This window comes from Cydia strobilella, chromosome 16 (genome assembly GCF_947568885.1).
Source record: "Cydia strobilella chromosome 16, ilCydStro3.1, whole genome shotgun sequence".
Lineage (NCBI taxonomy): Eukaryota > Metazoa > Arthropoda > Insecta > Lepidoptera > Tortricidae > Cydia > Cydia strobilella.
The window spans coordinates 417736-561914 of NC_086056.1; the positions used below are offsets into that span (position 1 = coordinate 417736).

Genomic DNA, 144179 nt, shown 5'->3' on the forward strand with positions numbered 1-144179 from the left:
AATGTTCCACATTTCACAAACAACATAATTAGGAACGAGTCCTGCTTACTCTTGAGTCGTCGACTCGCCTCTCAATAAGCATTCGTAACATCGGAACGGCGGCGTAAAATAACAATGGGGCTATTGGGAAGCGGCGCCGCGTTGTTTTTTTACTAATTCTATAGATAACAGTGTCAGTAGGTACCTATGGTGTCTCTTTTGATGTTGACAGAAAGCCGCCCTTCTGTCTAGGTAAATACGTTATAATAAGACGGCGCGTAAAGCCAAGAAATTAGAAGGAAAGATCGAGTAATAATTTTCTTTAAAGTAAACCTTCTATTTTTTTGAATTACAATTTCTAACAACGAAAACCAGGTAGTACCAGACAGGGGTTATGTTACTTGAATGTTCATGTCTTTTACTATTTCAGAATGTTATTTTAAAATAAGAGCTTAACTTCTTTGTGTGTTCAATTCAATAGGTAGTTTAGACTTATTGGCGCATTTTCGTCGGCTTGTTTATCGATTATAAGTCCATTTAGAATACATTATAGGTTTGAAGGACCCTTGCATTCGTATGTGGTATTTATTCTGAAGGGAATTTAGAACTTCTATTGCCACATATCCGAGCAGTATCAAAATATACGCCACGCCGATTTTACAAACAGAAATCTATCGGAAGCGTCCGCCGATGATTTTACCATCGGCGCACATGTCTACGTACAGACAGACGTAGTTCTAGTTGTGAAACGGGCAGCTAGACCGACGGGAGGCTGGTATTGATTCCCGCTGCCGTTTTTCTGCCGCAGCTGCCGAGAAAAAACCTACGCAGCCGCTCCTAGGAAAAACTACGCATGGAATATGTTGGAATATGGGTAAAAACTACCGCTTGCTACATATATAGTGTGGGCAAGTGGTATCGATTGATAGGGCGGGAAAGTGGTATCGATTTAATCAGAACCACTAAAACTTAATCTTCAATACATTGATGACGTTGATCCGATATAAACCGCCTCCATTTTGAAAGATGGCGTAAAGCCAAAATTAAAACGAAACACCCACCCAAGACAGTGAATTTTTCCACTTTTAATTTGTTTCTAAGCTTAGTAACATCGTTCGCAGACTTTTTTGATACAAAATTACTTTTAACCATGTAACCATATATTCGCAATGGAATATACCTACTTAATTATAACTGGTCCATGCAAGACGTTAGCAACAATGTTACATTTTTTTACCGACTATACTTGTACGGCGAAATTAATTGTTGCATTTATGTATAAAATGCCTAGTTAATTAGTCATTATTTTTAATCAGATGTGCGTAGAAACTGGATCGTTGCGTACTAACGGTTTGTTTGTGGTACAGCCAGCAATATGACAGATATTAGCGTCTGTTAACATTGTTGTTTGTGGTACAGTCAGCAATATGAGAGATACTAGTGTCTGCTCTCGACTTGGTCTGCGTAGGATGATGATTTACTTGGCAAAATTATTCTGTTCTGTAATGTCCAAATTCGTCAAACTTCAGTTTTGTAGGAAGTTTTCTTTCTGTACGATAGTACTATTATTTATTCTGTGCCGCCGCGCGCCGTTGACATGGCTTTGCAATTTATCAATTATGCTACAGAAACTAGTTTTTGAAAACACCAATGACAAACGTACTGTTAATAATGTAATTTATTACATTATTGCAGCAAAAAACTAACCATTCATCCTAAAATAGAATTTATTATCTCATTTTCACTTGAACCATGGATTTATTGCGCAGAATATTAGAATGCAGAAGGCGCAGTCGAAAAAAAACGCAGTAATGGCCCGAAGCGAGGACAAAGGAAGCGCGCTGGTATATATATTGGTTCAGTTCCTAGGGGATAGTCGGAAGTTTTAATGACAGCTGGGGATATAACTGACTGTCTGGAATGACAGCGAACGTTAGTGCCGATTGTTTTTTACAATGTGATGTGCAATAGATTGTTATCCGAAAATTTAAATTAAATACACAAGTATTAAATCTAACTTTTTCACGATTAAGTACAGAACTGGCGATTATATTTAGTGTTTTCTATTGTGTGATCCGATGTCGCGGATATCTGATGCCTCGGATGACTTTTAGAGAAAAATAGCAGTTAGAGAACGCAGCAAGCCCTTTTATTTTTGCATTAACGCTTTCTTTTGAATAACAAGCAATTATTAAATAAAAGAAGCATCAAAATAACTAACAGTCATATCTATTGCCTGCCTAAATGTCTCCAATGTAGCTCTGGGGTTCCGTGAGATAACCCAGCTGTTCTGAGTAAATAGCGGGTAATATTGATTGACTGGGTACTTTTCAGGATTTGTCTGCAATTATCTGCAATAATATTCTGCAGGTAATTAATACGTGTAATGGGGCCCACTGACTATCAGTCCGCCGGACCATATTGGCCTGTCAGTTGTTCGGAACTTTCAAATTTTTGTTCTAATTGACAGGCCAATATCGTATGGCGGACTGATAGTCAGTGGGCCCCTTATTAAGATATATAATATCCAATTTCGGTTGCTTCTATGTATACTTTACGGACTATATTTATGTATATATGATTCATAAAACTTTACAAGCCTTAATCAGTTAATTTATGTTTTATCCCTTTCTTTCAAATACATAAGTCAAATTGACAGATTAAGACAAATTATTAATAGCTAATTAAGGCTAATTGAATATTTGTTTGGGATACATATACATTCATAAACCTAAAAAGTTTTTGAACAAAAATGCGTGAAGATTCTGCTTCTATGAGTTACTCTAATTATTACTTATACAACAATGGAGGTACTTGCAGGTACTCTGACCGGACTGATCCTTCACGATGTGTCCTCTTTGACTGCCTCGATCTAAGTGAACGAGTCTCACGAGCCAGTCCAACTGGGTCCCGTGCCCCACTACCTAGCTACCCACCGTGTTGCCAGGTATTTTACCAACTACCCCGTACTAATCGGGGTAACGCAATGATGTTGCCACATTATAATTATTATTCAACTGCTATCTGTCATGTAAACATAAATAAATCATGACAAATGTTATTTATTTACCGTCGTCAAAAAAAAAACATCAACTAGAGTAATCATCGGTTACCAGGTTACTTTGACCATGCTAACTTTGCACAAACTTGGCATTAAGAAAGCATATACCTATTAGCTCCATATTTCACATAGCACTTGGCATTTTCCCACATATCCCTTGCTATTAAGAAAACTTCTTACCCTTTAAAACTAAAAAGTACCCTCTCAATATAATCGTGCCCCATTATGACAATTAAAATGGACCCCTGCCGTTGCACCGCAGACCATCAAGGGTTTTATGGGAACCACTTGTACTTTATACTCGTACTACCCTCTCAGACGCTCTACAGACTGATACGGCTTTGTTTATGGGGCTTTCGATCCCGTTCCCGTTGTGTTATTGAGCGATGCGGTCCATACATTTTAAGCTGTATACATGTAAGTACGTGAAACAAAAGTTGCTCAGTTAAGTATATGTATACCTACGCCATAATTACTATATAGATAACATTGTAAATACTTAAAATTATAATTTATTTTAAGTTTATATATTCGTACAGTATAGGAACTAAGTATGCTTAAGGTAGTAAACTAAAGTAAAGGTTTTAAGAGTCTCATGAACCTGGCGCCAAAAAGCGGCTCCTATATTCTTTTTTTATATAAAAATACGCGCTGTAATTTCTTTGATTGTCATTTTAAAACGAGAGCGTAGTTTGATTGTATATCGACCGCTAGGTTCGTGTGACCCTTAATTTGCCATTTAAAACTGCCACCGCCTTTATTACCACCGTAATTGTCAATTTGACGCGACAATGCAGTTGCAATCAAAATTTTACCTTTATCTAAGAGTTATGAATTAAGAGAGGTACACTAAGAGAAAAACGTAACACCTAATTTTGATATCCGACATAGACGGCGGTACTGCGCCACACGTTTTGGGTCACAGAATTGTCACTATGTTTATAAGAACAAGATTGTCTTAGATTATCCATATCTTACACAATCAATGTGTCTTTATAGAGCTGGCAAAGTATTTTTAGTTTGAATCATACTTTTATACAAATACCATGAGTTACAAAACTTACACACCACGTGTGTCCACAACGCTACATCATTGTTCGCCGCATAAAAGAAGAAACCATTCGGAAGACCGTTTCGTAATTCATCGTAATTTATCTACTATTGTGTTGATACGGCTTTATAAAGTATCGATGATAAACAGTAAGTGCTTTATTTGTGCCGATTTTTGGATATTTTTATGGCTTACGCACTTTTATGTATTAATCTGTAGATTTATGAGTTTTTGTGAGTATATTTTTTAGGTTTATCTATTCTGTGGTCATTGCATTGTATTTTTCTGTATGGAAAGGAAATCAATAATAATGACTGGTCCGGTCCGGGTCCGGACTGAGACGTGCGACTTCTTTTTCTATGATGATCACATGATGTTTTCTATAGAAAACGAAGTTTCGGACGCCCGGACCCGCGCGGACTGTTCTAGCGTAAGTAATAAAGGATGATTTATAATATGGGGCATTTTCTATGAAAAGGGACCTTATTGTCGATGGCGCTTACGCCGCACAGCGTCGCGCGGCATTGTATTTATATCGGAGCATCGTTTATAATGGCGTAAGCGCCATCGACAATAAGGTCCCTTTTTATAGAAAATACCACATATGTCCGTGGTAGAGACACGTTAGTACAGTCGGTATAATATAAGTAAGTACCTAGCTAAAGAAGTGTGGTTTTTAGTATTATTTTCACGCGATCTTGTGTTTTTTTGTTGTGTAAAAATTAGTGATGTACCGACTAGTGATTTGGCCGACTAGCCGACTGGCCGACTAATCGGCGCTCAGGTGGCCGATTAGTCGGCCGACTAGTCGGCCGAATCCGTAATCATTACTTTCTCTATAAAGTTTACATAGGGATTTTCACTGCAATATCTTTGTCTTATTATGTAACACTAAACTCTCGCGTTTAACTAAACTGGTCGTGTGGAATAACAATTCAACTATTTATTACCATCCCCAGTGACCATAGGCTGTAGAAGCATTGTGTTCCGCCATTACTCATAAGTCTCATAACAGTAATAATTCCTCTGCGGCTTGAGTGATATAGAATTTCCTTATGAGACCCGCGTTTTGTAAGGTTGGTAGGTCCTACCTAGCAGCTTAATTAAAGACACCTCAAGTAATAGAAATAAAATTACCTAAAATTCATATTACCTACTTTCGTAAATGCAACCAAATACAAAATATGATACGGTCTGCGACGACATTGCGATAATAATAATTGTGTATGTACAAAACATTTCGTACGCAACCCAAATAGATATTTATCATTTGATATTCGCTGTTTATATCGTTTATGTCCTGTTTTTTCTGTAATTAAGAATAGGCCGACTAATCGCCGACTACAAATGTGGCCGATTAGTCGGCTTTCCCGACTAGTCGGCGACTAGTCGGTACATCCCTAGTAAAAATAATTATGATAACCTTTAGGACAGGTTATCAGAATTACCTATCCTACCTACATACCTATCCTAAATTCTCTAATTGTCATAAATTTTCTCAAAATGCCGACACACTGGTCTGGTGTTTTTTGTGCAAATATAGTCATTAAGCTAATTTTACGGTTTAAACGTTTAGGGGCCCACTGACTCAGTCCGCCGGACTACGCCGGACGATGTCGGCCTGTCAGTTAGAACAAAAATTTGACAGCTCCAAACAACTGACAGGCCGATATCGTCAGGAGGACTGATATATAGTCAGTGGGCCCCTTTACTCACGTATTTTTAGTCACACGCGTCGCGTGAGTCTCGTGCTCGTGACATGTTTCGGAGAGCCTAGGTCCCCTTTTTCAAGCACTAACGATAGCCTGTCGCCTGCCACTATCGTGACAATTTAAATTTGAAAAATATACACAAATATCATAACTGATGTTAAATTTCCCATCGACAGTGGAATAATATTGCTGTCACGTATCGCTTCACTTATTCCTTTTTTTTTTAAGTCACGTTACTTCCAAAAATGTCACAAGTACCTATATATGACACTGCTAATACAATTAGGCTCTATCGTGCATCGTCGTGCCTAAATCGGGAAAGGCCAGACATGGCCTAAATCAAAGGTCAGCACGAATATCAAGAAGGTCGACGTCCAAATATGGACGTGTCATGTTTAGTGATCTATTCATGTTAGATTGGTCGTCTGTGTCCAAAACGTCATCATACAGATCATCATCATCATCATCATCATCATCATCATCATCATATACTTAAGAGTAAGTCTCTTGTCGGTGGAGCAATTTCCATGTTTCGCGGTCCTCTGCCTTCTCTTTGACAGCCTGATACGACACGACGATGAGTTTTTCCTTTATTTGATGCATGTACGCTCACCTTGGTCTTCCCTCCTTCCTCTTTGGTTCGACTTTCCCTTCTATGATGTTCTTGATAAATTCATCTTGTCGTATCAGGTGCCCAAGCATCTTTTCTCTTTTATTATCTATAGTTCTTAACAAACTCCTCTTTTCTCCTACTAAACGTAAAACCTCTTCGTTGGTTTTCTGTAGTGCATAATTGTTTTCCATCGTATTTTCTCAGAAACGTTCGTATTTGTCATGCTACTTCTTTCAAACTCAGTAATCATGGTACTGGGACTGACTGAAATAGCATTAAGAACACGTTCGTACGTTTCCGTGAAAATACGATGGCAAATAATTATGCACTACTTTCATCTGTACTTGTAAGGTAGCATTTGTAACATTTTATTTCAGACGAAATATCTGTACCTACGTATATGCAAACAAAAAAAATATCTAATATTAAAACCGTATGTACGTCGGTGGAGTTGGGTTCTGTGGACACCCTCCGGCACCCCGGCACTGACTAAAAGAACCGAATTGGTTAAACATCTCATTTCAAAACTTTTTTGTAACAGAAGAACTGCGTTGCGAGACTTGCATCTTTTCATATACATAATTTTTATTACATAAAATATGCACCCTAATTGGATAATGCGATACTTACCCAATGATATGATACTATTGACCCGCAACCAATAGATGGATATGGTAGTATAGTGATAAGTAAAACCCATGTCATTTCGAGCTGTCACCTCCACGCGCTCATCTCGGATGGCAGATAAACATCAGCTGTCAAACGCAGCCGACCGCTGCAATAACGCTGACGTCAGTTGTCACACACCACGCAATGTCGTCATTTTGCTGAATAAAATGTAAAACCCTGCTAAATATTATTTTACGTGAGTAGATAATTGTTTATAATTTACGCAAATAAATACATAAAGCGATAAACCCACAAATGATGATGATGATGTCCCAGACGTATCCATCGACGGCTACATCCTGACAAATAAAATAAAAAGGGTCTTAACTATTACGTGCATGGGCGCGAGCGTGGCTTGCAAATCCAAATTTAGTTTTGAAAATGCGACAGCACAAAACACAGTAGAGCTGCCCAGATGCGTTGTATGTGTAATGGTAGGAGGGCTTGGGCCGAGTTTTTCGGAGCTGGCGTTTGGCGTCAAGATCTTCAAGTCGGGTGTGTTCAAAGTTATCAAGACCCGTATTGACAGCAATTCGCCAGTCCGATCTCCGAGATGCAAGCTCCTGCCACGACTCGCATGATATGCCGCATGATATTTGACGACCGGTCTGGCCTAGTTGGTAGTGACCCTGCCTGTGAAGCCGATGGTCCTGGGTTCAAATCCCGGTAAGGGCATTTATTTGTGTGATGAGCACAGATATTTGCTCCTGAGTCATGGGTGTTTTCTATGTATTTAAGTATTTATATATTATATATATCGTTGTCTGAGTGCCCATAACACAAGCCTCCTTGGGCTTACCGTGGGACTTAGTCAATCTGGGTAAGAATGTCCTATAATATTTATTTATTTATATCAAACCCACAAATAAATGCCGGGCCACGTTGCCGTAGAATGAGTATGAAGGGAAGATAAAAATAAATGTTAACAAATAAAGGATGGCGCACGTTAGACCAGGCCGTGTCCGGGTCGGAGCTTTCGGCGCTTACTTTTCTATGACATGACAGGTGATCACGTGATGCTTTTCATAGAAAAGTAAGCGCCGGAAGCTCCGACTCGGACACGGCCCGGTCTAACGTGAGTCATGTTTCCCGGTTCGAATCCTGGTATGGAGTTTAATTTATGTGTTTAGGTATTATAAATATTCGAATTTAAACTGTTGTGAGACATACTAACATTAAATCATTTTACGGTTTAGACTCACTTGTTTTAGTCACTCGCGCGACATGTTTCGGAGAGCCTAGGTCTCCTTTCTCAAGCACTAATAGTGCGAGCAGCGTTCACGACGACCGTGTGTTGCGTACGGTGTCGGTCGTCGTGAACGCTGCTCGCACTATTAGTGCTTGAGAAAGGAGACCTAGACTCTCCGAAACATGTCGCGCGAGTGACTAAAACAAGTGAGTCTAAACCGTAAAATGATTCAATTATAAATATTTGTACATGATTTATGGATATTTTCTAAGTAAGGTATAATTGGTATAAAAGTTGTCTTAGTACTTAGTATTAGTACCCACAACCATAACTTATTGAGCTGACTGTGGGGCTATTTATTTATTTATTTTATTCTTGCTAACGTGTGTGTGTACAGTGTAATATGTACAGTCAGTTTCAAAGATAATGTTTACATTTTTCGCCTTATTACAAAGCAGTAAGGTGCAAAAGCACGCAAAAGTGTAAACATATTTTTGATGATTACAGGCGTAATGCGCGTGCAGTGCACAACTTGCGAATGGCTCGCTAGCGACGTATTAGCCAAATCTACACCTTTTTGTAAACAATCATATCAATATTTCATTCTTCATCACCAGTAATCAACACACGGAACAAACACGATACGCCAAACGCCAAACAATATAGCATTGTCTGTATACAAAACGATGTTTTCTACGAAATGATAACATCTCGACATGTGGCCATTTCACTGTCATGTCAATAATATGATATCGCGTTACGTACTTAGAAGATTACTTACAGAGAAAAACATGACAGATGGGCAGACAGGCGCCGGGTTGATTCTATAAGTACCTACTAATATCTCCTCCGGTTTTGCCAATTATGGTACTGTTGGAACGTTGTCGGACATCTTAAAGAAAATCTAACTAAATCGGGGGAGTCCTAGTAGAAAAACGAAATTCTCGTCCATCGGGCAATATTGACAGTTTATGTCTAGTTCCATGAATCCATAGGCTATGCTTATAACTTGGTGATAAATACCACCAACGTGTAAAAAGGCCTCGCTATTAAGCCGGCACGTTTTTGGGTGTTGAATCAGTAATGCCAACGCAAAAATGGCGAGCAAACATACGTGCTGTGCGCTGTTTGCGAACAATCAGATAAATAAACATTTACAAGCAAAAAATCTAGGCTGTGGCCGTGCCCACTGGGCCCCAGTGGAATGCTGAAGCAGGTTTTGGTTTGATCAAAGGTTTGGAGGAACGCCCGAAAATTGGCGTCAAACAAGTCTTTCCACGTCATTTCCTAAAGTACATACATTATTTAGGTGAATACCTAAGCCTAAGTATCAAAAATACGTCTGAAACGTACACGTACGAAACTTGGCATGTTCTAAGTAATAGGTAGGTAGGTAGGTTGTATTGTATTGTTATACGATAAATAAGTAGGTAAGTACTAAGAAAATAGAGCAAGCAGCAATTTTACATAAAAGAAAAATTCTAGGGTGAAGAAAATTATACTAAGAAAATTGAGGTTATCCGACCTGACCCTGGTCAGGTGAGGTAAATATATTAAGACACGTAAAAATAAGACTAAATTATTCTACTCCATTCCTATTCCATTTAAAAAGAAGCCTTGTGTGTAGAATTCTTTTTAAATGGAATAGGAATGAAATATGATAAGTTTATAAGTTTAAACTTAGTATATTTTTACCTGTGTCATATTTACCCTACCCGCCTAGGGTCAGGTCTGATCTGACTACCTCAATTTTCTTTAACTATTTTTAGCAGCAGACATAGATAGATAAGTAAATGTCCATGCCTTTCATGTAATTTAATTATTTGTGACGTTTTCAACGAAAAGTGGTACCTGTCGCTTGTTGATAAGGTTGATTTCTAATTGAAGCTATATGGAAATAGCGCCTTACTGACAAGCGACAATAAGTACCCTTTTGGTTGAAAATGGCCCCTTTTAGTTTTAAAATGAGAGCATAAATTCGATTGTATGGCGGCTGTTAATAGCATTAGTTGTTCGTATTCGCCTATAACAACCATTGAAAAAATCTCATTCTTTTGTTTACCGTACTCTCGCGCAACCAAATCTAAATTAAAACCGGTTTTCAACGTTACGGCTGTTATGCTGGGGCAACAGTATTGACCTGTCGATTTACGCATTACGTGATTTTTCACGCCTTTTAATGTTTATAATGAAATATTAGTTTTGCGTTTCGAAACCGCTAATAAATAGTATGCGACCTACTTCCGGAAACGAGTTTAGAATTTTGCTTAATTTTTGTAGATAAATACCTACCGCTAGGATTGCATTTTTAGGGTTCCGTACCCAAAGGGTAAAAACGGGACCCTATTACTAAGACTCCTTTGTCCGTCTGTTTGTCACCAGGCTGTATCTCATCAACGGTCATTTTTTGCCTATTTTCTTGAATAACTTCTAAACTGTTTATTCTAAAATTATAAAAAAATATATTTGAAATTCTCACAATGAGCTCTCTCTTTCGTATGTAACACGATATAGTTTGAAAAACATTTTTTTTAATTTTCTCATTTACCCCCCAAAAGTGGCCGTCATGTTTAAAATTAATTTCTTTACGTTACATGTCCGTCTTTGGATCACAAACTTACATATGTGTACCAAATTTCAACTTAATTGGTCCAGTAGTTTTGGAGAAAATAGGCTGTGACAGACGGACAGACAGACGCACGAGTGATCCTATTTTTCGTTCCGTTTTTTTCCTTTTGAGGTACGGAACCCTAACAAGTCCGATTTTAAAAAACTTACCTACTGAACTAAGCTGAACGTTTCTACAAAATTGAACCCGTGTCTCCTGAGAGATGATGTTGAAATGCATAATTCCAACTAAGTATACCAGATGGCACACAAGCCAAACCACTTACCCATCAATTATCACTACTGCACTTCAACCATAACAAAAACACTCAGATACATATCATCCATTCATTCGCCTTATGTGAACCTTAATGCTAAGAAAATAAGGTCTTCCAATAATCAGTTTATTATGTTATTTATGTTGCTCAGAAGGCCTACCGCGTACACCGAAGTTCGCCTGCGGGCATCTTTCTCTTTCACTCCAATGAAGGCGTAATTCGATTGAGAAGAGAAAGATGCCAGCAATTTGACAAACTCGGTGTTCGCGGTAGGCCCTGTATGTACCAAAGTTAACCGTAGTTAAACCTTATCACCTCGGTATAAGGATCAGGATTGGTCAATAGAACAGCACACGTCGTAATAAAGGATGTCCCCCGGGAGATTTGATTTATGCCCTCGGGAATCGAACCGGCTTCCGTACCGCAACTGACAGTGTCGACGCGATTGGACCGTGAGACATAAAAACCGGCCAAGTGCGAGTCGGACTCGCGCACGAACGGTTCCGTACCATTACGGAAAAAACGGCAAAAAAATCGCGTTTGTTGTATGGGAGCCCCACTTAAATATTTATTTTATTCTGTTTTTAGTATTTGTTGTTATAGCGGCAACAGAAATACGTCATCTGTGAAAATTTCAACTGTCTAGCTATCACGGTTCATGAGATACAGCCTGGTGACAGACAAACGGACAGTGAAGTCTTAGTAATAGGGTCCCGTTTTTACTTTTTAGGGTTCCGTACCCAAAGGGTAAAAACGGGACCCATTACTAAGACTCCGCTGTCCGTCTGTCCGTCTGTCACCAGGCTGTATCTCATCAACCGTGATAGCTAGACAGTTGAAATTTTCACAGATGATGTATTTCTGTTGCCGCTATAACAACAAATACTAAAAACAGAATAATATAAATATTTAAATGGGGCTCCCATACAACAAACGTGTTTTTTTTTGCTGTTTTGTTTCGTAATGGTACGGAACCCTTCGTGCGCGAGTCCGACTCGCACTTGGCCGGTTATTTACTAATTATTTGACTTGTCAGATTGAATACACTGGACTGTTTTTTTGTACATATATGATCTGCATGTATGATTATGAATAAATTCTTTGAATGTTTGAATCTTTGCCGAATATTCATTATTCGGCTGTATAGTTATTAAACATCAAATGTACCCGTTTAGCCTAGATCATACTAATATTGGTAATGATTCCTAAACCGGGAAGCGATCAGTCTCCATCACGGAGGTCATTGCCCCCTCCCCCCTCCCTCCTCCACCGATAGTCATCCATTCTGATCCATCATGGCGACAGCAACATGGCGTTGACATCCGAGTGCCTTTTACTATAATCGGTTTGAAAGTGACGCACTTTTACATAGATACGTATTTGGTTGTAAATACTATATTTTTAGGGTTCCGTAGCCAAATGGCAAAAAACGGAACCCTTATAGGATCACTCGTGCGTCTATCTGTCTGTCTGTCCCAGCCAATATTCTCCGAAACTACTGGACCAATTAAGTTGAACTTTGGTATACATATGTATGTTTGTGACCTAAAGACGAACATGTAACGTAAACAAATGAATTTTAAACATGGGGGCCACTTTTGGGGGGTAAATGTGAAAATAAAAAAATAAAGTTTTTCAAACTACAGTTACATATCAAATGAAAGAGCTCATTGTGAGAATCTCAAATATATTTTTTTTATAATTTTAGCATGAACAATTTAGAAGTTATTCAAGAAAATAGGCAAAAAATTACCATTCCCCTAATACACAAAATAGATCTTTACCTATAGATTACAGGAAAACCTATTAGAAATGTGCAGTCAAGCGTGAATCGGGCTTAATTACCCTACGGGTTTTTTAAAGACATTTCAGTCACGTTTCACATAAAAAATACATTGTTTAAATTGTGTACGGAACCCTTGGAACGCGAGTCCGTCTCGCACTTGGCCGGTTTTAGTATTTTTTAGTTTTTAGGAGCATCTATTTAGAATTATCGAGCTTATTTGAAATTTTTAAGTATGTATATGGCGTTATTCATAAAAACGATACTGGCCTGAATTAGCTGTGAATTGTTTGTCTTTATCTCTCATTTTGACTTATGTATTTGTAAGGGAGGGATAAAACATAATGTAAAATCAGGTCCATAAATTTTAATGAATAAAGGGGTTAGAATACATCCTTACGATTCTATGTAGGTATTGCGTAGTATTCCTACTGTAAGTATTGCATTTATTTGGTTAAATTTTCTGTTATAGTTAACGCTATCTCTACTGAGCTCGTTCACTTACCTGTACTAACAATGGCATTCTGTTAAACAGAAGCCATTATTTATTTTGTGTAAGCGCGTGGCCTTTGTGCCTGAGCGCGTGGCCATTGTGTGTGAGCCTCAGGCATAAAAAGGCCACGCGCTCACACAAAACAAATAATGGCTTTTGTTTAACAGAATGCCATTGTTAGTAAGTAAGTGAACGAGCTCAGTAATGATAGCGTTAACTATACTTACGTTGGTAGTTAATTTAAAACTGCGCAAAAGAAAAACTTGTAATAAAAATAAATTATTTTCAATCAATGAACTTGGACAAGCAAATTTAGATTTATTTAAAAAAAATATTTATTCAAATAAAAAAGAATAAACAGATTAAATTAAGCAGGTATTAACATATTAAACTCGCATATATTTTTTCCACTTAATAATTTTAATAAATCTACTTAAAATTAAATGTGAGTCCTTTATTAATAATTTGTTAAGCTGGCATTGTATAATTTTATCAGTATTTTTTTTCTTTCTTTGCAATGGTTGAATACCACCATAAGAATCAATTTCAAAACATTCAAACAAAGTATGAACTTTCGGCTTGCAAGACTCGAATTATTAAATCTACACAATACCTTATCAATGTAAGTTGATAAATCCACGGTGTCACGATTCTACAAAGGCGGCTTAGTTCGCAAACCTCGTATCTCCTCCGGATGAGTTAAGACTTAAGGCGGTTCCCTGAGCCAGAAGGCGAAAAATCTCCTTATATGATCCTGTTTTCCTAAGAGGCGTTGATATTCGTAGACGTGGAAAAAATATATGTAGTTCTTGACTATATTATCTTTAATATCATAGCTTCCGATACACGAATTATGACACTTCGCTCGATACAATTAATTCCCAAAGTAACCTCTAACTCAGACATTTAATCCAACTTTACTCGGTTATTTATTATATGATACTATAAATAAAAAAAGAAGAAAAAACAATCTTAACTTAAATAATAATTTCATAGCTTTCGAATTTCGATATTGTCGGGTAACGTTTTTAAAATAAATAAAAATCGACAAAATTCGATCAAAATTGACACTTGGCGCGCATGACCTTTCCCGTTCTTTCTTGCGAAATGTGACAGAGACAGCGGCAAACCGACGGAACGGCATTTGCAACTTTAGGTATCGTTGGCTAAGGTCGCAAATCCCTAATGTCCTTGAAATGAAGTTACAAGGTTCACTTTAGCCGACAACATGTGATATAATCCAGACGTGCTTTCATAATATCCTACGAGTTTTTGTATGTCCGTCTGTCACACACCAGATTATCCACATCATATTGGTTCATTCTATCCATTACATTTGGAAAACCGCTTTAAACATGCATCAAACTAAGTTATTATGCAATGGAGATAAAGATTAAAATAGCTTGATTTGTCGGCTTTTGTATGCTGGTTTCATACTTTTATGGAATGTTTTTGAATATTTGGTTTGACAGGTTTCAACGAAAGGGTGCGGTGTATGGTTCAGCTGCAGAATTGATTATTTTATGCCTGTATATGGATTTGTATTATGTTTAGCTTTGAATTTGTCTGAATCATGTATAAAGAAACGCAGTTCTTTACACATGATGGAGCATGAGTCGGCATTTTGTTCAAAGGCAGCCTTAGTTTTGATACCATAATATGGTTGGTTGGTATAATTATGCTAATCGGTTGGTATAATATACTTAATTAAATTAAATTAAATTAAAATTCATTTATTTCGAGCATCTGATGTGACTCATAAGTACATAATACAAACATTAAACAAAACACAAACATTAAACAAAACACAAACATTAACCAAAACACAAACATTAAACAAAACACAAACATTAAACAAAACACAAACATTAAACAAAACACAAACATTAACCAAAACACAAACATTAAACAAAAAAACTACAAAAATTACATTAAGGTAGGTAACTATACATTAAGTATATCAAATTAAGGGTACGTAAATGATGCATTGCCGGCGGCAATCATCTCCAAAAAATATCTGTATTACTTAACTAAACTAGGAAGTTTAAATTTTAATGAATGTAGATATGAGTGTAGCAATTCAATGAAAATCAGTTAGCAAAACTGTCTACCGGTAGGGAACCCTAACCTCACCGTTGGTGCCCAACTTCGTCGTACATAAATAAATAAATAAAATAAATAAATATTATAGGACATTCTTACACAGATTGACCAAGTCCCACAGTAAGCTAAAGAAGGCTTGTGTTATGGGTACTCAGACAACGATATATATATAATATACAAATACATAGAAAAGACCCAAGACTCAGGAACAAATATCAGTGTTCATCACACAAATAAATGCCCTTACCGGGATTCGAACCCAGGACCATCGGCTTCACACCATACAAGTAAAATTCATATTAAATTAATCAAATCACCAAGAAATATATATATCCATTGAAATTACAATAAAAAGAGCTGCGTAAATCCTAATTACATTTATAAAATCTAAAATAGCCTATCTTCGCCATCGCCACGTCGCGTCGCCAATTAGCTCCATGGCGTGATTTTTTTTTAATTTTTGTAATCATAATTAATATCGTTTGAATACCGGAAAATATAAAATACTTGTGTAAACCTTCACGTCATTTTATTAAAAATATTTAAAATTTTGAAAACTGGTTTTCTGGCCATAACTTTTGTTAGTTTAAAATTAAAACCCTAAACCAGTTTTTAGAGACGTTTTGACGAACCCAAATATCTAGATTTCTGTAGATAGCCTAATTGTTATATCAGTTTCCCATAACATTATTTGAAAGTTTTTTTTCCTGGCTGTTGCTTTTCTAGAGACTTTGCTTTCGTTCGAAAAAATGTGTTGGATTAGAATGGTCGGTATACAAAAAAAATTAGATAATTTTGCCGCGGCAAAGAAAATGCTACGTTGAATACGATTTGAAAATCAAAGAGCGTATTACTTTTACAAGTTAGGTACCCTTCAGTTTTCATTGTTCTGGCTAGTTAGTGAATAAATGGCGAAGTTGGGGGCGAGTTTCCTCAGATCTTGAATAGTTACTTTCTTTTCAGACTTAATATTCAGCCAGGGTTACCACGTAGTTAGATATTTTCAGGACATTTACCCCCTTTTTTATAAGTATACTTTTTGAGAGATTATTTTTGTACCATGACGGTGGTAAAACTAGGAAATAAGGAAAATCCAAATAATGATTTGCGATAAAAAGTGTTTTTTATTGTTGTCAAATGAAAATAGGTTTTTGTGCTTCTGGTTAATATCTCTGTATAAACGCGTGTAGTACATACATTGGATGGTTTTACATGAAAAATTTAATATATGTGTGTCCTTTTGCATATATTTGAAGAAAATTTATTTTTTAAATCGCTATTTTTATTCAGGGTAATAATAATTATTGAACAACTAATACCTAAGTGTAATTATTTTATGGCAATTAAGAACTTACTAGTAAACCCTAATTAAGAAAATTCTGAAGGGACCATCAGGGGCCCATTTCTCGAACGGTATTAGACTAATAGTATTAGGCCACGAACTGTCAAGTCGTATTGGTTACCATGGCGACACACGAATACTATTAGACTAATACCGTTCGAGAAAAGGGCCCCAGGGCTCGAAACCGGTATTGAAATACCCTCTGCCTGCTGCGAACACCAAAGTTCGCAAATTGCGGGCATCTTTCTCTGTCACTCTAATTACTCCTAAATTTGAGTAAAAGAGAAAGATGCCCGCAATTGGTGAACTTCGGTGTTCGCGGTAAGCCCTCTGTTAATATGGTTTCATAATCTTTTTCATTCCCGGGGAATGAACGAAAATGGTTTGAAAGTAAAACAGTTAAGCTCTGGAAGGGACCACACGCAGGAAGGTGTATTTAACCGTGAATGAATGTATGTATGAACACCAAATCCCTGTATTTAAAACTCATTACTTAGTCATAAACTGTGTTTATCTTATTCCTTGTTTAATTTATCATGAATCAAGTTCTCGGAACGCCAACAGACACGGCACAAACACAAACAACGTTAAGACTATGAGAGGTACTTTTATCGACCGTGATACACATACACAATAATGATCAAACGCCTGTTGAAATACAAATTAGTAAATAAGTGGATATGAAATGACATGAATGAAAAAAAAAAAAAAGCAGCCTGCGCTGGTTCGGCCACGTAATGCGCCAAAATGAAGACCACATGACTCGAGAGGTACTGGCCATAGAAGAAGGCAAAAGAGGTAGAGGCCGCCCACCAACCACCTGGATACAGACAGTCCAAAAAGACTTGCTGACGACGGGCTTAACGCCAGAAATGACGCAAAACCGCCAAGTTTGGCGAAAAAGTATCAGGAGGGCTGACCCCGAATAGGGATAAAAGCCAGGGAATAAAAAAAAAAGTGGATATGAAATGACAGCTTTTTAGTGTGTTACCAAACTCACACATTCAGCGCTAACCACGACACGTTTTCGTTTTGTCTCTACGAAGCGTTTCCGCTACATACCGGGAAACCCATATTGTTGGCTACGACGATACGGTGAATGTGTTAAGTTACAAAACAACATCATAGTCTGTGCACAAAGTAAGTCGGCCGCGAATTACTGTCGGCGACACGTAAACGCCTACTTGTTAAGGCGGTTCCCTGAGCCAGAAGGCGAAAAATCTCCTTATATGATCCTGTTTTTCTAAGAGGCGTTGATATTCGTAGACGTGGAAAAAATATATGTAGTTCTTGACTATATTATCTTTAATATCATAGCTTCCGATACACGAATTATGACACTTCGCTCGATACAATTAATTCCCAAAGTAACCTCTAACTCAGACTTTTAATCCAACTTTACTCGGTTATTTATTATGTGATACTATAAATAAAAAAAGAAGAAAAAACAATCTTAACTTAAATAATAATTTCATAGCTTTCGAATTTCGATATTGTAGGGTAACATTTTTAAAAATGAATAAAAATCGACAAAATTCGATCATAATTGACACTTGGCGCGCATGATCTTTCCCGTTCTTTCTTGCGAAATGTGACAGAGACAGCGGCAAACCGACGGAACGGCCTTAAAGTAGGTAGGTAACCTAAGTTTTGTTGTAATGGGGTTGGCCGGGCGAAATATTTAGTACATGGCGCCAGCATAGCTTTGCCCTGTCAATCCCTAGAAATGTTTCAAATCTTTGTTTTTTAATGCCCTGGATGCCAGCCATTTAAGCCAAATCTCATAGAAAAAGGGGCAAGCTATGATGGCGCCATCTCTGCAAACCTTTGAAAGTTGCTGTTTATCAAAAGCTTGTAGCTCGTAATACAAGCGGAACTCACTTTTTGACAGCTTTTGTTAGACAGGGACTTCCACTTGTATTACAAGCTACAAGCTTTTGATAAACAGGGCACTGGTCTAAGGAAAACGGTCTCTGAATAAGGTAAACTTTCTAGTGCTCGACATGCTAATAACTGACACCCTGCCGTCACCTCTATTGACAATGCTTAAAGATGACATGTAGATCTTAAGGACAGTAACGAGCACTCGGAAGTTTACATTAACCTTTTGGACGTCAATGACGGATATATCGGCACCGCAGGTCCAAACACCAAAGACGGATTAATCGGTCAAAGACTACAGAGCAACATAGACCTGCGTGCATGTGCATAAAGTTCAATTTCAGTTTTAACATTTCGGTGGCGTGGCGTTCGATTGACAGCGTTTGTGTTTGACATGGCGTCGATAAGGTTAACCCCCTTGCGACTGAGTATAAAAATTTGCTAATCTCTCTGTCTGTTTATCTAATTTCTCTGTCAAGTTGACTTGACAAAAAGTCATAACTTAATTGGGGCCTAATATGTGTAGGACACCGGTCGTCAGGAAGTTAAATGAATATACCTAATTAAAATATTTTCGTCCTTAATAATAAAAGCGGATGGCCTGCCTACCAGAGGGCACCTTTCAAGTTTCTAGTTATTAATTTAAAATCTTCGAGCAATAAATCTGAATATTGAGTCCTTTGAAGTCTCGCCTTTATTTCATTAAAGTAATTTTACGAAAGTTTATTTTATCTTCACTTAATATTTATTACAGTGAAAATAATATGTATTACTTATTACCAAAGAGAATAGATAGTATATTGAGGGTTATTGTCATAGTAAATTTTGCAGTCACAGTAAAACTGCCATTTATTTTCACTGTATTTGTGTCCAAAAATAATATTAATTACTTATAAAAGAGAATAGATAGTATAGATGGTTATTGTCATAGTAAATTTTGTAGTCACAGTAAATTTACTGCCATCTATCGACACACGATTAAAGCTAGAAATTAATATAACTTTTTATGTATATTTTTTATTTATTTACGGATAAATGTTTTTATTTTTATTTATTATTTTTATATGACTTGGACCCATGTTCTTTCACTGATATGTGTTAAATTAAAATTATTAAATGTGTCGTTTTCAAGCAAAAGATACCACTTTGTCGCTTCCCGCAAGGACGCTCTGACGGGTTATTCGTATAAAGATATTAGCAAATTTCGTCCTTATGGTAATTTTGTTTTTTTTTTTTTAATAATGGCTACACTGTTTGGCCTCTCCTGGGGCCAGTTACAGTTGGTGGAATGAGTGAGATCAGTGTCGCGGCCTGAAGGGCCGCGACACTGCCAAGAGAAGAGGAAAGAGAGAGAGAGAGTATGGAAGAATGAAAGATGACAGAGATATGAATAGAGGAGAGTAGATAACAAAATAGGCAAAAGAAAAACTATGACGTTATATAAACTTAAATTGAAATTTGTTATGGAGAGCTGTATTTTATAACAATAAAAAAGACCCTAAGTCCTAGGGCAGAGGGCCCTGTGTGTCGTGAACCACTTTACGTCTATTTTCCCAAACTGGGCGGGTTGAATAGTATGAGGATGGTTTTCTTTTTTTAGTCTTGAATGATTTACCACGCTGCTCTGCCAAGGCTTTATCTATTGCGAGCTCTTTGATCTGAGCCAGCGTTATTTCGTCATCGGGATCTAATAGTACATGCCTCGGCCTACGTACACGTCGTCCTTATGGTAAGCGACAATGTGGTACCTTTTATCTGAAAACGTTACAAATATCAAACGGTGTCGCCAACGCCATCTAGTCTAATATGGGCTAATGGTGAGTGGCGAGTCGCTTATAGTATTTCCTAGTTAATTGAAATTGATTGATTCCATAAAAACACCTGGTTGCCTACTGCTTTTAATTAAAAGAAAATAACAGTCTATAATTCAATTACGTCTATAACAGGCCCTTATCGTTTGTTGCCTTTTACGATACCATAATTGGTCGTTCAACTATTATAACCTTTCAAACCATTTACCTAAAAAAACCGGCCAAGTGCGAGTCGGACTCGTACACCGACGGTTCCGTACTTTTTAGTATTTGTTGTTATAGTGGCAACTGTGAAAATACTCTGTGAAAATTTTAAGTATCGCTTAAAAAGTAATTTTAAGTATTTAAGTACTATCACGCTTCTTGAAATACAGCCTGGTGACAGACAGACAGACGGACAGATGGACAGCGGAGTCCTAAAGGGTTATTAAAAAAATATGCCTGCGGTCTAATTGCCGCGACTCATACAAAATGCATGAATAGTCGTGCTCGTGGCAATTAGACGCAACCGCAGACATATTCTCAGAGAATGACTCACGTATACTCAGCAGGGGCCAATTTCTCGAACGGTATTAGAATAATATTATATATGTCGGGGTATCGGGAGGCCGAACAGGCGTGGTTGACATATTGGTGTCGTGTGGGCGTGCACGTGCAGGATTTTACAAAATAATAATCTCACGATACAATCAAATCACTGTATTCCTTGTTTTAATGAACTTACACCAAAAATATTCGATGATTACAAAAATAAATCACGATTAATAGCCAATGGGTTTGTAAGCGACCATCTCGTGCGGGGCGCTGTCAACGAATGACGTCCCGCGCCGCCATGACACTTACAACTCCATTCGGGACTACCCGCTCTTAAAATAGATCAACTTGTCAATGTCAGTAACAAACGCAACTACCCGATCAATTTAACAATTCAAAAATAATTGAATTAAATAAAGCACGCGCCGTTATATATAAATTTACATTATCATTATATAAAAACGGGCCCTATTACCAATCAAATAATAATAAAATCCCCGACTCCATCAAACTAGCCGAAACCTTTAATATATTTCGAAATAACCTAAAATCGTGGCTACTTAATAAAACATTTTATTCCTACCAAGAATTTATGACATATGATACTCAATAATGTTATCTCATAATTAATTACCTAATTGAATACCAATTTGTTGACACTATAATGAAATAATTGAATAAACTGACAATATAACATTCTAATTTGCTATAATTATAAAATTATTTCTTGACGATAATTCACCAATTCAATGTTATATATTTACTACGAATTTATTATTATTATATTTCCACTGAAAGAACCAATTTAAACATATCTTGTTTTGTATATATTTAAACATTTATTTACATACAAGATATATACAGTGGTACTACGTAAACGAAATTAATAACTAGCTTAAATCTAAAATAGGCCCTTGAGGCATTGTACCAAGGATGCTGGCGGCATTTCCCCGCTGTATCGCAATGCTGATACGTTGTGCGAGAAAGCCGCCAGCTCTTCGGTCACCAAAGAATAAATGTGACAATAAATAAATAATAAATAAATTAACTTTTTAGCTTTAACTAGTTTTTAAGACATTGCTACGCCCTTGCAGGGTGACCATGTACCAAATCTCTATGTAACATCTTTTATAACCATGGTTTTTGCATTAAATAAATAAATAAATAAATATTATTAGTCCACGAACTGTCAAGTCGTATGGGTTACCATGGCAACACACTAATAATATTAGACTAATACCGTTCGAGAAATGGGCCCCAGTTTGGCACTGACATAAACGGTATCTAGAACGTAACTTACTTTCTGTGCATCTCGCACGTACTCGCATATTAGTGCGAGATGTATAGAATAGTTATTTATGATACAAGTGCGGAAAAGAGGAAATTCGAAACGAGTGGCGATAAATTAAAACACGACCGCAGGGAGTGTTTTAAATCGACACGAGTTGCGAATTACCTTTTCGCACGTGTATCGTACAACGTTTTACAGTACATATGGCCCTTTAAACTTTCGACATATACACGAAAAGTGCTCATTCCCGCACTAGTGCGAAAAATTAGCACCATATGTACTGTAAAGTAATTTACGTACACGTTAGCGTATAATTATGTCAGTTTTGACACTGTCAGTGACTCATGAGGTACTGGTAATTAGAAGTGGCGCGGTGATTTACTAATAATAGGGCAGCAGAGTTTGGCACCAAAACGTAGGGGAGACCCAGTTGAGTTGTGACAGAGGAGAGTTGTGACTTGTGACATCGTCGATTTTTTTGGAATCTATTAACTAATAAAGCTCGCAATAGCGCGCGTTTTTGTTGGGAATTCGCTAACAGTTGAGAGGTTCCAAAAAATCGACAATGTCACAATTCTCTCCCCCACTTAACATAAAAAAGATGGTCCTACTTGTGGAATAATGACAATGCCCGTGTCGAAAACCTTTTTGCCTCGGCGTCCATACATAAATAAGTAGGTAGGTACAGTCGCCATCAGATATATCGGAGCGGCCAATGTGGTCACAAATATCTGAACACGCACTCTAACGCCGTCACAATAGAGGCGTGTACAGATATTTGTGAGCGCCTTTGCCGCTCCGATATATCTGATGGCGACTGTACGCAACGCAATACTATGCTATTACAATTTCAACAGCTGTGATAACAACTGCCATAAAATATTATTAAAACAGAGGGCCTACTCATCAAAAATCACTCGATTAAAGAGTGATAGAGAGGCAGATAACATTTCGATGTTCGCGATAGGCCCTCTGAGCTTCGCACACTATTATTTGTGCCATTTTCAATCAAAAGGGTACTTATTGTCGGTTGCCAATAAGGCGTTATTTCCATATAACTTAAATTAGAAATCAACCTTATCGACAAGCGACAATGTGGTACCTTTTGGTTGAAAATGTCACATTTATTCTGGTAGTAAAAATACATTTTGGAGCGCATCCTCGACATTTTTCATAGAAATCGGATACTTTCACAACAGGCCGTTTGGCCGTTCAAATAACCTGAACAAAGCCGCCAAGTGCGAGTCGAATTGTCGCGCCGAGGATTCCGTTTTTCCGTACCGCACGTTTTCCATTTATATGAAAAGTTCATTTAGTATTGACCAATTAACAAAGTAAACGCGGGCGGAGCGGCGCGGAAAGCGCCGAAATTTTAAAACGTAATAAATATCAGAGCCTCGGTAGAGAGTATCATTTCGTTCCATTTGGAGTTGAAACATGAAACTAGGTCCGTGGGGTCCCACGCGCACAAGTTGTTTGCAGAAATCGCGAAGCGTCTGGTTGACGTAACTGGTGACCGAAGAGCTGGCGGCTTCCTCGCACAACGTATCAGCATTGCGATACAGCGGGGAAATGCCGCCAGCATCCTTACATTGGTACAATGCCTCAAGGGCCTATTTTAGATTTAAGCTAGTTATTAATTTCGTTTACGTAGTACCACTGTATATATCTTGTATGTAAATAAAGAGTTTTTCTCCCATTAACAAACAAATACAAATTGAAAATTTAAATAGTTTTGATTCTTCTCAATACTTCTGAAAAGCCATACATGTCAAAAAACATTTCGTAAGCGACTTTCTCGTGGAATTCCCGTAACATGTTTTGTCAGTCAGACGTCAGACAGCATACATACTCAGTAAAGTCCCGTTCACAGCACCTTCAGAAGACAAAACCTTAAAAAACAAGCCAAGTTAGTGATATTATCTGGGTTCCTTAGTATCCTGTGGGGTATTTACAAATTGGATTCTTTCACAAACAGTCAGTGGCTACTGGCTACAGGTAACTGATAAATATGACAAAAGGGTTCCGTACGTTACGTTGGTACTATGTAATAATTGTATTTAATAAACCATTATTATTCTGGCATATTTTAAAGCTAGCATACTAAGTTTAAGGCCTGAGTGGACGCCTGAGTTGAGCGTGCAGCGGGGCGAGGCGTGCAGCGTGCATGTTAAACAAATGCAAACGTATAGGAGCGGCCTTAGTGCACGCTGTTCAAATCAATTGTGAGCCCGACGCCACGCTGCACGCCCCGCCGAACGCTCCGCTTCGAGCGTCCACTCAGGCCTTACACTAACAAGCTAAATAGCATGGGTTTCTAATGCAAAGTCTAATACTCAAAGGGCATTATGCATGTAGAAAGAGAAGTTGTGTTGGAGTTCCCTGCGAGAACAAATTAAGAATGAGATAATCCGCAGAGGTATTAATGTTTTGTGTAATGGCGGAGCACATTTTTCGTTGAGCCCATGTCCGCTGGAGAAAGGCTTTTGACTGGCGTAGGAATTTAAAATAGTTGAAATGGGATTGGGACTACACACGTCCAATCTTTAGGTATTTGAAATTGCAGATGATTTTTTTTATTTGCATTAATTATTTTTATGATTTTGACCCATGTTCTTTCACTGATATGCGTAAAAATTGTTAAATAACAAACGAAACCGTCAACGCCATCTATAAGACAGTACGCTAAAGCTAGTAGCGCCCTCTGGTCGAGAGTCAAATTTTCTTGATTTTCGAGGCACGTTTTTTCCTTAGACTGTATCCATCTATTACGGAGTTTCTCATCTTTGGTTAATATGACAAATAGCGCTACCTAATAGATTGTTTGTGGCCGACTAATCGGCCATCCGAACGCTGTACCCTAGTGTAAATTAAATTTTGTATGGGATTTTGAATTTCCTAAACGTCCCGCTTGGCGCGCTGTTCAAAATCCCATACAAAAATTGACATAACGCGAACGCTCGTCACGCCATCGAATGAAATTTACAAAACCGGCCAAGTGCGAGTCGGACTCACGCACCGAGGGTTTCGTACATTTTAGTATTTGTTGTTATGTATTTGCGGCTACAGAAATACATCATCTGTGAAAATTTCAACTGTCTAGCTATCACGGTTCATGAGAGACAGCCTGGTGACAGACAGACGGACAGACGGACAGCGGAGTCTTATAGTAATAGCAAAGATAGATATAACTATAGACAGATGGCAGTGAATTTACTGGGGTTACAAAATTTACTATGACAGTACCGCTCTAGTACAAGTTACTCTATGGTAATAGGGTCCCGTTTTTACCCTTTGGGTAGGGAACCTCAACTAGGGCCAAATCCATAGTCGGTGTCGGTAAATCACTAATACCTACCCTAAATTCTAATCGTTATCAAAAGAAAACACGCAGACAGCGTTTTTATAAACATAAAAATTGCAAACAGTCTGTGTTCTTACTTTCATTTTTGCAATGCTATTATTTTGAAAGTACCTACCTTACACCTTCTGACTGTCTCAGTTACAAATATAGATCAATAACTTCCCAGCGATTCACAAAAAAAAATAACTTGAAATCAGATATTCTAATATTGTCTTCGGTTACCGCGATAGTTACTCATGAAATAAAACTATGAAAACGGATTATATCGCGTATATTGAATTTATAATACATCCCGACGTTTCGAACCCTTTACAGCGTTCGTGGTCAACGGGTCACCCGAACGCTGTAAAGGGTTCGAAACGTCGGGATGTATTATAAATTCAATATACGCGATATAATCCGTTTTCATAGTTTTATTTCAGATATTCTATTCAAGTCAACAGATTTTTTCCTACGGAACCCAAAAGACCCACAAAACAAAAAACTCGTTCATCTGAGATTGACGCTGCCGCTTTGAGCGGGCGCCATTTCTACCTCACCCCAAAACGACGTAACGCCATACAATTTAACCACACATACGTCCTTCTTTTCTGTTAAGCCACATGACCCTTCCATTTTAAAAGGACTTAAGTGTGCATAACTTTAAAGGTAGATACGTCGTTCTTCTCGAGTGAAGTGTATTGCCCGTTGCGCTCTGAAAGGGCTTAAGTCCATAGAATTTTAATGAGGCTCTCGTCGTTTCTGGACGTAAAGTGCATTACAAGTCGCTGCAGCTTTGTAAGGTGCATTGAGGTTTTTGCTTTAATGCATCAAGTTGACAGGTAGTGAGGAGTTCTGAAATTGTAGCTCGGGTAGCTATTGAAAACTACTTTGGAAGGAGATTACCTAAGAAGTAACGTACCTACCTATACACGGTGGCTAAAAATAAGTGAATTCCCGTTGCTTGGGAGGTTTTGGGATTATACTAAGCAACTTTTACTATGGGACCAACCCCGAAATCGCGAAAAAAATTTGGCTATTTCATACATTTTGGCTGGTCCATTTTCTATGGGAGAGTCATTTTTTTTCGCGATTTCGTGTAAGGTCCCATAGTAAAAGTTGCTCAGTAATCCCAAAACCTCCCTGGCAACGGGAATGTACTTATTTTTTGGCCACCCTGTATGTACGAATAATATTAATATCGTTGCCTGACACCTGACACAACACAAGGCTTATTCTTTACCTCGTCTCGTCTTCCTCGCGTTATCCCGGCATTTTGCCACGGCTCATGGGAGCCTGGGGTCCGCTTGACAACTAATCCTAAGAATTGACGTAGGCACTAGTTTTTACGAAAGCGATTGCCATCTGACCTTCCAACCCAGAGGGGGAAACTAGGCCTTGTTAGGATTAGTCCGGTTTCCTCACGATGTTTTCCTTCACCGAAAAGCGACTGGTATAAATATCAAATGATATTTCGTACATAAGTTCCGAAAAACTCATTGGTACGAGCCGGGGGTTTGAACCCGCGACCTCCGGATTGAAAGTCGCACGCTCTTACCGCTAGGCCACCAGCGCTTTTCTTTACCTTTACCTTTTTATTCTTTACCTCGTATTTGTATTAATATTATTAAATAATTGAATTTCTCGCCATCTGGTTTCGTATTAAACTCATTTTAGCTATTCTGCACGGTGATTCTCTTGGAATAAGATAACAAATATGTTACTAGGTACATTGGATTTTCTTTGTATAACAAGTTTTCAGCAACGAAAACTAATAATAGACATAGAGGTATGTTGTATGTTACGTAAATGTCCATGGCATGTTTCATGTAATGTTTTTCATTTAAAATGAGAGCGTAGATCCGATTGTATCGGAGTGGCTTTTAGGTGGCTAGTTCATGTGGCGGTGTGAATGTGAAGTTTAAAGGATTTGCCACACTGGATGCGTTCGGCGGTCAGCGGTCAGGTCAAACCCGCATTATGTATGAACAACATTGACAGCAACCTTTGAAGTTGAAGTTTGATATGACCGCTGCCCGCAGAACGCATCCAGTGAGGCAAATTCTTAAAAGTTCTCCCATGATCATAATATATCAATGTGTCACGGCGCCACCGAGTACGAAAAAACAAATATAACTTCTAAGTAAATTACCCCAATGGAGACAAAACGAGGCGAGGCGAATCATAATGATCACAATTGTCAAGAAAGCATTCCGATTTCTAGTTCCACCCCATGCTGGCTTTATACAAAATGGACTTTGAATGCACAGAACTTAAATAATAAATATTCTATATTCTGTTGTTATAATCACAGTGTGCGTGAAACGGGAAACCGAACGCGCTGGGGGTCCTACGTGGTACGGTAATAATTATAAGACGCTAAGATATAATGGGGTTGGCCGGTCGAAATATTTAGCAGATGGCGCCAGCATAGCTTGCCCTGTCAATCGTTAGAATTGTGTAAAATTTTTGTTTTTTTAATGCCCTGGATTTTAAGCTAAATCTCATAGAAAAAGGGGCAAGCTATAGTTTGTCAAATTACTGTCTCATTTCAAACATAGACAGAGAGAATCATACTATCTTTGTCTTACACTAGTACTAGCACCCAAAAGAAAAGGATGAGTATAGCTTTTTAGGGTTCCGTACCTCAAAAGGAAAAAACGGAACCCTTATAGGGTCACTCGTGCGTCTGTCTGTCTGTCTGTTTGTCCGTCTGTCACAGCCTAATTTCTCCGAAACTACTGGACCAATTAAGTTGAAATTTGGTCCACATATGTAAGTTTGTGACCCAAAGATGGACATGTAACGTAAACATATTAATTTTAAACACGGGGGTCACTTTTGGGGGGTAAATGAGAAAATTAAAAAATAAAGTTTGTCAAACTATATCGTGTTACATATCAAATGAAAGAGCTCATTGTGAGAATCTCAAATAAGTATATTTTTTTATAATTTTAAAATAAAGAGTTTAGAAGTTATTCAAGAAAATAGGCAAAAAATTACCCTTCCCCCCCCCCCCTTTATCTCCGAAACTACTGAGTCAAAAAATTTGAAAAAAATACACATAATAGATCTATATCTACAGATCACCGGAAAACCTATTAGAAATGTGCAGTCATGCGTAAGTCGGACTTAATTACTTAGTTTTTGATCCGACCCCTACGGGTTTTTTAAAGACATTTCACATAAAAAATACATTGTTTAAATTGTGTAATGTGCGCCCTTGGAACGCGAGTCCGACTCGCACTTGGCCGGTTTTTTGTTCTTATTTACTGACAAGATTTTACAGAAAATTGTAACGTGAATCGGCACAGCGGAGATTTTTCGAAGTGACAGCGCTATCCGTACAAAAACCACGCCCGTTTATATCTATCCGGCCGGCCCGTGGCACTATTTATCAAGCCGGGCTTACATCGAAAAGCAATCTATTCCACTCCCTAGCGGCCATAACCCTGCGACAGTGGAGAGAATTACAGCAGGCTAGATCTTTATTGGTGCAGCTTGCAAAGCTATGTCATCATCATCATGTCAGCCGATAGACGTCCACTGCTGGACATAGCCTCCCCCAAGGCTCGCCACTCCGACCGATCCTGTGCCGCTCGCATGCAGCACAGGCAAAGCTTTGTAACACTGGAAAATTGGAGATATTGCTATTAATTTCATTATTTCTGTGTAATAATTATGGATGTAAGTAAAGGGAGGTAGATATGGCACCAGGCGCTCGATCGTGAGCCATCAAAGAACCTATTACCTCCGGAACCTATATTGAGTAAGTCGTACGGCTGACGCCAATGTGTCAAGATTGTCACAAACTCACAATCATCTACTAAAGATTACCTGCAATTTAGTTTTGTCATCTATGAACGTCACGCGTTTATTATTAAAAAGGTCATTGGTAGTAATTTGAATATTCTCTCACATCCCGGCCCTTTCTACTAATAAGGAGAGGAGAGCCTTACCCACTAAACCCACAGCGGCCACAGCGCATACGCCGTTTGCACAGAGGCGTCCTGGGATCGCGAACATTCTTTCACGAATTTGGACGTTTTCTGTCCAAGTTTTTTATTATTTCATTAAATTTCCTTCTGTAGTCCATGTGTAGTGTGTTATGTGGACTAATTACTGCTTCCTAGAAAGCCCCGTTCGTGGGTTCGATCCCGGGCGTTCCCTGAACTACCTGCGATGTTGCTTTTTTGCTCGGAGTCCCAGCTTCGAATCTAGTTAGTAGGCGGGGCAGGAATCTTGGGCACTCCCCAGATATGGAAATTATGGTTCTTGTCTGAATTTTAGACATTCTTTGAATATGATGGAGCAAATGAAAAAATCTACCATAATGAGCTAATCATCTTTCTAACCAACTTAACTTTTAAGCAAACTCAATCGCTGAAACAAACCACATAGAAATTTGATGAGTAGTGAGTATCGACGACCGGTCTGGCCTAGTAGTAACCCAGCCTGTGAAGCCGATGGTCCTGGGTTCGAATCCCGGCAAGGGCATTTGTTTGTGTGATGAACCCAAATATTTGTTCCTGAGTATTGGGTGTTTTCTATGTATATACGTATTTATTTTATCTATGTAAGTATGTATATCGTCAAGCTTTGCTAAGTTTGGGGATAGGTTGATTTGTGTAAGATGTCCCCTAATTTTTATTATTCATTATTTATTATTATTAATATGGTGGTTGGTGTAACATTTGATTCATATTTGATTAGAGTACGCGTCACAATTTTTGACACAGTAGGTGATTGTAATATTATTATCCTTAGTAAAATCCTCAACGGATTAAGATCAGGTTTCCTTTGATACCAATCCCTGCTTTTCTGGTTACTACGCCAGTCTTTACTTTTAAACCAGCTGTAAAACCCATTGAATGAACTAACTATATTTGTAACTATTATACCAATAATGTTAAGGTATATTTTAACTCTAAATATCAGGTTTTCCCATCAGCAATACCCTTAAGCGATGGCAATCATCAAAACATTGAAAACACGTCTTACAACTTGTATGAAAGCTCATCTCAAAATCTCTTGCTACTTAGAATTTGACTTAAAAGGGGGTAAAAGCCATACGGATTCTAAAAACATAAGCTCTTTTACCATTAATGTTTCTTTTGTGTAATGGTGGATATTTTAAAGGAATTGTATGGATTGTTAAGCTATTATCGTAAAGCAATTTCAGTAAAAGCCGAATGTCGTTTTTACCTTGTGTTAAAGACTCAAGGTAATTTCCGTACACGCAAATATTATTTAAAGGGGCCCACTGACTATCAGTTCGCCGGACGATATTGGCCTGTCAGTTGTTCGGAACTTTCAAATTTTTGTTCTAACTGACAGGCCGATATCGTCCGGCGGAGGACTGATATTCAGACTATTCAGTGGGTCCCTTAAAGCAGCATTAATTCATAATATAATTTGAAAGTTATTAAACACTGGGTATTGAATATAATCTATATATTTACCAGGTGGTGAAACATTATTTTCGTTGTCTTGTTCCTGAACACTGTCACGCTTCTATTTTTGTCTTTACCAAATAAATAAAAAAGCTGAGTGCTATTGCATATCTTTGTAGCTGTTAGATTATAATTCTCTTGAGAAAAATGAAAACTAAATTTCAACTCATACAGAAAGCTCTACTCTGTCACATTTTTTGGGGACAAATAATGACAACGAAAATAATTTTGACCCAGGTACCTAATATTTTCACAGACAGATTTCTGTAAAAATAAGTAGATTTTTTTCTTCTTTCGAAAAAGTATGCCTCGAATATAAACGCAATTCAAACTTTTAAAAATACTCTGTACTCTGTGGCTGTGTGTGTTAGAAAAATGTGCCCCCTCCCTGCATAGAAGTTTATATGGGGAATTTCCTATGAAAAGGGACCTTATTGTCGATGGCGATTACGCCGCACAGCCGAGCGTCACACGACATTGTATTTATATCGGAGCATCGTTAATAATGGCGTAAGCGCCACCACATATGCCAAGGTGCTAAGCTAATTGCTATATGTATGTGCTTGCTGTTTTCTGTGCCTCATCATCATCATCATCACTTAAGAGCTTTGCTCTTGTCGGTGGAGTAATTGCCAGTCCTTTCTTTCCTGAGCCAGTCTTTTGATTTGCTCGTACGATGCATTCTCTTTTACTTGGCTCAAATATGTGATTCTAGGCTTTCCACTGCCATACATCTGTGCCTGTACAGATCATATTCCTCTAAACTGAGGATAGGTACCTTTAAAAGCCCTTCTGAAAACATATATCATTGATATCGGTACTTAATTAAGTGTTGAACTTTTAAACTATAGTTATAGAACTGGACTATAGTAGGATAGTACAATTTAGTGGCAACGAACTGATGTCGGTCAGTGAATTATAATATAAATAGAAAAGAAAACTAATTACCACCATTATACAACGGAGCTTATTTCCAGCAACTGCCTTTCAAGTCTTTCAACTTGCCTAACAAGTTCTCTGAATGTCCTCTGAGTCAAAAAACCGTGTAAAATTGTTAGCGCTCCCAACAGAAACATCCAGACACTAAAGGACGTAAGTTTCCATACAATACGCCCTTTTACTACCTTTTTGTGTGGAGTGTCCTTTGAAAGGCGATGTCACGCCCTTTCCCTTTAGATTAATGATACAAAATAAATTTCTGAAGGATTCTGCACGGTACAAACATTCTAAAATTGTATTTCAAAAAAACAGAACGACTTAAGTCTAATCCTTTTGACAAGCGAATATACTTCTAATGATAAGGAAATTTACCATTAAATCGTTTGAATATTCACGTCGATTTAAGACATTATGTTATTAATTTTTTGTATTTTTACTCTGAAACGCTAAATATGGCAAAATCCATTTGATAACGCTGTTATTAAAAACGGTAACGTTTTTTTATTATATCATATTTCCCTTTATAATAATGATTTGTGCTTTTTGACTAATGTTACACTTTCGTAACGGTACTTTTGCCATAAAAAACGCATAAAAGTAAAATAAGTATTTAGTTTATTACATTATACTTATTATATTTATTACTTTATTTTTGAAACTCTAGGTCCATGGGGTCCCAGCGCGCATAAGTTGTTTGCAGAAATCGCGAAGCGTCTGGTTGACGTAACTGGTGACCGAAGAGCTGGCGGCTTTCTCGCACAACGTATCAGCATTGCAATACAGCGGGGAAATGCCGCCAGCATCCTTGGTACAATGCCTCAAGGGCCTATTTTAGATTTAAGCTAGTTATTAATTTCGTTTACGTAGTACCACTGTATATATCTTGTATGTAACTATAGACTAATGACCTTTATTTTTATGGAAAGGTAATATAATAAAAGTGTCAACTTTGTGAATGCAAAAGTAAGTATGATGACGGTAATAGGTATATAGGTATTATTTATTAATTTCCCCTAAAGGTTGTCTAGAAGAGATCACTTCTCAGCGATAAGACCGCCTGTTATTTACCACTTCATGAAATTTTTGTATTCTTTTAATAGGTTGTAAATGAAGCAACTTGCGAAGAGTTGAAATGGTACTTGTTATTCATGATGCGATATTATGATCAAAAAAAAAATCTAGAAATTAGTCAGTTTACCCGCTCTTTAGTACCTACTTACGTTAAAGTAGGTACGTATTAGAAAGAAAGTACCACAATTAAAAAGATGGTACCTACATACGGTCCCCAAATTTTTACTCCCAGGCTATATGAAGTTAGAATTAAATTCTCATTTGGGGCATTTTCTATGAAAAGGGACTTTATTGTCGATGGCGCTTACGCCGCACAGCGTCACACGACATTGTATTAATATCGGAGCATCGTTAATGATGGCGTAAGCGCCATCGACAATAAGGTCCCTTTTTATAGAAAATACCACATTTAAGTACTTCTACCGACAGACTCAGAAATAACCTAATGTACTTTAGCAACGTAAAATAATAGATTTTTCTGTCATAAACTTGACTATACCCTAGATCCACTTTAGCATGACCCCACCATGGTTGCTAGTTGGATACAATCCACAGCTCAAGCTATTCTGGCCCGTACTTAAGGAGGGTCTGAAAGGCCGTAAAGCAAACAAATGAAATAAAAGGCATCGTAAAGGTTTATTGCGAGTAATCTGGAGTTGCGATATCGATAAGATATCGCGAGGGAGCGTGGGTGGTCTCGTGACCTAATGTTGAGGGGTTTGTGATGGCGAATAAAATGAAATAAAATTAGGGGACATCTTACACAGATAGGCGACGATATACTTATACATACTTTCCTTGGAGCTTGGGACGGATGTTGGTGTGGGATACTACCTGCGTAGACACAGTGGCATCGTCCCACCTCCAACGGACTAATGTAAAAGCGGGCGGAGCGGCGGAAAGTATAAGAGCCTCGGTAGAGAGTACCATTTCGTTCCATTTGGAGTTGAAACTCTAGGTCCATGGGGTCCCAGATGTGATGGGGTCACGTTCGCCGGGGCGGGCGCGGCCTCATACACCTCCCTTGTTCCAGACGGGAGCAAGGGTTTCCTATTTAGCTCAGAGGAGAGAGAGGGTGCAGAGTGAGAATAAGGAAACACAGTTGTAATGTTGTAATACAAATCGGCGGGCTTTTATGCCGGTTTATTATAAAGTAAGATTCCTTAAGTCTAGGTATCCTAGGTACGACGCGGGGTGGCTTCTAATTCTTGTAACGGTACGGCGCGGACCCTAAGCTACTCGCGGGTTTGGGAACGGTATCCCCTAAGAGTGAAGGGGATGGCGAGACGGGAAGGATATGCGAATCGGGGGGGGAGCGCCTAGGGTGCCTACGCGTCTAAAACACGCCGGCTCTGACCAGGGCGATAGGGAGTATCAAGGGTGCCTACGCGTCTAAAACACGCCGGCTCGGACCAAGATACAGGGTAGGATGGGGTACGTAATCCAGGTGCCTACGCGTCTGAAAACAAGTTGTTTGCAGAAATCGCGAAGCGTCTGGTTGACGTAACTGGTGACCGAAGAGCTGGCGGCTTCCTCGCACAACGTATCAGCACTATCAGCATTGCGATACAGCGAGGAAATGCCGCCAGCATCCTTGGTACATACAAGGGCCTATTTTAGATTTAAGCTAGTTATTAATTTCGTTTACGTAGTACCACTGTATATAGCTTTGTATGAAAATAAAGCGTATTAATAGGCTTTTATAGATAAATACATACTTATATACATAGAAAACATCCATGACTCAGGAACAAATATTTGTATTCATCACACAAATAAAAGTACGTAATAAGTGTACGGCCCGCCCTAGCACAAAATAATATAGTATAGGTAGTGTTTTATCTCAAGATGTACAGTCTGGCTCCGTGATTATTAAGCCATTGAGGGTTCTAGATAAATAGGACAACGCATAGCATATTAAGTATTGAACAACCAATTTAGCTAGGACCCCAGATGGCTCAACAATCGCGAAGTGTGATGATACCTAATGCTTATAGCTGGAAACGAAAAAAAATAGCTAATCACCAGGCATCGTAAACTGCGAGCGAAATCCATTGAAGTACTAGGGTTGTTACTTGTCAAGTCAAGTCAAAGTACGTCATTTCAATGGATTTCGCTCGCAGTTTACGATGCCTGCTAATCACCAACCAAAATAGTACACATTAGCTATTTGCAAATCGCTAATTTATACTATTTTAGCGATCTTTTGAGCGATCGAAGCGCTTACTATTTTGAAACTGGTTAAGATAGGATATCACTATTTTTTTAATCATTTATTTACATACAAGATATATACAGTGGTACTACGTAAACGAAATTATTAACTAGCTTAAATCTAAAATAGGCCCTTGAGGCATTGTACCAAGGATGCTGGCGGCATTTCCCCGCTGTATCGCAATGCTGATACGTTGTGCGAGAAAGCCGCCAGCTCTTCGGTCACCAGTTACGTCAACCAGACGCTTCGCGACTTCTGCAAACAACTTATGCGCGCTGGGACCCCATGGACCTAGAGTTTCAACTCCAAATGGAACGAAAATTATATCACTATTATATTATTAATTTGCTCTTACCCATATAAGTAAACTTTAGTGGAATAATCATCTGATATCGGATCGCACAATGTGAAAACGCTTTGTCTTGACACAATAGCAATACCCGTTTAAATATTACCCAAGAGTATTAAAAACAGGCACAATTTGAATAGAAATAATTATACGTGTACTTGTTAAGCTTTCAAAACACCCTCATTTTATCATCGCAATAAACCGAAAGTAGAAAAGAAAATATTATTCCAAGCCACGTTTTTATTTGCAGCATTTGCTATGTAAAGTAACCAGCGATAAAGGGACCCTTTTTATCAGCCGCTTTTTTATTTAATCTTCTTTATCCTACTGGCATTCATTTTGTATATTAATTCAGCTTGTGACTGCCTGTTTTGGGGTTTTCTAGTCACACCAAAAATGTTAGATTTTAATCAGAAGGGAAAGGATTAGTTTGAAAAGTGACGGATGTGTGAGTAAAGTTAACTATTGTTGTCAAAACTAGTTACATTATTTCTGTATTTGCTTTTGCACACATTTGACAAAGATAAACAGAGATAATCTTTTACAAAAAATATAGACTACAAAATTTTGAATGCTATTGAAATCATTCTGGCTATAATGTGTCTTATAAAAAATAGCCCAAACTTGACTATTCTTGATAAAGGAGTTGGTATGATACCTATAGAGTAAAATACATATTGAGCCAAGAGACACTTCTAGGGAATTATCTTACTATTCTTCTTTACTCGAGCAAAATAAAGTATGTTCCTCTTACCCACCATGCCTTATGCCAAGTGGCCGAAGACAGTGTGGACGCCCTAGGTACCGCTGGAGAGACGAAATGCAGAAAGACCTCAGCGAACTCGGCGCCGTCGACTGGACAGAAACGGCTTTGGACAGAGTAGCGGGGTCTTTGGTGTCGGAGGCCAAGATCCACTTCGGGTCGTCGCGCCTCAGCAGTAAGTAAGTAACATGACTTATATCTATGTAGATAATTTGGGACATTCCTGTAGTGTCGGGTACCTACGTGACGCTTTTTTCACACTTCTGATAAGGCTCAGGTTCCAATATTTGGCATGATAACGTTTGACAACTAAGCTTTAAATTTAACTGTATATAATACAGATTTATGCAGGTTATTAAGGTAGCCATACCCGTCACGTCCCCGACTAGGTAGACCTTTTTGTGAATTCCCTATTCATGTGGTTTTTATCTGCTTATAAATTTAATTGCAGTGAAACACATTTTGAAAATATCTCTACGCAAATAACTGGGCGGTTTGAAGTTCACAAGCTATATAAATCGAATTTAAACTGTTGTGAGACATACTAACATTAAATCATTTTACGGTTTAGACTCACTTGTTTTAGTCACTCGCGCGACATGTTTCGGAGAGCCTAGGTCTCCTTTCTCAAGCACTAATGGTGCGAGCAGCGTTCACGAAGACCAATGTCGCGATGTGTGTGCGATGTCGCGCGAGTGACTAAAACAAGTGAGTCTAAACCGTAAAATGATTTAATTTTAAAGCTATATAAATCTCGTATATTTATTTGGTGCCCATAAAATCGGATTGTAACCATTTATGGAGTGTCCGATAAGATAAGTTGAGCTTATAAGTAACCTTTTAACATAATCCGATAACTTTTAATAGGTTTATTTTGAGTTTTTTAATCGAAACATTCCTTTCTTTTAAGATACTATGTTACTTAAGAGAAAAAGATACTAATTATTAATTTTTGTCCATTCTTTCGTTGACATCATTAAAATACGAATGATTTTTTTTTCACATTTAAGTCGGTTCGATTACCAGACGAAGCAAGTTTAGATCTTTGAATGCAGTATTACTAACTTTTAAAAATAACATAGTCTTCTTTCACCAAAATATCCTATCTAAAGTATTTTCCCTTCATGTCGCATAGTCTTGGGACGTCCTGTAGTTTAAGGCCCGAGGCCTTCCTCGGATTGTTTTTAGGCCTCCGTACCCAAAGGGTAAAAATGGGACCCGATAACTAAGCCTTCTATTTTTCTATTCTTTACTTCCACGAGCCTCATGAATTAAGCTGTTAATCGTTTGTCTTAATCTGTCATTTTGATTTTAATAACTAAACTTCCGTAAGGACACATACATACAAGGTAAGGGTACATATTAAATATATTAAACCAGGTCACTCACGTTTATAAAGTCGATGATTGCTCGACATGTTTTATATATTTAATCTGTCATTTTGGGTTGTGTATTTATAGGAAAGGAATAAGTAAAACATCAATTACCTAATTCAGGTTTGTATGATAACGGGAGTACCTATACTTACAGTTGCACGATCGAAAGAGCGCGAAATGAAATTGACGTCAAATTGCGAATCGGTCCCTAGGCTGACATGTAATCTAGCCCTAGCCCTGTCCGGCGCAGCCCTAAAAGCGTCTTGTGACAATGGCGGAACCCTCCGGTAAGCCCGCTCAACTCGTGTGTAACCAGCCCCCTCGAGCGTCCATTTGTGCTTGAAGCCTATTCCAGTTTCAAGCCGAGCTAAACTAAACTACTTCAGGAAGACCCGAACGATCACAAAAGGAACTTACACTATTTAGTATTTACCAAGTATCTATAGAGAATAGAAGTCATGTGCTCGGCACTAAACTACACTTGACTTTTGATCCTCCCTCATGAAACGAAAGTTAACACTATAATTTTAAAAGCCTATTTGAGAACTGGCATGGCAGTCTTATTGTAAGGTGTGATCGCTTGTCTTTCTTTCTCCATTTTGTTTGCAAAAAGTTACATCAGGCCTTGATGGTTAAAGTACATGATCCCGGTGTATTGTAAATTATGAAAATCCTAACCATTTGACCTGATAATATGATGAAGACTAGACGTCTCAAAAAACCTAAAACCTCAGTTTTAAAGATTCTACTTACACAAAATTTTAAACTTAAGTAAAAAAAAAAACAAAATAAGGCCCAAATGTTGATAGTACGTATTATAGGACAGTCTTAATCCTCTGTACTAACAAAGAGGATATAATATATAATAGGATAGAGCGGTACTGTCATAGTAAATTTTGCAACCGTAGTAAATTCACTGCCATCTATCGACACCTTTTAAAACTAAAAATGAAGATTTATAAAAATACGATAAAATGTATTAAAATATGGAAAAATGTTTTTATTTTATTTGCATTAATTATTTTTATGATTTTGACCCATGTTCTTAACCTGATATGCGTTAAAATACTTAAAATTGTTAAATAGCAAACGAAACCGTCAACGCCCTCTATACGAGAGTAGGCCAAAGGTAGTGGCGCTATCTGATCGAGAATCAAATTTTTGTGATTTTCGAGGCACGTTTTTTCCTTAGACTGTATCCATCTATTACGGAGTTATATCTATCTTTGGTACTAACAATGAAGAATAACTTCACTAGTCCTCATGAGTCGCCGATTCTTTGCAAGCGTTTAGCGTTGTGAACAGCTCGGAGACTTCAAAGCGACCCGCTCGATCTACTGTTGCTAATTGCTTACAAAGCCTTGTAACATCAGTGTGCACTCTGCATTCAGAATGTAGCGACATTGATTGCTGGTGGGCCTTATTTCTTGGTATTAAGGCCCATTAAGGGTTACGAATATGGACGATGGTACAGTAACCATCAGATATAATTATTGGAGCGGCGGAGTCTCTGTGCATTCAGAATGTAGCGACATTGATTGCTGGTGGGCCTTATTTCTTGGTTTTAAGGGTTACGAATATGGACGATGGTACAGTCGCCATCAGATATATCGGAGCGGCCGAGGTGCTCAAAAATATCTGAACGCGCAGTCAAACTCATGGACAGGCGTGTTCACTGTTCAGGTAAGCCTATAGTGTGGCTGTGGCTGTCATAGGTTAGGAAAATCCTGTACATTTTTTGGTAAATTTCAATATATATTTTTTTATAAGGTTTTTATAGTTTGTCAAAGGACTGTCTCATTTCAAACATAGACAGAGAGAATCGTAGAGATCTTTGTCTTACACTATTAATAGCACCATTAGCACCCAAAAGAAAAGGATGAGTATAGTTTTTTTTGTTCTTATTTACTGCCAATTTGGTTTGACCAACTATATTTGCTACTTTGTCCCTAATGTTGTTGACGGATGACTGGCATTTTTGGAAATAATTAATATTGACGTAAAATGTATTCAACAATAGCAATAGGATTGAAATGACTGTTTAGGAGCATGGCAGTTTCCTAAATAAATAGTCATTTCAAACTCATATGATATAATAAAATGTGTACCATTCTCTACACGCAGTCCATACATAATAGAAAGTCACAAACAAATACCAAAATAACATTTTACGAAAGTTCTTTTATTTAAACAGACGATGTTAAAAACTTCAAAGACATCGCCGTAACGTTGACTGTTTTGACTCTTTTGACAATGACGAAGACAAAGAAATACAAGTACAATTCCAAAAAGGCTTAAAGAGTCCGCAGCAAGCTCGGCCGAATAACAAGTTCCTATAGAATCGGTAAAAATCCAAAAAACAAACAATTTACAGACTCTACTCCATATAAAAAAAACCGGACAAGTGCGAGTCGGACCAGCCCACCGAGGGTTCCGTACTTTTTAGTATTTGTTGTTACGAGTTTAGCTATAGCGGCAACAGAAATACATCGTCTGTGAAAATTTCAACTGCCTAGCATCACGTTTGATGAGATACAGCCTGGTGACAGACAGGCGGACAGAGGAGTCTTAGTAATTAGGGTCCCGTTTTTGCCCTTTGGGTACGGAACCCTAAAAATGAACTATCAAAGGGACCATCATTCGACGCGAGAGGTTTTAGGTATGTACATGTACACAACGTTATGATATTCACAAATAGTGTAAGTACCTTTCTGATGGCAGTAAGATTTTTCATATATCTTGAAAATTAGATATTTACATAAATATGATTTAGCCTATGCAACTTCTAACACTTTTATTTATTTAATCGTATGGCATGATAATAATTGTGAAATAGAAACAGTGTAAGTGTTGTGTAAGTAATTAAAGATCTACACATAGACCATTATTATTTATCTCCACGGGACTTAATCGCGTAAAATAGTTTTAAAATGTACTCCGACGTTTCGAGGACGGCGTTGTCCCCGTGGTCTCGGAGAAGACTCCACCGAGACCACGGGGACAACGCCGTCCTCGAAACGTCGGAGGTACATTTTAAAACTATTTTACGCGATTAAGTCCCGGGGAGATAAATAATAATGAGTAAAAATCGTGAAAGTTTAAATCAGTGTGTTACACATAGACCACTCAGCCACTTTATGGCTTCGTCGCTCAGGGTGATCAGGTCTTCGGGAGGGCCGGCGACATAACGCGTTATAGGACTGTTCAGCGGTGAGGTGGAATGGCTGGTTCAGTAAGGCGAGGAAGGAAAGCCCGTCTTGATGGTCACAATTTATTGTATTTAAAGCACACACAATGTAAGCACCTGTAAGGTGAATGTGAAGGATAGATTCTAATTGTTATCCGTTTACATGGAAACAGAAAAAGTAAAATAACAGAGTGTAAAAAGGAGTTAATACATTATATAACAAGTATGTTCTGTTGGACTTGCCAACATGCTGGGGCGGGCGGAAACCTTCGCCTTAAATGATTATAAGTTCATAATATGTTACTAAAATGGGTATAGCCTCATTACACAGCATCGTGGAGTAATCCAACTAAAGAAACTTACTTATGTTTATAACAAAGCCAAACAATAAAGCGTTACATCTTATTAAACGTTTTTGTTATTCAAACCCTACAGAAAAACAAATGAAGATCAATATTATTGAGAATATCTTAAGGAGTATTAGCAAAATAACAACAAAATACAGCGCATATGTTGATAAACGCAAAAAGGAAAACTAAATTAACACTCTTTAAATTCTGAGTGGTATTAACAATACAATTGGTTACCTACTAAACTTACAGTTAGTACTAGGAGAAATAATAGCCTTTTTTTTAAACTATAAACTTAGCTTACACATATTTTTTAGACAAACTTAGTGTCCAAACATACATAGTTGTATTAAAACACAATGCATAGTGGGTTGATATACATAAGAAAATTATTCAACAGGTAACACAGCGAAACCGCTTAATGATCGCTTGTACACCTTTTTATTAGGTGCCAAGAGGTCTACAACGCGCACCTTATCATCATCACCAGGATATACTTTAACAATTCTGGCCATAGGCCATGACATAGGGGGAGAGTTAGGCTCTCTCATGATTACTAAAGCACCAACTTTAACATTTGGTTGGCTATCCCGCCCCTTGGGACGACATTGTAATACGTTTAAATAATATTTATGCCATACCTTCCAAAAGTGACCTTTAACCTTGTCTAAGTTAGCATTGAGACTGTCAATTTCACGTTTGAAGTAAATGCCTTGTTCACGTTTTATAATCTCAAGTAAAGCTATTTGAAGCTCCTTAGCGGAGAGATGCTCAAGATTATTCGTGTTTTTAGTTTTTAAATTAGAGCAAAACCTCATTACATAGGCCATTACCCTAACCATTTTGTTGAGGTCAGAAAACCTTTCTAAGAAATCGTAAGGATCTGATCCTTTTTGAGTAATTAACGTCACCTTGGCACTAGAGGGCGCTTTTTTCAATTCAGGTAGGTCATCTATTGCAGGAGGGTTATTCTTATTATTAAAGTTGTAGTTACCTTCCTGTAGAAAGCTTGGGCCGTTTTATGTTTTAATTAGCCCTTGGTAAATGCCGCTTTCAGATCCGGCTCGAAGGACCAATGTTCAGCGGTGAGGTGGAATGGCTGGTTCAGTAAGGCGAGGAAGGAAAGCCCGTCTTGATGGTCACAATTTATTATATTTAAAGCACACACAATGTAAGCACCTGTAAGGTGAATGTGAAGGATAGATTCTAATTGTTATCCGTTTACATGGAAACAGAAAAAGTAAAATAACAGAGTGTAAAAAGGAGTTAATACATTATATAACAAGTATGTTCTGTTGGACTTGCCAACAGGACAGTCATGAATAATGTGCTGGATGCCCTGGATGGTTTGTGCTTCCGCACCGCAACTGGGGTGCGGAAGCACAAACCATCCAGCACATAATATGATTTAGCCTATGCAACTTCTAACACTGATTTCGCAGTAAAAATTGATGTTATATTTTTTTTGCAATTTTTCCCAGAATCAGCAAACAATTACGTGACACATACATATGTGTTCTCATGATTCCCATTTTTGGATGATTTTTTCTTTTTGTCCGAAATGAATATTCATTCACGGCAAAAAGAAAAAACATGCAAAGAAGGGTTATGTATGTAAGTAGTACATTACAGTTCGTAGACAGACAGAAAAAAATACAAACTACTTACATATTAGACTGACAAGCGCACTCAATCGCTCGTATAATTATAGGCATAGCTTTTTATTCAATCAATTTTTTATGCTATTTATTTTTCCATGATGGGCCCGGAACTCGGCACGCACAGCGTTAAATGGGACATTTTCTATGAAAAGGGACCTTATTGTCGATGGCGCTTACGCCGCACAGCGTCGCGCGGCATTGTATTTAATTCGGAGCATGGTTTATAATGGCGTAAGCGCCATCGACAATAAGGTCCCTTTTTATAGAAAATACCACAAATAATCTCCAAAAAACCGGACAAGTGCAAGTCGGACTCGCCTAGCGAGGGTTCCGTACAAATTAAACTTTTTTTGATTTTATAGTTTTCTGATTTCTCCCTGTACTTATAGTAGATACAAGACGATATTACTTGCCAAATTTCATAGGTCTAGGTCAACTGGAAGTACCCAATACATTTTGATTAACTTGAGTTGAGTGTCGAAATATAGGTAGGTACGTTGTTTGCGGCATAAACGGCCGTACCTTTTTTTAAGTTACCTTGGAAGTTTGATTTTTTTACAGCTTTAAGAGCCAACAGGAGCCGAGACCAAACTCAATTTTGAGATTTGAAAGAGAATATCGTCGTCGCGCTGACGGGGGCGGTACCGCGTACCGAGGGACTATCCCAGTGTGTGTGGTGCACGCACACCGACGCGCACGTTATTTGCGCTCCTCGCCGGCCTCACGCCGCTCGCGTTTTTAGTAACTAAATTCAATATCCTTCTACAACCTGCAATCTAATTAACATTTCGAGTTACAGAATAGTAAAAAAACATAACATAACATGGACATACAAGAAAACATTGTTGTATAAAAACATACAAGATAACGGCTGTTAAATTAATCCAATTAAATATTTTTAAATATGATAAACAAAAATATTAAATTATAGTCGTGAGTATTTTAAAAGTAAAACTCCCTTATACCTTGATTTTAAACAAAGTATTTTACTTATAACTTACTTGGTTCGTATGAATTAGTGACATACCTAATTAAAAAAGAAAGCTATAACTCCCGCGGGAACAATATAGGCCTTTTCCCTTCAGTACACCTGCATGAAATAAGATCTTTTCGAGCAAGCGTCTTGAAAAACAAATTTGCCGCTCTCCGGCTCCGTTGAATAGAAAAAAAGAAAGCCTCAGGTTAGATAAAATTATCATAATAAAGAAACATGTGACATGTGATATTTCTTACTTTGATGTAATTATACAGTTTTATTGATGGTCCGTTTTTTTATTTATGTGTCAGATTTTGATAAAAATAGGTATAAATTGAAGAGCTCCTAATTCTGATCGGAATAAATATGAAACCCAATAAATAAATAAATAATAATAAATATTAAATCAATATTATAGGACATTCTTACACAGATTGACTAAGTCCCACGGTAAGCCCAAGGAGGCTTGTGTTATGGGTACTCAGACAACGATATACATAATATATAAATACTTAAATACAAATAGAAAACACCCATGACTCAGGAACAAATATCTGTGCTCATTATATCATATCATCGAACCCAGGACCATCGGCTTCACAGGCAGGGTCACTACCTCCTAGGCCAGACGACCGGTCGTCGCCCAATATTTTGGGACAATAGTCTAGTCTACAAAAGGTTCAAGGTGGTGAAAAAAATAGTGTAAGCTGTTCGCATAAAAAAACCGCAAATCGATGTACAGGTTAGCTGTTTGGTACACGTATATACTAGTCAAAACAAAAATTTTGACCCGCAGTTCCTAAAAAAAATTCCCTTAGGAGGGGAGTGCTGAAACCTTTTTTTGTATAAAAAAAAACTTTTTTTTAAACCTATCGTATACTTCTCATCTATCATACGAAAGGGCTTTTTGAAGCGATTCTGAAAATATACCACATCATTGCATTTTAGCCATTTTTAGGGTTCCGTAGCCAAATGGCAAAAAACGGAACCCTTATGGATTCGTCATGTCTGTCTGTCTGTCGTCCGTCCGTATGTCACAGCCACTTCTTTCCGAAACTATAAGAACTGTTGAAACTTGGTAAGTAGATGTATTCTGTGACCGCATTAAGATTTTCACTCAAAAATAGGAAAAAAAAATTTTAGGGGTTCCCCATACTTAGAACTGAAACCCAAAAATTTTTTTTTTTCATCAAACCCATACGTGTGTGGTATCTATGGATAGGTCTTCAAAAATGATATTGAGGTTTCTCATATATATTTTTTCTAAACTGAATAGTTTGCGCGAGACCGAGAGACACTTCTAAAGTGGTAAAATGTGTAACCCCCCCCTCTAACTTCTAAAATAAGAGAATGATAAAACTGAAAAAATATATGATGTACATTACCTTGCCAACTTTTACCGAGAACTGGTTTGAACGAGATCTAGTTAGTAGTTTTTTTTTAATACGTTATAAATCGTAAACCGCAATTTACCTTTCACTCACGTTTCACATAAAAATACATTGTTTAAATTGTGTAATGTACGGAACCCTCGGCGCCCGATTCCGATTCGCACTTGGCCGGTTTTTTCTTAAATTGAAAGAAAAAGAATTTTCAAAACATACCAAGTTTGGGCTCCTCCAGATACGATATGGCTGATTTTTTTTGTACAAATGATACGTGATATCCTCATATGTAACCCCAAAAAAGCAATAAAATATTTATTTAGTTTTTTTTTTCAATACAAAGTGACACAGTTCTACTTAACCCTTTAACTTGACCCCAAACTTGGTGTGTTTTGAAAATTCTATTTGTTTTAATTTACAAAAAAATGGCTAAAATGTAATGATGTGGTATAATTTTAGAATCGCCTCAAAAAGCCCTTTCGTATGATACCACACACGATAGGTTTTTGGAAAAAAATATGTTTTTTTTTCATACAAAAAAAATGTTTCAGCATACCCCTCCTAAGGGATTTTTTTTAGAAACTGCGGGTCAAAAATTTTGTTTTGACCTCTTAGTATGCGTGTGCCAAACGGCTAACCTGTACATCGATTTGCGGTTTTTCTTTGAAATTGGGCTTGTACGGCTGCCACTAATAGAGATACTAACTCCTAAAAATACGTATGATACCTCATTGGATTCAGAATGATGTCTAGAAAAATGTATTCGAAGCGTTTATTCCCACATAAAAAAAGTTCAAAGCTATTAACAAAAAACGGCCAAGTGCGAGTCGGTTCCGTACCATTACGCAAAAAACGGCAAAAAATCCCGTTTGTTGTTTGGGAGCCCCACTTAAAAAAATATTTTATTCTGTTTTTAGTATTTGTTGTTATAGCGGCAACAGAAATACATCATCCGTAAATATTGCAACTTTTTAGCTATCACGGTTCACGAGATACAGCCTGGTGACAGACGGACAGGCAGATTGACAGACAGACAGACAGATATTATTTTAAAGGTATTAAATATTCTTTTAAAAATTAGGAAATAATATGGTGTATTTAAAACATATCATGGAATATACTACGGTTATAAATTGATATTATGTAAAGTAATTTTTTCAACAAGTTAGGCAATTATTAAGTAACCACATTTTTTTCGAACTTTCGTCTTTGTTGTAAATAAAAAAAAAAAGAAAATAATTGGCGTAAAAAGTATTTCGCCTCGTGGAGCCCCTTTCATGAGATCACGTCACAAAAGTTTTAATAATATTAATCCTTGTTTAAAATAAATTTTTGAATAATAGTGAAAATTGTAAAATATAAAGCAATATAATAATACGTATATACTTAGAACTGATACTTTTCTAAATAAAGAATGAATAAACTAAATTGTGTAATTAATTTTTAGTGCAAATCACCACAATTTGCTTCTAAAGAGCAAATCTGTGACCAAAAATTATATATATTTTTAATTTTTCGTTCGTATATTCAGATTTGTGTATGAAAATGTGAAACTATTATTTCTAAAATAAATTATTCGTCCCTAATTTACACAAAATTTATACCAAATTTGATCTCATATCAAGAGATAGGTAGAAATAGAGGCAAACTGGACCGCAGAAGCCGACTTTTTCCCTCCCTTTTTGGGGGGTAGCCAGGACTTAACCTCGTAGCTAGTGCGTCAGCTCAGCTTTGTATGAACCAAGGAATAATAAATACCTATAGTGTTAAACGATATCCCCTGAGGCCAAAGTGCATACTCACTTTACTTACTTCGCCTACTAAGAGGCAAATCGCGACTTTGTTATGGTTTATCGATAACTTATCACATCACTAGATTATCGACTTTCAATGTCGACTATTGCCCATCACTTTTCTGTCCGTGTACGTATTTAGAAACTTAACCCCGCCCCTAAAATTAGTGCGATAAGGACAACTGCAGCTTAGGCGAAAAATCCTGCGTAAAAATCTCAAAAATCGAGGTTTCGTACTCGACTGTTTCCTCCTCCAAAACTTAAGCAATCGTAACCAAATTTGGAAATCTAAATGATTATGAAATTGTCTGTGTCGGACTGTTTTGATTTTTTGGCTAATTGATACCAGTTTTGAATACCACGCCTCTCATTGCGGCATAGTCAGTGAGGCCATTTTTGGCCATGTTTGAAGGGCTCTAGCGCCTTAAAAAACAAAAATATCAAAAAAAGCAAAACACACCGACACAGATATTGACAATATTAATCTGTGTTGAAAAAATCATTCCTCTAGCTTCAAAAACCAGGGAGGAAACAGTCGAGTACGTTTGTATGGAGAAATGACCACTCCTGTTGGCTCTTAAGGGACTGTAGACCTGTGTAAACGGTATCGATATCTCCACGAGTTCTCGAGATAAAGGGTCTTTGGGGCTAACGCGAAAACCGAAATTTGCAAATTGCGGGGATCTTTCTCTTTTACTCCAATGAAGGCGTAATTAGAGTGACAGAGAAAAATTCCCGCAATTTGCGAATTTTGGTTTTCGCGGTTTTAGCCCTTGACCATACCTTGACCATCTAGTAACTTATACTAGAGCGGTACTGTCATAGTAAATTTTGTAACCCCAGTAAATTCACTGCCATCTGTCGACACACTTTAAAACTAAAAATAAATATTTATAAAAATACGATAAAATGTATTTAAATATGGATAAATGATTTTTTTTATTTGCATTAATTATTTTTATGATTTTGACCCATGTTCTTTCACTGATATGCGTTAAAATTGTTAAATAACAAACAAAACCGTCAACGCCATCTATACGACAGTAGGTCAAAGCTAGTAGCGCCCTCTGAACGAGAATCAAATTTTCTTGATTTTCGAGGCACGTTTTTTCCTTAGACTGTATCCATCTATTACGGAGTTATATCTATCTTTGGTATGATTTAATAAAATCACACCGTAAAATATGGCAGGTTAAAAATACATCCTGTATTTGTCCGTGCACGCATTTTATTGAATACTTTCATGCGTGAGTGGACATTGTAATTTTTATCGTTACGAGTACAATACGTGCATAAATAAGGGTCTCTAAGATATTTTAAAATCAACCTTAATCATGCTTCTTAAGGTTTAAATTAGTGTAAACTGATTATACGGGCTTGTCATAGTTGAATGCAGTTTAAAAATTAAAAATGATTGATTAGAGCATGCAATATTTTTTAGGGTCTTTTTAGTGGCAGTAAAAATTTAAGTCCGGTTTTTAGGGTTCCGTACCCAAAGGGTAAAAACGGGACCCTATTACTAAGACTCCGCTGTCCGTCTGTCTGTCACCAGGCTGTATCTTATGAACCGTGATACCTAGACAGTTGATATTTTCACAGATGATGTATTTCTGTTGCCGCTATAACAACAAATACTAAAAAGTACGGTACCCTCGGTGCGCGAGTCCGACTCTTACTTGGCCGGTTTTTTTATTTGATTTGTAGCAGAACTTGCAACATTTTAGTATCTTGTTGAAGATGTGCAGTAAAATGAATGAAATTATTACATTATGTTTATCTGTCTGTAGTAAAAATCGGAGCTTAACCAACACTGTAGGTAGTAGGTACAAGTACCTAATAAATTCAGCCCTCGCTGCACGGAAAAAACCCATTTGGTAGCTTGCTCTTAAACTATAAAGAGATGAACGTTGAAAAAACAACTGTTCATTAAATGATATTTGATATTTATGATCGTTTGTAGAAAAAACATCTTTCCAAGTTTCTATCCATAACTCAATTAAGGGATTTCGCAATAAATCAATAAAAGACTAATTAGATTTTAAATATTTGTATCTAATAATACCCAAGTTAAATAATTTATCCAATAATTTATCAAACTATTTTTAAGTTATTATGGTTCGGTACCGAGCTCGCCATCTATCGGATAACCGCGTAACTTGTTAGCGCTAAGCAAGCAAAGTAGAACGCGTTGACCGCGCGAGGCTCATGTTCACATGCTCGCGCTTTACTACTGAAGTATTTCGTTAGATGGCGCCACTTCGTAACTAAACCCATATTTATTTCCATTCACGTTTTTACTATGTATTGCTATTATTTGTTTATTTTCTCAGTCTCCTTAATTATTTAATTCTACCTATTATTATATCCTATTTGACTACTAGTCTAATCAGTTTCTTTTTTCGAACTGTCAAAACGATTTTGCTAACTATCAAAGATAGATATAACTCCGTAATAGATGGATACAGTCTAAGGAAAAAACGTGCCTCGAAAATCAAGAAAATTTGATTCTCGATCAGAGGGCGCCAGTAGCTTTGGCCTACTCTCGTATAGAGGGCGTTGACGGTTTCGTTTGTTATTTATAATTTTAACGCATATCAGTGAAAGAACATGGGTCAAAATCATATAAAAATAATTAATGCAAATAAAAAAATAATTTATCCATATCAAAGATAGATATAACTCCATAATAGATGGATACAGTCTAAGGAAAAAACGTGCCTCGAAAATCAAGAAAATTTGATTCTCGTTCAGAGGGCGCTACTAGTTTTGGCCTACAGTCGTATAGATGGCGTTGACGGTTTCGTTTGTTATTTAACAATTTTAACGCATATCAGTGAAAGAACATGAGTCAAAATCATAAAAATAATTAATGCAAATAAAAAAAATCATTTATATCTATATTTAAATACATTCTATCGTATTTTTATAAATCTTCATTTTTAGTTTTAAAGTGTGTCGACAGATGGCAGTGAATTTACTGGGGTTACAAAATTTACTATGACAGTACCGCTCTAGTATAAGTTACTCTATGGTAATAATAATCTATAATATTATCACAAACCGATTTGTAGGAGCTGCTGAGGTGAGCAACCATTAAAGGGGCCCACTGATTACCAGTCCGCCGGACGATATCGACCTGTCAGTTGTTCGGAACTGTCAAATTTTTATTCTAACAGACCGATATCGTCCGGCGAACTGGTAATCAGTGGGCCCCTTAAAAGAGCAACTAGCTAAACTGGTTCACTATGTCAGAAAGACGATTTTTAATACGTTAACTGTTTATTTATAGAAACTGGCACTACTTACCATAAATTCACCAAACCCAGTTAACCAGAATCTCTAGTGTATTTTATTTGATAGCGTGACGAGCGTTTGCGTTCGCGTTATGTCTATTTTTGTATGGGTTTTTGAACAGCGCGCCAAGCGGGAGGTTTTGGAAACTAAATTCCATACAAAATGACACTTAACGCAAACGCGTACATCACGTCACGCTGTCGAATGGAAGTTGGGGTACTGTTGAATATGAAAGTTGTGCGAGATAACTTTAAACAATAGGGTATATGGACTAATATTATAAATGCGAAAGTCTGTCTGTCTGTGTGTTACCTCTTCACGCTTAAACCGCTGAACCGATTTAGTTGAAATTTGGCGTATAGGTAGTTTGAGTCCGGGAAGGACATAGAATAGTTTTTATCCCTAAAATCATCCCTTAAGAGGGTGAAAAGCGGGGTGGAATTATGGTGGAATTGAGATAATTAATGAGTTGCCTCAAATTGAATGATTGCTATAAGACTTTCTCCAGGCGCTATTCTTACTCTAGCTGGGGTACTAAGTCCACGCAGACGAAGTCGCGGGCACAAGCTAGTAGGGTATATGACTGACTTGACTTAAGTATTTGGTAAAACAATAACTACTGTCATAGAGTAACTTATACTAGAGCGATACTGTCATAGTAAATTTTGTAACCCCAGTAACTTCACTGCCATCTGTCGACACACTTTAAAACTAAAAATAAATATTTTTAAAAATACGATAAAATGTATTTAGATATAGATAAATGATTTTTTTTATTTGCATTAATTATTTTTATGATTTTGACCCATGTTCTTTCACTGATATGCGTTAAAATTGTTAAATAACAAACGAAACCGTCAACGCCATCTATACGACAGTTGGCCAAAGCTAGTAGCGCCCTCTGAACGAGAATCAAATTTTCTTGATTTTCGAGGCACGTTTTTTCCTTAGACTGTATCCATCTATTATGGAGTTATATCTATCTTTGGTGTTAGCATGTGGCAGAGGGAAAACGAAGGCAAGGAAAAACCATTAGAAAGATGGTCAGATGAAATTACTAAAATAGCAGGAAAACACTGGATTGAAGAAGCAAAAACTAGAGATAAATGGAAGGAGTTGGAGGAGGCCTATACTCGAGAGAGGTCCTTAATATCTAAGACATAATTTATATACCAAATTGAAAAATTAAATTTTATTAAAATAATTGAATTATAAATTATATTAAAATCAACAATGAAAAAATTTAAAAAATATTTTTTTTGTAGACGTACAGTAAATTATTTAGAATTTAAAATATAAAGTATAAGTTATGCATGCACTATTAATTCAATATTTCTCTTATAATATTGTAACGTTATTAAGGAATAAACGGCTTTTTTATTTATTTTATAGTGTTAGCATGTGTTAGCTAAGTAACTTAGCAAACACAAGATATTGTCAAAATGAAATATTGACATAACTGTTATCGATATACATCTGTAAATATTTCAGCAGTCTAGCTATCACGATTCATAACAAATAACATATTTGTCTGGTGACAGACAAATAGACAGACGGATAGACAGACAGACGGACAGTGGAGTCTTAGGAACGGACGGAACACTAAAAACTAAGTATAGGTATTTATTTCTTCCATCGTGTGACATCATTTATTTTAAATACAGTCAACATTCATATTGAATGAATTTTCCATTGTTTGATGGGACAGTATTTAAGCCGTAAGGAACAATTTTAAAACATTATAGTCTTTATTGGAACAAATAAATATAAATCTCCTCTTTGATAAGGCCCCGAAAAATTGTAGGGCACCGGGACCCCACGGGCCGAGTGTTTCCACACCAGAAGGGGTAAAACTATATTCTTGGCCGATACAGCTGTACTTGGCCCTTTTTCTCCGCTCAGCCGCATCCGTACCCGCACTCGGTGAGACGGAAGAACAAACAAAAACATTATAGTAAAATTATTAGGTTGTGATTTCTTCTGGGATGCCTAAGTATTAGTAATAAAAACAAGACAACGAGGTAAGTTAACATATTTCTTTAATAAATTAAATATCACAGACAATACTAAACTAAATACGCTAACTTAAACTTAACCATCATCGTCCCAACCAAGACGTCAATATCTCCACAGGATTGAACACCCTCACCTCTTTCTCCACATCCTCTCTCTTCTGAGCCCCTCGCTCTTCAGTTTTATACAAAAACATTCCCTTAGTCCTACTACTGCACCCGTAACCTATCAGTTTCTCGCTCCCTTTACACTCTCCTTTCATCAAATCTTCCCAATCAGCACACCTCTGCCCTTTAAATGATTTCTCGTTAACCACAGACGCTGCGAAAAGCTTCCAAGCCTGCGCATGATCACATTCTAAACTAATCTTCCTATTCTGACATTCAGGCTGCTTCACATCCACCCCATTGACATAAACATCTAGATCCCCTACAGGATCCTCAAGACCTAAAACTCCAGCACTCGTATGAAAAACTTGCACAAATTTAGCATCGCTTTTAGCTAGTCTAAAGTCTTTCGTTATACACGGCTTGGCTGGATCTAAAGCTGTTATTCTACTTAAGTTTTTAAGCATTCCTTGTTGTACTAGCTTTCCTGTTATGCCTGCTACATGAGCGCCTAAACTGAAGCCTATCAAATGTACATTCTCAAGCTTATAACCCTTTTTGTTAATACTCTTCAGAAACGAGTACAAAAGTCGAGCTAAAGGTTGTACTCTTGACGCCGAATCTACATAACCTCTACAGAACGATAGTCTAGTATCCAAAACCAAAACCATAGGTATCTTCTTTAACAAAGCATTAACCAAAGTATTACTCGATTCGTCGGTAGGAGTGTTCCACCAACCAGGGACATATAAAACTAAGGAGGTGGGTCGTTCCCTCATGAAGATCTTGGGGGCTTCGGAGACGCGGTAAGTTCTGTTGGAGTCCTTGGTGAACTCCACGAAGTCGATGAGAGGAGCCTCGAAGGTGAAGGGGCGGTGGAAGAGCACGTCCACGGGAAGGACTTTACCTGCAATAAGATAGATCACGTTAGTAAAGCTTTTAAATATTCTGTATTGTGTTCTATTCGAAATTGGTGAACACGAAATATTATCGGTAAAGTTTCTATTTTAGGCTCCAAAACTAGTTTTGCAAGTAAAACCTTTGTTGGTGAGGGCCACGTGAGGGCAAACAAGAGAAGGGGATGAACTGCTTGCAAAGGTCAAAAACTATAGCAAATATCTAAAAGTACCATATTTATAACTAAGTCATGTCTTTATCACTTTAACACAGAGTGATAATAATCTTTAAAAATATCACAAAAATCTTGACGTCGACGCCACACCTTACTTAAAATTCACTATAAAATACGTAAAGTAGTCATCATCGTTAATAATTAAGATGAGCAACGTGACATGACATGACGTAAAAGGCAGGGTGAAGGTTGACGGCCTCGGCTTTGTCTGCACGACATTAAAGTAATGATGCAGTAATCATACACAATTACACATTAGCACGAACATAATGGCGTTTTGTGCTCTAGAGCAACTATTTTTATCAAGAGACATTTAAGACAGAACTGTCACACGATATGATCACAGAACAAACAGAGTTAACACGTTTTAAATAAAAGAGAAATTAAAAAAATTCGCTCCGAATCCGCTTGGCAATGGAAAGTAATGCCAAGAATTGGCGTAGACACTAGTGTTTTACGAAAGCGATTGCCATCTGATCTGACCTTCCAACCCAGAGGGATTTACTCGCAATGGTTTCCTTCACCGAAATGCGATTGGTAAATATCAAATGATACATATGTAGGTTCCGAAAAACTAGTTAAAAATGTCGCGTGCTCTTACCGCTGGGCTACCAGCGCACAAAAAGCAGAATTCTAGTTTAAACAAGCGAAACTTCGTTTTATTTCATCCAAGGCTTCTGCATGACATGACACATATTCTTGACGTCAAAATAGAACAGGTTGTTTTGACGGTCCAAGCTCAAAGCTCAACTCACTAGAATAATACTAAAATACCTGACTCAGTCAGGTGACTGACAATACATATAATACCTACCTGTATTTTAAGAAAATGCAAAATCAGAAATAAAATATGCGTCATAAGCAATCGCGATTGCACGACCGTGAACCAGCTATATCTGAGACTTCCCTGTGATTTTTAAAGTGAAACAATAAAACACATAAGCAATAAATAAAATGCGATTCCGGTAGATAAGTTTAATCTGTTAAGACCCGGAAGATCTGCGTTATTATTTGTTTCCGTTTTAAATGTAATTTATTCATTCGCTAACCACTTGGTCAAATAAATTAGAAGAACCTTCAATACTGTATTTATTAAGAAATAGTTATTCGCTGCCTTAATTAAGATTTAGTGAATGCATAGAGTAACTTATACTAGAGCGGTACTGTCATAGTAAATTTTGTAACCCCAGTAAATTCACTGCCATCTATCGACACACTTTAAAACTAAAAATGAAGATTTGTAAAAATACGATAAAATGTATTTAAATATAGATAAATGATTTTTTTTATTTGCATTAATTATTTTGATGATTTTGACCCATGTTCTTTCACTGATATGCGTTAAAATTGTTAAATAACAAACGAAACCGTCAACGCCATCTATACGACTGTAGGCCAAAACTAGTAGCGCCCTCTGAACGAGAATCAAATTTTCTTGATTTTCGAGGCACGTTTTTTCCTTAGACTGTGTCCATCTATTACGGAGTTATATCTATCTTTGGTGAATGTTTATAAAAATCGGCTACCTATGTTTTGAAGTAGTTTAATGGGAATTAACGTTGTTTGTACAAATGAAGCAAGAACTATTAGGAATTATTTTAACAATTACTAAACACTAGAACCTTGACAAACCCTCAATGTGAACTATTCGAGGACAACTGCAGAATACACAGACATGCACACACTATTGACCGCACAAATCATGATATTTGCTATGTTTAAGTCTACTCTTTACATTTAATCAAATAATTCACCTACGAAGCGCGAGCAAAGATTCGACTCCCTTTAGGCTGAGAACGCACTGTGATTATTTTTTTGCGGTTTCAGAACCGCAAAAAGTGTAACGTACGGCATGCTTCATAAGCGCACGCACTTAAAAGACTGAAACCGCAAAAAAATAGACTGAAACCGCAAGAAAAAAACCGCAGTGCGTTCTAGGCCTTACCTCCTAGCTGGGCAAAAATGCTTTCGTAGAAATCGTATCTAGACGTCTGTTAGACTGTTAGTCAACTCTAGGTTCCATTTCTCAACTGATTCGCGTGAAAGTTTGTGAGCAGATTCGATAATTAATATATGTTTTTTTTTGCCGATTGAGTTTTTTATTTTTTCCAAAATGGAGGAATTGAATGTGGTCTACAGCGAACAGTGCTACAAATTAATATCGTTATTGTTTTTGCTGTGTTATGTTTTTACATCAAATAAATATTTTCTATTGGTATAATTTCTCTTCTATTTATTATTAAGAAAGGAGAATGTAACTCTAAAGGGGCCCACTGATTATCAGTCCGCCGGACGATATCGGCCTGTCAGTTAGAACAAAAATTTGACAGTTCCCAATACTCAATACTCAATATCTTTATTGCTAATAAGGAAGAATCCATACCAAATAACTCCATCCATTCCGAATAACTGACAGGCCGATATCGTCGGTATATCGGCGGACTGGTAATCAGTTGGCCCCTTTATGTAATGTACATCTGAATATGAATAGCAATACATATATTGAATCTGAATATGAATAGCAATACAATACTGGTGCAACCCAGCTGAAACGTCGGAATTTAAGGTAAAAACAATGAATTAATTTAGCGATATAGACCCGTTCGTATAATTAAATAGCCTGTATCATTGACTAATCCGTATTATGACGAAAACATTCCTCAAGCGAAAGTTCAAGTTCAGTGTGAACGGCTTCTGGCCCATGTGGGCCATGTGGGGCCGACATACCTTTCCAATGTCAACCGTTTATTACCGTCAAAGTGGTCAAGCGAGCGTTTGATACAGTTTAGGTGAGATATACAAATAAACCGTCAGAATTTCTCATTTTTGCATTTAATTATATTTTTATGTGTATTTAACTAACGTGTAACATATTTTTCATTTCCCGTGCTCTGAAAGTGGGTCGTTGTTGTTCTAAGAAGTGTGCAGAAAATAACAGGTGTCTGCACTACAGAGCGTTTTACTTGCCAAGTACGGTTTTTTCTTATTTTTTACAATAAGCAATTAAAATTTGTTTTTTAATGAATTCGTTGTACAATTTCCATTCTGATAATTAACTCCCCATTTCATAAATAAAGATACTTTTGCCTTAATTGTTAATTTTTTTTTTCACAGCTATCATTTTATTGCACGTAATTGTTAATTGAAAGTACCTTCAAGAAATACTGTTGAAGTTTATACTTAGTCGTTTTTTTATTAAATGTACATGTATTTTACTTTCCTCGTATTCGAAATGAAGTGTTTAACTCGGGTGAAAGGCACCGTTTCAGTCTCGGACTATTGGCGCTCTCACTGCTTTTGAGCGCCAAACAACCTCGCCAGGAATGGGTGCCGTTCATCCCTTGGTTAACAATCTACTAGTTCACAACACTAGCTCATAAACGCTCTCTTTATTAGACTTACATTGACCGGGATATAGACCGTGATTACCTTTTGTATTATTTGTGAGCTCCCGATATTTCGACGCAGTTGCATGCGTAGTAATGAGGGTAGACAGAGCGCTGTCTACACAACTTTGACACCCACCCGCTATCTTCAGTCACCCGTGAACATGATGCATGTAACTGCGTCGAAATATCGGGAGCTCACAAATGATACAAAAGGTAATCACGGTCTATATCCCGGTCAATATAAGTCTAGTGAAACTAACCGTGAATCATTCAAAAGCTCTCTTTATTCTTCAAAAACTGATGAAAAAGTTGCATTCTATCCACAAGAGCGGCAAAGTGGCAAAGTTGTCTCCTCATGTTCTCAAATCAGTGACTACAGTTAAGGGGCCACTGATTATCAGGCGTGTCAGTTAGAACAAAAATTTGACAGTTCCGTACAACTGACAGGCCGATAATCAGTGGGCCCCTTTAGATTCATTATTTTATTAAAAGGGCCCACGATTTTTCAAATCTGACAAACTTCAACGACATTTTCAACATTCGAGTACTTTTTGTTCACGTAATATCACTGGCTTCTAAACAAATGTTATGGTCCTATGGTCATTGACTGTTGTTACGCTGACATTATGTCAGTCAATGTTATGACACAACCTAATTGCTGACATTGCGTCACGGTCGGCGGCGTCAGCGGAACTATAGCGTAATTTGACTAATATAACAGTAATTTGCCTTACCTCGTCAAGTTGTCAGTCATATGTGATGGCAAGTTTAGTACCTCTGAAGCCAAGGTTTGGAATTTATGTATCACCTTAGTCATCTGCATAGAAACGCAAAATCGTAATATAAAAAAGAAAAACTTTTATGAAACTATTGTATAACACAGTATTAACAGTACTAATAAGAAGTCGAGTTCCAAACTTTTTAAAAGTTGAAGTGGCCATATCAAATCAAGGCATAAGTCCATTAAACAGCCAAACAGATGATCAGTACTTATTATTATAATGTTGGTACCGCGACTATTTAGGTGTCTCAAATAGGTTGGCGTATTTTCAGCAGAAAAATACACTTCCATTTTTAATTAAAAAAATAAAACGGCGGCAAAGCAAATCTTTTTACTTTTTTCTGTGAAAATATATACATAACAATGTTGCTTCTGTAAAATATTTCTATTATATTTGCATTTATTGCGCCATTTTTGAGAAAAGCACTATATATGACGGCTGGAAGGCTACTTCCGAGCCTCGACAATAATGTACTATTAATCAAACGTCGCTCTAATAAAATAAATTGAAATATACCTACAAAACTCTTGAACCTAGGCATCTTGTTATTTTTGAGACCTCAAAAAAATAGTGTCATATAAATATTTATTTCATTTGCTCCTAAGCGGGCAATCAACCACACAAAATCGTTATTCTTTTCTTACTAGAAAATAAAGAAGTTTATTTTTCTAGTAGGCGTAACTTTTTTTGACGTTCATAAGCGCATTGTATGTATATACAATGCGCTTATGAACGTCAAAAAAAGTTACGCCTGCTCTAACCCTACACCTTCGACGATAAAGAAGAAAATATAAATCCCTCCTAAAATGTAGAATAGCGAGCAATCAACCACACAAAATCGTTTATTTTTCTTACTAGAAAATAAAGAGTTTATTTTTCTAGTAGGCATATTTGTATATTACATACAATGCGCTTATGAACGTCAAAAAAAGTTACGCCTGCTCTAACCCTACACCTTCGACGATAAAGAAGAAAATATAAATCCCTCCTAAAATGTAGAATAGCGGGCAATCAACCACACAAAATCGTTTATTTTTCTTACTAGAAAATAAAGAGTTTATTTTTCTAGTAGGCATATTTGCATATTACATACAATGCGCTTATGAACGTCAAAAAAAGTTACGCCTGCTCTAACCCTCACCCACCCCACCCGAGAAGATTTAAATCCCTCCTAAAATGTAGAATACATAATTATATTATTGTACGTGAAGATATTCATATTACTAAATATAATAACGCCCGATTACGATTAGCGTTTGCAGTGTCAGGTATTAAAGTTACGTGAGAAATGTCAATTATAGCCGACTTTTATATTCGTAACTGTAAATAAGGTTGATAATGAAGAGATGAGGTATCTTTTAGATGTTGATAGTCACGAAACAATAGATTTTATCTTTATTTTATTCTTAAGAATTTGTCTTTTTTTTTTAATGAAATAGTAGGCAAACGAGCAGACGGATCACCTGATGGTAAGCGATTACACCCGACACCCGCAACACCAGAGGGGTTGTAAGTGCGTTGCCGGCCTTTAAGATGGGAGTACGCTCTTTTCTTGAAGGTTTGAAGGTCATATCGGTCCGGAAATACCGCAGGCGACAGTTCATTCCACAGTTTAGCTGTGCGAGGCAGGAAGTTTCTAGAGAAACGCACAGTTGAGGACTGCCAACCATCTAAGTGGTGAGGATGGTAATGTTACTTGTAAAATGTATTTTATTTTACCAATAAAGATCTGTATATCTGTATCTGTATATCTGATTAGTCATGTTCATAATTTCCATTCATAATTTTCACACTGGAACATCGAAGGGTTAACTTTTAGCAAAATTTTGATGTAAGCTACTTTACCATATGTTTAGCACCACAGTTATTATTTACATTGAAAAAGTGCGATTAAAAGGCTTTGAAAATAACAGAAGTGTTGTTATTTATATCAAAATAAGCTTAAAATAGGGTTACTAGCGCCATCTAGTTAATAATATGTATAACATGTGTGTATGCATCTGGTCTATAAAAATAAATCCCGTTACTTGTCAACCGTCATCCGTGTTTCACTTTCTTTAGAGGTTATGGACCCAGAACGCTTCCACTGCGCTTCTACTTATTTTACTTTATTAACGTTTGATTAGACATGTTCTATGTCTATCTATCGTATCTATACAAGTCTAGGAAACATTTATTAAAATAATTGACTATTGACATCATTTACTATAAAATTTACATTAATTGTATAAAACAAAATTAAGACTATAACAAACCCTGACCTCTTGGCAAAGTGCCCATCACGCAGGCAGCATTCCCAGTATATCTGTATGTAAGTAGTGTAAATAAGTTATTAACATTAACTTTAATTTATTAACATTAACGTTAACTTCTATAGTCTAGGACATATATATATCTACTCTAGAGGTTTTGTCTGCTTTAACTATACTATCAGGGATCTAAAAATGTTTTGATTTCTGTGGATCCATTTTTCTCATTGATACTTTTTTAGTAAATATCCCTAAATCGATCTTTTACAACTGCTGTCAGTTTGACATTGTATAGTCTCCGTCAGATATATTAGTGTGGCTAATGTGTAACATATTTTTAGGACTTCCGGTTCGAACGCCATCTTGATAGTAGCCTCGTGATTAATTCCTTTATTGTTTGTTCATTAATATTGTTTAAAGTGTAATATCGATAGCTTTATTATACAGTAATCTAATTTGGTAGTGTGCAGTGAATGGAGAATTAATCTCAAAGCGTGTTTAACCACAATTTTGGAGTCAACGGCCGGTAGTCCACGTGCTTCTCGTAAAATCCAGCTATCGGTTTTACGAGACAACAACAACAATAACTACCGAACAACGTCGTGCTCTAAGAGCATTTGGTATTTCTACCTGTAACCGTGTCTGGCTAGAGCCCTAGAGGCCCATAATTTTATTTACCGTACACGTGGATCCCACTTTGACGTTGGCGAACTCATCGACAGTACCGATGGAGCCATACTACTTAAAGATTGATTGAACATATTTTTATTTACATGGTTTTAATATATTGATAATAGAGGCTTTGCTCATATATTATTGTGCACATTGGTCGTTCCAATATATTAGGGACTGTAAGTATGTGTCGCGCGTTTTGCAAATTGACAAATCTACATTTCTATTTAATCACAGAATAATGTAGATTTCCTCACGACGTTTTCCTCCACCAAACACCTCAATGTAAACAGAACAATTTAATCTAAGCAATTATGGATTGTTTAACATACACGTAGCATCAGCAGTCTTCACCAGCTCCTCAAAATTCTCCGTCAGGAAGGGCGGCAGGAGAGACCCGATATTGTTCAGGATGTCTCCCTTCACCAACCCCAGCATCAGCACCAGGAGACACGTCGCAATGTTACACTTCATGTTGAAGTTCTTGTTGTTTATTATTATTTATTTATACACTAGCAGCTCTTGCTGATGCGTGTTTATCACAACACTATTGTCTAGTCTATTTTTGAAGGAGTTTACCGATGCACTAACAGTTTCGGGTAAAGAGTTTCACACATTTACCACACAATTCGGCATAGTGTTTGCTAGGATTGCTCACGGAGGTCTGTTAAGTTTTTTGAGTGTCCCCTCAACCTTACATTTTTAAATTGTCAAGTTCTGACAGTTTCACCACACGGTAACACTTCAATATTGTTAGTTTTTGTTTCAGAATTGTTCGAAGAATGAACTTATGAGGTTCACAGTTTGCACTTAGATCTTTTTTGCAGTTCTAGCTGAGGTTGTTTAAAGTGAAATAATTTAAGACCACAACATTCACTTGTGTCTTGATTGTTAAAGTTTTTCTAGAAAGAAAAACTTCACAACATTAGACTTCAGTCCTCTTTGATGAAGTTATACTACATTATTATAATCACTGATTCTGATGTTAGATCCCAAAGAGTTGACATGATAGCTTGTTGAAATAATATTTTTTTGATATTAACCTTTCATATTTGTGTGGCAGTCAAACCTCGGTTGTTCTATTACAGAGTGAAATTGCTATCTCTGACCAAACTCTGAGGGGTAAATATATAGGTCATACTGAACAACTTTTACTATGGGACCAACCCCGAAATCGCGAAAAAAATCTGCCGTTTCATACATTTCAGCGAATTCGTCAATGTTCTCTATAGAACAGCAGTTTTTTTTTTCGTGATTTAGGGGCTGGGCCCATAGTAGGTAATAGTTATTCAGTATGACTATACAGATCCACCCCTCAGAGTATGGACAGAGATAACAATTTCACCCTGTATAAAGCAGAAAAAATTGTTCTCGAAAATGCAAAAAATTTCTTAAAATTCGAGCAGTATTCTAGTAGCAGGAGCTTAATAGCATGTAATGTTATTTGAGTCTTGGCAGTTGTAATGATTAACTTTAACTACTCGCAACGTTTAAAATACAACTAGGTTATTTATTACATGTAAATGGCACTAAGATTATAATAATAAACGCTAGAAAAACATACCGTTTTTTGATTAAACAACGTAATTATCATCACGTAAATATTTACCACTTGCATTTGAGAATGTGTAAATGAATTCTACAACACTGCGGTGTCTTGAGCAAAAAGTCCGGGCAGTTTTATGTCCCTTGATATACCTATTTGTTCAACATTTAAGTACAAGTTTAACCGGTATATTGTGCTCGAGATTACTGAGAGGAGAGGCAATGAACAATTAAATGTCCTAGTATTATAGTCCTTTAATATTTCATAGTTAAAAAAACCACCAATTTTATTTAACAACTACGTTGGAGATATCTAGAGCGCATCACTAACTATTACCTACCTACTTATCTCACTCAACATAAGTCCTGGCTTGAAAGAAATTCCTCTTTTGTTATTTTTAAGATAAAAAACAAACGTTTTCATTACACGACAATTACCCGGCAAATACATCGAAAGGAAGTCACTTAATTCTGTTGCTGTTAGTAAACACAAAATTATCCAAGTTGGTCGTGAATATCTCACTCAAAAAAGTCCTGCCACAGAAGCAAGTATTTAATTATTTTTCAAATTTCGAAACAAACTTTTTCATTCAACGACGTATAACCGGTATATCGAGAGCGGGTCGCGTTGCGCGTCGCGTGCGCATCTCTGCGTGGACTGAACGGCGCCGGCGTCAACAGTTTTGTTATAGGGCCAGCGCCCAGAAGTGGTTGCCGGAGGTCGATGAGATATTTTCATTCAGATTATTTTATTAGGATATAATGTCATTTTATTTAAAGCTGTTCAATCAGCATTAATAGTAGTGGATGAAACAACCAGGGATGTTGCGGATGCCGATTTTTTGACATCCGCGTATGCGGAAGCGGATGCGGATTTTTAAAGGCTCACATCCGCGGATGCGGATGTCGAGATTAGGCACATAAAAAACGTCAAATATTACACTAGTAATTTTTATTTAAAGATAACGAAACTTTTAGTATTTGAACAAAAATATAGGTGCCCCACAATCGCATCCTATACTAAAGTCCAAATAAATCAAACTTTTCACTTCTTGTCGCTGCCCGTCATAGGCTAAAGTGCTCGATCCACGAATCAAAAAACGAAACGAAATTCCTATTGGCTAATGACGAAATTACTAGCACTTACGCTGCCGCTAAGACGTTCCTGTACCTACCTGATTTTATGCGGATGCGGATGTTGAAAATAATGCGGAAGTCCCGCGCTTGCGGATGCGGATGCGAATATTCGCAACATCCCTGGAAACAACGCTCCGAAAGTATCGGTCATCCTGGAATTATTTTCCAAATACAGATAGGAATATCAATATCTCAGTTTGCGTTCTAAAGTATTTGTCACAGTCTACTGGTTCTTACATACAGGGACATATCTTTACGGAGATGATCGGAGATGAGAGGGGACGTGCGGGAAAAATCAAGTACATTGTAAATTGTAACACACTAAATAGTAATTACCTACCTACAGTCAGCACCAAAAGTAGCGTATCAGACTATGCGTCAAAAGTACACTAAGTATCTAAATCCTGACCTTATATGATCATTGTCAAGAGGGCGCTGTTATTGTGCATGTATAATAATAATAATAATAAGCCTTTTATTCTGAGCTTCTCTGCTTTGAATGAGTACTAGGCATGTTCTTGTTTGTTATATTATGTCCCAAAGCTCAGTTTGCCTCTTATTGGCATAGGCCTCCTCTAACATTTTCCATTGGAACCTGTCACGTGCAACTCTTCTCCAGTGATGTCCAACTGTGAGTTTTAGGTCGTCTTCCCATCTTGTCTGTTGGTGACCTGCACTTCTCTTCCCATCTCTGGGGTACCAATCCGTAACCGTTTTACTCCATTTCTCTTGTGATTCGCGTAGCATGTGGCCTGTCCATCTCCACTTTTGTTGGTCAATCCGGGTTATTATGTCAACAACTTTGGTTTTCTCTCTTATTATACTGCTTCTCACTCTGTCCTGTTTCCTTATACCTGTCAGGCTTCTCTCCATGGCTCTTTGGCAGCGTTTCAGCTTCTCAATGTGATATTTCTTGAGAGCCCACGTTTCGCATCCGTAGATCATGACTGGAAGGACACATGTGTGGAAGACTTTGCTTTTTGTTTGCATATTTAGCTCCTTAGACTTCAGGACTCCTTTCAATGACCAGTATTTTTTCCATCCATTTCCTATTCTTCGCTCAATTGTGCATGTATAGGGTGACAGTTTAATATAGTATGAAAAATAAGTCCCAGTGAAATTCCGCAACATGGCGCGTGATCGTATATTCCTGGTCAGGCTTTACCGTTCTCTTCGAAATATATATGTAATTGGAAAATTAATCCAGTGGCAGATACTTTTGGCGCCTTGTTTCATACACTACAATTGATGCTGACTACCCTACTATTATTCACAACGACAAGACTTAATCGCGTAAAATTAAGTTTTAAATGTACCTCCGACGTTTCCAGGACGGCGTTGTCCCCGGAGAAGACTGGCTAAAGTTGACTTAACCTATAAAACCCATGCTATGGTCATATCTTTCATCGCAAGTTTCGCGCGGAGCGCCATATTTTTTGTCTCTTTTTAATTTCCTGGGTTTACGCACCCTCTTAAACAATAACAAACCATATTGTCATTAGAGAAAGCTTAGCTTTCCTCTGAACGCAGAACCCAAAAACACAGATGCCAATCGCTCAGCCACTAACACAATACCCCGCATACAAATAGCCTTTAATGCGGTATCTACTGTTAGGATGTCGGTTGATTCATAGCTTTTTAATTACTGCCTTATAAGTTTCTAATGGTGATTAGTGGAACGTTACTCCTAACGGGAGGTTAGGGGTTTTGGCAAGTAAAGCCTGACCAGAAATATATGATCATTGCCAAGAGGGCGCTGTTATTCTCATGTATAGGGTAACAGTTCAGTATAGTATGAAAAAATTAGTTTCAGTGAAATTCCGCAACATGGCGCGTGATCATTTCCTGGTCAGGCTTTAACTGTGACGCGACCTAAGAGGAAAAGGGGCGACCGCTTCTCCATACAAACGTAGTCCCCATTTCCCTCTGGATATTGATATTATGGGAAATGTTTTTGCATATTTTGATGTATATTAACTATAGCTATGCCTTCCTTAAGAATTAAGAGGGAAAATCAAATTCCATAAAATGTTCTAAATGCATCTAGCTCTTAAATGTATTGATGTTTCACCCATCATGGCGGCGGACAATGATACTGTGCGAGCGGTACAGCAATAACATTATGCGCGTGCGATAGAGATAGGAACAGGCGGGTCAATGTACGCAATTATTCGTGGCTAGCGTCCTTATTTTATTATTTATGGATATTCAGGGACTGTAAGGGGTTTAAAGAAAATGGTACCATTTAGGGTTCCGTACCCAGAGGTAAAAACGGAACCCTATTACGAAAAAACCGGCCAAGTGCGAGTCGGACTCGACTACCGAGGGTTCCGTACTTTTTAGTATTTGTTGTTATATATATCGGCTACAGAAATACATCATCTGTGAAAATTTCAACTATCACGGTTTCATGAGATACAGCCTGGTGACAGACAGACAGACGGACAGCGGAGACTTAGCAATAGGGTCCCGTTTTTACCCTTTGGGTACGGAACCCCGGAAAAAGTAAATGGTTCACTTTTAAGTGCAAATGCCCGTATACAAAACAAAGAACAGAAATAACTTTATATAGGTATACCGACCATAAAAGTAAGCAAACATGTTATTTTGACTTTACCTACTTGGCACAGACAAGGTCATTTAAATTACTTATAAAAACAATATAAGTAGGTATTATTAACAATTAAGACACAATTTTGCGATGGTTAGACAAAACATTACGATGTGAAACACACCGTTTTATTTAATACTAGCTTTTGCCCGCGACTTCGTCTGCGTGGACTTAGTAACAGCAGCTAAAGTAAGCATAGCGCCTGGAAAAATTCTCATAGCAAATTCAATTTGAGCATATTATGCACACAAATTAGCAGGCACTTCATTAATTATCTCAATTCCACACCGCTTTTTACTTTCTTAAGGGATGATTTTCGGGATAAAAACTATCCTTTGTTCTTCTCAGGGACTCAACCTATCTCAATGCCAAATTTCATTTAAATCTATTCAGCGGTTTAAGCGTGAAGAGGGAACACACAGACAGAAAGACAGACAGACAGACAGACTTTCGCATTTATAATATTAGTATGGATTTCTCGGATTGTTATGATAATTATCATAACAATCCGAGAAATCCATACTTAATAGACGCATTATAATCACGCAGGCTTACTTCTCTGTTCGTCACTCACCAAAGTCATACCACATATACAGGGTGGGCGTTTTCACATTTTCTGATCCGATATATAGCGGATGTAGGATCCTTTTCTTTTTGTCGGAGTGGGAATGCACTTACGCACGGTGTGTGGGACTCGCCGCTCCTTTTCCCTCTCTTGGTGAGAGGGGGGGGAGAATTGGCCCTACCCACTAAACCCACTCCGGCGTTTCACCCTCTTGGCCGTTCGTGAGGGCGCACTGGGATCGATGACATTCCACCACGGCGGATGTAGGATTCTACATCCGCGTAGTCAGGCCGCGGGGGCGCGCCCGGGCGGCGTCTTTAGCGGTCACGCATACTACAACAAGCATTATTGCTAAATCCATAGACTATATAAAGGAGCCAAATCTCTATGTATGAAGTGTCGATCATAAAACAGTAATTAGGCGGCGCCACCATACACCGAAATACTACCAAAAACAACCTACGTAATTTGGTCGGGTTATTTGTTGCCTTATATGTATGGATGGTATAGAAATAATGCCAATCTCTTATGGCAGAATTGTTGCAAAAGTGACCGCCTTCAGCTTTAAATAATAGTTCCTAATCTCTCCGGTGGCGCTAGTTAGGCTCTGGGACATGAGTATAACATGAACCAACAAATAACCCGACCAAATTACGTAGGTTGTTTTTGGTAGTATTTCGGTGTATGGTGGCGCCGCCTAACTACTGTTTTTTACACGACTGCCCAAAAAAGGAGTGTCTATAAATCTATGCAGTCTTCTCTTGGTGGCGAGCGGAAAATCAAGGCCAAATGTATGAACGACCAGTGTTGGCCGAAACGTTAATGCAATTAACCATTAACCAGTACAAACTATACAAACTGGTTAATTCGGCCAACACTGTGAACGACCTTGTTTTCCGCACTCCGCGCCGCGCGCCGCTTGCGTCCAATCCGCGGCCTAAAAACACTAATATATGTAGCTATACTCGTAGCTACTTAAAAGAAAGAAAGAAAATACATTTATTTGACGCCACATAGTACATAAAAAAGAAAGGCATGCAGACAAAAAACATACTAACTTGCTCGTACTCGTATTGTTATTAGCACTTTTTAAGTTTAAAACATAAACAAACATAATATTCTCTTCGATTATTGCGATTGTAATGGATTGAAAATTGAAATTCATTCACATAAACAAAAATTCATTGCCGATGTTATTTACTTCCGAATTCCCTCACTTCCGAGCTATGCAAACTGTCTGTATGTTTGTCTGTTATGTCACCTAAACATTACTTCCGATCAAAACTGTTTATTTTGTCTGCGTGTGCGTGTTTGTACACGATCATGACATTCACACGTCATGGCCACATTGGGAAACACACTTATCATAATTCTGATGAAATAACTGTCATAAGAAGGGTCAGGTTGTACCTTTTAAAATTATCTTGAACATATAGGTAATTAGGTACGAGTAATCGAAGCGCTGGTGGCCTATTAGCGGTAAGAGCGTGCGACTTTCAATCCGGAGGTCGCGGGTTCAAACCCCGGCTCGTACCAATGAGTTTTTCGGAACTTATGTGCGAAATATCATTTGATATTTACCAGCCGATGTTCGGTGAAGGAAAACATCGTGAGGAAACCGGACTAATCCTAACAAGGCCTAGTTCCCCCGGGTTGGAAGGTCAGATGGCAGTCGCTTTCGTAAAAACTAGTGCCTACGTCTATCTTAGGATTAGTTGTCAAACGGAGTCAGGCTCCCATGAGCCGTGGCCAAATGCCGGGATAACGCGAGGAAGATCATGATATAGGTACGAGTAATATAGAAAAAATGGTTTACTGATGTTTCGGCGAAAGTTACTTGACAAACTTTCAGTTCCTAAACTATTTATCCCATATTTTTAGTTGGGCGAAATTTCATTTCACAAATTTTCATAATCCAACCTAACCTAACCCAACCTAGTACGTCATTTTTATTTCGCAAGTATGGGGTTGGGAAATGAAATGGTTGCGAAAATAAAAACTTGCTAAAATTTCATTTGGGAAATGAAACTGATGCCATAAGTTTGTTGGGAAGTGAAATTTGGCGAAAAATATTTTGGCTCAACGGCGGTATCCCAGAAAAAATTATGACGATATTTGTTTTGTGTTTTCTGACTTTGTCAGTTTTTGTATACTGCTTGCATGATGGTATGTCTGTAAGTTAATGTTATGCGACTCTCCTGTCGACATCATAAAATAAACATACACTTGTTGTTAGTCTTAGGAAAATGTATCCAAATAGTTCATTTTCGTGATGACCAGAGAAAAGACGTCGTTTTTCCCGAAAGTTTTTGACCTTTCTTTGATACCGCTCGTTTCCCTTCAAAAGTGAGTCAAAAACTTGAATGGTGGCACTGAGAAAGATGCCAGTACAGCGGTGTCACACGAATTCGAGCCAATCGTGTTGTAAAAAAGTTTTTGACCCAAGTAACAAACCTTAAAACTGTGATCCCGTTTTAGTAGTATAAGTGCTAATCCATACTAATATTATAAATGCGAAAGTCTGTCTGTCTGTGTGTTCCCTCTTCACGCTTAAACGGCTGAATCGATTTAAATGAAATTTAGCATAGAGATAGGTTGAGTCCCTGAGAAGGACATAGGATAGTTTTTATCCCGAAAATCATCCCTTAAGAAAGTAAAAAGCGGGGTGGAATTGAGATAATTAATGAAGTGCCTGCAGACGAAGTCGCGGGCAAAAGCTAGTATACTAATATAGCTCGTTCACACGAGCATTCTGTTTGCGGAATACTGCACGCATACTACAGAAAACGGGAACCTGCAGAAAACCGTACCTGCAAAAAATTGGACGTCAGTAGGAGGAAAAGCTCTAACGTAATCAAAATGAAATAAAATTGTAGTTTAATTTCTGTATCGGTTTTTTTTGTCGTAGTCGTCGTAAAACATATAGTTTCGTGGATTATTCATTTTGGCACATCATAATGCGTCTTCTTTCTCTTTCCCTTTATCCCGTTATTTGGGGTCAGCTATCCTCGTTCTCATGCGCCAGGATCGTCTGTCCTGGGTTGTCTGTGGATTTAATTGAGTTCCAAATCTTTTGACACGGTGGAGCACCAGGTAGCAGGCCGGCGCCCTGGTCCTCTTTTGGTTTCCTGCAGGGCCAGCGCCTTTTTGACGACATGGTTACACACACACACATCTTAATGCGTCATACGCTAAATGTTAAAGATGAGAAAATTACCATACTTATCTAAACTATTTTTGTTGTGTATAATTTTCGCATTATTTAGCACGTATTTTGCAAAGATGGAAATATTTAGATCGAATCGCCTGTATTGCTTCCTGGTTACCTTATATATTTAATATTAATGTCGTGCTTTTAAGTACTAACATATGCTATAAACGACTAATAGGAGTTTAAAACACAGTTGTGTTAAATTTTATAATTATATAATCGTTAGTATTTATATCATTTTATATATTACTAGCTTTTGCCCGCGACTTCGTCTGCGTGGACTTAGTAACCCCAGCTAGAGTAAGAATAGCGCCTGAAGAAAGTCTTATAGCAATCATTCAATTTGAGCATAATATGCACACAAATATTAGGCAACTCACTATTTATCTCAATTCCACCATGATTCCACCCCGCTTTTCACCCTCTCAAGGGATAATTTTCGGGATAAAAACTATCCTATGTCCTTCCCCGGGACTCAAACTATCTCTACGCCAAATTTCAACTAAATCGTTTCAGCGGTTTAAGCGTGAAGAGGTAACACACAGACAGGCAGACAGACAGACTTTCGCAATTATAATATTAGTATGGATATAGGCACTTATATTACAACATTTGTATATTTATTAAACTACTTAATCCATAACAAAATATTGTCCATTATGTCAATATCCAGAGAGGAAAATGGGAACTACGTTTGTATGGAGAAACTGCCGACCTCTTACCTCTTAAACATATGAGGATGATGATGATGATTCAGTAAGTGTCTAAGCTAACTTTTAACCGACTTGAATATAACAAAGTGAGGGAGCGTCATTGTAAACGGCATATTTTCATAGAAATTTGACATTAATGATGACATTGGCACACTTTGTCATTTCAAATGCCATGCAGAGTTAGGTTGGTCCAACTCTAGCATAGAGTAACTTATACTAGAGTGGTACTGTCATAGTAAATTTTGTAACCCCAGTAAATTCACTGCCATCTGTCGACACACTTTAAAACTAAAAATGAAGATTTATAAAAATACGATAAAATGTATTTAAATATGGATAAATGATTTTTTTTATTTGCATTAATTATTTTTATGATTTTGACCCATGTTCTTTCACTGATATGCGTTAAAATTGTTAAATAACAAACAAAACCGTCAACGCCATCTATACGACAGTAGGCCAAAGCTAGTAGCGCCCTCTGAACGAGAATCAAGTTTTCTTGATTTTCGAGGCACGTTTTTTCCTTAGACTGTATCCATCTATTACGGAGTTATATCTATCTTTGACTCTAGTAAGGATAACGAATAATCTTGATAACTACCCCTATTATAATAATTTACCAGAAGCCTCTCATGATAACAATAATGACATTAAACACATAAGTGAAAAAGTTATTTTCCTGAAAACCTATTACAAGAAGATTCCATTTTGCATCGCGTGATCAATTGGCCCTAACTCTATTATAGCATTACTAGCTTTTGCCCGCGACTTCGTCTGCGTGGAATTGGTAATTTGGGTACCTTAATTCTTAAACAAATTTGCTTTTTAATCCATCCTTTTTTCACCCCCAAATTGGTCCACACTATACATTTCCACCCCATTTTTTACACCCTTAAGGGATGATTTCGGGGATAAAAGTTATTCTATATCCTTTCCCACAGCTCAAACTATCCCCATACCAAGTTTCATCTAAATCGGTTCAGCGGTTATTGATTCCCCATACAAATTTCCACCCCCTTTTCACCCCCTTGAGGGGTGATTTCTGGGATAAAAAGTATCCCATGTCCTTCCCCGGGACTCAATCTGTATACCAAATTTCAACTAAATCGGTTCAGCGGTTTAAGCGTGAAGAGGTAACACACAGACAGACAGACAGACAGACAGACAGACTTTCGCATTTATAATATTAGTATGGATGGATAGAAGTTACTGCAGTTTATTCTGCCTCTCCACGTTTATCAGCCGTAAGAAAATCATTTTGAATTTAGAATTTGTTGCGAGAAAATACGGTAAACAATTGAATGAGTTTCCAAATGGCCGTTACGCGTGGTGACAGTATTACTGGTATTATAGGGATGTTATAAGTCTCTTGGGTGACGAAGGTGGGTCAGTCAGGATGCGAGCGGTGCAGTGTTTACTGGTGTTGGCGTTGTTGCTGTGGCAGGCTTCGGCCGGTCCCGCTGTCAGCGTTGTAAGTTAATACCCTAGCGGGGCATATTACTGGTTGTGTTATAAGACTCTTTGGGTGGAGAAAGTGGGTCTCACAACAAGCCTACTGAGGCTTGGTAGTAGGAGGCTTGAGGTAGGTACAGACTATTCAAATCAGTATGGGCGGAACTAGAACCCGTTGTATGAGTATGGAAATACGACTAGTTTGTGCGCATTTTTTTCCTCCTAAATAACATTCACATGCTAATGTGCCATGTTATTATAAATATGTTTATGACTCAGCAAAAATGGTGCTTACGTTAACACAAGCCTGATATATTTTTTTACTTTTGAGTTCGACTTTAAACTGCAGTGTTTTTGAATTTTTAAATAATATACACTCAGTCACACACTCATTACACACTCAGTCACAGTCACATACACACACACACGAACACGCACACACAATCACTCAAAACACACACGTACACATGTTATGCAAGCCATATCTAGTTTGTATAGAATGCTTTTTTACTCCCTTCTTTTTTTTGTGTTTCCACTTAGTTATTGCATGTTAATTGTACTTTTGTGGACATCTGTTATTGGCTATGTTTTCTGTTCACTATGATTTGTATTAATTTTTGTATTGCTGTTGATGCCCCAAATAAATAAAATAAATAAATAAATAAATAATCTTCATCTTCATTAAGCCCATTTAATTTATATAAAAGTCGTTTTATATGTTAAAAGTGACAATTTGCTCTTGTTAAGTTTCTGCACCTCGAAAGCCCACCGGGTCATTGTTAAAAATATGTAATTTTGGGATCTTTTTTGAATTTGACAATTTTGCTCACCAAAGAATCCCTAAATAAAGTTTTAAGGTTAAATTAAAATTAACTATTTGTAGAACATGACGGATAGGTTTATCCAAATATCGATTTCTATAAAGATGGCGTCATGGTAGAAGTTGTTTTTCCTTAATATTTCGCTATTTAAGGTTAATAACACATCACAAGGAAATATTAGTACTGCGGAAGACTACCTATTATCTACCCTTGAAAAAAAATCTGAGAACATAAGTTGTTATACATGTTTCGAGGTCGGAAAATCACAGACAGCCTCACGTTTTACATAAAGCACATTTATACATTTTATACAATCAATGGATCTTAGATTAAACCCGTCATACCTTAACTAAACTAAACCTTTTTCACAGTTGGGCCACGACCCCTCCTCCCACCCCCCAGCGCTGGCCGCCGTCTCCGAGCTAACCTCACGCGTGGCCAGCAAAGCCCCCCGCCTGAATATGAAGGACACCAGGTTCCCCATCCCGGGGCCCCAGGACATAGAGGCCATCAAGAAGGTGGCGCAGATCCTGGCCATGTTGGGAGAACAGGTACTAGGGTAGGTTTTAGTTTAAGTTGTGAAGGCTTCCAGGAATAATACTCGTAACAGGGGTGTTTACTGGCCATTACGGGGTCAAGATGGGACACGCTGACAACACCGATTGTCGTAAGTATGGCGAAGAGGAAGAGATAGTAAAACACCTGATGTGTGAATGTCACGCGCTTGCCAAACAAATAATGAAGGACTTTGGAGCAGGCCATCTGGAACCAAAGGAATTCAAAACGCTACCCATGAGCTCCATCATCCGGCACATGGAGATGATGGAAAAAGCTCTTGAGTAGTTGACGGATCTTTCCTAGGGGGTAACAGCACATAAGATCCCTATAAGTGGAAGTGTATCCGCAAGGTCCCCCGAAAACCATAAGATAAGTTGTGAAGGTTATAGGGATCTCGACACCAGGGCCCGTGAAGACGAAGGACGCCAAGGTTCCCCATCCTGGGGCCCCAGGACATATTGGACGCCATCAAGAAAGTGGCGCAGATCCTGGCCATTGCTGGATAGTAAAATTTAGTTAATCTGCTGACATATAGGTAGTAAACTTATATTGACCGGGATATAGACCGTGATTACCTTTTGTATAAAAGGTAATCACGGTCTATATCCCGGTCAATATAAGTCTAGTGAAACTAACCGTGAATCATTCAAAACTCTAATAGGTAGTAAGTTCAGTTAGGTGCAGATAATTATAGAATTTACCGTGTGATCGATCCTTAAAATATTCGTTATTTTTGTGCGTTTTCCATAGTGCGGTAGCTAGCTGTGCTTGTCTTATACGCCCGGTGCGTAGGTGGTTTTTCTTTGTTCGTGCTATTCGTAAAAGGATCAATCATGTAGATTCTCTAGGCCATTTTTTTATACGATTGAGTATAGCTTGATTGTCCTTTAATAGGACCAACTAACACTCATTGGACCATTTGTTGTCTTTAATAAAATAAAATAAATAAATAGTCTAGAGTTTAAAAACTGATTACGCGATGAAAACAGTCTGTCAATTCGTTTATCCTTGACCTTAGTATTCACACGGTTCACAGCCTCGCCCGTGTTTTATTACTCGCAGTCGCAGGTCCTTATTTAAAAGGTTCAGCCTTTAAAAAATTACATATAAGTTAGAGCACTTGGTGATCCAGCTGATGCTATACTCATATACCTGCTACTTAACTGGACCTTGGAGAGTCCACGATAGGACGTGGCCCAATGTTACATATAGGAGACTGTTTCTTAATCAATAAAATAAATAAATAATGTAAACAGCCCATTCTGTTCCAGGTGATTCCGGCTATTATAGGAGAGCCGAGCACCGGTGGAGCTGCCTGTGATCCTGTAGCAGATGCCCCCAACGACACCGTCAGTGAATAGGCTAGATAGTTCATACTGGGTTTTGCCAGGTCTGTTTTTAAAAAGTTAAATAGACGTCGCATACTGAAGAAAAAGTGACTAAACCCTCCAGTGGCGAAAACTGGAATCGAGCTGTCTTTAACTTATACGCGGCTAACGCACAGAGTCTACGGCTAACCACGTTCGTCGTGTTGCCTCACTGTCCCTGTCACAGTTACGTACGAATTTACAAGTGCGATAGAGAGGCAACACGTCGAACGTGGTTCGCGGTAGACCCTCTGACCTCTGACCCTGATATTTCTCGAAACTATATGCAATATATATAGGCTAGGCGCATTTGACCAAGGTGTAAGTGCTTGCACTATCTTTGCGAATCCCTTACGGGTGTCTGTTTTTATTTTATTTATTTCTAAGCGTTAGCAGCCAGTAGAAGGCCTTTCACGTTTTTGTTTGTCTATAAAAAATTACCAAGAATCTTGGTTAAGACGCATCCCTACTTTCAACTGTCCGAATATTTTATAAGTAGGTAGACAGATTATTTATGGTGTCAGCCGCGAAATCTGAAGACGTTTATCCAGCTTTGGCGATCGGAGTTCTTTGTCATTATTTATTTAGTGAATGACATCTGTTTTCAATTTGTGGCATCTTGTCAGTTGTTGAGATATAACTCCGGGTCTTCCCGCCGTCTCCCTGTACTTGTTGTAATTACCTACAAATAATTATATAAAAATAAATTCAAAAAATAATAAATAAATAAATAAATTAATTAAATTATTATATTGTGGACCATTGTTGTCTGATACTAAATAAATGATGATGATGATGATGATAATGGAGGGCTAAAGGGCTGGCTTCGGATCGACCAAGGTGGAGAGAACTTCATCACGCTGCACCGAAAAGAGCACAAGCTCGCGAGCTTGTGTGCTTGAACGAGCTCTTAAAAAAAATGGAGGTCTGATTAAAAAAAAAACTGCAGTTTTAATTGCATCATATTGAGAGCATTATTTGAGACAGACTGAGAAAACTCAGTAGTTTATTTCTAAGTGTTATTAAATAAGTGTTATTTACGGATAGTAAAGGGTAACTTATTAGCGACTTTCTGTATATTAATAATAAACTGGAGATTTTAGAGGTGTATTTTTATTTTAATATTTGCAAAGAAATCAAAGGACACTTATGATACTCGTAGCAAAGATAGATATGACTCCGTAATAGATGGATACAGTCTAAGGAAAAAACGTGCCTCGAAAATCAAGAAAATTTGATTCTCATTCAGAGGGCGCTACTAGTGTTGGCCTACAGTCGTATAGATGGCGTTGACGGTTTCGTTTGTTATTTGACCATTTTAACGCATATCAGTGAAAGAACATGGGTCAAAATCATAAAAATAATTAATGCAAATAAAAAAATTTATTTATCTTCATTTAAATACATTCTGTCGTATTTTTATAAATCTTCATTTTTAGTTTTAAAGTGTGTCGACAGATGGCAGTGAATTTACTGGGGTTACAAAATTTATATGACAGTACCGCTCTAGTATAAGTTACTCTATGCTCGTAGTATTTAGGGTGATGTACCTAATACTTGAAAATCTTGAGATACTGTTTAAGAACAAAGCAAATATTAGTGACATGTTTTATTAGATTTACGACACATTGGTGTCGAAAATATCTTACACCTGCTGCGGATTTTGAAGTCAGCAAAAATTTTTATGCTCTTGAAGGATAGTAGATAGTTAGTACCTACAGATTTTTTTTTAATTTCGAGCGCACGACTGTAATATCAAAAACAAGTGCCCAAACCTCCCCATGGTTAGGTAGGGCACCATTTTAAATTACTTCAATAGTAAATAATAAAACTATAAAACTTGCTATGAATTTATTTACTTATAAATCTTATAATGGTGGCGTCATCTAACGGTGCAGTTTAACTGGAACACGGACACCATGCACCAGGCTGATGCCCGGGATAATTACACATTGGCTGATGCCCGGGATAATCACACATTGGCTGCTGGTCGAGTCTGAAATGTTCATTAATACCGTAATACCAACCAAATTTATTAATAATATCTTATGCGAATGCCTCTTGTCCTATTCGCAGTCTCTTGCGCCGTTTATAATGGTGGCGCCATCTAACGGTGCAGTGGAACACTAACTCGAACACTGACACCAGGCTGATGCCCAGGAGAATCACACATTGGCTGCTGATCGACCCTGAAATGTCAATTATTACCTTAACTTACAGTCATGTTCTTAACTCACAATCATGTTCCAAAACGAACTTCCTCCTGGTTTAGGTGTAAATATTATTAAAATTACTTAGTTTTGATGCAAAATATTCATACTCACCGATCGTCTCGTACCAGTCAGAGTTACTCATCACCGCGTAAAGATACTGGTCTTCCGACGAGTAGAAGAAGTGGAACACGCTCGTGTTTATCAGTGACAGGCCGTGTCTGGCAAATAAAATTAAAGGTCAATGTGGAGAAGGCCGTCTAACAGGTAAGACCGTCACGCACATTCGTCGCTTCAACTTGCGTTTGTACACATACTCCACAGAGCAGAAGGAGCGAAGCTATTCCTTTATGACTGTGCCTGAGCGAAATATGTCTACAAATACGAGCAATGTTGGCCGAAACGTTAATGCAATTAACCATTAACCAGTACAAATTGAACAGTAAACTGTAACCGTCCGTTACGGTTAACGGTTCAATTTGTACTGGTTAATGGTTAATTGCAATTAACGTTCGGCCAACACTGAATACGAGAGTTTTTGCCCTATGACGGTCTACCCAACCAAGTTAATTATATATTATGTAATTTTATAATGGGAATAGAATACATTAAAAAAAACACAGCGAAGTATGAAGTGCCTAGCCCGACTGGAAAGAATTTTTCACCTTACAGTTACTAACATGTCTGCTCCTCATGTTACAAGTTGTTAGCATGTCTATTGCAAAAAAACTGTACATTCAAGGGACACTCATTATGACGTTTGATTCACGTGAAGTAACACGACAGGGCTCAGGGGGCATAAGAAGCCGTCACACGATAGACAGGGTTCAGGTAACTTAGACACAGGATCACTCTAACTTACGTGAATTTGTCCAGAAATACTGACTTATGCCGGCCGAAATATGAAGCATTAGAAGCTGACACACGATAGACAGGGTTCTGGTAACTTAGACACAGGATCACTCTAACTTACGTGAATTTGTCCAAGAACACTGACTTATGCCGGCCGAAATACGGGGCATAAGAAGCTGTCACACGGTAGACGGGACGGGCGCAGTCCGCGCAGCACTCGGAGCAGACGAGGGCATCCTGCAGTTCCTCACTCAGGGCCTCCCCGGCCGGGTCTTCCAAGGTGTAGCCCGTGGGTTGGTAATACATGAACTTCTCTGGAAAAATTCACAAGGTGCAGGCATTTTATAGCAGTATAAGGTAAGCCTTTAGAATAAAGATTACGATTTTCACACGCACATTATAATGATCTATTTACAAAAATGGAGAACATGTCTTTGTGGATTATTTGGTACAGACGTAGTGCATAACTCGTATTTCCACGGAAACGCACGAACGTGTCTATTTCAGTCAGTCTCAGTTCTTAATAAGAACTGAGGTTGAGAAAATACGATGGCAAACAATTATTCACTATATCTGTAGCTTATATTTGTAGGGTACACGGAAACACTCACTCAGTCACTTTAGTAACATTTTGAGTAATCGCGGTTTTAAAATTTGGAACCATGTCAAAATGTATGGTAATTCCGTGACCAGATCTTTTTTAACTAAAAAAAAGCCTTGTTACATATATTATACAGTGGTAGCAAAAGATAAAACTAATAGTTTATTAAGAACTCTACATTTTTAAAATGAAAATATCGTTTTTCGAAAAAAGTGACTAGACATGTTCTTTCCGTGTACCCTTCATTTGCCATAACATCTAGATTGCCATACCATTAAATCCTATCCTATTTCATAAAAAAAATTTTAAACTATTTGAGCCTTCCAGTATTGGACTTAAGTGGTAGTCGCTCCCTCTAATTTCTTCCATTTTTATCTTGGTTGGACAACTGTGGAGACTATTCACCAGTGCTCTCCAAGCCACTAATCACTGTGTCTTGGGTCCGTGCATACCAGTCTGTAATGTCGCTTGTTTCTGAAATTATTCTGTCCGCCCAACGCGTGGGCATACGTTCATCCCTACGCTGATCATGAGCTTCTCCAGATCGTGACCAGTTGCGACTGGTTTTCTTTTACCTCGATGCTTGTTCAAGCAGCTGAGCTCGTTGAGCGTGCAGACTCGTTCCTGCCTCGGTTGCAGAGAGTAGGGCACGCAGCCGCACAGCTGCAGAGCGGCGTTGCGGCGACACTCGAGCAGACACCAGGAGTAGCTGCGGCTGGAGCGAGCGGGGCTGGCCTTGGAGATTCGGCAGCCTCGCTAACAACAAAATCATGCAAAAGAAAGTTATGAACCCAAGACTATTTGTCGTAAAAACATATTATGCCACCTGATGGTAAGCAGTCACCGCAGCCTATGGACGCCTGCAACTCCAGATATGTTACATGCGCGTTGCCGAACCTTTAAAATCCTGTACACTCCTTTTATGAAGAACCCCATACTGCAGCCCCTCGGGAAATCTAGGCAGGGAGCTCATTCCGCAGCTGGAGAGTCCGCGGGAGGAAACTCCTCTTAAACCGCACAGAGCGCGACCATTTACGTTCTAGGGTGTGGGGATGAACACCCTGCCGACGGCGAGCGGTGCGGTGACAAATACTGGCCGTTGGCATCATGTCAAACAATTCTTTGACAATTTAACCGAATATCTATCAAAGCACTATTGTAGGAGGCCATAAACTAGAACATACTTATGAATTAATAAGAATACCTGGTAATAGAATAGAAGAATAAGAAGATGTGTAAAACATAAAACTTAACCTATTACATCTTATTCTAATATATTCTAACACCAAAATGGATGCCACTCAGCATATGCCGATGGATAAGATATTTAGCCATGGCGCTGGTTTTCAGAGCAACCAGGGAAAACACAATTAAACGAAATAAAACAAAACTATAAGCTGTGGGAGACTGTGGGAGAAAGTGAGTTTAAACTATTTATTACTAGACAAAAAAAAAACAATAAAACTATGAAAAACGGATTATATCGCGTATATTGAATCCCGACGTTTCGAACCCTTTACAGCGTTCGTGGTCAACGGCTGCATAGTTTTATTTCATGAGTAACTATCGCGGTAACCGAAGACAATATTACATAATCCGTGCTTTGAACAATTAGAGAGTAGGTGAACGTACTTTTTCGTAAACTTAAAACAAAAAAAATATGTCTAACGTGGACTATATCTGCGGGTGCTAAGCTAATACTTTTGCTGATTGTTATTATTATTGTACACAACATACGAATGATAATAACACACCCAAGCCTCAGTGAAGTAGACGATCTCCGGGCTAACAAGTTGCGCGCGGACGGAGATGGTGTAGTACGAGGAGGTCTCGCGCGGGGCGAGCTGCACGCGCACAGATCCACCCTCTAGGAACGGGTACTCAGTCCCGTCGAATATCAGCACCTGTCAATCGTAAAAGCTGTAACAGACTGGCGGACCGGACCACGATCTTGGTCCGTCCATATTTTTTGCTCGCTTTCACTTATAGCTGCGTTCTGTACGTACGGCGGACAACTTCTTCACGGTAAGAGCTCGGACCGGCACAAGGTTGCAGTCCGGTACGCCCGTCTGTTACAGTTTTAATAAAATACCTTTATTATGAACCCGGCGATAAATATTGCACATCGGTCCTTAGAAAGAGAATATTTATTAGAGACAACGCTTTACGAAGCCGAAATTCCGATGTGAAATATTTATTGCCAGGTACTGTATTCTGAGTCGTGCAACAAAGGAGGCTTCTAGAAAATAGAGAAGGGAAAGAAACCAGCGGCCTTATCACGGTAGCATTTTTATCGCCTGTCACCAAGCCTGTCAAGTTCTAACAAGTATGTAAGTGCGAAAGTGACAGGCATAGTGACAGGTGATAAAAATGCAACTATGCTGACACCGCTGCTCGTCTAAATGACAATAGATAGATAGATAAACCATTTATTTGTTTGCCACAATACACACGCAAAAAAGAAACAAAAGAGATACAAAACTTAAAAAATAAACTGTAGGAAAGCTGAGTGCGTTGCAGCAAAACACAAGGGTTCTGGCTCAGTTATACCAAAGATAGATATAACTCCGTAAAAGATGGATACAGTCTAAGGAAAAAACGTGCCTCGAAAATCACGAAAATTTGATTCTCGATCAGAGGGCGCCTCTAGTTTTGGCCTACTCTCGTATAGAGGGCGTTGACGGTTTCGTTTGTTATTTATAATTTTAACGCATATCAGTGAAAGAACATGGGTCAAAATCATATAAAAATAATTAATGCAAATAAAAAAATAATATATCCATATTTAAATACATTTTAACGTATTTTTATAAATCTTAATTTTTAGTTTAAAAGTATGTCGATAGATGGCAGTGAATTTACAGCGGTTACAACATTTACTATGACCAAAGATAGATCTATCTAACTCCGTAATAGATGGATACAGTCTAAGAAAAAAACGTGCCTCGAAAATCAAGAAAATTTGATTCTCGTTCAGAGGGCGCTACTAGCTTTGACCTACTGTCGTATAGATGGCGTTAACGGTTTCGTTTGTTATTTAACAATTTTAACGCATATAAGTGAAAGAACATGGGTCAAAAATCATAAAAATAATTAAGCAAATAAAAAAAATCATTTATCCATATTTAAATACATTTTATCTTATTTTTATAAATCTTAATTTTTAGTTTTAAAGTGTGTCGATAGATGGCAGTGAATTTACTGTGGTTACAAAATTTACTATGACAGTACCGCTCTAGTATAAGTTACTCTATGCTATGACAGTATCGCTCTATCTTATTATATACTTTTCGGTTATACGCTCCACTCTTTCGAGCGAAGCACTGGTAATTCTGCTAGAACCCAGTACCCAGAACCCAATACCGCACCGACTGGACCAAACCATGCTGATGCTTTGCTTTGACTGCTAAGATAATCCAACTAAATTGTACGTGACGCTATTTTTGTAATACTTCTTCATCAAGTTAGGAAGCCTATGAATCACATGATTGCGTTTCATAACGTATCTTTAAATTCAACAGTATATTTTACAGATCTATGCAGACTATTTGGGTCTGCTATGCGTGTCACGCCACCGACAAAAGTTGTCATTGCTGTAGAATGTCCATGCTCCATCTTACAACTCTCTCTATAAATTTCTAAGGATAAGGAGGTCATAAACTATGAAAGAGTGAAGTCGCGTCGGGCTGAGGGTAGTGATATTATAATCTCACTAGAATTATCAAAGGAAGAAGTATCGTTCAGTGGTGCCACCGCTGGCTCCCTGACGCGGGAAGGTTTTACCTCTGCGTTAATTAAACTATTAAGAAATATACCCATACCTCAATCCCTGCCGAAGGTTTCCTCTCATAAGCAAAGTCGTCAACGTTTTCTCTGATGGCCAAGGAGAGACCGTTTTCTAAACCGACCTTATTCAAGATCTTTGGAGAAGTGTGGCGGTCAAAATCCCTAGAAATACAAAAAAAAACTATGTTTGTCTTTCAAGTTACAAAACAAGTAATTCAAGTTACAAAACTAAACACTGAGGTTTTTCGTCACTTGTCAAGGAGTGTCCATCACATGGCTCATGGCTTACTCTGGTGAAAATTGTTGAACTTTGTCAAATGAGAGTGGTAAAAGGACCAATCGTATGTAACGCAGTGACGAACTTCTTGTGCAACAGTTCTAAACTCCTGTACCTAAACTAAGTACCTAAAGTGGTAGCGCGTCAGTCAGATCTGCTTGGAAAGCCGAAAGTAATTTGGCTAGCCTTAATTGATACCTTTAAAATAAGGTGCTCACTGCTCACTTTAATCAAATCAGGCAATGCCGTCGGAATAAACATGTGTCAGGCCTTTGCAGTTGCTAAGTATGAAATAGTTATTTGTGCAACAAGAGAGGAAAGTTGGTTTTTCTTGCGAGTGTTTATTTTGTATTTGAGCGAGATGTAAAATTACTTTGCTCTCGTGTGGCACACATAATTTTTCACCTCAGTAGTGAGAACGTATTAAAGGTTAAAATGTATTTCGAATTTGTTGTAAATGTCAAAATATGCACAACTCTATAACTCCTAGCGCCATCTGTGCTCAAGTTGTAAGTAACCGATCTTAGTTAATAAAGCTGTCACTTCATATCATTCGAACGAAACTCGTCGTTTTATTTTAGGTTATGGGCCCAGCTACTTATAATTACTATTTTACAAGTTAATAGTCAGAATTATCAGCAAAGTTTTGTGTGATGGACTAAGGGACTTGTGTATTTTACGGTTGGACTAAAAAGTGAAGTAAAACTCATAAAACTGTGCGAAAATAGTAATTGGTGAAAACCGTTATCCAAAATCATGGCTGCTAGCTCAAGTTATTTAGTGAATGTACCGAAACTAAAAGGTCGCGAAAACTATAGTGAGTGGTGTTTTGCAGTCGAGAACTTTCTGGTGCTGGAAGGCATGGAAAAGTGCATTAAAAAACCAGATGAAACAACGTCGGCGTCGGCGGCGACACCGACACAAGACAGCAAAACGAAAGCTAAATTGATTTTGACAATAGATCCGTCTATTTATATTCATATAAAAAGCGTCACGACATCGTATGATTTATGGACAAAATTGAAGCAACTATTTGATGATTCGGGCTTTACAAGAAAGATTAGCTTGTTGAGGAATCTTATGTCAATTCGACTTGAAAACTGTACATCAATGGCGTCTTATGTGACTCAAATTGTCGAAACGGGTCAAAAATTGTCGGGAACGGGTTTCAACATAAGTGACGAGTGGATCGGTTCTATCATGCTAGCGGGATTGAGTGAAAAATATATGCCGATGATAATGGCGATAGAACATGCCGGCATAGATATCACAACGGACGCCATTAAAGCTAAGTTGATGGACATGGAACCGGAAAATAGTGATGTGACCAACGCACTAGCATGTTTCCGCAGCCAACATAAGAAAAATAACAAGTCTGTGGTTCGCAAGGATGGCGCGACTGCACAGACGTCACCTGTCAATGTCAAGGAGAAACGAAACGTCAAATGTTACAACTGCAAACGGCATGGACATTATCGTAATCAATGCGACAAAGCCGACAAATCTGAACGTGAAAATAAAACAAGTCATGCTTTTAGTGCTGTATTCTATACAGGAGACTTTCAGAAAAGTGATTTCTACGTTGATAGCGGTGCGAGTACTCACATTACTTGCAATGAACATTGGGTGATTGATGCTTGTTATTCAGGCTCTTTTGAAAAAGAAATTATGGTCGCTAACAAGACTAGAGTGCCTGTGATATGTAGCGGAAACATGAATATCACGACTTCAACTAAAGAGTGTGATTACGACATAGTGGTCGAGAATGTACTGTGTGTTCCTAACCTGACTACAAACCTTTTGTCAGTTAGTCAACTGATAAAACAAGGGAATAAGGTGCAGTTTACGGTAAATGGATGTAAAATCTTTAATAAGAAGAGAACATTGATAGCTACAGCAACACTTATAAATGGTGTTTACAAACTGGATACAGTGACCTGTTTTGTGGCTTCTGTAGTGGAATCACCGTCCCTTTGGCACCGCCGTCTTGGACACGTTTGTAGTCATAGCATGAATAAAATGCAGAATGCTGTAGAAGGCATCAGATTGGAAGAGAAGGCAGATATTAGCAAGTCAAATTGTGTTGTGTGCTGCGAGGGAAAGCAGAGTCGGTTGCCTTTTGCTAATGAAGGTAACAGAAGTACAGAGCTGCTGAATGTAGTGCATTGTGACGTTGCAGGCCCCATGGAAAGTCCGTCTCTTGGAGGCTCCAGGTACTTTCTTCTCTTTATCGATGATTACAGCCGCATGACTCATGTGTTTTTCTTAAAGAATAAAAGTGAAGCTCTACAGTGTTTTATGGAATATAAAGCAAAGGTAGAGAATTTCACATCTAAGAAAATAAGGAACCTTCGCAGTGATAATGGTGGAGAATTTTGTAGTTTAGATTTCGATAATTATTTAAAGCAAGCAGGAATAATTCATCAGAAGTCAAATCCATACACGCCTGAACAGAACGGCCTAAGTGAAAGGACAATACGTACGGTCACAGAGAAGGCCAGATGCCTTTTATTTGAAGCAAGTCTCGGCAAAGAGTTTTGGGCAGAAGCCGTTAATTGTGCTGTTTATTTACAGAACCGCATTGTGAAAAATGGACTGAATAATCGTACACCGTATGAGCTGTGGACAGGGAAGAAGCCAAATCTGGCTCACATCAGAGTATTTGGCAGCACAGTCATGAAGCATATACCAAAAGAAAAGAGACTCAAGTGGGACAAGAAATCAGAAAAATGCATACTTATTGGTTATCCTGAGGATGTCAAGGGGTACAGAGTATACAACCCTACAACTAGAAGTATTACAACTAGTCGTGATGTCATCATTATGGAAGATAAGTATACTCAGCAAGAAACTCATGTTCCAGTGGAAGATATGCTAGAAGAGTCTGCGCAGAACCCAGGTCCACAATGCCCAGAACCAGTGGAGGACACAGACAAGGTCAGTGAGCTAGAGGACTCATTTGTTTCCACAGGTAGCATAAATTTAAATGATGAAACTTATGTGCCCTCAGAAGAGTCGACAGTCTGTGATGAAACCTTAATTACAGAAAATAGAAGGGTTTTTCCAGTGAGAGAAAAGAAAAAACCTGAAATGTATGGTTTTATGTGCATGAACGGCGACCAATCTGATAATGAGCTCACACTGAAAGAAGCACTAGAAGGACCAGAGAAGGAGTTTTGGGAGCAAGCTGTGCAGGACGAGCTACAGAGTTTCCAGGACAACAAAGCGTGGGAAATTGTTGATGCTCCTAGTGGTGGTACAATAGTGAAGTGTAAGTGGGTTCTTAAAAAGAAGTGTGACTCGGACAATAATGTGCGGTATCGGGCAAGGCTTGTGGCTAAAGGGTGTACTCAAAAGTATGGTGTAGATTATGAAGAGACATTTTCTCCAGTAGTTAGACATACTACGTTAAGGCTTTTGTTTGCACTGTCAGTTCAGTTAAACTTAGATGTAATTCATCTTGATGTCAAGACAGCGTTTTTGAACGGAGACCTAGATGAGACTATATACATGCAGAAACCAGAAGGTTTTGCCTGTACTGATGACAAAAAGGTTCTTAAATTAAATAAAGCTATATATGGTCTCAAACAGGCATCCCGTGCTTGGCATAAAAAAGTGGACAGTTGTATGTTAGCCGATGGTTATAATAAATCTAAAATAGAACCATGTTTATATACTAAAATTGTTGGTAATTATAAAACCATGGTAACATTATATGTAGACGATTTTTTGATCTTTTCAAATGACCCACAAGAATTAAACCATCTAAAAGAAATGTTAAGTAGTAATTTTAAAATTAAAGACTTGGGTCGAGTCAAAGAATGTCTTGGTATGTCAGTTAAATTTGATACAAAAAATAATATTGTTACTCTAAGTCAAGAAAAATATATTGATCAGATATTAAAGAAGTTCAATATGTCAGAATGTAAGACAGCAAATACTCCGATGGAGGCAAATTTGAAGAGTAAGAAGGAAAATGTTATAACCTGTCAAAATCCCTACCAACAGCTTATAGGAAGCTTAATGTATCTAGCGGTCTTAACACGACCTGACATAGCTTATTCTGTGTCATATCTTAGTCAATTTAATAACTGTAATAATGAAGAACAGTGGATTTATGCAAAAAGAGTTCTAAGATATTTAAAGAAAACTAAAAATGTAGGATTAAGATATTGTAAAAATGAGAATATCAATATTCAGGGCTTTGTAGATTCAGATTGGTGTAGTGATATTAATGATAGAAAATCATACACAGGGTTTTGTTTTACAATGTCCGGATCGGTCATATCTTGGAGCTGTAGTAAACAAAAATGTATATCGCTTTCAAGTACCGAAGCTGAATATGTTAGTATTTCAGAGGCCTGTAAGGAGGCGGTATATTTAAGAAACTTACAATATGAAATCACAAAGAAAATGTATAAAATTACTTTGCATAATGACAATCAAAGTGCACACAAATTGTTAGTTAATCCTGTATTTCATAACAGAACCAAACACATTGATGTAAGATTTCATTATTGTAGAGACCTGATAACAAAAGATATTGTTATAGTTAAGTATTTATGCACAGTTGATATGCCAGCTGATTTACTTACAAAAAGTTTAAGCACTATTAAGCATTACAAATTTATGAATGCCTTGGGCATTGTAAGAGTGTAGCGGCAACCTTTATATTATTTTGCTGTTTATTTAGTTATTGTAAGATATATTTTGAGTGGGGGTGTTGTAAATGTCAAAATATGCACAACTCTATAACTCCTAGCGCCATCTGTGCTCAAGTTGTAAGTAACCGATCTTAGTTAATAAAGCTGTCACTTCATATCATTCGAACGAAACTCGTCGTTTTATTTTAGAATTAGGTACACAGAATAATACAGAGAACAAAAAAAACATAAAAAAAAAATTGTAATAAAAGTATGAAGTGGCAGTTCATGGCCTTCGCTAAATTAAAAAGTTACTTTGTTTTACTCCATGGAGTGAGGAAAATTGCACTTTCTTCACTCCCTGGAGTGAGGAAAGTGCGACTTTCCTCACTCCAGGGAGTGACGAAAGTAGGCTTGTTCGAGCTGCTGAGGTGAGAATACAATCTATCTTTTAGAACGGATGCTCCATTATGCACCTTTGACTACTGATTAGATAATAATAAAGACGATATATAAAACTCACTCATATCGGCCGTTGAACACGCAGCACACCCCGACGGAGGTGATGCGGGTCGCGAACAATCTGTGGCAGGGTTTCTCTTTACCGGCCCACGAGCATTTCAGCAGGACGTCCTCGCAACTTGGGGCTAGCTGAGGACAGAAAATCTGGTGAAAGCTACTTGTCTTGGCATTTTTGAGAAGAACGTGACATATGATGGCTCTGAATTTTTACTAGGTTTAACTCCCTCAGTGTTCATGACTTACTCTGCTGCGGAACTAAGACTAATAGTGACAATAATTAAATCAAAACTAATTATAATGAGCTAAGATCAATTACAGAACCGATGGCCGATGGGGCAGAAAGGTTCTTGAGTGGCGACCGCGAACCGGAAAACACAGCAGGAAAAGAGCCACAACAAGATGGTCCGACGATCTGGTTCAGGTCGCGGGGAGGCCAATTCCCAGCTGTGGACGTCTTTCGGCTGATATGATGATGATGTAGATCAATTTTAAACTAAGAGTGAGAAAATGTGCGAAAATAATTCATTGGAAAAAAATCGTGGCAACGTATTTTCCTCCATTGAAACTGTAGATAAACAAGCTGCGAAGCCCATTAAAAATTTAATAGTTTATAATATAAACTGCCCGAACACAGTATAACTTGTCCGCCATAAGACACACTGGCTCCAATACAAGGCAGGTAAGAGAAGAGACCGGTCGTTCATCATAGAAGTGAGGGTGCTCACAACTATATTGATAAGATTAAAAATAGAAAACAAGTCTGACCTCGTACATAAGTAACGTGACGTTCAGTACACCGCCAGGAGCAATCTTAGAGAGATAGTGCGCGAACTGAAGGTCCACCACGGGCAGTGCCAGCGTCAGCAGGGCGCCAGAATCCAGCAGGTTCTCACGAATAGCCGCAAGTGAGTAGGTGCTGTTCCGGTCCTTACTGATTCTGAAATACAATCTAAGCTCGAGCATAAGCTTCATAAAGTTCAGTTTTTTTTAGGATTGGTGTGAGAGATAATGTTCGAACTGGAGGTCTATCTTGGGTAACGCCAGGGTCAGAAGGGCGCCAGAAATTACCAACTTCCGACGGATGGTGGCAGAGGACCGTTCTGTTCCACTAATGGCTATGAACGAAAGATTAAAGTCATTCATATTTTGGTTCTGAATTTGGTTCCTCTCCTATCGAAGGTTAACACCATTCCTCGCAACGTGACATACCGCTAGGATCGCCAATTCACACAATAATTGGCTATCCTACTTAGACGTATATCACGTTGCGAGGAATGCGTCCATCGGCTGTTTCGAGTCTACAACGCCGACGGCGCTGCTGTATGTGTCCCGTTCCCGTTTCATTAGTAAGGTAGTGGACCTTACGAAGGTCAAGGAAATCAAGTCCAGATTCATCCTGAGGGTTGCGAAGTTGGAGCTTCGACACAATGTGATTTTTTTAATTGTTTTGTGGTGAGCGTTTCGACAGAACGTTTAGCGACCGTGAAGGGAAGGAGGAGTTTAGGACGAACGGTGTCAAATTCTGTCGCTTCCGCGGCTGCCTATTTACTGCAGCCATAATTGTGTGTTTTTTTGTTGTAAGATTTATTTTATAATTGACACTCCTTTTTAGATTCTTACATGTCAGCTGAAAATTTGTTCAACTTCCTTTGGCTGATGACGTTAAAGCTGCACAACGCTACAGCTGGGAAGGCCAGGTCTTCGATGGAGTGCTGGGCATTCTGCAGGCTGATGACGAGGGGGGGCTCCGAGACCAGCCGCACCAGGTTCATGGAGAGCGTCAGGAGGCCGGCTACTAGGGAGATGGTTACTAGCAGCATCCAGCGGTATCTGGATCAATAAAACATTTAGTAGATGTATTGAAGGTTTGGGTCAGTGTCACGCGAATTTTCCTCGTCCGGCGTGGGGAAACCCGTGAAAAATCACAGAATAACTACGGCCCTCTTCAAACAATTGTAAACAAATAAACATTTTTTCATTTTCATTTTTACAATCCCGGCGGAATTGAAGCCTTATTAGTGGCTGGCGGATGAGAAAGTTTGGAGACTTGTTAGATTATAGAAGACATAGGCCTCTCCATGCACAGGCCATGCGCTTGGCGAGGAACAGAACCCTATGGAGGAACCTGGTCTTCAGCAGAAGGGCATGATGTCACGATCCTCAGTATTTAATTGAGGAACCGACTGAAGAAGAAGAAGAAGGCCTCTCCAAAGATCTTCGCAACGACCGTTCGTATGCTGCACTCTTTTAACGGTTTGCTGCCGACTTGACCAGAGCATATCGACTCATTCGGTGCTACAGGCTTCTCTTGAGTAGCATTGAATTTATGATTTGTTAACTAATCAACAAAATGATTATGCTTACTATCTAAAACCAATGCCAGTAATGCTTGTACCTCTCACATTGCGGTGTTTCTTCATTAACGATCCTTCTTACTCCTTCTACGGAGCAGTTACTCCAGAAATCCGCCATGGCGTCTCTGAAGCTGCCCCTCACGCGGGCCTCCAGCCCCCATCGTGTACCGAACCTCAATGGACGAGATAGATGCAGTTTACGACGTTGAACCTTCTTGGACCAGACGGATGGGTCTACTGTACGCATTGTCAACTATTTCTCTGCACGTACAGTGAGCTGCGAAATTGCATGGAGAAATTATGAAAATAATTCATTGATAAAGTCGCCATGCACTTTCACGGCTGATAATGGTACGTACAACGTACATATGATACGATACGATACATACGATACGATGTCGTTGCAGTTAGCTGCTTGCAAGATTTTTATTTTGATAATAATATTCTTTATACAAGAATGATTACATATACCAAAGATAGATATAACTCCGTAATAGATGGATACAGTCTAAGGAAAAAACGTGCCTCGAAAATTAAGAAAATTTGATTCTCGTTCAGAGGGCGCTACTAGCTTTGGCCTACTGTCGTATAGATGGCGTTGACGGTTTCGTTTGTTATTTGACAATTTTAACGCATATCAGTGAAAGAACATGGGTCAAAATCATAAAAATAATTAATGCAAATAAAAAAAATTATTTATCTATATTTAAATACATTCTGTCGTATTTTTATAAATCTTCATTTTTAGTTTTAAAGTGTGTCGACAGATGGCAGTGAATTTACTGGGGTTACAAAATTAACTATGACAGTACCGCTCTAGTATAAGTTACTCTATGCATATACATACCAAAAAAATTGTATAATGACAAAAATAGGTAGGTAGTAGGTATCAATAACAGGGGGTCTTATCGTTTTGATACATGCATTAAATAAAATACTTTAAATAGATTAATCGCTTAACTATCATTCTACTAGAAAACCACCTCGTAATTACCTCACTATATATTATCTTATAACTTTACACTTATAATATTTAATTCGTAGCAAAATCGCACAAATCGGGATCCGGGCATTGCTATTGCAAAAACGTAGGCGTTGAAGAAAACTAATCAAATCTTTGTTTTGTTTTTTTTTTATTTTATAAACTGATCGGCGATTGGCCCTAGTCACACCTGATGGAAAGTGAAGACAGGGCCTAAGATGGAGCTCACCGGTTCAGTAACAGCCTATTCACTCTTGGTTATTTTAGTTAACATTGAAATAGCATTTTAGTATCTTGGATAAAACTCATTAACATGATTGAATCATTAGAGATTTTTCTATTATTTATACAAAATGTTACGAGTAAAATTGCACATAAAGGTTCACTAAGTAAATGAGCTTAGTAGGTACTGTTTGTTTAATTTTGATTTGACATTGCACTTTGCTAAGTTTCGTGTGTCATGCACTGTCATTAACATGCACACTTAAAAATCCGACACTGACATGCTAATCAAGGGTATTTAGAATATTTAATTATTCTAATTAAGCGTGAAGTCACGAAACAACACAGGTATAGAGAAAAATTAAAGTACCTAAATCGATTTTAACAATTTTCCGCATACTTGCATAAGGGACGCTATTAATCCTTTGTCACTAATCAATCCACATCACTCATGATTCAATTAAACCAAAGATAGATATAACTCCGTAATAGATGGATACAGTCTAAGGAAAAAACGTGCCTCGAAAATCAAGAAAATTTGATTCTCGTTCAGAGGGCGCTACTAGCTTTGGCCTACTGTCGTATAGATGGCGTTGACGGTTTCGTTTGTTATTTAACAATTTTAACGCATATCAGTGAAAGAACATGGGTCAAAATCATAAAAATAATTAATGCAAATAAAAAATTTTTTTTATCCATATTTAAATACATTTTATCGTATTTTTATAAATCTTCATTTTTAGTTTTAAAGTGTGTCGACAGATGGCAGTGAATTTACTGGGGTTACAAAATTTACTATGACAGTACCGCTCTAGTGTACCGGTATTTTGTTCTGATTTCTGACATATTTTAAATACCTAGTTATCCCTAACTTCAATCAGTGAATTAAGTATATTACTTCATCGTTTCTGTCATGTGTTAAGTTACAGAGCTTCAATAAAGACATAAATGTAAAACTTGACAATAATATAATCTAAAACAGCTGCCACGTAAAAATTCAAGCACTATGCCATTTAAGCGTTCGCGCCATCTATGAAGCGTGGCGAAAATTTAGGGGTTGCAAACTTGAATGAGGATAATTTTGTAATACTGTGAATGAGGGCTGCCGCGTTTAATTTCGCCGCTAGGGGCGCTAGTGTATCAAAATGTCAAATGCATAGAAGTTTTGGGGGTTTCAAGTTTGTTTATCGGGAATTTTCACTCCTTATTCATAGGTGTGGTAAGTATTTGTTCATCAATCATGGTAAACAATAGATATAGTTCAATAAATGTTAGTGGTTAAAAAAAGTGCGAACTAAAATATATGCAAAACTAAAAAGGTTGAAAAAATGGCACATTTAGACGTTAAAATACCTTTGTGTATAGAACGTATTGATTTTATAAAAATAAGCATAGAAGAATTTTGAGATCTGTTTTTCTGGACCTACATCTACAGTAGCGCCAACTGGTGAGCACAAAAACGCTAGGCCTCAGTGACACCGCCATCTATACCAAGTTGCCCGCAAATGTTACCTAGTAAAGATAACTAGCTACCTAGCGACCGACACGACGATAGAACTACATTTGAACCAACAACTAAATGTGCAACTAGCTAGAACAACAATAGTCCATTAGATGACGCTGTTGATATACAGGGTGTGGCCTCGTGGTCTGTAATACGAGCAAAAAATTTAACTGTAGGCTGTACAAAATATCCTCTTTGGCTGTACTCATACCATAGAGTAACTTATACTAGAGCGGTACTGTCATAGTAAATTTTGTAACCCCAGTAATTTCACTGCCATCTGTCAACACATTTTTAAAACTAAAAATGAAGATTTATAAAAATACGATAAAATGTATTTAAATATGGATAAATGATTTTTTTTATTTGCATTAATTATTTTTATGATTTTGACCCATGTTCTTTCACTGATATGCGTTAAAATTGTTAAATAACAAACGAAACCGTCAACGCCATCTATACGACAGTTGGCCAAAGCTAGTAGCGCCCTCTGAACGAGAATCAAATTTTCTTGATTTTCGAGGCACGTTTTTTCCTTAGACTGTATCCATCTATTACGGAGTTATATCTATCTTTGCTCATACTGACCAACATTTATTCAGCAACTTTTAAAAATAACTTGTTTTGATTTTTTATACACTTTAAAGTTTATTCTAAGACGCAACGAATTGCGAATTTTGGCAGTGGTCAATCACAATGGATAATGGCGTACATTGAAGATAATATTATTTTGTATTAAAAATAGGAGCTCTAACGACTTGATATTTTTTGAGTCATTGAACAAAAGTTGACAACCGTGTGAGGAGTACAATCTATGAAATAAACCCCGTCATAAACTCAATAAACTCGTCACCCGTTGACCACGAACGCTGTAAAGGGTTCGAAACGTCGGGATGTATTATAAATTCAATATACGCGATATAATCCGTTTTCATAGTTTTATTTCATGAGTAACTATCGCGGTAACCGAAGACAATATTGAGTACAATCATAGAGTAACTTATACTAGAGCGGTACTGTCATAGTAAATTTTGTAACCCCAGTAAATTCACTGCCATCTGTCGACACACTTTAAAACTAAAAATGAAGATTTATGAAAATACGATAGAATGTATTTAAATATAGATAAATGATTTTTTTTATTTGCATTAATTATTTTTTATGATTTTGACCCATGTTCTTTCACTGATATGCGTTAAAATTGTTAAATAACAAACGAAACCGTCAACGCCATCTATACGACTGTAGGCCAAAACTAGTAGCGCCCTCTGAACGAGAATCAAATTTTCTTGATTTTCGAGGCACGTTTTTTCCTTAGACTGTATCCATCTATTACGGAGTTATATCTATCTTTGGTACAATCTATGTTTTATGGTTGATCAAACTATAAGTTTGGTTGGACGTTTTGGAAACTCAAAATCCCATACAAAATGACACTTAACGCAAACCCGTACGTCATGTCACGCTATCAAGGGCAGAGTTGGGCGTTATCTGGATAATTTATTATCTAGATAATTATTTCAAATAAAATAATTGCAAATAAATTTATTCGAAGATAAATACAATCACAAATAGTGCGTTGACAACTTTTTTATTTAGATAAATTATCTAGATGAAGATAACTGGCCTCGTTTGTTATTGAAGTAAGCTTATAATAATAAATTTATAGAATGTCACGTCGGGTCAAACCGTCACACTGACACTGTACTATTGACATTCATCTTTTATTTAAAATCCCAACTAATTTATCTAGATAAAAATGAAACTGATCTAGATAAACTCAAAATAACAAATAAATGATGATTTAGTTATCTTCCCGGTTATTTGTAAATAAATAATTTTTGCCCAACTCTGCACTGTACGGCTACCATGAGTTCCGTAAATGACAGTCGAAAGTGAGAAAGTTAAGGAAAATGTATGGAGTAATTGTACAGTGCCTCTACCGGTCACGTAAAAAACTAAAAAAGTCAACTGGCACCATGAGTCACAAACGTTTTAACGTGAGTTTTCGATACATGCCTAACTTCACACCCAAAACGTTCTCTTTCTAACTATATAACGAAAAGTGAGACAGAATTATTCTAGGTAAATACTTTACGCCGTTTACGCGAATAAACGTGACAGATGTCATCGAAAAATACGTGCGTTTTCGATGTGACATTTTCTGTCAACTTGGAAACAACAATATTTGAACGAAATATTTTTATTCGGATGTTTATTACCGTTTTATCATGTTACAAATGCATTTCCGTTATTAAATTATCATTTAAATGCTTAGTTAATCATTGTAGTTTTATCACGACACCTAAAACACACGAAAAAACAGAAGTATTTGAACGTACGCTAAGAGTGTCAAACAGTCAAACAAGAGGCAAGTGCCCGTTTAGAAAATAATAGTAAAATAAATAACTTCACTGTGTAAAGTTCGGTCGAATTAAACGCCTTATAGTAAACCTTTTGTTCCTCCAAGAAAACAACCCCACAAATATAATGATGGAGTGTTATTGTAAGGCCTAATCCTATCAGACAACCTGCCATGTCTGTCCATCGATGTCTTTATGATGTCTCGATACCTTTACAAATTGCAAGGTAAATATACCATATGATTAGTGACTAATGTATAAAGTATGAATGTGTATAATGCTTAACGTAGGTAGCAGTAAACTTACTAAATAACCTATAAACTTATTCTTTTTCAGGAGTATAACAACAATGATAGTAGCTGATGAAACTTGGAAACTTAGTAACAGCTATGGAACTGTATGATCACAGCCACATCATCTGATGTGGCCGAATGTGCAGTATTCTGGATGTGTCTTGGCCAGTAAACATCATTACACATTCAGAAATTATAAAAACAGGAAGATATCTGAAGAATATAGTGTTATACAGTGCTTTTTAAAAACTAAATAAGAACTAAAAATATGTTGGTAGTGAAAGTTAGATGTATAGTTGATAAATCACCTAAACCTGAGTAATCTTTAGGTACTTTAACCGCTTCGAACTACATATCAATGCAATTTGTAAATAAAATAGGCCACAGGCAACTCTGGAAATTCTAAAAATGTTATATAGTCATAGAGGTAGATTATGCTAGACTAACTATGCTAGGTTAACTTTGTGAACACTCGCTAGAAAAATGATATACCTTCTGGAACGCAACAATATTTCCAAGGTTGTAATTTGTAATAAATAATAATAAAATGAAGTGGTATTTTTTGTTTAATAGGTTTGTAGCATATTTGGTAAGTATGTACAACTAACAGTAATAACTACATCTCATACTAACTTCATATATAAGTATATAAATAAGACTATATGAGATTTGATAATTTAGATTATCATAGTAATACCATTTTTGTTTGCTTTTGCGTGGATCTAATCTGCTTGTCATTAGACCCAGTTCACACATACAGTTTCTGATACAGAAAATCATGTGTAATCAAAACAACACTATTCGAGCTCCCACATAGTTATTTGTTACGAATGTGACGATATGCATTATGTATTCAAACGCGTCTCGGCAGAGCCATGACGATTGACACTCGAAAGCCATCTGACAGCAGCGCCGGCGCTTTTATAACGCTTGTGAGAACAGATACACGGAGTTCCGTATGCTCAATTCAATTTACGGCCAACGCTCAACGCCGAAATTGAACAGTGCTCGATAAAAACCGGCCAAGTGCGAGTCGGACTCGCGCACCGAGGGTTCCTTACATTACACAATTTAAACAATGTATTTTTTATGTGAAACGTGAGTGAAAGGTAAATTGCGGATTAAATTTGTGACGTATTAAAAAAAAACTACTTACTAGATCTCGTTCAAACCAATTTTTGGTCGAAGTTTGCATGGTAATGTACATCATATATTTTTTTTAGTTTTATCATTCTCTTATTATAGAAGTTACAGGGGGGGGGGACACACATTTTACCACTTTGGAAGTGTCTCTCGCGCAAACTATTCAGTTTAGAAAGATATGATATTAGAAACCTCAATATTATTTTTTTAAACCCTATCCAGAGATACCCCACACGTATGGGTTTGATGAAAAAAAAAATTGAGTTTCAGTTCTAAGTAACCTCTAAAAAAATTTTTTTTTTCTATTTTTGTGTGAAAATCTTAATGCAGTTCACAACATACATTTACTTACCAAGTTTTAACATTATAGTTTTTATAGTTTCGGAAAAAAGTGGCTGTGACATACTGACGGACAGACAGACAGCAGACGTTTCCGTTTTTTGCCATTTGGCTACGGAACCCTAAAAAGCGCCGCGCTTAAAAACCGCCTTCGTGTGAATACATCCATGGTTATCCATTTGTCATTTAAACGCTTTTTTAACGCGCGTTGAAAAAAACTCTCGTGCTTATGGGGCCTTATTTACCGACTATAGTTAGTTAAACCAAATTGGCAGTAAATAAGAACAAAAAAACTATACTCATCCTTTTCTTTTGGGTGCTAGTACCAGTGAAAGACAGATAGTATGATTCTCTGTGTGTTTGAAATTAGCATGAATCTAGATTCATGTTTGACAAACTATAGCAATTTTATTTGGTATGAAGTTAGCTGCATAGTTCGTACGAGCGCGTGTTTAATTACCAACTTCAAGCACAGAATAACTGATAGTACTACCGTACAGAAAATTCACTCCTTCACAAAAGCCAGAATTAGGTATGAAATTATACCTACACTCGCCGCCTGCAAGCAAAATTGAAACTTATAACTGCCCACGAACCGTGAATCTTCTTTGCGCGCCGCAGTTTTATGACCGAGCTGCAAGTGTCGGCACGGGGTTGTCACTTGACAAGTTTTTGTACCTATACCTACTGATTTATTATTTTTAAGATAAATATGTAAGAATTACAAACGTTGATTCTGTAAACATAAAATTTTTAGCCGGAGATAGTATGTCTGATTCTCACGGAAGTAGGTATGCCACAGATGTATGTATGTATGTATGTAAAAACTTTATTGTACATAAGACAGATATAATCTCTCTGGACGACGCACCTTTTTACATGTTTACTTTTTATACTTTTTCTATATTTTTGAATTGTATTGTTTTTTGTAGTTTTATGTTCCTTTTTATATTCTGATTTTGTTTAGTATTCTCCTAGATTTCACAGAATAAACATCTATACTGTCATGAACTAGTGCGCCTATAATTTACAATCACAATAAAAGAACAAAAATATATACAATGTACAAAGGCGGACTTATCCCTATAAGGGTTCCCTAGAAGTACTTATTCCTTTGAAAATATGTCGGTCAATATAGTCCGGAATTTAAAAAGAATGTTTTTTCTGCTTCCTTGTTCTTCCGTTTATTCAGACATCCGTAAACAGAACATTTTTTTTTAATGATGAATAGGCAGGCGTTTGACCACGATCCCACCTGATGGTAAGTGATGATGTGGTCTACGGTGGAGCACGCTTACCTATGAGATACCTTGAACTCTTGCCTTGAAGAGCTCCAAATTATCTTTTATACAGATTAGATCGCGATTTAGGTTTCGAAGCCATTGCGTATTTACAATTTTGCGCGAGCGCCACGTGACACGACTATCGTGCGAGCCGATCGGCAGCCCACTGCCATACACCCTCTCGGGCGGTGCGCCGGCCAAATATACCTAAACTGCGCAGTGACACCCCCCTGCTTCAAGTATATTATTATTTAGTCGATGTGGCCTTGTTCAGTTACGCGTTTGTACTTACAATTTGTCCTCTAATTTGTTTGTAAAACTTATGAAAGTGGCTACATTAACTATGGATGAAGTCGTTTCTTGTGAAGGGAAGGGATGTGTCCACGTATTACTCAACGAAGGCAAGGTAAAATCGTTAAACTTTGTAGAAAAACGGGATATCATTTCCGCGCCAAAATCAACACACGACTTTTTTTGTATTCTCAGATAAGTCAGTCGCATAAGAGAAAATTCTGTACGGCCGTTTACAAAACACAAGGGATTGTTGTTTTACTTCAATTAAGGCGTAAATAATTAGTGTGACAGAGAAAAATGCCTGCAACTTGCAAACTTCGGTGTTCGCGGTAGGCCCTGATATGCTTGTAAAATTCTATCTAGTAGTAGTATGAGTATGCCCTGTGCGCTATGATTAGCTCGCCTCGATACGCTAGGAAATTCATTTGAGTACAAAGAGTGAAGATTGGACTGCAGTTATTACGAAAACATAATCTTTCGGCTTGCCTTACTCCAAAACTCTAGGCACGCCACTGATGATTTAGCCCAGAATTTTGAATTCAGAGAATTATAAACATTATATGATAGCTTAAATAATATTATTAATATTAAATTAACAATAAACACATACATATATACAAGAAAGTAAATTACGTTGACCGCGTAGACGTGAGCAAATATGTCAATGTCAAAACTGGTAGTTTGCTAAGGATTTCGATAGGTAATGTACCGTTTACTCATACGTTTGATATTTAGTTCTTTAAGTGACACCTAGAGGCGCTGTAAAATACTCCGATATAATTCTTGCTCTGTTTTTTAGTATACTTAGAAAGGGACAGCATCGTTTGCAGTGGAGTGAAGTTGGGCACATAATACGTAAACCGACGTAAATATGTGACGTACGGCGCGTTTATTCACTTAAAGTAAGTGAAATTTACTCTGGCAACTGATGGTAGAGGTACTGGTACCTACAGAATTCTGCATCATAGAGTAACTTATACTAGAGCGGTACTGTCATAGTAAATTTTGTAACCCCAGTAAATTCACTGCCATCTGTCAACACATTTTAAAACTAAAAATGAAGATTTATTAAAGTACGATAAAATGTATTTAAATATGGATAAATGATTTTTTTTATTTGCATTAATTATTTTTATGATTTTGACCCATGTTCTTTCACTGATATGCGTTAAAATTGTTAAATAACAAACGAAACCGTCAACGCCATCTATACGACAGTAGGCCAAAGCTAGTAGCGCCCTCTGAACGGGAATCAAATTTTCTTGATTTTCGAGGCACGTTTTTTCCTTAGACTGTATCCATCTATTACGGTTATATCTATCTTTGTCTGCATCAAAATTCAAACTGCTGTCAGTTTAATTCTGAATATAAGTTTAGGTATCTATTACTTGTTCCTAAGTTATCCTTTATCTGCTTAAACTAACCGAAACTCTAGTCTAAGACGGGAGGTCAATTCAAACTTATTATGTGACATCAAAATGATATCTATATAAAATGATGTTAGTCGCGCCTGCATTTTGCTCTTGTCCGTATATGTAGCTAGCCATACACGCACGGATTTGCCCGTCGGATCTGTCTGAAAGATTTGTCCGCCGGATGCCCGTTTGCTGCCCATCTGTGTCTATTTCTCGCCACACATTGACGGATGTGTCCGCCAGACACATCTTTCAGGCAGATCCGACGGGCAAATCCGTGCGTGTATGGCTAGCTCGGCGCGAGGGGGGCACACGGGCGACTGACATCTTTTACTTAGATATCATTTTGATGTCACAATTTTAGTTTGAAATTTGAATTGGCCTCCGGGTATCCTCAATTTTGAGTTATTGCACGGTCAAGACGGACTCAGGTGTGCGCTACTAGTACTGTGGCGACACGGTTGACTTTTGTTAGGACACGAAATTAATACACACTTGTAAATTTAATAAACGGGATTAACGGGATTAGGGGATATAATTTACACCATCATCATCTTCCTCGCGTTGTTCCGGCATTTTTGCCACGGCTCGTGGGAGAAATCTGTTCTTAGGAACCATAGCGTCGATTTTAGATGTAATAATAATGACATTCAAACTTTTTCTTAACTGTCATACATAACCGGGAATCGAACCTGGTCAATAATCTTTATGTAATCGCGTGTATTTGTTTGTATAATTGATCCTGAAAGTATAAGGACCAAATTTTGCTATGAAATATGTAAACATTAGACTGAAATGCCCACAATTTAAATAATTTGCATGTTGCTATCTCTCATACTTTCTGAATTCTCCCTACTGACCCATTTGGATTGATCACCCTGTATAACCATCGCATGGCCAGCGCTGGGCCATCGTGTAGAGTGGCCATTAAATGTCGTTTCACCATTGCAGATTTGTGTGAATCGCCTCTCGCCTTTGTGCAAGTTGCAAGTTACGAAAATGCAATGAGAATGTCCTGTTATTTCCAAACCTGTGGTCACATTATCAATTATCAAGAGAGCGTATAACTTCATGCAAGCTTCAGGTTTCAATGGCTGCATTTTGGATACGGGTTAGCAATATTACTATTATCGTCTACCCGGTCAATTCGAACAACGTGATAATTACTAGATACGAGAACAAATACGAGATCTAATAAATACTTTATAGTTTAGTTCTCAACTAGTTATCTTTAGCAGTTCGATTCGAGAAACCAATTGTCATTTCACGCTACAATTATTGTGACGTTTTGGGATATCCATTAGATATCCATTGGATGTCTAAGTAATAATATCTTAAGCAAATCTTAAAGAGATCGTTTAAGAGGACATTCGGAATCGCGGAAATGTAAAATTTGACATGACTTTCTTAAATATCTCGTTATCGTTTCTGTTTCATATCTAGTGGATATCTAACTGATATCTAGATCATTGTTCGAATTGGCCCGAATGTTCGTTCCAGTTCGGTCATGATTCAGGGGTCAGATGAAGATCAAAATGCTGTAAGCGAGCGGCAACTTTACACGCATTGAAAGTCAATGGACGGGGGCCTTTTGAAGCTATAAAATGGGCGAAATCTGGCGGTTGTAAAAATACGCTGAGCGCGCGTAATGCGATTTATCGCTCGCACTCAGCGACAAAGCGCCGCTTTTATTGTAGACGGCAGCCGTTTGTAGGGTTCCGTACCAAAAAAGTAACCCTTAAGGATGACACGTTAGATCAGGCCGTGTCCGGGCCGGAGCTTCCGGCGCTTACTTTTCTATGACATGACAGGTGATCACGTGCTTAGAGGATATAAACGAACGGAGTAGCCAAACAGGCGTTCCCCTCTGTCGAAAATAGTCGGCCAATGGTCATACACAATGTATGGACTGACGTTTATCTGACATGGCTATTTTTACGTTACGTATACATTTGACGTTCCCCTCCCCCGCAAAAATCGGCAGACTTTTTTGTACAGAAAATTACAGACAAGGCGTCTCCGTTTGGTTATAGTTATATCCTCTAAGGATGTAGGCCTTAGTACGACTTTTCTGAATATTAATGTGACGTTTTCAACCAAAAGGTACCACATTATCGCTAGTCGATTAGGTTTATTTCAAATTGAAGTTATATGGAAATAGCGATATATTGACAGCCAACAATAAGTACCTTTTTGGTTGAGAATAGCACAAATGCGACACTATGCGGCTATTAATATATGGTTGCTTTTCACGGGGAACTACACATATAAATCAAAGGCGTTTAGGATATTTTTAGATGAAGGGACCCTCCCATAAATCAGGACATACTGCTTAAGTAGGGAATTATGAATCATGACGTCATCAGCGGTCGTTCATCAAACTTAAGATGGCGGCTTAAGGTTGCATTCGGTTTGCGACCGCGCAGCAGTGATAAGTAAGATGACATTCAGATGGCGACTAACTGCTGCAGACAGCATTACTGCACATAACGTCAAAACGAGAAATTTAGGTACGTATATTAAATTTGACGTCTCCTGCAGTAATGTCGCGATGCAATACTGGTGCAGTCTGAATCCGAACGTCACATTTAAGTTAACATTCCGGTGACAACTGCAGCTGCTCTATTGTTGCGACATTACTGCGTTGATACTGCCGCTGTATCTGTCAATTTCTCGTCACATGGGTCACGTTTGCAGCTGCATTACTGCCGCGATTATAATATTCAATCCGTCATATAACACTTTAAACACGCGTTTTGTACACATAATTAATGTTACGAATGGGTCTAACGCGATTAAATTTCATTATTTGGGGCATTTTCTATGAAAAGGGACCTTATTGTCGATGGCGCTTACGCCACACAGCGCCGCGCGGCAATGTAATTATATCGGAGCGTCGTTAATAATGGCGTAAGCGCCATCGACAATAATGTCCCTTTTTATAGAAAACACCACATTTTACCTTTTTCCGACGTTTCGTGAACACAGCTAGCAACCTGGCTGAAACGTCGGAGCAAAGGTAAAATTAATAATGAAATTATTTAGTTAGTAACATTAATTATTCAATCCTTCACTTATTTTATCAAGAAAATTAATAAGTATTAAATAATTTCACAGTTTAGACTAACTTGTTTTAGTCACTTGCAAAAAAAAAGTCAATTAATAAGTAGATACAGCGCCTGCGTCAAGTGCGTAGGAGTAATGTTGCAACACATTGCAGCTGTAGTTGTCATCCGAATGTCATCCTAACTGCCACTGGCAAAAACTTCTCCGTGATAAAATGAGTCATGGAGACGGTCGGCTGTAAGCTTCAGCTGCATTACTGTTGCGGCGTCGTTGTGGCCGCCGATTTTCTGTCAATTTCCATGATAAAATGAGTGACGTTTGCCGCCGAATTTTCGTCACTCATTTTATCAAGGAAATTGACAGATACAGCGGCGGCCACAACAATGGAAGAATATACCGCTGCAGTTGACATCTAAATGGCAAGTCGGCAATGTCAGTAATACCACAGGGCGGACACGCTATACATCAAAAATCACTTGCGTTTCTATGTGTGAACGGCACGTCTGTACACGCGGCATGCGTCATAGTGTGAGCCAGGGACCGGACAACCCTTTCCGCGATAAAACCCTTTCAATGGGCAACACTTAAACACGGCTAACACATTGAAAGACTTTCCCTTTTGAACTGCAAGCCCATTCATACCCCTACCTTTGACTAACCCTTACCGAAAAGCTAACCAAAAATAAGGCTAGCCCTTAATAAGGGTTACCCTTATCTATAAGCGCTTTTTATAAAGGTTTCCCTTTGCGTGAAAGAGACAGGATTAGTATATATCTACGGTAGTGTATGAAAAGGAAAGAAAATACGTGCCTAGTCAAAGAACGCCGCCGTCGCCGCCGACGATCGCTCGGATTCGAAGTAATGTGTGCTTTATGAACAAGGTAGACGACTTAAATTAGCACGCTTATATGCTAAAAGTGAAGCCCTTTATAAGGCTAACCCTTATAAGCAATATGCAAGGTGTTGGTGAGCGGATGATAAGGGTTTTGTAAGGGTATTTGGGCTACCGATTACTCAAATGTGGTAGCTTTATATAAGGGTTTTTAAAAGCAAAACAAAGGGTTTCGTCTGGCAAAGGGTATGGTGAGTTAAGCCTTATGCAATACCCTTATAAAACCCCGATAAGGGATAGCGGGCCGGTCCCTGGTGTGAGCAAGTTGCTTAAAAACAGTACTGAGCGGCCGGCAAACGGCCGTCAGTCTGCTGTCGCGGGGCGAGGTAATTCGAGTCGGGGCGGGGCGGTGCGTGGCCGTTCTGTATGATAATACTATTACTTATTCTGTGGTAATACTCAGTAACTGAATTTTTCATGGAAATTGACAGTTACATCGCCCATTTCCCACTGCAGCTATGCTGCACGAGCAACCCTGCATTTCCCTGCAACAGTAACGCTTTTGGTAGTCGCAATCGGAAAGTAACCTTACCTAATTGAGGATTTATTTGATTTGAAAGAAAAATATAAATTTAGTTAACCTTTAGTCAGAACCCCCATACATTTCATTCGATAGCGTAACGAGCCAGCTATCTTTGTATGGGATTTTGCACAGCGCGCCAAGCGGGACGTTTTTGGAAACTCAAAATCCCATACAAAATGACACTTATCGCAAACGTAAGTCACGTTACGCTATCGAATGTTTACACTAGGGGTACAGTTTAGGGTTTGCTCCCGGTACTGAGTTTGTATGGCGAGAACCGGGAATTCCCGGGAATAAAGACACACTCAGTACCGGGAGCAAACCCTAGTACAGTTATCCTTCAAATTAAAAACGTGCTTATTATATTGTTTTACGTTATAAGGCAAAATCATGTGTTTTCGGCAAAATGTTGGTTTCATGGATTTCAAAAGTAAAGATAGGCCCGTTTATACCGACTGAACATTCTCGTTTGGTATGCCTCGGTCGAATGCCACAAAGCGATTGGTTGATGAGTTCGCATCACGCGCGCGATTGGTCGCAACTAGTTACGTTGGACTGCACGCTTGGCTCGCATTCGTGCACAGCGGTGTCACTGACTATTTAATTGCACTTAAACTATCGTGAGACATATTTCAAAATATTTATCAGTACGGTTTTTACTCACTATTATTTTTAGTCGCTTTTGTGCGGACTGCCCCGCGCCCCCCGCCCCCGCCCCATCAGCGCGTGCGCAACGAGCGACGAGGCGGGCGGCGCGGGCAGTGCACGACGTACAACCGCCGCGGACACTCGTGCCTGAGGATGGATTCCCAAAGAATCCGAAACATGTCGCCAAAAGCGACTAAAAATAATAGTGAGTAAAAACCGTACTGATAAATATTTTGACTATTTAATTATTTGAATAGTATCAGATTGCCATCTCATATTGGTCATTTTTCATAATGCCCGGGCATTATATGAAAAAACCGGTCAAGTGAGAGTCGGGCTCGCGCACGAACGGTTCCGTACCATTACGCAAAAAAACGGCAAAAAAATCACGTTTGTTGTATGGGAGCCCAAAATTTATTTTATTCTGTTTTTAGTATTTGTTGTTATAGCGGCAACAGAAATACATCATCTGTGAAAATTTCAACTGTCTAACTATCACGGTTCATGAGATACAGCCTGGTGACAGACAGACAGACAGACAGCGAAGTCTTAGTAATAGGGTCCCGTTTTTACCCTTTGGGTACGGAACCCTAAAAATGACTAATATGAAATGGCATATTATCCTTACAGATGTATAGGGTCTCCAAGACTTGAAATTCATTTTAAGAGAAAACATTTTCAAGTAGTTAAAATTGAGCACCTCTAACTGGTACAAAATACAAAGAACACCTCTTACCTCAGGACATTTTAAAGGTTCCCTTCTCTTAACAATAGCCGTGAAAAACATTAAAAAAACCTTTTCACGGAGAACTTCCGCCATTACCGCGTGGCGCGGTGCACGGCCTTTCACCAGCGTTGCGTTCGGGTGTACGCTTTATTTCCACAATGCGGTGTAGTGTGCCATTTACAGTATAAATGGTATTATGTGCCTTATACTTTTTCTAGTTGAGCTTTTCTTTTAGAAAAAGGGTGGTATGAAGCGTTTTTATTGGAAGTTAAACGGTCTCAATAGTTTTAAACTATTGTGTAAACATTGTACGGTCAAGGAATTTATTTCAGTACCATTCCGTACTTACGTTGTAACAGCAGGCCTCCTTCACTCGCTCAAGGCCACGCGCTATATGCCTACCGCTCGGCGTATCGTCGAAGATACAACCGACAGAGGGTCGCCGAACGCCCGCCTGAGCGCTCGCACCGCACGTTTCCCGCGCTTACGCTTCGAAATGCCGAAACCACGTAATTATTGTGCAGTAGATGGGTGTAAAAGTCAAAAAACAAAAGAAAATTTGTCGTTTTTTTTACGTTTCCGTACCCAAAGGGTAAAAAAGGGACCCTATTACTAAGACTCCGCTGTCCGTCTGTCACAGTTGAAGTTTTCACAGATGATGTATTTCTGTTGCCGCTATAACAACAAATACTAAAAAGTACGGAACCCTCGGTGGGCGAGTCCGACTTGCACTTGGCCGGTTTTTTAATTTCCGAGAGATGAGTAGTATTTTAAATCTATCTTTATGAATTTTGTCACCATTTTTTCTTTTAACATAAGTAGAGAGTTTTTGAGTCAGGTATTATAAGTGTTGTTTTTAAATATTTGATTGACTAATAAAAAATATGGTGGATTCGCAACATTCGTTTTATTACAATAATAACATAATGAACAGTACAACCCTAGCGCATTCTTACGATGACGCGTTGGCACGTGACTCGCACGGCGAGCAAGGCAGTCTCGACTCTTTGTGCGCGTACTATGGTACATTTCTTCTCGTCCTGAGCAGCAGGTATTATTATTAAGATTTTGTAGGCTATTATAGCGTAGGTATTTTCGCTTTTGTATGGGAATGATGTATCTGTTACGTAGTAACTATTTATTAATCTGTGGTAACAGTGACAAAAGTATGAGGACCCTAGCTACTTTCATATGGGGCATTTTCTATGAAATGGGACCTTATTGTCGATGGCGCTTACGCCACACAGCGCCGCGCGGCAATGTAGTTATATCGGAGCATCGTTAATAATGGCGTAAGCGCCATCGACAATAAGGTCCCTTTTTATAGAAAGCACCACATATTGATTGTCACCGTGACAATGTACGAAATGGTACTAAAATTAATTTTTTTAACTGTATTTATCGTAAAAAATATTCTAATTTAAATTAAGTAGGTATATGTAGGTACTATACCTAGAATATTTTTTACGATAAATACAGTTAAAGAAATTAATTTTAGTACCATTTCGTACATTGTCATTTGTCATATGTGGTGTTTTCTATAAAAAGGGACCTTATTGTCGATGGCGCTTACGCCATTATTAACGATGCTCCGATATAGTGAGGCACCCAAGCTATTTTCTTATTCGCAATCGAACAATTCACAGTTCACATTGTTTTTGAATAGAATAGAATAGTTTTTATTCGTAAACACACAGACGATAGACATACATTAAAATAACATAGTGAAAACAAAGTGTCACGAAATGGCCCCGTCTCAGCACGCTGCTGGCGACTTCCAGCGCCCCATCACCCAGTGCCAGTTTTGAGTGTCCCATCATATCATATCATATCATATCATATCATATCATATCATATCATATCATATCATATCATTTATTCAATGCAGCCATGGTATTTTACAAAGATGTTAAAAGTCTACTTAAGTACAAACATGGACCCTACTAGGGTGTAGCAGTTTACATTATAATTATTCTTACCCAGTAGGTAGTGGTGAATAATTGAATATTGGCTTATAACTACAAAAGGATTCATTATTATATAAGTATAATATTGCACTCATTACATATCTATACACAATCGAGGCTAAGGTTGGTCTTGGAAGAAATCCTGCAAGGAATATGGGCATAACTGTAATAAGTAGGCCTTTCGTTTTTTTATAAAAGTTGTGTTTTTTTTTCGTTTGAAATATGTTGGGGAATTTGATTAAACATTTTTATAGACATTGCATGCGGACCTTTATTGAACATTTGTAGCGTGGCAGGGGCATTCACAAAAATTCTGTTTCGATGGCGCAAGTTATATGTTTCTGAACTTTGGTATTCATCACCGAGTTTAGCGGGAGAACGGCAAATATCCAGGTTTAAGACGATTCTCGCTGAATTGGCCTTGAGCGTCTCAGCGTCTCTGTACCCGCACCCCGCTCACTGCGATCGTACGTGAATTTCGTCTCGGTGCGGCGACTGCGGCGGAACGAGGTTCAAAGAATAACCTACAGCCCAGAGGCGCGCGGCATTTGGCGCTATACCTCGTATTTGTGTATTTTTTGCAGATATTTTGTTGTTTGAGTATGAGTAGATCATGCGTAAATATATTCCCTTATGCATTATACTTTACAAGCCTCAATTAGTTAATTTGTGTTTTATCTGTTTCTTACAAATAAATACCTAAGTCAAATCGACGGATTAAGATTTATAGCTAAAGCTTGGTATGTACTAAATTGAGGCGTACAGTGCGTTTATTTTATACAGTTTTTTTATCCGTAATAAATAAATATAAATAATGCCATTAATAGTTAACTTATAAAATTAAAGTACCTACTAGCTTCATATACTACTACAAATGTGTTATTTTTCGAAGTTCGAAGTTTTCTCAATCATTACGTGGGAATATCATCATTATTAGGGTGCCGTTCCTCAAAAGGAAAAAACGGAACCCTTATAGGATCACTCGTGCGTCTGTCTGTCTGTCCGTCTGTCACAGCCTATTTTCTCGGAAACGACTGAACCAATTAAGTTGAAATTTGGTGTATATATGTAAGTTTGTGACCCAAAGACGGACATGTAACGTAAACAAATTAATTTAAACACGGGGGCCACTTTTGGGGGGTAAAAGAGAAAATTAAAAAAAAAAAAGTTTTTCAAACTATATCGTGTTACATATCAAATGAAAGAGCTCATTGTGAGAATCTCAAATGTATATTTTTTATAATTTTAGGATAAACAGTCAATTCAATTCAATTCAATTTAATATATTCTTTATTCAAATAGGCCTAGCAACAAGCACTTTTAAATTGTTTAGAAGTTATTCACGAAAATAGGCAAAAAATGAGCATTCCCCCCTTTATCTCCGAAACTACTGGGTATAAAATTTTGAAAAAAATACACAAAATAGATCTTTACCTATAGATCACAGGAAAACTTATTAGAAATGAGCAGTCAAGCTTGAGTCGGACTTAATTATTTAGTTTTTGATCCAACCCCTACGGGTTTATTAAAAACATTTCACGCACGTTTCACATAAAAAATAAATTGTTTAATTTGAGTAATGTACGGAACCCTTGGAACGCGACTCCGACTTGCACTTGGCCGGTTTTTATTACAAGCGCGCCACAACCAAATCAGCGCTTTGCAGTCATTTATTGTTTTAGTGGTTAACGGCTATGTGCTATGTATGATGAACCCCTGTGGACTTCAGCTGCCGCTCCGTTGATGGGTTGAGGAATGGCAGCCACCGAAACACGCAAAAAAATATTGTTATCGCCTCCCGCTTGATACTGTGTCAGATGATAGTTTAGATGCTATTGTGAATTTAAAAAATGGTCAGCCGGTTGTATCTCGGTGGACCGTCAACTGGTCACATGAATATGTAAAAAAATCTTTTCAGTCATCGCATCCCATTTCATACTTTGTCAGATGGTAGTTTAGATGATATTGTTAATAAAACAAATCGTCGGCCGGTTGTATCGCGGTGGAAAGACCGTCAGCTATTAAAACATTATTGTTAGTTTAAAAATAATTTTAATTGATTTAGCCGTTTAGTAAAAACAACCAAAGGTAGCCGCAAAATGGCCTGTTTTATTATTTTTATAACGGTAAAACTATAAATATCAGGAAATAAGTTTAATTTTATAATTGTTGAACAATAAATGAATTCATATATATTTTTTTCATAATTTTTTGTTTACCCATTTAGAAGACGTAATACACCAAGTTGACCCAATGAAATAATTACTAAAATCCAGAAGAAAAGATTTATTTATTTATTTCAAATGAAGTTTTCTCAAACATACGTATATAGTATAATATATACGGATATTATCATTACATTCATTGTAATAGACCGCAAAATACCGTGTTGCGCTCGCTAATGCGCGTCGCAACCAAATCAGCGCTCTGCAGTTATTTATTCTTTGGCCACAATAACTCCGATATTATAGAACTTTGCTTGTGCATAAGCGAACATAGTGCAAGGAAGGCACGGAGCGACGAGCGACACAGCCTCCTCGTCTCAAAGCTGGCACACGACTGCCGGCCACGCCATTTTCAGGCTGCATACGCATGAAATGTGGAAAAACGTGCGATTTCTTAAGAAAATATTTTTTGATTAAGAAAAGCTATGTTGCATTTGTAGAACATGTTAAAACATTTTTGTTAGTTTAAAAATAATTTTAATCGATTAAGCCGTTTAGAAGTTATAAGCAAAGTTAGCCGCAAAACGGCCTGTCGTGTTATTTTTTTTCCGGTGAAACTACAAATTTCAGGAAAAAAGTCAAATGTTGCGATTGTTGTCCATAGAGCGAAGATGAATATATATTTTTTTCATAATTTTTGGTTGACTCATTTAGAAGTTATAAGCTCTAAAAAGTAACAGTTTTTGGCTAAAAACTGCGCGAAGCGCCTTAAGAATCTTTATTCTCAAGAAGATATAACAAACTTCACTTAAATGCGAAAATTTACATAAAAAAAGTTTTACATAAATCCTATCGACAAATCGCATAACTAAAGTCTGGTTTGTTGTCTGAAGAAGCGGTAAATAACTAACATAAAGAAACATATGGCATGTGCGATATTGTCTCATCGAGTATTCCCCACGCGGCGCTGGGACCAGGGGGTACCATGCCATAACTCGCTAATATTAGTTCCTTGGCGTGCCATTCGCTTAGCTACCCGAGTACTTGTGACCCAAAAGCTTACTTTGAGCACAGGGCGGACACGCTATACATCATAAATCACGCGTTTCTATGTGAACGGCACGTCTGTACACGCGGAATGCGTCATAGTGTAAGTTGCTTAAAAAATAGTACTGAGCGGCCGGCAAACGGCCGTCAATCTGCTGTCGCGGGGCGAGGTAATTCGAGTCGGGGCGGGGCGGTGCGTGGCCGTTCTGTATGATAATACTTACATACGTATTCTGTGCTTTGGCCCTTTGAGTTCCTAAGAGGTCAGTCAAATTAAATCTAAAAATAGCGTTTTAAATTTCGGGAGCCTTTGGAGATAAATTGGGGCATTTTCTATGAAAAGGGACCTTATTGTCGATGGCGCTTACGCCATGACTACTTACGACAATGTATTTATATCGGAGCATCGTTAATAATGGCGTAAGCGCCATCGACAATAAGGTCCCTTTTTATAGAAAATACCACAATTTTTCCTTGGATTGCCAAACCACTCGATGTACAAATCAATTCCTTACAAAGGCAAAGGCGTTTTCGGATTTTTTACATGATTTTACCAAAAAAAATATTACACTACGAATTCACATTAAGGTGGTTCGACTAGGTTACCCAAAGCTTAAACCCCGCTAGATGGCGTCACTTTCGCAAATTTTCAGGTTTTATTTTTTTGTGGAATAGTGTTGGTATCTGTATACTTAAAACTATGTTTAGCGCACTCTTTACATAAATATTGAACTATTATAATAAATATTGAATACTTCATTGTGCAAAAACCACCTTTAATGTTGACAGAGTGTTTCTGTCATGCTATTTCCTACTATTACTCACACATGCAAACAGAGTTTCCGTGATGCTTGTAGTAGACAATTTCATGCAGTGTAAGTATGGTACCTTTCGTATTCCCATTTTTTTTAAATTATGATTAGATCAAATTTTCCGTCGGACGGACCGTTTTCGAACTACAAGCAAAAAACTGAAAAAGAGCAAAAATGTATGCACACCCCATTACTGGCAGTGAAAGTGTTATGTCTTGGCTTGTTACTCTAAACTAAACTAAATGAGGTTGACACTTGACAGCTAACAGTTGACATAATTCTTCTTCTTCAGTCGGTCCCTCAATACTGAGGATCGTGACATCATGTCCTTCTGCTGAAGACCAGGTTCCTCCATAGGGTTCTGTTCCTCGCCAAGCGCATGGCCTCGTGCAGTTTTAATTGCATAGGTGCCGTAATTTGAGCACATCATGTAGTGGGAGGAGGGCCCTAAGGTTTCGTGCCTTCAACTTTGCCCGTCATCATTACTCTTTCCAGGCTATCCGGAGAACGACGTGAGAGGTGTCCGAAGTAAGTAAGCATTTGGTCCTGGCATATCGTTGACAGCCGGTGTTTTATGCGCAGCTTGCTGCAGCTTGACATAATTATATTAACCTTTTCAATGCCGTGTCAATCACATAAGCTGTCATCCAGACGCCACGGCACCGAAGTGTCAAAACTGAAATTGAACTTTATGCATATGCATGTAGGTCTATGTTGCTCTGTGGTCTATGACCGATTAATCGGTCTTTAGCGTTGAACTTACGGTGCGTATATATCGGTCATTGGCGTCCAAATGGTTAAAGTTCGAATCAGGCCGACGTATTTCGTCAACCCGCTCACCCGCCACTCCCGCCAGCTAGCGGACGCCCTGAACAAGGCTTTTTTTCATACAAAAAATATCGGTATTATTACGTTCTTTTTCGTTCTTTGGTTTATTATTTCATTTTTAATGGGACAATCTAATAATACGAACTTGTAATCTAATAATACATGATTCAGTCCTACGTAAAGAGCATAAAATGTGCCATTTTCAACCAAAAGGGTACTAAAGGGGCCCACTGACTATCAGTCCGCCGGACGATATCGGCCTGTCAGTTGTTCGGAACTGTCAAATTTATATTCTAACTGACAGGCCGATATCGTCCGGCGGACTGATAGTCAGTGGGCCCCTTTATTGTGGGTGGTCAATAAGGCGCTATTTCAATATAGTTTCAATTTGAAATCAACCTTATCGACAAGCGACAATGTGGTACCTTTTGCTTGAAAACGTCACAAATAATTAAAAATATTGGGCTATTTTGGGAAAAGAACCGGTTCCGAGCCCCAGGGCCAGCCCTGAATATTCTTATCGCGTTTTTAGGCAAGCTGTTGGAATAACATTCCTACTTTATGCTCGCATGACGATAAATGCTTTGGATAGAAATATACTGTCAAATAAACTAAGTTACGGTATGTTTATATTATAAAACTATAGCATCATGCACTGAACGCAGCATTATATGTATATTATGTAAATGCATGCAATATTACGGGTGAGGTGGCAGGATCGTGTTCCAAACTCGGAGGTTTTACGTCGAACGGGCATACCAGGTATGGACCGCTCAAACCCTGACGCAAAGTGGCTTCAATATAAAAGACGCTTGGAAATATGAGTGGCAATCCAACCTGCCAAACCCCAGCCTAAATACTTACGAACCTACCAAAAAGCCGTATGGCTTTTCAGCACCTAGGAAAGAATGGTGCCAATTGAACAGACTTCGCACCGAACATGGACGCTGTGCGGACTACCTGTTTAAGTGTGGTTGGAGAGACTCACCAGCGTGCGACTGCGGGGCCCCGGTACAGACTATACACCACATTATGCATAATTGCCCCATACGAAAATTTATCGGAGAGGCCCTAGATCTTCACTCACCTAATGCACACGCTGCCCAATGGGTTAAGAATTTAGATATCATATTGTAATTAATAATTAGCGACTCTGTATATGCCATACGAATAAATAAATAAACCAGGTATGGAGTGTCTGCTCATGAAAGGCCAATTGCGTTGGTGTGGGCACCTTGTGCGTATGACACCATCGAGACTGCCTAAAGCAGTGTTTTACTCTGAGCTAGCCTCTGGTAAACGCAAGGCTGGCGGGCAGTACCTGCGCTACAAGGATGTGGTAAAACGCCACCTGTCGGCCACCGGCATATCATACGAGTCGTGGGAGGAGCTTGCAACTCGGAGATCGGACTGGCGAGCTGCTGTCAATACGGGTCTTGATAACTTTGAACGCACCCGGCTTGAAGATCTTGACGCCAAACGACAGTTCCGAAAAACTCGGCCCAAGCCCTCCTACAACTACACCTACAACTCATCTGGGCAGCTCTACTGTGCTTCGTGCTGTAGGACTTTCAAAAACAAATTTGGATTTGCTAGTCACGCTCGCGCCCATGCGCGTAATAGTTAATAAAATCCCTTTTAGAAATAATAATATTAATAATATACAAACAAAACGCTTGTCGGGATGTCGCTGTCGACGGATACGTCTGGGAGGACATCATCATCATGTAAAAGCATACTGAAAGATAGGAAGGGACTGCAAAAACTATCTGTTACGTACGGCCAGGCGTGTCACACTTTACTCCGCGATTTCGTCGCGTCGCTACAAGTAGGCTGCCAAAATTTTGAGGTTTTGCCATAGTAATTGCCGCACACCGCTATCTATGGAACGGACGCCTGCACGCGCTTGCGCCGTACTGCGCCGCTTTGCGCGTAATAGTCGCATTTTGTTAGGGAGTGAATCTTCTGTACACTAGTACTATTATATATACTGCGGTACGGCACGATGTAGTTATCTGTGACCGCAAAGAACAATGAAAAACCAAACGACAAATTAGTTTCCAAGAGTGAAAAACCACTTAAAGTATCGACCTACTTAATGGACTTGTAATGTTCTTCAAACGCCAAGGAATCCAAGCCAATCTTAAAAATCTTTGAGCCTTAATACGAAGACGTAACGCTCAATTTCGCATACGATTTAAGCAAATAAGAGGTATTTTTATGGAGATAGATGTATTCAATTCCTGTTAAGAGCGGTGACTTACTAGGTTCGCGGCTCAATGGCAGAAAGACGTATGTGCTTTAGTAACTTGTGACGTTTACGTCATTTGGATGCGCGGGAGTCGTTTTACGCGCTGATTAATCTTGTTATCGGACGCGTAGGGGCGTTAGGTATCAGATTACATAATTTTATTAATAAAGTTCCATCGGTTTGCCGCTGTCTCTGTCACATTTCACAAGAAAGAACGGGAAAGATCATGCGCGCCAAGTGATAATTTTGATCGAATTTTATCGATTTTTATTTATTTTAAAAACGTTACCCTACAATATCGAAATTCGAAAGCTATGAAATTATTATTAAGTTAAGATTATTTTTTCTTCTTTTTTTGTTTATAGTATCACATAATAAATAACCGAGTAAAGTTGGATTAAAAGTCCGAGTTAGAGGTTACTTTGGGAATTAATTGTATCGAGCGAAGTGTCATAATTCGTCGGAAGCTATGATATTAAAGATAATATAGTCAAGAACTACATATATTTTTTCCACGTCTACGAATATCAACGCCTCTTAGAAAAACAGGATCATATAAGGAGATTTTTCGCCTTCTGGCTCAGGGAACCGCCTTAAAGGGACCGTTTGGATTGAGACCACGAGTATTGCAGCGCGACATTACTGCCGACTGCATTGCTGCCGCAAATGTCGAAATTCCGGGCAGCAATATATCGGTTCGATATTACATCAGTTATTTGTACTTTTGATAGGTATTTCAAGGTTACCATTGACATAGAGTAACTTATACTAGAGCGGTACTGTCATACTAAATTTTGTAACCCCAGTAAATACTGCCATCTGTCGACACACTTTAAAACTAAAAATAAATATTTATAAAAATACGATAAAATGTATTTAAATATGGATAAATGATTTTTTTATTTGCGTTAATTATTTTTATGATTTTGACCCGTTCTTTCACTGATATGCGTTAAAATTGTTAAATAACAAACGAAACCGTCAACGCCATCTATACGACAGTAGGTCAAAGCTAGTAGCGCCCTCTGAACGAGATTCAAATTTTCTTGATTTTAGAGGCACGTTTTTTCCTTAGACTGTATCCATCTATTACGGAGTTATATCTATCTTTGCCATTGAGGACAAACTAGGACAATCTCAGTAGTCTCAGTACCTATATAAAAAGTGTGACAATTTTTCAGTCTTCCAATTACGTCGTTCTCGACAAGAATGGCTCACACACGACATAATGACGTCACTAATTAGTACTCCCACTCGTTGGGCATATCCAACGAGGGTGCATGTACTCAAAAATATGTATACAATTCTGCACTCTATTTCAACGGGTTACATACGTATTTATCACATAAGTAATACCAGAATAATGAAGGTTCTTTGTGCATGTGAAGATGTGTCGAAGATACAGGGTTTGCGAAGAGTGAGGAAATAATTAGGTGGCGGGTTGTACAGTCGCCATCAGATATATCGGAGCGGCCGAGGTGTTCACAATATCTGAACATGCACTCTTAACGCCCAGACAATAGAGGCGTGTTCAGATATTTGTGAGCGCCTTAGCCGCTCCGATATATCTGATGGCGACTGTAAGAGGAATGGGGACGGCCGGTCCATACAAATGTAGTCCCAATTTTCGTCTCTGGGTATTGACATTATGGAAAATATTTTTACATAATTGGGTTGTGTAATAACCATAGCTGTGATGTTTTTTTTATTATTGTAAAAATTAGGAGCGAAAAACAGTTTTCATTCAAATTTTTAAATACTACGTCTCTTATAATAATTAAAAATTCGAAAAAAACATAGCTGTGGTTGATATACAACAAATTGTATCAAAATATTTTTAATAATGTTAATATTCGTGAGAAAACCTGCATACATCTGCGAAGAAATTCAAAGGTGTATGTGAAGTCCCCAATCCGCATTGGGCTAGCGTGGGGACTATAGCCCAATCCCTCTCGTGCATGAGAGGAAGCCTGTGCCCAGCTTATAGGCTGAACTATTGTTATATTACTATTATTAATTTTAATATTCAGAGGAAAAGGATATAAATTTATTTACATACAAGATATATACAGTGGTACTACGTAAATGAAATTAATAACTAGCTTAAATCAAAAATAGGCCCTTGAGGCATTGCACCAAGGATGCTGGCGGCATTTCCCCGCTGTATCGCAATGCTGACAATACGTTGTGCGAGAAAGCCGCCAGCTCTCCGGTCACCAGTTACGTCAACCAGACGCTTCGCGATTTCTGCAAACAACTTATGCGCGCTGGGAAAATATACGTTTGTATTTTGACATGTAGGGAGAGGCCGCTTTTACGGTCTATTAAAGTATAGGTACATTACCTACAAAAAAAAAGAATTACTCAAATCGGACCACGGGTCTCGGAGTAATCGGTGAACATACATAAAAGTAAAAAAAAAAATAGCCACAACCGAATACAGAACCTCCTCCTTCTATGAAATTGAAGTCGGTTAAAAATTACTAAAACTGAAGCATAATATTATTAACGAAAATTGTACTTAATCGTGTGTAATTAAGAGGAACTAAGAAAAAACTAAGGGCAGCAAAGCTTAGGTTGATATACTTACATAAAATTCTGTAAGAGTATTTTACATAATGACAATAACCAGGGAAAATGGGGCCTACGTTTGTATGGGGAAGCGGTCGCCCACTATCTCTTGAAGTTTTAAAATTACCTCCGACGTTTCGAGGACGGCATTGTCCCCGTGGTCTCGAACTATTAAATTAAGCCTCCTCCGAGGCCTCAGGGACAATGCCATCCTCGAAACGTTTTGTGTATGCGTTCCTGAAATTCATTCGCGAAAATCAGAATTTGAAGAAAGTACCACAAAATGGGGTGAGTAGGAGCAATACTGACATTCAAACCTCGATAACATTTTATTTTTACACAACTGAATGGTGTATATAATAAGTGTTCCGGACGTTTGTATTTTAGTTTTTATTTTATTTTGGGCAGTTCCATTTCATAACTTTGACGATAAACAGGAAAAACCACCTTACCCCGTAGTCCTTCGTAATTGGGATGAGATGGGTTTTCATAGCTCCATTTTAAATTGGAATACATTTTTTTTTGTAGCAGTAGCTTAAAAATCCATCTCACCCCCCTTTCAAACCTTGTCTCCCCCATTCATAACCCAACTCTCCCCGCGAACCCTACTCACCCCATTTTACGGTATGACCATTTCGTCCATTTCTATTTCTCTTGCATAATTCAAGTAACTGTTGTTACGCTTATACAGTCTACTGTCTTGTCTATAGAATTGCAAATGCTATAAAAAGTATCCACAACAAACCCCAGTTCCTTTTAGCCGCAACCGCAAAAGTTGTACCTATCGCCGAACTTGCACAGGCTAGGGCCACATGTAAATCCACTGTTCAACTTTCCGACGGTGCACAGACAAGAAATTTGCAGAGGTTATAAGATAAAGATTTTTTATTTTTTATTTATTTATTGATAAATAGATAAGAAAGAACCAATTTATTCAAGTAGGATCTGTTGGATCGCTTTTGCTTTTGCATCGTCAAAAATCTACTCTCATCTACTCATCCATCAATATTCCTTGCCGTATCCGGCAATGGCGATGCGCAAAGGAGGTTGTCCAGTCGGGTTGCGCGGTTGTACGTGTAGGAGGGCTTAGGTCGCGTCTTGCGGATATGACGCTTGGCATCTAGGTTTTCCAGACGCTGCTGCTCAAATATCTACTTAAGGCCGTTCCATCGGTTTGCCGCTGTCTCTGTCACATTTCGCAAGAATGAACGGGAAAGATCATGCGTGCCAAGTGTCAATTTTGATTGAATTTTGTCGGTTTTTATTTATTTTAAAAACGTTACCTTACAATATCGAAATTCGAAAGCTATGATATTACTATTTAAGTTAAGATTGTTTTTTCTTCTTTTTTTGTTTATAGTATCACATAATAAATAACCGAGTAAAGTTGGATTAAAAGTCCGAGTTAGAGGTTACTTTGGAAATTAATTGTATCGAGCGAAGTGTCATAATTCGTGTATCGGAAGCTATGATATTAAATATAATATAGTCAAGAACTACATATATTTTTTCCACGTCTACGAATATCAACGCCTCTTAGAAAAACAGGATCATATAAGGAGATTTTTCGCCTTCTGGCTCAGGGAACCGCCTTAAGGCTAGGTTCATACGGCGTAAAATTTTCCCGTATACCGTATACGGGATTTTATCGAATACCGTAGTGACAGCAAAATTTGTATGGCAACATCAAAATCGTCTGTGTGGGAAAGCTGTCTAGCAGTGTGAACCATTTTGAATTGGTTTTAGATTTAATTGGCGCCCAAAATTTTCTTGGGCGAATTGGGGCAGCGTTTGAGGGAGAGAGGTCATGACCCTCGTTCCGGATCATTCCTGATGCAGAGGCTGTCTGTCGCGGTCCAGCGTGGCAACGCGGCGAGCGTGATGGGCACCTTTGCGTCTGGACGGGCGATGGACGAGTGGTTGGACTAGGTTCTAGGTGTGTCTTTTTTTAGTTTAGTTTTAATTTATAGTTAATTTTAGGTTAATTTATTATTATGTACAATGTCAATGTATTGTTGTGACTTGGTTTTAGTTTAGTTTACTTTTTAGTTAATTTTAATGTAAATTGATGTATGTTTTAATTCTGAATAATAATCTTGGGTTTATTTAGTTTGTATGTTTGTTATGTATATTTCTTTATTCTTTATAAAACGAATTAATATGTAGTAAGTACAACCACTGTTGCTATGTTAGTTTACTCGTCCACCTGCCTTGACCGGCAAAGTTGGACGTACGTACAAACTGAATTACAATGCAAACGCTATTTTATATGTCTACAGGTATATTATACACTGTTATGGGGACGTCTGTCTGTGAAACATCCGAGGAATATTATCTTACCTATATATTATAAGTACTATCTATCTGTCGGGAAACTTTAAGCATGACTCGTTTCACGATACGGAATTAGATGATAAATTGACGTGAGATAACCGCACATTAGCGTTATTTTGTTTAAAACCATAAATACCCAAAAATAAAATTAAGTTTAATAGAATAGAATAGAAATCATTTATTCAGACAACACATCAATACAACACATATATACAAGACAAAGATAAACAAAACAGTAGAAATAGAGATGTGAAGCGGAAATGGTCTCCACTCAGCAATGCAGCTGGCACGACTAGCGTGGTCAACGGCGCTGGATTTCTGTGGAGCCAGCGGAGTGTACGGGACAGCATAGTGCGGGACGGGACACGTGGACGACGTGACATAACAGTTCTTAAAATGATTGATTTATTTACATACAAGATATATACAGTGGTAATACGTAAACGAAATTAATAACTAGCTTAAACCTAAAATAGGCCTTGAGGCATTGTACCAAGGATGCTGGCGACATTTCCTCGCTGTATCGCAATGCTGATACGTTGTGCGAGGAAGCCGCCAGCTCTTTGGTCACCAGTTACGTCAACCAGACGCTTCGCGATTTCTGCAAACAACTTGTGCGCGCTGGGACCCCATGGACCTACAGTGTCAACTCCAAATGGAACAAAATGGCTCTTCCGAGGCTCTTATATTTATTACGTTTTAAAATTTCGGCGCTTTCCGCCGCTACGCCCGTATTTACATTAGTCCGTTGGAGGTGGGACGGTGCCAGTGTGTCTACGCAGGTGGCATCCCACACCAACATCCGTCCCAAGCTCCAAGGAACCAAGGACACCCCATCGGGCCTCTTGCCATCATCCCTGATAAGTTTACTTTAGATTTAGTTGAAAAATTAATTTTTATACAAGCTTTTATCGATGAATATGCTTTTCTTTCAACAGTCAACTTATCGAGACAATTCTTCTTCTTCTTGTCCTAAGCCTTATCCCATCATCTGGGGTCGGCTCTCCTTGTCTGCATTTTCCACTGTTCCCGGTTTTGGGCTACGGTGTTGTCTATTCCTATCTCTTTTAGGTCCTTCTGGACCGTCGTCAACCAGGTGGCGGGCCGTCTTCCGGCGCCTCGCGCTGTCGTGGGTATGCTCAGGGCAGCTCGTACCATATGGTCTTCAGACAAATCGAGACAATTCTAACAAACCTAAACACCATAAGGTTGCGTTGTTTGATCACAAGAGTTTCGAGTTCTTATGGCCACCTTCTGTGTCCATCCTCAGATCAGCTCGATGGTACCATAATACTGGATTGTCACCCGACTTAGGTTTAGAACGCAATGCGGTTTTTTCAAAAGCGGTTCCGCAACTGCAAAAAAAACCGGCCAAGTGCGAGTCGGACTCGCGCACCGAGGGTTCCGTACTTTTTAGTATTTGTTGTTATACCGGCAACAGAAATACATCATCTGTGAAAATTTCAACTGTCTAGCTGTCACGGTTCATGAGATACAGCCTGGTGAGAGACAGACAGACAGACAAAAGTATGGAACCCTCGGTGCGCGAGTCCGGCTCGCACTTTGCCGGGTTTTTTTTTTGACGACCGGTCTGGCCTAGTGGGTAGTGACCCTGCCTGTCAAGCCGATGGTCCTGGGTTCGAATTCCGGTAAGGGCATTTATTTGTGTGATGAACACAGATATTTGTTCCTGAGTCATGGATGTTTTCTATGTATGTATTTGTATAAGCATTATATATATCGTTGTCTGAGTACCCACAACACAAGCCTTCTTGAGCTTACCGTGGGACTTAGTCAATTTGTGTAAGAATGTCCCTATAATAAAATAAAAAAGGTCTAATTTAGCTTGCTTACATATACATTGCAAATATAAAAGCTTGTAAAAATGTAGAAAACCTACCCCTCGGTACGATCGAGCTAACGTTTTACCAGAACAAAAGTGTAAAATGCTAATCTGCAGTTGAGGTTTTTCAATCCGAATCAAAGACGGAGCCCGTATTGTCTTAGAAAATGCTTAACGACCTCCAAAGTGATTGTTATACACAAATCCGAACTGGGTTTAAGGTAGAAAGAATTTAGTTGGGTTTTATTAACCGACTTCAAAATTCCAAAATAAGAGGTTCTTAATTCGGTTGCATGCTTTCTTTAATGTTTGTTACCTCAGAACTCAGTCATTTCTCAACGGATTTGGAACATTATTGAGAATGGTTCCATTTTTGTCAAAATCCAGTTCTGATAATGGAATCTATGAGGAATTGAGGGATATATGTGTATCTCTATATTTATTTATTCATCATTATTACTAAAAATCGATAAATAAGGCAAAAAAGGCGAACATAATGCCAATGGCACTCTCCAGCTGCAGCTGTTTTTGTCATAGGCGCCTTCCGACATCCGATATCGGAAAGGCGCGCGCTAAATTCAGCCATTTTGGAGCCCCCTGTCAGCTGTCGGACCGATATTTTTTTTTTTATACTACGTCGGTGGCAAACAACCATACGGCCCGCCTGATGTTAAGCAGTATCCATAGCCTATGTACGCCTGCAACTCCAGAGGAGTTACATGCGCGTTGCCGACCCTAACACTCCTATCCCTCGAGCTCTGGCAACCTTACTCACCGGCAGGAACACAACACTATGAGTAGGGTCTAGTGTTATTTGGCTGCGGTTTTCTGTAAGGTGGAGGTACCTCCCCAGTTGGGCTCTGCTTTAGATCTGGAATGACATCCGCTGTGCTGTGCCCTACCACACAAAGCGAGATGTCATTCACAGTGCCCATACCTCTCTTTTGGACGTAGTTTAAGGACATACCCGGGTCCAAGATAATATTTGTTTGTGTCCGTATGTCTAGGCATAATGCTTGTTGTAGTGTGTGTGCGTTAGACGGAGCCCGGGCGCGCCCCCGCGGCCTTAAATCCGATATCGTATCGGACAATGTGAAAACGTTCGTTGTGAAATTGATATGATACTATACGATAGTGCGTGGCATATACACTATCGAGCGTAATATGTATTTTAATAACAGATTGTGAATTAAATCCATAACGAGTCCAGAGTCCAGATATGTGACGTTTTCAACCAAAAGGTACCACATTGTCGCTTGTTGATAAGGTTGATTTCTAATTGAAGCTATATGGAAATAGCGCCTTACTGACAAGCGACAATAAGTACCCTTTTGGTTGAAAATGGCACATATAATTCATAACGTGTTATTAAAATCAGATTACGCCTGTGTGACTACTGTGAGTGACTCATTGTCGTATCGCCCACCGAGGGTTCCGTACTTTTTAGTATTTGTTGTTATAGCGGCAACAGAAATACATCATCTGTGAAAATTTCAACTATCTAGCTATCACGGTTCATGAGATACAGCCTGGTGACAGACAGGCGGACAGACGGACAGCGGAGTCTTAGTAATAGGGTCCCATTTTTACCCAAAGGGACGAAACCCTAAAAACTAAGAACTGTGAAATCTATATAGCGAATAGCGTCTAAAATAATATTACCAGTGTAGGTATTAGCGGCGATTAATTTGGGATATTTTATGTATTTTAGGAATTAATCACAGGATTAATTCCGGAAATACGCATTACGTCGCAAGTAAGTTGTTTGTTGTTTTGTACTATTTTTGTACGATGCCCTTTTCTTAAACCTTCTCAAAATACTTTCAGCTAATGATTTTTTTGTTTCTGTAATCTCCGGAAGTTTAACCTCTAGCGTCCCACCGTCCTAATATAAGTTAGTACTAATCACCTGCAATAAATTATAAACTAAAATAGATGTAATATACCCACTAAAGAAAAAGTGACCAAAACTACCGGTGGCCGAGACCGGAATCGAACCCGCGTCTTCAGCTTACAGCTTTTTTTTTGGTACGCTTCAGTAGCTCAATTGGTTAAGAGGAATGCACGAATCTCACGGATCTTACCTTTAATTATGTGTATAATTTTACATTTATTCTAATATCCTTACTAAATTGCGCTGTTGTATCTATTAATAATTTCATTTCTTTATCAGTTTCTGAGTACAATTTTATATCATCCATGTAGATTAAGTGTGATATTCGAACTTAACTATCGTGAGTCATATTTCAAAATATAATAACCCCTCCAGCGGCAAAGAAATATTTTAAATTTTCGCGCCGTGCGGCGCGCAGCCGCTAGGGGGCGTGTTTTCCATATTAAACATGGCGGCCCGCCGCACGCGCGGTTGTCAGAGAGCGTCCCATTCGAGGTAGCTTGCCGCCTGAGGGGATAATAGTGAGTGAAACCGTACTGATCTAAATATTTTAAGTGCGATATATTTGTTTAAGACAGAACCACATGGGACTCAAGGAGTCACCTTGACTATTCATCATCATCATCATCATGTCAGCCGATAGACGTCCACTGCTGGACATAGGGCTCCCCCAAGGCTCGCCTCTCCGACCGATCCTGTGCCGCTCGCAACCACCGAATTCCCGCGACCCTCACCAGGTCGTCGCTCCATCTCGTTGGAGGCCTACCGGCAGTTCGTCTTCCGGTACGCGGACGCCACTCCAGAACCTTCCGGCCCCACCGGCCATCAGTTCTGCGAGCAATGTGCCCCGCCCACCTATCCTGTTTGACCACCTGTGTGACCTTGACTATTATTATTATTTAATTATGTCACTTGACTGTTCATGTCAAATTTCATGTTAATTCAGAACGTCATTTTAAGGGTCTCCGGCAAGCTCGGTTCTCCATACAAACGTAGTTCCGCTCTCATTTTAAAACGACTAGCTAGATTGCTCTAAAACTTTGTACTTACAATAGGATAAGGTATATCTATGTCGGTAATTAGTTTATGTAGCTTCAGATACCGCGAATAAAAAAATACAGCGAATTTAAGTTTTTCATACAAAACTTGTTTTTGGTGTATTTCGTTAGTTTTATAAACTGGAGCTATATAAACTAATTTCAGACCTAGATATACCTCATGTCATTGTATGTGCAAAGTTTCATTACAATCCAACACGTAGTTTTAAAATGAGAGCGGAACTACGTTTGTATGGGAAGGTGCAATTCGGCCGAGCTTGCCGGGGACTCTTAAAATAAGAGCGTAACATTGGCAACTAGCGGCCGTAGCACCTGTCACCATGCCAGTCACGTTCTAACAAGTATGTAAGTGCGAAAGTGACAGGCATAGTGACAGGCGATAAAAATAAAACCATGCTCCCACCGTAGGCTTAAATAGTCCAGGCTCTGTCATGTCGTATGCTTAATATTTAATTGCACTGCAGTACAGATATGCCAGTGCTAAAAGTTTTCAAAAACTTGGAGAATTCTTAAAATGTTTACAGAAAACAAACGAAACTTTCACTTGGGAAATGGAAAATGTCGATTTCCATACAAACACGCAAAGTTTCCGAAATATTTCCATTTAGAAATTTCGCAATTTTTGAAACTCCGACGGCACATCAGTACTCTGCAGTTTGTCTTCTGATCCCATTTGTAATATTCCTAGGCTTTCATGAAGAACGATGTTGGCAGGCTGAAAAGTATTTCGTGTTTTGAATATTGGAAAATTTGATTATTCATTTCTACAAATTGATAAGAACATACCCGAACATAAATAGCACAATATACCGACATTTTGAACGTTCCGTCATCGCGTCGCTAACCGAACTGAGAGTACGCCAGAAGTCCGCCAGATTTCTGTCGCGGGGCGAGGTAATTCGAGTCGGGGCGGGGCGGTGCGTGGCCGTTCTGTATGAATCCGTCGCACGTCGCCGTTAGCGTTGCTCGTACTATTTTTCGTCAACCCGCTCACCCGCGCCACCTAGCGGACGCACTTAAATTATCCCTGTAGCGGCGATCCCTGTAGAGGCTAACTTAAGGCCGTTCCATCGATTTGCCGCTGTCACTGTCACATTTCGCAAGAAAGAACGGGAAAGATCATGCGCGCCAAGTGTCCATTTTGATCGAATTTTGTCGATTTGTATTTATTATAAAAACTTTACCTAACAATATCAAAATTCGAAAACTATGAAATTACTATTTCAGTTAAGATTGTTTTTTCTTCTTTTTTTGTTTATAGTAACACATAATAAATAACCGAGTAAAGTTTGATTAAAAGTCCGAGTTAGAGGTTACTTTGGGAATTAATTGTATCGAGCGAAGTGTCATAATTCGTGTATAGGAAGCTATGTTATTAAAGATAATATAGTCAAGAACTACATATATTTTTTCCACGTCTACGAATATCAACGCCTCTTAGAAAGACATGATCATATAAGGAGATTTTTCGCCTTCTGGCTCAGGGAACGGCCTTATTAAGTACTTTACCATCACCTCGTGGGGTTAGAGAATATGAAGATCCACTTCTACTATTGACAGCTGCACATATCCATAGGGGCACGGGGTCACGACGACGTCACGAGGCACTGTGGATGATTTACTGCAGATACGCCGCTGTGGGCTGAAATTCGGCTCTCATTGACTTAGAGAAACCAGTTACTATTTGTTTGAATTAAAATAGGTTTTGCCCAGCATTGTTATGTATAATATCATTGTCTAAAACCTTAACATCTCAATCATGGAGACTATATAAAGGAGCCAAATCTCTATGTATGAAAAGTGTCCATCAAAAAACAGTAATTAGGCGGCGCCACCATACACCGAAATACTACCAAAAACAACCTACGTAATATGGTCGGGTTATTTGTTGCCTTATATGGTTCATGTTATACTCATGTCCCAGAGCCTAACTAGCGCCACCGCAGAGATTAGGAACTATTATTTAAAGCTGAAAGCGGTCACTTTTGCAACAATTCTGCCATAAGAGATTAGCATCCTTTCTATACCATCCATAATCTCAATTCTTATATCTATATATAGGGTAAAACTGTTGATATTTATTAAAAAATGCACCTAGGTCATACTCGTACCTACACAGTTTACACATTTATATATTTCTGATTCTGATTATGATCTAAAGCAGTCGCTTTCCAGATAGATTTTCGTACATTCACCCGCCTGTTGCTATCTCTATTGCACGCGCATAATAATACAACTGTCCCGCCCACGATGCCGGCTCTCAATGTCACTGTGCGAGTTGACAGCAATATAATTATGCGCGTGCAACAGAGATAGCAACAGGCGGGTCAATGTACGGAAATCTATCTGGAAAGCGTATCTTCTTTACTCAACACGAAAGGGGACGATCGTTTCTTCATACAAATGTAGTCCAGATTTTTCTCTGCAGTTTGTTGTATTATATTATATAATCACAAAATCAAAAAAATTCAAACAAAGGGCCATAGTTATGGTCAATATACAATATTAGATTGTGTAAAAATATAATCCATAACTCCATAATGTCAATATATAGGGAGGAAAAAAGGGACTACGTTTGTATGAAAAGCAGCCGCTTATCCTCTTAATTACCTTATTTTTAATGTACTCACTTTTAACATTATTGAAGGTTTCTGTGTAGGATTTCAAAAAGCGGTTCTTCCGGTTCACAACAGATTTATCATTCTCTATGCTCAAATAGGCCTGCTCATCTTTCACACATGCGCCGAAATGAAGGAACACATAACCTAAAAATAATAGGCTACTGATAAAATGAAAATCTAAACTAGGATTTTACATTGCAATTTGACATTTTTTTCTACCATTAGCCTACTTATTATTATACGACATCAATAAATTAAAATAATAACTATTAATAATAAACTGACAAATCAATTCAATTAATCATTTACCAATATAATTATTTTTGACGATGTATTCTTAGATTTAGTTTTAAGATTTGCGGTCATTTATTTTATTTTAATTTTAATTGATTACTAATAAGTAAATATAATTAGCGTAGAATAATATTACTATTGTGTGCCCTTACAGGGTGTCATGATCTGACTTTATTATATAACACCTATTATGTACATGACAATACAATAAATAAATGATAAATGATAAAAACACGGGCCATGTGCGAGTCGGACTCGCGCACGAAGGCTCCCGTACCATTACGGAAAAAAACAGCAAAAAAATCACATTTGTTGTATGGGAGCCCCATTTAAATATTTATATAATTCTGTTTTTAGTATTTGTTGTTATAGCGGCAACAGAAATACATCATCTGTGAAAATTTCAACTGTCTAGCTATCGCGGTTCATGAGATACAGCCTGGTGACAGACAGACAGACAGACGGACAGACGGACAGCGGAGTCTTAGTAATAAGGTCCCGTTTTTACCCTTTGGGTACGGAACCCTAAAAAATGACGACGCCTGTTGCGGATATCATCATTGTTATTTTTCGGACGAGGCATGTTGCTGTTTTAAAACTATATTATGTTACATATCTAATGAAAGAGCTCGTTATGAGAATTTCAAATATATTTTTAGGGTTCCGTACCCAAAGGGTAAAAACGGGACCCTATTACTTCGCTGTCCGTCTGTCCGTCTGTCTGTCACAAGGTCTGTATCTCATGAACTGTGATAGCTAGACAGTTGACATTTTCACAGATGATGTATATCTGTTGCCGTTATAACAACAAATACTAAAAAGTACGGAACCCTCAGTGCGCGAGTCCGACTCGCACTTGGCCGGCTTTTTTTTGTAATACAGATTATTCTTTATTCTTTATTCTTTATTCAAACAAACACAAGTATAAGTTTACAGCGACCTACGCCAAGACACTTATACTGTTAATACATAGTCAGTATCATAATCATGTATACATTTTTCGAACTACGAGTATCTCTAGGAACTTAAATTAAACATACATACTACAAAGTTACATAGGTAGAGTTTAAAAAAATCCTGACACTACTTTGTAAGGACGGCCACTTGTCTGCGAATATGTCTGCGTTTTGGATTGAAGCTAAGAAGTTATTTAGTAATTCTATTGCTCGGTACGTGGGTGCGTTTGAACCGTGATAGGTGCGGACATTTGGATATGCGAAAAGGTTTCTGGCTCTACGTGCGCTACGCCCTACTGCAGCTATGTAGTTGTCTGGGGTAAAAATACGCATACGCTCCAGAACAGATGGGTTGTCAATTTGATTTCTTAGAAGTAGACAGTAGTGTAAGGCAAGCGTTTGCTTACGCCTTAGCTCGAGAGACTCCAACCCTACCATTCCCAGTACAAAGGATGACGGAAATAAGTACGGGTAGTATCCATAATACCTTTTGTAAAGATGTCTAGTAAATTTACGTTGGACGCGCTCGACCATGATGTTATACTTTGCTTCCCGAGGGTCCCATGCGATGGAACAAATTTGATAAACACATCTTACATTTTACTTCCTTCCGACATCCGACATCGGATCGGACAATGTGAAAACGGATAACGCTCTAAGGCTGTGTGTTTTACACTCGGGTGTCACTTACTCATATCGTTCCAGATTTTGTCGAGGCATTGCTTATGTAAAAACTTGCAATAGGTGTCGAATGTCTCAAAACTTTCGTGCGTGTAATCTGATAGGAACTCCTTCCATAACCGAAAACCATGTGGGTACCAACGCCACTCCCAATGTATTTTGTCCACCTTATGGCCACATACTTTACCCACGCTAAAAAAATAGGATAAAAAAACATTTTCACTTCAGCAGCTCGAACAAGCCTACTGTCGTCACTCCGTGGAGTGAGGAAAGTGCGACTTTCCTCACTCCACGGAGTGACGAAAGTGTGATGTTCCTCACTCCAGGGAGTGAAACAAAGTAGCTTTTTAATTTAGTGAAGGGCATGAACTGCCACTTCATACTTCTATTACAAATTGTTTTTTTTTCTCTGTATTATTTTGTGTAATTCGAAATACATTTCATAATTATGTTCTCACTACTGAGGTGAAAAAATTATATGTGCAACACGAGAGCAAAGTTATTTTACATCTCGTGTTTTTGAGTCCCTCGCTACGCTCAAGATTCTAACTTAGAATCACTCGCTTCGCTCGTGATTCAATTATAGAATCTTTCGCTTTCTCGGGACTCAAAATAAACACTCGCAAGAAAAACCAACTTTCCTCTCTTGTTGCACAAATAACTATTACATAATATATGTATAATAGAATTTAAACTGTTGTGAGACATACTAACATTAAATAATTTCACGGTTTAGACTCATTTGTTTCAGTCACTCGCGCGGCATGTTTCGGAGAGCCTAGGTTTCGGCGCGCGCGCAGCGGGCGACGCGGCGCGCGGCAGTACGCAATACACGGTCGTCGTGAACGCTGCTCGCACTGTTAGTGCTTGAGAAAGGAGACCTAGGCTCTCCGAAACATTTCGCGCGAGTGACTAAAACAAGTGAGTCTAAACCGTGAAATTATTTAATATATATATATATATATATATATAAAGGCAGGTACATAAAGGTCAAGTGGGGTAAGAGAAATACTTGTAGGGATATTAAAATATATTATATTAAACGTCTAATATTACGTCAGTGGCAAAAGTGACGTTTCTTCAAACAAAAACGTCACTTTTGACACTGACATAGATATGTCAGTCTGGGTGGATAAGATAATCGATATCGTATTTAAGCGTAATATTTGACGTACATCTTAGAGTTCGAATCGGGCCGTATGTCTGTGTCGGACCACCAACGCGTGCGCTGTGAAAACGCTCCTCGTTATGAAGCGGAATATATCGAGCAACGACTCGACTTTATATACTTGAGACCCGGTTTAATATATTTTAAATCCATACTTATCCATACTAATATTATAAATGCGAAAGTGTGTCTGTCTGTCTGTCTGTTACCTCTTCACGATTAAACCGCTGAACCGATTTAGTTGAAATTTGGCATAGAATTAGTTTGAGTCCCGGACAAGGATATAGGATAGTTTTTATCCCGAAAATCATCCCTTAAGAGGGTCGAAAGCGGGGTGGAATTGAAATAATTAATGAAGTGCCTGATAATTTGTGTGCATAAGCAATTAAGCATATGCTCAAATTGCATGATTGCGATTACACTTTATCCAGGCGCTATTCTTACTCTAGCTGCGGTTACTAAGTCCACGCAGACGAAGTCGCAGGCAAAAGCTAGTAAATGATTATCCGACTGACTTAAGAAGGTAACTGATTGCTAATAATATGTATGGAAACGGAGCCTTCTTAAATTGGTCGAGTAGATTTTACAACAAGGACTGGAGGGCGCAGGCGCCCCGCCGACCGCCTGCCGGGGCCCGGCCAGCCCGTAGGGGCGGGCGAGAGGGGCGGTTGGCAGTATGACAGATGCAAAGTACTGTCTTCGGTTACCGCGATAGTTACTCATGAAATAAAGCTATGAAAACGGATTATATCGCGTATATTGAATTTATAATACATCCCGACGTTTCGAACCCTTTACAGAGTTCGTGGTCAACGGGTGACTGAGGAAAAATTACAAAGTGCAAAAATACCCACATACTAGAAATAATGAACAATCATAGACTATAAAGTTTAAGGCTGGTTGTACATGCAAAATCGGTTCATAAGGCTAGTTATACACTACAATTATTTTCAAGTAAAGATATATATATATACATATATACGCGATAAAAACTACGCCGGCTCCAACCCTACACCACGGACCCGAGAAGATTTAATTCCCTCCTAAATTATCTAAAAAACTCGAGTTTGTTGCCGGTCGGTCCCATATTGGGATACCCTCCTACAATTTAGGAGGGAATTAAATCTTCTCGGGTCCGTGGTGTAGGGTTGGAGCCGGCGTAGTTTTTATCGCGTATATATATATATATATCTTTACTTGAAAATAATTGTAGTGTATAACTAGCCTTATAAACCGATTTTGCATGTACAACCAGCCTTAAAGTTTATAGTCTATGATTGTTCATTATTTTTAGTATGTGGGTATTTTTGAACTTTGTAATTTTTCCTCAGTCACCCGTTGACCACGAACGCTGTAAAGGGTTCGAAACGTCAGGATGTATTATAAATTCAATATACGCGATATAATCCTTTTTCATAGTTTTATTTCAAGACTTTTACTGTTTTAACAATTAAAATTTGATTAATATGAAAGTTTTTTTTTTTTCTCGCAAGTGTGTTGAAAAACGTCGTATGAGACGCGTGTGCATTGGTCATTACACACGAGGCGATATTGTGCGTGCGAGCTGTAAGCGAGCGCGCAATAAGAAAGCCGACGTAGCCGAACGTAGCACACTTGTACTACACTGTACTATTATGCAACCGTTGTATAAAAAACCGGCCAAGTGCGAGTTGGACTCGCGTTCCAAGGGTTCCGTACATTACACAATTTAAACAATGTATTTTTATGTGAACCGTGAGTGAAATGTCTTTAAAAAACCCGTAGGGGTCGGATCAAAAACTAAGTAATTAAGTCCGACTCACGCTTGACTGCACATTTCTAATAGGTTTTCCTGTAATCTATAGGTAAAGATCTATTTTGTGTATTTTTTTCAAATGGTCATTTTTTGCTTTTTATCTGGAATAACTTTTTATCCTAAAATTATTAAAAAAATATATTTGTGATTCTCACAATGCTCTTTTATTTGATATGTAACACGATATAGTTTGAAAAACTTTATTTTTAATTTTCTCATTTACCCCCCAAAAGTGGCCCCCTTGTTTAAAATTAATTTGTTTACGTTACATGACCGTCTTTGGGTCACAAACTTACATATGTATACCAAATTTCAACTTAATTGGTCCAGTAGTTTCGGAGAAAATAGGCTGTGACAGACGGACAGACAGACGCACGAGTGATCCTATAAGGGTTCCATTTTTTCCTTTTGAGGTACGGAACCCTAAAAAAGGTGAAAAAGGGGAGTGGCGTGGGTTAAAAGTGCTCATAATAATTATAATACGATGGCTTCCCTTTTGCACACTTCAGTTATCTTTAAGATTAAGCGTCATTCTAGATCTGTGGGTGAATCTTAGAACGTTTTCACATTGTCCGATCCGCTATCGGATATCGGATGCGACCACAAAGAAACAAGAAGTAAGTAATTTAGTACCTTTTTGGTACGGAACCCTAAAGTGTCTTTTTATTCATTCATTTAATTATTGTTTGTTTAAAAAAAAGCGTAAATACGATAAAAGGTCTAGTAGGAAACTAATTCAAACTTACACTTGATATGAAAACAATATCTAAATAATGTCATTTTGTTCTCATTCGCCCGTACGTCCCGCTCGCGCTAATGCATGTACGGACAAGCCCAAACGAAATGAACGCGCGAATTATAACTAAACACACTTAACTGACGTCGTTTTAATATCAGTTCGTTCGAATTCGCCTATAAGTAGATGCCAGGTATACGCACTTTGTAGCAGCTGTTTTATCTAATGGTCATCCGACATCCGATATCGGAACAAACAATGTGAAACCGCTCTATGGTTCACCAATGCTATTATTACGTACTCTATGTACTCAATTGGGCAGGGTTTATTGCATACTAGTATTCTGGTCCGGCTGGAAGTGGTGGAGGAGACTTTCGTGGTGGTTGTCCCAAAGATCCAGTGCCCATCGGTCCAGTATGCATCGTAGCCAGGATTAGGGTTGTAATACGTTGGTCTGGGAAAATAGTTGATTGTTAACCAATTTTTTCCTAATAATAAGATAGGAACTCGACGAATATGCCCTTAAATGGATCCCCAATTCCCCACTATTTTTGTTACACCCTGTATATTTAATTTACAGACGGTCACTACTATAACGTTGTGTAAATGAGGCTGTTATAGTTCTCATAATTATATGTGGTATTTTCTATAAAAAGGGACCTTATTGTCGATAGCGCTTACGCCATTATTAACGATGCTCCATTTAATAAAATGCAATTGCCGCGCGGCGCTGTGCGGCGTAAGCGCCATCGACAATAAGGTCCTTTTTCTTAGAAAATGCCCCATATAAAAACTGTTGGACCACAATGAGCCAGTGGGGAGCTAAGTAGGCACATTTTACGTACCAAGCAACTTCATAATTACAGTGAATCACTGTAATGATGACAGCCGTATACATTGAAGACAACATTTAATTTGTATGAAAAATACGAAGTTAGTCTTCATAATTTTTCAGTCGCTGAAAAAATGTTGGTCAGTTTGAGGAGTATAGGCTACAGTTTAATTTTATGCTCGTGTTACACACACTCGGTAGTATTGTGACTACTTCACAGCTGAAGTACCTACCATTGTCTTGCTGTACGGCCTCTTCGTAAGTAATAACAAAGAGGATATAATAAAATAGAGCGGCACTGTCATAGTAAATTTTGTAACCACTGTAAATTCACTGCCATCTATCGACATATTTAAAACTAAAACTGAAGATTTATAAAAATACGTTCAAATGTATTTAAATATGGATAAATGATTTTTTTATTTGCATTAATTATTTTGAAATGATTTTGACCCATGTTCTTCAACGGATATGCGTTAAAATTATAAATAACAAACGAAACCGTCAACGCCCTCTATACGAGAGTAGGCCAAAACTAGTGGCGCCATCTGATCGAGAATCAAATTTTCGTGATTTTCGAGGCACGTTTTTTCCTTAGACTGTATCCATCTATTACGGAGTTATATCTATCTTTGGTAATAAATATAGTCAAATAGCGTTATTCATAAACGCGTTACTGGCCTGAATTAGCCATGAATCGTTTGTCTTTATCTGTCATTTTGACTTGTGTGTTTGTAAGAAATTGAATTAATAAGTGGGTAAGAGTTTAATTTCAGTACCATTTCGTACCTTGTCACAGTGACAATCAATATGACTAAGTCGCTAGGGACCTCATAGTATTACAGTGACAATAAATATGACTAAGTCGCTAGGGACCTCATAGTATTACAGTGACAATAAATATGACTAAGTCGCTAGGGACCTCATAGTATTACAGTGACAATAAATATGACTAAGTCGCTATAGACCTCATACGGTCACTGTGACAATCAATATGACTAAGTCGCTAGGAACCTCATACTGTCACAGTGACAATCAATATGACTAAGTCGCTATAGACCTCATACGGTCATGTGACAATCAATATGACTAAGAAAGAAAGAAAGAAAGAAAATAACTTTATTTTGCATGAAATATGGTACAAAAGGTGGTCAGACAATATTATACATAAGTATCACATATTTCACCAGCATCTGGCATGCAAAAAACTAAACTAAGTCGCTAGGAACCTCATACTGTCACAGTGACAATCAATATGACTAAGTCGCTAGGAACCTCATACTGTCACAGTGACAATCAATATGACTAAGTCGCTAGGAACCTAGATTAAGATATGAGTGATATGTTGCTACCCTGTGGAGTCTACCTTTACCGCTTTTAGCCGTCTGTGTTGAGCAGTTAGTTGGTGGGAGGTTGGTGATGGGTTCAACAAATAGTTAAGTAGATTGTGGATTTGTTAATTTTAGTCCAAATTAATGCTTTAATTGTGCCTTGTGCCATTACTTAATCTGTCGATTATTTCATAAATTATTTGTACGCATTTCCTTAATCTGACGGTTTCAATGTGAAAATCGGGCGTTGAACTTATGGTCGTCAGATTAAGGAAATGCATACAAATAAGTGTCATATTCAGATAGAAAAATTATAGCATTAACTTGGACCAAAACGACCATTTCCAAAATCTACTTAACGATTTTTTTAACCCTCCGCCAACCCTCCGAAATTCAAAAAAATCTGTAGTGGCTTTCCTGCTTGCTGGAAAAGAAAACTTTATATAACCTTTTTTTCTTCTTATCATATAATCTTTCGATGCCAATAGGTTTCTACGACGCTCGAGTAACTACACATTTAGCATCGCCGGCTCCCCACCTATAAAGGAACCTTTTTGTAACTTTTTCGAGTCAAATCGGAGGCACTTACGTTGCAGGTGATGAAGTCACTCTTGACGCGGTGCCTATAGTCAATGGTTTTCTTCCTGAAATAGAAATTACAATTTCATTATAAATAAATAAGCTGAGAAAAATGGCCGATCTGCCGTAAATCCCGCTATAAATACCATGTATCTTGGTCTTAGACGTAAAAATCATTTGAGAAGATAACTATAACTAAATCTTGAATATGAAATGAAAAAAAATGAAAAAGTGTTTATTGGTTACAATATTGTGTACAGCTAATTATGGTTGGAATCTCCAAGTAAGTAAAATTATACTTGTGGCAGGAGATCCCGCTCTTCCTACCAAAGTTACATACAAAGTAACCGAACATATACTTAAAATGAATACCTTACAATCTATAGCTTTCTTACAACTGTATAAGTGCAAAGGGTATATAGAAATAATTTTATTTGTGATTATATAGGTGAACAGACTGGCTTGTAAATTGAATTGAAAATTAGTAGGTGGCTTAGAAAATACATTTGTTTTCCTTCTCCGCGTTACTGTGAGGAGTTTAAATATTATTGTTTTATGTAGCTTTAGTAGTGTAAATAGAATATTAAGTTTCCTCATAGTAAGTAGATCACAATCCTTGTACAGTACAGTGGTTGGGTATCTGTAAGGTTTGGAGTATATAACTTTAAGAAGGCATCTTTGACCCCTTTCAGCATCAATGAATTTGGTCTTGTTTGTTCCGCCCCATACTGGGATACAATAAGTCATAACGGACTGGGCTAGAGTTAAATAATAGTTGTTTAAGTATAGCTTTAGACGCGACATGCTTAAGTATTTTAAATATCCAAACTAACTTTCGAATCTGACCAGCTATAAACTCAATATGCGGATGCCACGAGAGCCTCTGATCTAGCATTATTCCTAAATACTTAGTGCTGCTTACTCTTTTTATTTCGTTACAATTACAATCTAAAGTACTTTGAGGGTTACAAGTGTGTTTTTAATTTAAGAGTATCAGGTGGTTGTGTGTTTTTATACTTTGTGAAGCATATATAATTTGTTTTGGTAATATTTAGTGTTAGAAGGTTAGCATTCAACCATGAAAATATATGCTGAAGACCTTGTTCAGCTTTTTCAAAAACATACTAAAAAAATCATGGATAATGGAAAATGTTCAGAAGTGGAAAAACGTTTTCTCTTTTTGTACGATCACGTGCTGTACTTCCCTCTTAAGATACACTGCCCGGCTGTTTTTGTACGATCACGTGCTATACTTCCCTCTTAAGATACACTGCCCGTCTGTTTTTGTACGATCACGTGCTATACTTCCCTCTTAAGATACACTGCCCGTCTGTTTTTGTACGATCACGTGCTATATTTCCCTCTTAAGATACACTGCCCGGCTGTTTTTGTAGGATCACGTGCTATACTTCCCTCTTAAGATACACTGCCCGGCTGTTATTCAAACGATTCTTGTGAGATTTTGTAAGCAATTTTTTGTTTTTCTGATTTTTTTAAAATGGCGGAGCGATGGTGGTTCACGTTATAGGTACAGCTCACAGAGCCACTAGTATTAATTAGGATATGTGTGTAATGCCAAAATAACTTACTGGGATATTGTGTTGATAGCAATACAATCGTTGACTTTGTGTTTTGGCAATGATCTGAAAACAAAAAAAGAAATTTTTGATACAAGTTTTAATTGCTGACTGTATTTGATCCGTTTTTAACCTAAAAGGTACTTATTTTCGATTGTCAATAAGGTGCTATTTCCATAAATCTTTAATTTGAAATCAACCTTGTCGAAAACCGACAATGTGGTACCTTTTAGTTGAAAACGTCACATTTTTCTTCTAGCTAATACTCATCCAAACTATTGTTACAAATCTAAAGAGGTTGCGTTGTTTTATCCTCCGGTCTCTATCATCAGATCAGCTCGACTTGCATATTGTACGAAGTTCAATCGAATAATGGGAACTGGGTCTAATGTAGCTTGTAAGTTGATTACAGATAACGGGACACGTGAAACTTAATAAAAGCTAGCAATATAGAAAAAGTTATTGTAAGAAAATATGACACTATTATTGCTGACAGTACTTCTTCGCATTTGCATGTCTATCAAGTACTTCTCAAGACATTTCTAATGAGCCTAAACTCGATTTCTTTGTTTTAGAAGAAGAAGAAGAGAAGTTCCTTTTGCCACCTTCCGTCTGCATCATGAGATTCAGCTCCATGTTAGCACATTATTGCATTATAGAACTTAACTGAATTAGATACCAGGAAGTGGTTCAGATTCAAGTTAAATACAAGATTTGAAGCACACACATCACTACATCTTATAAAACTAAGTCTTAAACAAGCCTAGTCCTGACCTTATTCTACATTAACACTAATACAAAACATAATTTCTGCAACAAGCTTCGTCAAAAACAACCATAAACTAATGCCCATCCCCACCCTGCACCAAGACCGGCCCAAAAGTTTCCATTATGCTTGCAGCATTACCACGCTGTATGGCGATGGAAACCTGTTCGACTAGCCAAGATCCAGAGCGGGGATCACTACCCCTCTCTCTTAAACGCCTGCCCAACTCCCTAAAAAGCTCCAGAGCCTCATTACCCCAGGGTCCAGCAGTCTCCACAGCAACCGGTACGAAATCGTACACCACCTCCAAGGCGGAGTACTTGGCGTGTTTGAGCCAAATGTAACAACCCTAACACTTTGGGAAATGCTGTAGGTACTTATGTCACTTGTATGGAAAATAGCAAAAAAACGGATAGGTAACACTGCCCACCCATTTTGTACAGAAGTTTACATTGTTAAATTAAATATTTTGAAAAAGGTACGTTAGCATTACCCTTAGACTTAGTGATCCTTATTTCAACGGCTTACGAGCTTTTTTTCCATACAAAATCAACGTAGGCAATATTGGTAAAAACTTAAGATAACTTTACCCGCCATCAAAATTGCCAAAAAATGGGTTAAGTGATTATCTAAACATTTTTTCTGCAAGTAAAGTACGTATCATCCATTATGGATGTAGCAGGCAAGAATTAATGTTAGCCTTTCATGGATTTATTTTAGAAAATCTTGTTATTTTTCGAGCAAAGTTTTACAGTTTGACGATAATATATTAACTATGTTACCGAGACTTTCAAAACGTTCAAATTCAAAAACGTATTATGTAAGTAGGCCTTAAGGGCTCTTTTACAAGTCAATACAATATTACCAATGACATAATAGTGACCTGAAAAATACATGGCAACATTATAAATACAATATACGACTTAAGTTGGCACCTAGCGACATCTACCGTTAAGAGTGTTACTTATTAGACGGCTACCGATACCGGAGTTTCCAAATCATTGGAAATTCATGCGCAATATCTCACACTAAATTAAGTTTGAATTGAAATCAGAAATTATTAATTTAATGGCAATCGGCATGAGCAAATATTAATTATAGATAAGAAATACTTACATAATTCTGACCACCAGAAGATAGTGCAAAACGTTAAAATTATTATGGACCTCATACTGAAATATTTCAAATTTGTTTGTACATAATATCCTCCTTCCTCCTCCCTTCCTTTCCTTTCCTTCCTTCCTTTTGGACACTGTTCAAAATATCTACGGCAAACAAAAAGCACAACTAAACAATGTGTAGACGATTGCTTAACAAGCTTAGCTGTTATTTGCCGTAGGTATTTTGACCAGTGTCAAGAAGGAAACATATTCTACGAACGAATTAGAAATATTTCAGCATGAGGTGGATTTTGACGTTAAAAAAAAACCCTAATTCAGACAAAAGTCCATCGAACAATTAGGTAAAAATAAGAGTAAAAATTAAAATACAATAAAATTAAACTTATACTAAAAGTTGCTTCAGTCGATAGGTATGACTAGTCTCATTTGCATTACGAGTATTAATAGGTACGATAGGTTTTGTGCCATAAACTGGTTACCAGACTAAGTATTTGTTAATATTAAGAATTCGTTCGTAGAATGTTTCCTTCGTGTCAAAATACCTACAGCAAACAACAAAGCATAACTGATGATGATCCTTCCAACCGATTTCGACCATGGCGACCACTTCGACTCCTCCTCCTCATCATCATCATCATCATCATTATGTCAGGCGATAGACGTCAACTGCTGGACATAGGCCTCCCCCAAGGCTCGCCACTCCGACCGATCCTGTGCCGCTCGCATCCACCGAATTCCCGCGACCTTCACCAGGTCGTCGCTCCATCTTGTTGGAGGCCTACCGCCTCGTCTTCCGGTACGCGGACGCCACTCCAGAACCTTCCGGCCCCACCGGTCATCAGTTTTGCGAGCAATGTGGCTCCTAGTAACTTTAAAATCTTCTTTTAAATGTTTATCTACTTATGTTATACTATGTTCTTGCAATAAATTATTGATTGATTGATTAATTTAGCTAACTGTTACTGTTAGCTCGGCGCTTGTGCGCCCGAATATGGCTGACGTAGCCGATCTTCGAGGCGGACCCCCGCGCACATTGAGAGCACGTGAGGACACCAGCCACATAGTGGATGGAAGCAGGCTGGCGTGCTTTCAGCTCGTCGCGTTTAGCTTCGAGGACAACTGCGTTGCTCCTCGAAATCGCGGACTGTCCTGTACCAGCCTGAGCCACTCAGGACGCTGTGCTGCCAAACCTTCTCACTGAGAGGGATCGAAGTTGCATCTTTTCATGTGTCGTTTCTGAACAAGGGCTTGACACTCTTTGATAGAGAAAGATAATCTTATTGCGATTCCTATAAGAGGAAAGAGATAATAGTGCCATGCTTTGTCCTTATCACCGACCGGGTGGCATCATAGGTAGGTGGCGATGGCGAAATACCGAAATTTATAAGAATGAAACAGAAAAAATCCTATGCTGCCCAAATTGTATACGAATATTCTTTCTCTTACCCCCGGTCGCTCGGTGGCGCGTCTATAACTACTTGTATATACTATGTCTATGTTTCTGAACATCTTTGTATCGGAGGAGTTCTCCGCCAGGTTTCCGCTTGCCCAGTTCAGAAATCATCGTAAAGACACGTTAACTAATCACTTCTCAATTGCACTTGATACTTCGCAAAGTACAGGCTTTTATGCGCGTACAAGTTAGTGTTATACTAAGGGAGGTACACGTCGACGTGGAGAATTCTCGAGTTCAGGTCATTTTTTTCTCGTCTTGAATGAAGCCAAAATTCTTGACTTGTTTCGAGTTCGAGAAATCTCGGTGACAAACCCTATACACTAGTCTACAAGTATAAGGAAAAGAACTCAAAACTATTTTGTGAAAAATAAGCAAAATATAAATAGAATAAGAAATGTTAAATTTGTACGGAACCCTCGGTGGGCGAGTCCGACTTGCACTTGTCCAGTGTTGACTTCGATATAATTTGGTTGTTTTGAAATTTTTTGCTCATTCTTGGAATAAAAATACAAAATTACAACTTGTTCCAAGAAAATGTATGAAATTTTACGTCAAGATAATTCCATAATACGTCTTGGTAAAGTTAGAAAGTTTTAAGTCTCTACGGCCCACTTGTAGCATCCCACGAACCCGGGCTTAACCGGTTAAACCGTTAACCCAGTGTCAAATTGCACTCGTAATTATAGTAACTCCAAGTTTAAACTGTTAACCCTGGGTTAGTTAATGGTGCAAGTGGCCCTAAGGACTACTTGCACCATCCCACTAACCCGGACTTAACCGGTTAAACCGTTAAGCCAGTGTCAAATTGTACTGGTAACAATGGTAACTCCAGGTTTATCCGGTTAACCCCAGATTAGTGAATGGTGCAAGTGGCCCTAAAACACTCGCGAGAAAATTAACCTTCCAACTACATACTTACTTACATGGCAAAAACTGCAAAAGTGAAATATCTTATACATAATTGGAATACAGAGTAATTGTTTTACACGTGCTCGTCATGCATCATGGAATTTAATGGCAAAATGTAATTTCTATTGATAAGGAGGATAGTGGGCGACCGCTTTTCTATACAAACGTAGACCCCATTTTCCTCCTTATAGTTAGGTATTGTCGTTATACAAAATATTTTTATACTTGTTTTTTTTTTAGTTTTTAGGGTTCCGTACCTCAAAAGGAAGAAACGGAACCCTCATAGGATCACTTCATTGTCCGTCCGTCCGTCCGACCGTCTGTCTGTTAAGACCCTTTAACTCGGGAACGCGTGAAGGTATCGAGTTGAAATTTAAACCATAATTATACTGAAGTCTACAGTCCCTTGAAGCTATAAAAATCAAACTTCTGAGTTAACGTAAAAAAAATACGGCCGTATATATCCAAAAAAACTTAGGTATATTTTGACACTCTTAAGGGAATCGAAATTCATAGGGTACTTCCCGTTGACCTAGAGCTATGAAACGCCTATCTATCGGCGCCTCTGTTCACACTAGTCGGCTGTCGGGACGATTTTTAATCGGGTGTCGGCGCCTCTGTTCACACAAGTCTGCTGTCGGGACGATTTTTAATCGGGTGTCGGCGCCTCTGTTCACACTAGTCTGCTGTCGGGACGATTTTTAATCGGGTGTCGGCGCCTCTGTTCACACAAGTCTGCTGTCGGGACGATTTTTAATCGGGTGTCGGTGCCTCTGTTCACACTAGTCGGCTGTCGGAGCTGGTGCCATTTGAGGTTCTCATTTGACGCGCGGGAGGCACAGCCGGCCCAGAGGGTGCGGGGCGGGCGGGGTCGGTCCGACATCCGACATCATGTGAACAGCGCCGCCGACACGATTTTTTTCCGGACGGAGGGCTGACAAAACACACGATATTTTATGTCGGATCCGACACAAAATCGTTGTCGTTCGTGTGTGAATAGCTTCATATAAAATGTTCTGCCGCTACGACACCCGATTAAAAATCGTCCCGACATCCAAAATAGTGGGAACGAGCTCTGTTGCTTAAAAACAGTACTGAGCGGCCGGCAAACGGCCGTCAATCTGCTGTCGCGGGGCGAGGTCCTTCGAGTCGGGGCGGGGCGGTGCGTGGCCGTTCTGTATGATAATACTATTACTTATTCTGTACCTGTTACTGTTTTTTCTTACCTGCAAAAAACATAAGGAAACTTGCACACATTGTAAAAAAAGTGTACGGATTATTTAATGAAATATTAATTGTTTAAATCGAGGAACAGCAGTTGTGGTTGCATTTATCATAACCTGTTACAATAAATAATACTACTACACTCGGTACGACAAATCTCGCAACTAGAACATTAACGTACTAACTCCATTATATTGTTCAGTCAAATAACAGCCTTAAACGTAAAGATTTAAGTTCCATAATTAAAGCGGAATGTTGCAAAGTACGTTTGTTCCGGTTTTGATGGTGATGAATAGTGTTGGTCTAAGCGAGTCTTTAAAAAACATCACTTTGAAGCCTCGATTTTTAGGATTCCGTACCCAAAGGGTAAAAACGGGACCCTATTACTAAGACTCCGCTGTCCGTCTATCCGTCTGTCCATCTGTCACCAGGCTGTATCTCATGAACCGTGATAGCTAGACAGTTGAAATTTTCACAGATGATGTATTTCCGTTGCCGCTATAACAACAAATACTAAAAAGTACGGAACCCTCGGTGCGCGAGTCCGACTCGCACTTGGCCAGTTTTTTTTAAACACTGTAACACCTCTCAGTCAAACTTTGAGTGCTTTTAGACTAGTCTGTTTTTATGCAAACGGGGAATTGTTTAGGCTACGTACTTTATTAGGGTTCACTCGTGCGTCTGTCTGTCTGTCTGTCCGTCTGTCACAGCCGATTTTCTCCAAAACTACTGGATCCAAAATTTCTACACTTTTAACCTGTAACATATACGATGGATTAAAAAATAAATTTAAGTCACCAAAAAGCATGACTAAGGGCAGGCGTCTCACTCCAGTCACTCCGCGATTTCGTCGCGTCGCTACAAGTACATGCGGCCTCAATTTTGAGGTTTTACCATAGTAATTGCCGCACACCGCTATGGAACGGCCTGCACGCGCTTGCGCCGCCTTGCGCGTAATAGTCGCGTTTTATTAGGGAGTGAATCTTCTGTATCTAGTACTATTATATATTCTGTGCTAAAGGTTGAGTCAAGCTAGAAAGGTACGTCCTTACATTTTTTTTTAAACTACGTCGGTGGCAAACAAGCATACGGCCCATAAGCAGTCTCCATTGCCTATGTACGCCTGCAACTCCAGAGGAGTTACATGCGCGTTGCCGACCCTAACACTCCTCTCCCTCGAGCTCTGGCAACCTTACTCACCGGCAGGAACACAACACTATTAGTAGGGTCTAGTGTTATTTGGCTGCGGTTTTCTGTAAGGTGGAGATACCTCCCCAGTTGGGCTCTGCTCTAGATCTGGAATGACATCCGCTGTCCTGTGCCCTACCACACAAAGCGAGATGTCATTTACAGTGCCCATACCTCTCTTTTAGACGTAGTTTAAGGACATACCCGGGTCCTTTTGGACGTAGTTTAAGGATGTCCTTAAACTACGTATGTACCCGGGTCCAATCTGCATTATAAGGACGTGCTCAAACGACACCTGAACGCTTGCAACATCGACCCTGAACGTTGGGAGGAGCTTGCTACAGACAGGTCATCTTGGCG

The 144179-nt window shown here is 38.2% G+C and overlaps 4 protein-coding genes across 5 annotated transcripts; 1 reads left to right on the forward strand and 3 right to left on the reverse strand.

The window, feature by feature from the left end:
• Window positions 1-52600: 52600 nt before the first annotated feature.
• Window positions 52601-61419, reverse strand: LOC134748355 (phospholipase A1-like). The gene is made up of 2 exons (XM_063683134.1): window positions 61229-61419; window positions 52601-53579 (listed from the first exon to the last, which is right to left on the reverse strand). Exons 1-2 carry the CDS (start codon window positions 61368-61370, stop codon window positions 52651-52653), a joined length of 1071 nt encoding a protein of 356 aa, XP_063539204.1. The 5' UTR covers window positions 61371-61419; the 3' UTR covers window positions 52601-52650.
• A 10612-nt stretch (window positions 61420-72031) lies between these two features.
• On the forward strand, window positions 72032-74917 carry LOC134748189 (uncharacterized). 2 transcript variants are annotated; one of them, XM_063682901.1, is made up of 3 exons: window positions 72032-72149; window positions 73323-73502; window positions 74781-74917. In XM_063682901.1, the coding sequence occupies exons 1-3, from the start codon at window positions 72075-72077 to the stop codon at window positions 74868-74870; spliced, it is 345 nt and encodes a 114-aa protein (XP_063538971.1). In that variant the 5' UTR covers window positions 72032-72074; the 3' UTR covers window positions 74871-74917. The 2 variants fall into 2 exon arrangements, with proteins under 2 accessions (XP_063538971.1, XP_063538972.1); XM_063682902.1 differs by having other exon boundaries at window positions 73323-73510; window positions 74781-74898.
• Window positions 74918-76922: 2005 nt separating this feature from the next.
• On the reverse strand, window positions 76923-79325 carry LOC134748396 (uncharacterized). Its single transcript, XM_063683178.1, has 4 exons — window positions 79115-79325; window positions 78060-78252; window positions 77201-77307; window positions 76923-77065 (listed from the first exon to the last, which is right to left on the reverse strand). The coding sequence occupies exons 2-4, from the start codon at window positions 78242-78244 to the stop codon at window positions 76923-76925; spliced, it is 435 nt and encodes a 144-aa protein (XP_063539248.1). The 5' UTR covers window positions 78245-78252; window positions 79115-79325.
• Window positions 79326-87764: 8439 nt separating this feature from the next.
• On the reverse strand, window positions 87765-90378 carry LOC134748479 (pickpocket protein 28-like). The gene is made up of 4 exons (XM_063683281.1): window positions 90163-90378; window positions 89388-89597; window positions 88533-88704; window positions 87765-87896 (listed from the first exon to the last, which is right to left on the reverse strand). The coding sequence occupies exons 1-4, from the start codon at window positions 90366-90368 to the stop codon at window positions 87765-87767; spliced, it is 720 nt and encodes a 239-aa protein (XP_063539351.1). The 5' UTR covers window positions 90369-90378.
• Between the last annotated feature and the right edge of the window lie 53801 nt (window positions 90379-144179).

What these genes read in the sequence shown, in the direction of transcription:
- LOC134748479 (XM_063683281.1), bottom strand. Translation starts at nt 90,368, where the DNA reads ATGCGTACAGTAGACCCATCCGTCTGGTCCAAGAAGGTTCAACGTCGT. An exon ending in AACAAATTTTCAGCTGACAT is followed by an intron (nt 88,705 to 89,387) that starts GTAAGAATCTAA and finishes ATTGTATTTCAG; the next exon opens with AATCAGTAAGGACCGGAACA. An exon ending in TCACGTTACTTATGTACGAG is followed by an intron (nt 87,897 to 88,532) that starts GTCAGACTTGTT and finishes TTCTGTCCTCAG; the next exon opens with CTAGCCCCAAGTTGCGAGGA.
- LOC134748189 (XM_063682901.1), top strand. Translation starts at nt 72,075, where the DNA reads ATGCGAGCGGTGCAGTGTTTACTGGTGTTGGCGTTGTTGCTGTGGCAG. An exon ending in CCGGTCCCGCTGTCAGCGTT is followed by an intron (nt 72,150 to 73,322) that starts GTAAGTTAATAC and finishes CCTTTTTCACAG; the next exon opens with TTGGGCCACGACCCCTCCTC. An exon ending in TGGCCATGTTGGGAGAACAG is followed by an intron (nt 73,503 to 74,780) that starts GTACTAGGGTAG and finishes ATTCTGTTCCAG; the next exon opens with GTGATTCCGGCTATTATAGG.
- LOC134748355 (XM_063683134.1), bottom strand. Translation starts at nt 61,370, where the DNA reads ATGAAGTGTAACATTGCGACGTGTCTCCTGGTGCTGATGCTGGGGTTG. An exon ending in GAAGACTGCTGATGCTACGT is followed by an intron (nt 53,580 to 61,228) that starts GTATGTTAAACA and finishes ATCTTATTGCAG; the next exon opens with GTAAAGTCCTTCCCGTGGAC.
- LOC134748396 (XM_063683178.1), bottom strand. Translation starts at nt 78,244, where the DNA reads ATGTATTACCAACCCACGGGCTACACCTTGGAAGACCCGGCCGGGGAG. An exon ending in GTGTTCTTGGACAAATTCAC is followed by an intron (nt 77,308 to 78,059) that starts GTAAGTTAGAGT and finishes TTTATTTGCCAG; the next exon opens with ACACGGCCTGTCACTGATAA. An exon ending in TGACTGGTACGAGACGATCG is followed by an intron (nt 77,066 to 77,200) that starts GTGAGTATGAAT and finishes TTGACATTTCAG; the next exon opens with GGTCGATCAGCAGCCAATGT.